This window comes from Hibiscus syriacus, unplaced genomic scaffold (genome assembly GCF_006381635.1).
Source record: "Hibiscus syriacus cultivar Baekdansim isolate YM2019G1 unplaced genomic scaffold, ASM638163v2 tig00117000_pilon, whole genome shotgun sequence".
In the NCBI taxonomy this organism is placed as follows: domain Eukaryota; kingdom Viridiplantae; phylum Streptophyta; class Magnoliopsida; order Malvales; family Malvaceae; genus Hibiscus; species Hibiscus syriacus.
The window spans coordinates 1,998,076-2,129,691 of record NW_024063516.1 but is presented as its reverse complement, the minus strand read 5'-3'; the positions used below and the strand labels follow the sequence as shown (position 1 = coordinate 2,129,691).

General features: G+C 33.5%; 6 protein-coding genes, 2 long non-coding RNA genes and 2 pseudogenes across 10 annotated transcripts; 5 read left to right on the top strand and 5 right to left on the bottom strand.

Annotated features, from left to right (window-relative positions):
* Positions 1-4,797: 4,797 nt before the first annotated feature.
* LOC120194647 lies at positions 4,798-5,409 on the bottom strand. The gene is made up of 4 exons (XR_005522988.1): positions 5,319-5,409; positions 5,131-5,171; positions 4,943-4,995; positions 4,798-4,837 (listed from the first exon to the last, which is right to left on the bottom strand). It is a non-coding gene; the product is annotated as an uncharacterized LOC120194647 (long non-coding RNA).
* Positions 5,410-13,258: 7,849 nt separating this feature from the next.
* Positions 13,259-13,936, top strand: LOC120194762 (TIR-only protein-like). The gene is made up of 2 exons (XM_039196970.1): positions 13,259-13,709; positions 13,812-13,936. Exons 1-2 carry the CDS (start codon positions 13,259-13,261, stop codon positions 13,934-13,936), a joined length of 576 nt encoding a protein of 191 aa, XP_039052901.1.
* Positions 13,937-34,277: 20,341 nt separating this feature from the next.
* On the top strand, positions 34,278-35,546 carry LOC120194760 (annotated as a pseudogene).
* A 24,488-nt stretch (positions 35,547-60,034) lies between these two features.
* LOC120194584 lies at positions 60,035-66,548 on the top strand. The gene is made up of 3 exons (XR_005522983.1): positions 60,035-60,049; positions 64,596-64,599; positions 66,369-66,548. It is a non-coding gene; the product is annotated as an uncharacterized LOC120194584 (long non-coding RNA).
* A 2,339-nt stretch (positions 66,549-68,887) lies between these two features.
* Positions 68,888-70,207, bottom strand: LOC120194759. Its single transcript, XM_039196969.1, has 3 exons — positions 69,328-70,207; positions 69,082-69,157; positions 68,888-68,948 (listed from the first exon to the last, which is right to left on the bottom strand). The coding sequence occupies exons 1-3, from the start codon at positions 70,205-70,207 to the stop codon at positions 68,888-68,890; spliced, it is 1,017 nt and encodes a 338-aa protein (XP_039052900.1).
* A 4,502-nt stretch (positions 70,208-74,709) lies between these two features.
* Positions 74,710-75,640, bottom strand: LOC120194758 (putative expansin-A17). The gene is made up of 3 exons (XM_039196968.1): positions 75,496-75,640; positions 75,126-75,445; positions 74,710-75,021 (listed from the first exon to the last, which is right to left on the bottom strand). Exons 1-3 carry the CDS (start codon positions 75,638-75,640, stop codon positions 74,710-74,712), a joined length of 777 nt encoding a protein of 258 aa, XP_039052899.1.
* Positions 75,641-77,844: 2,204 nt separating this feature from the next.
* Positions 77,845-81,020, top strand: LOC120194583 (annotated as a pseudogene).
* Positions 81,021-81,854: 834 nt separating this feature from the next.
* LOC120194757 lies at positions 81,855-82,325 on the bottom strand. The gene has a single exon (XM_039196967.1). It carries the CDS (start codon positions 82,323-82,325, stop codon positions 81,855-81,857), a length of 471 nt encoding a protein of 156 aa, XP_039052898.1.
* A 24,743-nt stretch (positions 82,326-107,068) lies between these two features.
* Positions 107,069-121,454, bottom strand: LOC120194626 (endonuclease 4-like). 3 transcript variants are annotated; one of them, XM_039196885.1, is made up of 10 exons: positions 121,446-121,454; positions 111,836-111,974; positions 111,386-111,566; positions 111,175-111,285; positions 111,026-111,081; positions 110,288-110,371; positions 109,626-109,718; positions 108,135-108,202; positions 107,808-107,881; positions 107,069-107,324 (listed from the first exon to the last, which is right to left on the bottom strand). In XM_039196885.1, the coding sequence occupies exons 2-10, from the start codon at positions 111,947-111,949 to the stop codon at positions 107,212-107,214; spliced, it is 894 nt and encodes a 297-aa protein (XP_039052816.1). In that variant the 5' UTR covers positions 111,950-111,974; positions 121,446-121,454; the 3' UTR covers positions 107,069-107,211. The 3 variants fall into 3 exon arrangements, with proteins under 3 accessions (XP_039052816.1, XP_039052817.1, XP_039052815.1); XM_039196886.1 differs by lacking the exon at positions 121,446-121,454 and adding an exon at positions 112,284-112,417; XM_039196884.1 differs by lacking the exon at positions 121,446-121,454 and adding an exon at positions 112,284-112,375 and having other exon boundaries at positions 111,836-112,048.
* Positions 121,455-125,246: 3,792 nt separating this feature from the next.
* LOC120194631 (transmembrane protein 184C-like) lies at positions 125,247-127,266 on the top strand. The gene is made up of 5 exons (XM_039196890.1): positions 125,247-125,371; positions 125,508-125,818; positions 125,913-126,035; positions 126,130-126,420; positions 126,940-127,266. The coding sequence occupies exons 2-5, from the start codon at positions 125,555-125,557 to the stop codon at positions 127,147-127,149; spliced, it is 888 nt and encodes a 295-aa protein (XP_039052821.1). The 5' UTR covers positions 125,247-125,371; positions 125,508-125,554; the 3' UTR covers positions 127,150-127,266.
* The last annotated feature ends 4,350 nt before the right edge of the window (positions 127,267-131,616 follow it).

The following is a 131,616-nucleotide window of genomic DNA, read 5'->3' as shown; positions in this document are numbered from 1 at the left end:
GGCAGTCGCAGAATTAACCCAGCGCCTAGCGGCGCAGGATTTAGAGGATCGTGAGGCCTCTGATCACGATACAAATTCCACTTTCGAAAACCCATATCACAATCGCGCAGGATTCCGGGCGCAGATTCCGGAGTACCGGGGTGGTCGGAGGAGCGTCATGGACCTCGGTTTTTCCGGGTCGATCTCCCTGAGTTTTCTGTTACATTACAGCCGAGGATTCGTGGATTGGATTAATGAAGTGGAGCGTATTTTTGAATATAGGAAGTCCCCGATCGTGTGAAAGTGAAACTGATCGCCATCAAACTCAAGGCAAGAGCATCTCGTGTGGGAAAGTTACGACGTTCACGAGAAGACAGGGCAAAGCCAAGATCACTGATTGGGAGAAGATGAAAGAAGATGAAGGGCCACTTCCTTCCCTTCGGCTACACGCAAACCTTATTTCAGCGACTTCATGCGTTGAGGCAGGGCGCGCGATCGATGATTACACGGAGGAGTTTTACCAATTGTCGCCCGGAACGATTTATCTGAGACGGAGGAGCAATGGTGGCGCGATATTTGGGGGGTTTACGCCAGCCCTTGCAAGATGTCCTCAGCCTTCATTCATTGTGGAGTGTTTCGGAAGCATACCAGCGTGCACTTGCTGTTGAAAAACAGCAAAACAGGAGACCAGTGATCAGGAGCGATCACAACAGTCGACCAGTTCGCCCTCAAGATCCCGTCCTGCTCAGCAGCCACCGCAGGGTAATTCTAACCCTACTTTAGATGTTTTCGTTGTGGTGAACAAGGGCATAGGGTGACTGATTGCAGGAAGCCTGCTAGTCAAAGGGCAAAAATTTGTTGATTGAGGAAAACGTGGAAGACGAGAATGAGGATTGGCGAACCTGTGTATGACGATGAGACTGATGATGTGCTATATGGAGATGTCATGAGACTCTGGTCGTTCGCAGAGTCTACTTACCCCCAAGGGCGATTCAGGGGACGATTGGTTGAGAACCAATATTTTCCACACGACTTGCACAGTTGCAGATAAGTCTGCAAATGATCATTGACAGCGGCAGTTGTGAGAATGTAGTGTCCGAGGAGGTTGTCCAGAAATTGCAGTTGAAGACGGACCGTCATCCTAAGCCATACAAGTTGTCATGGCTAAATAAAGACAGTGAGGTAACATTGATAGGCGATGCCTGGTGTCTTTTTCAATTGGTAGAAAATATTTTGATAATGCCTGTGTGATGTTGTGTCTATGATGCGTGTCATATATTGTTGGGTCGCCTTGGCAGTATGATCGCAGTGTCATTCATGATGGACGGAAGATACATATTCCCTTAGCATCAAGGAAAAAGATTGTGTTGGCACCCCGGCGGGAAGGACTTACTCCTACCCCAGTAACCCATAATACTAATCTGCTTTCTATGTCCAGGTTTTTAGATGAGATTGAGCATGGCGACGTGGTCTATGCCTTGCTACCTTGCGAGAACAATGCAGTAGACGTGGATACAGATTTACCAGTAGAGGTGCAGCGGTTGCTAGCAGAATTCTCTAACTTGATGCCAGAGGATCTTCCTCCTGGACTACCACCTATGAGCATCAAATTGACTTGTTCCTGGGTCAAGTTTGCCAATCGACCAGCATATCGCCTCAGTCCCAAGGAGGCCGAAGAGTTTGCAGCGACAGTGGAAGAGTTGTTGGAGAGGGGCTATATCCGAGAGAGTATGAGCCCATGTGCAGTCCCTGCTCTGTTAGTGCCAAAGAAAGATGTTCTTGGCGTATGTGTGTTGACAGCCGAGCGATCAACAAATTACAGTGAAGTACCGGTTTCCAATTCCCCGTCTATGATGATGTTGGATCAGCTATCTGGTTTCTAAGATCTTCTCAAAATTGACCTTAAGAGCGGCTACCACCAATCAGAATAAGGCCTGGAGAGTGGAAGACGGCGTTTAAAACGCCACAAGGGTTGTATGAGTGGATGGTCATGCCTTTTTGGGTTATCCAATGCGCCCAGTACATTCATGATTTATGCATCAGGTCTTGCGGCCTTTTATGGGGAAATTTGTTGTAGTTTACTTCGATGATATCCTCGTTTATAGTCCGACATGGACTTCACACTTCGATCACCTCCGTGCTGTTTTTGAGATGCTGAAAACGGAGTGCTTGTTTGTCAATCAAAGAAGTGTTCTTTCTTCACTACTTCTGTGACTTTTCTTGGTTTTGTTGTGTCTACTGATGGTGTTCATGCAGATCAGTCAAAATAGATGCAGTCTTGGAGTGGCCCAGACCAAGAACATTACATGACATCCGAAGTTTCCATGGCTTGGCGTCTTTTTAAAACCGTCGATTCATTAGAAATTTCATTACTCTGATCGCCCCTATCACAGAGTGCCTCAAAGGGCGTGATTTCCAGTGGTCTGAGGAGGCAGAGGCCAGTTTTCAACTGGTCAAGCAGAAGATGACCGAGGCTCCAGTTTTGGCACTTCCAGATTTTGACAAAGTGTTCGAGGTAAATTGTGATGCATCTGGCGTTGGCATTGGTGGTGTTCTGAGTCAGGCAGGTCGTCCGGTTGCTTTTTTCAGTGAGAAGCTATCGGGATCAAAGAAAAATTATTCCACTTATGATCTGGAGTTCTATGCCATAGTTCAGTCCCTGAAGCATTGGCGTCACTACCTAGTACAGAAGGAGTTTATTCTGTTTACCGATCATGAGGCCTTGAAGTACATCAATGGCCAACACACTGAGTAGACGTCATGCCAAGTGGGTAGCATACTTGCAAGAATTCACTTTTACGCTGAGGCACCAAGCAGGAGTTTGAACCGCGTCGCAGATGCCCTGAGCCGTCGTACCTTACTTCTCACCACCATGAGTACTAAAGTTGCAGGATTTGAGACGTTCACAGATGTATGCAGCTGATCCTTCCTTTGGAAGGATATTTCAGGAGTAACTGAGGGTCACCGTCATGATTTTGTTTTGCATAATGGGTATCTGTTTCGTGATTACATTGTGCATTCCAGATTGTTCATTGAGGCAGCAATTATAAGTGAACTCCATAATGAGGGACACTTTGGCCGAGATAAACATTGGCCCTTATCTCTTCTGAATTTTATTGGCCCAAGTTGACTAGTGATGTGGCCCATTATGTGGACCGTTGTTATGTGTGCCAGCGATCTAAGGGAGTTCTCACCAATGCGGATTGTACACTCCCTTACCTGTTCCTGAAGCTCCTTGGTTCGATGTCAGCATGGATTTTGTACTAGGCTTACCCCGCACCCAAAGGGCCTCTGATTCTATCTTTGTTGTGGTTGACAGGTTTTCCAAGATGGCTCATTTTGTAGCTTGCAGAAAGACTATGGATGCTGACCGGATTGCCCATCTCTATTTCAAGGAGATTGTGCGTTTACATGGTGTTCCTCGATCCATCACTTCAGATCGTGATACTAAGTTCATCAGTCATTTCTGGAAGAGCCTGTGGGGGAAACTGGGAACGCAGTTGAATTTCAGTAGCGCCTACCACCCCCAGACGGATGGCCAGACTGAGGTGGTGAACCGAAGTTTGGGAAACCTTTAAGTGTTTGGCAGGAACGAAGCCGAAGCAGTGGGATTTGGCATTGCCTCAGGCAAATTTGCCTACAACAGATCAAAAAACAGAACCACAGGTTTAAGCCCATTTGAGATTGTCTATGGTCAGAACCCATCCGGGGTGTTGGACTTAGCCCCTATTCCACGTATAGGACTTTCAGTCCTAAAGCAGAGATGGCAAAGTATCTTCGGGGTATCCATGAGCAGGTGAAACAGACCATTCATGAGAGCAATACCAAGTACAAGACTCGGGTCGACAATCTCGTCGTCAGGTACTTTTTGATGTTGGTGATTTTGTTTGGGCTGTATTAACTCGTGATCGTTTTCCTGTTGGTGAGTATAATAAGCTTAAGGATCGGAAGATTGGACCTTGTGAGGTCGTGCAGAAGATCAATGATAATGCTTACAGGTTGCGACTTCCCAGTCACTTGAAGACTTCTGATGTCTTTAATGTGAAGCACCTGAGTCATTGTTTTGTGGATCCTGATGACACTACTCTGAACTCGAGGACGAGTTCTTTCCAACCCGGGCGACTGATGCAGGGGATCTGAGACAGATGATGCTGACTGTCAGATTGCACGTTGATGGCGCTGAGATACCATGAGTTGGCAGATCAGCGCAAAGGCGGGAATTGATTGTGACATGTTCCTTATTGGGGTCGTTTTGAGTATGTTTCAGTCTTTTGGCCATAACTTTGGCTACAGTGTCAGAATCGCGCATAAGACCCCAATCCGGAAAGCTCTTTTCGACGCGCACGCTCTCCACATGAGCTACGCTCCATGTGGCCTTTTTTTCAACCTCAAATTCTGCCGTTTTCCCCTCCGAATCACTAGATTTAGTTATTTTTTACTATTTATGGTAATATTTCGATTGTTAATTAGGAAGTCAATTTAAATCCGATTTAGACCGGATTTTTGGAGATTGCTTATTTTATTTCGAATTTCAATTTAGAGTGATTTTCGGGATTTTGCTATTTTTGGCAAAATTCGAATAAATACGATTTTTGCTATTTTTGGCAAAATTCGAATAAAGACGATTTTTTTAGCTATAACAGTCCGGCTTGTGGACTGCTTTTGACAGTTATTGATTTTATAATATTTTATTAAACCCTAGAGACTTTTTTCTCTGGTTTTTGGGCGAATTTTCTCTTGTGAATCGTCTGTCGGAGCTAGCCTACAGGATAATCACTATTGTCTGGCGTCAATAAGTCATTGCTTGCTCTTTCCAGAGCAAGGCTTTTCGAGTTCCAGTAGCCGTTGAAGTTGAACCCTAGTCACGAAAATGACCGAATTAATCAAATCAAGGGTATCCAATGCACTGGGAGTGAGACTTGGTATCACCAAAATTAGGTCATTCAAGGATAAAATTAGTTACTTGGAGTTCTCTTCCTGTTTAATCTCATCTTTTGTCTTGAGTTCACCCTTCGCCTGGTGATAAACATACGCAAGAGAATAATATCAAACACTTGAAAAACAGAAGATGTGAATTTCTTTGGTGTGCGGGGCGGGGGGAGATCACATTGAGTTTATGAATTATTCAAAAAAAAAACGTAAAAGGAATACCTTTGTCAAATCAGTTGACTTCTTTGTATGACCATTTGCATCTGACCCATATGACAAAAACAAATCAATTAGGAGTTCCATTGCAGATTTTTTAAACTAAACTGATATGCAGTTCTTATTTTAAACCAACAAATAGAATTGTGCAAAATGGAACTTTTGGTAGCAAAAATTGAAGTCATTGAGCATACCTTCCTCCTGTCTACCATTGGCATTAGCTTGAATTGATCTCTCAATTTTCAAGATTTCTGTTTCTATGGTGACAAACCTTTCGAGAACTGCTGGTGTACTAAACGAAGCGCACAAATCTACAAAACAAGCAACAAAAAAATATTAGTCTAAAAGTAGACTGAATTCCCAGATGGTTGGCCAAGACTTGAGTTTTGTAGTTGAATTAGCATCGAAATGGATTTTGTTCATACAAAGAAATCTAAGAATAAATGTATAGATAAGAATTTTGGGGCAGACAGAAATCAGATCAATAAACTATGCTACTCATTGCAAATTAAATTTCAACTCGAATGAATCAGGAGTGAGTAGCGAATTACCTCTCAAAAGTAGCTTTGGTGAACCAGTGTACCAGGAGCAGGTGGCTGCAAAGTAATCGAATACCCACCTTGTGAAATCTCATCTCTTGCAATTTGAGATGACTAATGAAGGGTTCAAAAAGCCCAGAATCAAGTTTCTCATTCTTTCCTTCGTAGAAGAGCACCAGATCAAATCTTCAACAACAACAAAAGACTCAGTTCAGTTCTTTCATTATAAGAAAGTGCAAATATCAATCGTAGCTTACCTAGTTCGAGTTGGAGTGAGTTGAAATAAAGCGTGATCAAGGATAGTACTTGAGTCCATTGATAGAGAAATTCAAACAAAAAGCATAGCAATGATATTCTTGAAGTAAAGTCCAACCTTCTTTGGGTTTGGTTTTGGTGTTTATTGGGAAAGTATTGGACAAAGTGCAAAGCTTGAAGTGAAGAGTTAATGAACGTGCTGGTCATAATCGTCGAAGAAGTAGATTTTGTTTGAAAGATGAACAACCGTAAATGAACGTGAATGAAAGAGAAAGGTGGATGGAAAGCCAGCCGAAGATGATGAAGTTTTGCACGTGCACAGATTGATTGGAACGTGAAACGCCTACAAGTAATTCATCAATATTTTCTTTTAAGCCCCACAAAATTACTACAACTTTTTTAGTGATTATGTTATCATAATCAATGAGTTCAGATAATCTTATTCAATTACAGTTGGAAAAAGAGTGAATTTTATTAATAGATTTAATTTTTATATTAAATTTATATTCTTTTTATATTACAAATTAAAAAAATTAATTTGAATATTAGTAGGATAATTATTATTTTAAATATGTTAAATTCAAATGTATTTGCTATCTATTTAATTTTAAATATTAAAAATTAATTATATACTATTAAATATTTTCAATTAAAATAATATTTATTTAAGTTTAAATAATAAAAAATTGTTTATATCTTTTGAATATTTCAAATTAAAAGATATTATTATCTTTTTAAATTTGAATATTAAAAAATATATGTTTGACTAAATTTCTCTTAAAAATCTCCTATAAATATTTAGTTAACCTGTTGGGTTTTTCATATCTCACACTTTAAGAACTTTTACTTTTCTTTAAAAAATATTTTCTCTCGTTCTCTAGTTTTCCAGTAATAGGCAAAGGCAAGAAATAGTTTGTGATCTCGAATCGAGTTGTTGTATCTTAGGAGACAGATAACCAAAAGATCTTGAACACCTAAGGAGTCGCCAAAAATCTATCAATATGCAAACGATCTCGAATCGAGTTGTTGTATTTAAGGAGACAGGTGACCAAAAGATCTTGAACACGTAAGGAGTCTCCGAAAATCTATCTCAAGAAAATTGTTTTCGATCAAAAAATTAAAATAAAAAAGTATTTTTCTTTCTATTTATTTTACTTTAATTTTTAAAGAAGTTGAATTTCTTCTATTTATTTTCTCAATTTCAATTTTTATCTTGGATTGTTATTAGGTAACAATTACTACATATTAAAAGATTTTAAATATTCTGGTAAACTATCAAGATGGTCACTTCATTTTAAGACACTTATATTTTGGTCACACACAAAAATTCTCTCAATTTAATCGTCGTCGTTAGAGAAATTGTTCATTTCATTCGTCTAACCGTTAATTTCCTTATTTTTATTTTCTATGCATATATTTTCTTATTTGGGTGTTATTGATATTTGAATTTATTTTATAGGTATCGACTTGACATAAAAATCATTGGGTAACTTAGCTATCGTTTTCTATTAAATCAATGTTTTTCTATATTATGTTATTTCATATAATTTTTAAAAGCTTTAGAGATTACTGTTTTATTAAAAGTTGTTGATATTTATTTTTTTTAAAACCGTAATATTAGTCTCATTTAGCCAGAAAATTTCCAACGGGACAATATGGGTAGGTAGAATTTGCTTGGAGCCAACTGTGAGACAGCTAGATATCAAAGCTGAGCTGGAAGTTGTAACATTTTGGTGTTAGTAAAGATTTAAGATCCACTCTCCCTGTTATATTATTGATTTATGGTACATGATGTCCGACCAATCAAACATCATATAGTTTATAAAGAAACATAAATATATCATTTCCAATTGCAGCTTTCCCTTGGAATAATGCAAACTATAATGAGATTCTTCATCACAATATATCTTCTTCCCCTACAATTTCACCAATATTGCCATTAACCATCAACGGCGTGCTTTTAGTAAGTTCCAATCGAGGAAAGTTTATGGACAACTTTAGGGTCGTGACTAGACTTTCACAGATGAGAAAATCGGTACCATCATTTTTCCTTCTTGTTTCTTCTGCTGACCAACCAAAGCAAGACAAATGGGGTGACATGCTAAATCAAATTTTCATTTATCAGGCCAAAGACTAGTTGGGAAAGATGACGTGGATGAGACACTAAATTCTTTAAGTAACGTTAAAGGTTCGAATCTTGACGTTTGTAAATGGAGTAAACTAGATTGGGAGAGTCATCCCACCTCTACAATACCCTATTTGGATTGTCGATCAACATATCGAATATCAGTGATTAATTAAAAAATACAAGTTTAATTAGATTTCAACATTTTGGAGTTCTTACATATGACCACAAAAGTTGGGCTAAACAGCAACTACTAAGTCTCAGATTTGCTGTCAGTAAGGAGGACCGAATCAAACCCAATACTATTTTCACTTTCCAAAATCAGTTCATCTTTCATCTAGGTTATAACCTTGTCATCCATTCAATTTATTTGTGTTCTATATCTGTATTCATTCACCGCGTCTCAATTTAATCCCACTAATTTATTATTTAGATAATAAAATAAAGGGTAAATTATGTGTTAGTCACCCCATTATTTCCGCAGTTAAGTTTTAGTCACTCAATTATTTAGAAAACGTGTTATAAAAGCAGAGAAAAACGTGCCGTAATAACATATTTATTAAAAACTAAAAATCGAAAGGGAAACAAAGATGTAATATAAGAAAGGGTAAATTATACCGATGGTCAATAATATTTGAGTGAGTTTTTGTTTTCCCCACTAGAGTTTCAAAACTAAATAATTAGTTACTAACGTTATCGATTTGTAACAAAACTGTCACTACAGTTATCAATTTGTAACAAAATGGTCACTTCACCTTTATCTCTGTTAAATTGATGATGTGGCACCGTTAATAAAAAAATGTTAACATTTAGTTTTACCCCTAAACTATTACTAAAAATAGGTCCTTAAATAATGATTTTATATCTAGTTTATGCCAAAAGCTTTCTAATTTTTAGTTTTCTTTAAACACCCCACCGTCTCAATTATATTCTAACCACTTTTCTTACAAAACGAGAACCACACTTAAACAAACTCTCGTTTGTCTTTAAATATTCTAACCACTTTCCTTACGAAATGAAAACCATCCCAAAAGCATTATTTTTTACATTAAAATTAATTGAATATATGGCATTAAATACTCGTGTATTTGTCTTTAATGGAAAAACTTCATTTATCTATGTAGTGTGGTTTTCGTATTGTAAGAAATGTGGTTCGAATATAGTTGTGGTGGTGGGGTGTTTGAAAAAAATTATAAATTTGAAAAAATTTAGGATAAATTAGATTATAAAATCATTGCTTAAGGACTTATTTGATGTTTTAGCAACAGTTTAGGGGTAAAACTAAATATTAACATTTTTATTAACTTTGCCACATCATCAATTTAATGGAGGTAACAATGGAGTGATCATTTTGTTACAAATCGATAACGTTAGTGACTATTTTATTACAAATCGTTAATGTTAATGACTAATTTGTTATTTTTAAAACTTCAATGGGGAAATAAAAACTTACTCAAATATTAGTGACTACTGATGTATTTTACCCTATAAGAAACAGTAACGACGGTCGACCAACACTAAGATTAACAATGTTACCGGTCAAACAAAAATAGAAAAGAAATCAACGGCACATAGAGAAACATAAGGGGAAAAGGATTTATTTTATCTTTTAAACGCAGTAGTTTTTGAAGTTTATGAATAGCTTTAAACAATAAAATTGGATAATTTGGAACTATAAGGTCCAACTCTTTATATTTTTTCCTTAAAATGTGACTTTTTCTATCACATATACGTTATGTTTAATTTTGCCAATTAAATCATAAAAGTAGCTTTATTTTTTAAAACATATAACAATATACGTACTCCAAACAAAAAAAATCCAATTTTTGGGCAATTCAATTCCAAGTCTAAATTGAATTATTCAACATGTTTTGAATTATCCCCCTTTGGAGGCAATTTTCCTTCGGCTTAATGGGAAACCAGAGAGTACCCGTCCCAAATTAAGGGCTATGCACTTTGATTGCGTCGCTGTTTACCGTTGTGAAGGAAGGTCTTAATTATGGTCTTATTTGAATACAGAAACTGGTCATAATACTTTCAATTCAACACTCTGGACCTAATTATAAACGTACAACCAAATATTAACTATATTTATTTTAAATAATTTTAATGAGCTTACATTTTTAACTCAAAAATATTTCATAGTAAATGTCAATGAGATTTTAATTTAACGATAACAAATATATTTTCGGGAACTTTAAAATCTCATATTTAAATTCTATTACGTGTAAGTTTAATTTATCTCTAAATTTATTTTGATGAATTAGTTTGATTTGAGTTAATTATTCTTTATATATGCATATTATCATATATATATATATATATATATGTACTGACGGTAACGATAATATTTTTTTACAAGCATCATTAAAATCAGGACAAATGTGTCATTTACTTTTTTTTCTTTTCAAATTCATAAATATATATAGAATACAGTTAATTGTTAATTACTTATTCAATTCTTTTTTTTAATGATGGTTCTAATTAAAATTGTTAATAAAATTATAAGTTGTAACTTAAAGAAGTTTGATAATATATAATTAAGAATTACTAAACTTTTGTGCATATTTGTGTGTTTTTTTTTAAAATTTAATTATCTTAATAATACATGCATGTATGATAATTCACGGTTAGACTCAAGGGGGTATTTGGATGGGGGAATGTGGGATTCTTATGAGAATGGAATCCACATTCCCCCGTTTGGTTAATCCGGTAATTTTATTCCCGGTAATGTAAGATTACCAATAGTAGATTTTTTGTGATATATTACCGGGAATGTTATTACCTCCATTTCCTTAGGTATTGTTGGATTACCGATGTTTTGGACTAAAATACCCTTAATTTTTTTTTTCAAAAATATCATTCTTCTGTCATTGAATAATAAAAATTCTACGAAAGTTAAATTACAAATTTATCCTTAAACTATTTTAGATTTACAAAAAAATCTATAATTAAAATTTTATATGAAGTTCAGGGGTTAAAATAACATTTTACCCTTTCATTAAACCTTTTTATATTTTCAATTTTGTAAAAAAATTATATAAATTTTATGAATTTAAATTTTTTAAAGAAAATATATAAATGTTTTCCAACTTGTTAAAAAAACAAATATATAATAAGGACAATTTGGTCAAATATACATTCCAATAATCTTTTATTACTTTAACCAAACACGGTAATCTTACATTCCTGCTAAGTCAACCAAACACAAAATACAACATTCCCAGTAATCTTATTCCCTGTTAATCTTACATTCCCATTGGTAATCTTACATTCCGTGAACCAAACGCACCCTAAGGGTGTTCTGAAAATCGAGCAGCTGATTTTTTGGTTACTCATATTTTCGGAGTACTCTCTCTTTCTCAAATAAAAAAAATTGAAAAATAAAAGAAATATAATTAAATTTAAAATATTTTTTTATAAATCTGAGGTAAATACAAGTCAATATATGTTTTAAAGACTCTCAATCATTTGAAAATGAACGTTTATACCCTTGACATTTGCGCTGCTCAAACTCGAGGCCCGAATAACAAGTCCCTAAGCTACTAAGGTCGCTTGGTTTGGGCAATTTAAAATATTTTGAATTTAAAAGAACTAATTTGAGGAATAATTTAGATTTTTAGGGTGAAATAATTAAGAAATTAATAATTTAGAATTTTATTGTTAAATAATTTAAGAAATTAAGAAATTATAATGCTAGAGTGAAATAATTTAGGAATTAAGAATAAAAAATCTAATATAAAATAAAAATATATAAAAAATTGGGTACCTGATTAAAAGATATTTTGTGACTCGGTTCCGATTCAAAAACCCCAAAAAAAAATAATGGATGAAGTACCTAACCCAGAAAACCGAATACTTTGATTATGGATACTTAAATTTTTAACTAGATTGACGAGTCTATAAATCGGACATTTTAAAACACCCTGCTTAAGATAATTAACCGAATCTTCAAACTCATCATATAATAAATATAAAGTTTCATTCAATACTGAAATCAATTTAATAAAAAAAAAAAAACTCAAATCGATGAATGAAACATCGAGGAGATCATTAATGGGATATGTAATATAAAATTAGGGTATCATCAAGGGTATCAAAATCTTTAATTTAAGAACAATTAGATGATAAATTAGGGAAGTGATGCAAGTTATTCTTCATTTATTCCTTGAGAGTTCCAATGTCTTTGCAAAATGGTAATGGCGGCTGGGCGGCTGAAACAAATTCACTGGAAACTTAAACACCGCCCCTATTCTTTTAATGAAAAAGAAATGTGAAAGTGCTTAGAAATGAAGAATAAGAATAGAAAACATATGAATGTGCTGTTCATTTTTCTTCTCAAAGTCCGCCCTTTGATTTTGTTGAGATGATTTCAGTGTCTAATCTGTTGGTTTTATCGATTTATAGATCCCTTCATTGCATAACCTGGTAGACCACGTACGAGAGATTGGGTCTTGTACAACTTATGCATGTGTTGTGTGATAAGCTTAATCGTTGTTATCTTATATTCCATGGGATCTATATTTAAAACTTTGGGTTAACATTTTCTTGTGATATGTAGTGCGATGTATCGTTATCATCGTTGTTTTATTATCTTTTTCATTCTAGAAATTTGGGTTTAACACCAAACAAAAAAGAAAAGAAAAAAATGAAACATCTATTCTACGTATCTAATTTTATTGACCACATCACGATGGACATAAAAAAGGAGTCACCACCATTAATATTTTGATTTGATGATATAACATATGATATTTCTTTAATAATTTAAGAACATGTAATATTTCATAAAAATATCATATGTGCGCATGCTGTCAAACACAAACTAAATAGAAATTAATATTAAATAGACGTGTTTGAAGGGTTAAGCAAAGCAGAAAAGAAGCGTTGACGAGAAGCGATTAAGGCTTTTGTTTTTCCTCCCTTTGATTTTCATCTTTGTTTGCATGCTGTCAAACACAAACCCGAGAATTCTAAAAGTTCTTCTCTTGAAAATCAAATCCGAGCCGTTAAGCAGATCCCATCGCAGCTTTTTTTAACCTATAAATACATCTCCCAGCGTCTTTGTCCCGCTCAAGCTCTCTCCAACCCCAGACAACTTCCAAACAAAAACAAAAATCAGATACACTTGGAAATCAATATGTGTAGCTTTGAATAAATATATATATTTTTTTCTCCTATCTCTGTGCTTTCATTTTAGCTTATCCAAGGAGCCATGCAGCTGCGTGGTGCTTCATCTGCCAAGAGCTTGTATCGTAAAATCCTTAAACCCAATACCCGAATCCATGCAGCTACTAAATCCCCATGCGATATCTTTATTAACCATCGAGGAATTGATACGAAGAAAAACATTGCAGGCTTGCTCGATGATCATTTTTACAGGATGGGATTAAGGCCCTTCCTGGATAGCAGAAACATGCAGCCCGGTGACAGATTATACGAGAAAATCAATCCGGCGATTCGCAATTGTAAAATCGGCGTCGCAGTCTTTTCTCCCAATTATTGCGATTCACACTTTTGCCTCCACGAGCTTGCTCTTCTTATGGAGAGTAAGAAAAGGGTTATACCCATATTTTGCGATGTGAAACCATCTCAGCTTCGGGTTATGGATTACGGGACGAGTTCGGCCAAGGAGCTGCAAAGGTTTAGCTGGGCTCTTGAGGAGGCAAAACACACTGTTGGACTCACATTTGACACTTTAACAGGGTACGAATTACCATTTTTTTTCTTTTGCTATAATTGATATAATAATCGTGAAGATTCAAATTATATATATTTTTTAATATGCAGGGACTGGTCGCAGTTCTTGAATACTGCAACCGATGCCGTCATTAAGAATTTGGCGGAGTTGGAAGCTGGAAATTCAAGCAAGAATTGTGCAGCGTCGTCGTGAATGAAAATGAAGATTCTTTATTTGTTAAAGCTTTATAGGGTTTTGCCTTTAACCCTAAGGTTTTCTTTAATAATATATTCCTCAATTCAACCATTTTTTTAGTATATATAGGAAGAAGTGAAACCAAAAATTTCTTCCGAAACACTCGGTGGGAATACCTCCATATAAAGTTGTGGGATTTTATGTATTTTCCTTTTCTATCTCCCTACATTGTCAATAAGTGTAGATATAGATGTAAAATTCAAGAAATGTCGTAATATATCGCACAGACGGGACTAATATTCTTTTGTAACAAGGCGAAGATTCAAAAATTTGCTTTCTTTTGTATATATAATATAGGTTCACCATTAGAGTTAGACCTTGTATGGAAAGAAGAGAAGATGCACAATCTTCGTTTATATAAAAAAAATTGATCTGGTATAGAATTTTCTAGACTCGGTTTAGATGTTATGATAAAAATTCAGAGACCACATTAATTTGATTTAACAAAAATCATGAACTTTCAAATTATAGCATGCATTGTCAGAATACCGATGTAAACCCATAAATAAACATAAGAGTTCATAAAATATAACATACTTCTTTGATATTGGTACTATTTTGCTTACTGAAATCTGAACACACTTGAAAACAATAAGCATTATCTGTACTGCCATGAGAGTATCGATATTTCTCTTACCTTTGGTATTGATACTGCAAGAACAGTATCGGTACTATTCAGGCGGTATCGATCCTGTAAGAACAATATCGTGTACAATTCAGGAGGTATCGATCCTGTAAGAACAATATCGGTACTGTTTACCCAAAAAAGATGTTTTGTGTTCAAATTCAAGTTTCATGGACTTTGAATTATTTTTTAAAACTTTAAATAAATTCAACAAAATCAAAAAAAAATTACCCTTAAATTTGTTATATCAAAATAGGTTCAACATTACTCCGTATATGTGTGTGCTGGGTGGGTGGGTGTGCACACGCTTGTGTGCATGTGTGAGTGTGTATGTGAAAATATTATAAATTATTTTTTATATCATCAAAATCTTTAAAATTTAAATATATCATAATATTTTTTGAAGTCACAAATAAATGATATAATTACTTCTATTTCAATCAGTCAAATTTATTATCACTCTTATTTTAATTACTAAAATTTAAAAAAAATTATTCATTGAAATTTAGAGTTACTCCTCTCTCGACCATTTGAGCATTAAGTTAAAATAAAAGCATATTAATATTAACATTTTTTAATGTGGATTAGTTTTTACTTACATGGTATCCACGTGTCATCTATGTTATTTTTTTTAACTTTATCTTCTTCTTTTAAATGTGAAAATTTACTCTCAAACACCATTGCAACCCAATTTCTCTAGTCAACAAACTTCTACTTTTATCTAAAATATATATTATTTTAAATGAATTATATATCATTAATATAACAAATATTTATCCTAGAAGTGAAATAACACTTCAAATATAATTTCTATCAATTGAAATGAGTTACTCTATAATCATTTTACCATGATATTTTTAAAATTTCCATCCTCACTCACTCTACGTCATTGAAGCATAATACAAAAAAAAATTATCTAAAAAGATTATAATTTATAAATTTGAAAATACTTATATTATTGATGTATCGACGTCAACGATTATTTTTTAACGTTAACTGAAGAAGATCTATTAGCATTGACTTTGAGGGGTAGAAAACGTTGGTGATTTAGATGTATCACATGCTTGTTTGATGGCAATTCTATTGCTAAGAAATTATAGGGGATATTTCCCTGAGAGTTTTGACGATGGCTTCTAGAATCCATTGTCAATAGCTAAATACATCGAAGATTCTAATTATTTTATTTTGCCTACATTAACGGTATTTTAATATCTTTTAATAGTCGATTTTATGCTAATATTTGTTTAAAAAATTCAGTTATTGACAATAATAATACGCACATATTTTATAAATATAATTATTTGAACACAAAATTTCTGATAAAATTAGGAAGGTGGCCATCTCGTACATGTTAAAGATCCCTGTCTTCTCATTAACCTATTAAATATTAGACTAAAATCTAATTCATTCTTTTATTTTCTTTTTAATTACTGAGGAATGGCTATCAGCTAAGAACAACTAGTAATGGTCTGCATACCCCGACAATCCCGCTGAATTAAATCCATAAAAGAAGCCGGTGGAACTTGATAAACATGAAGGTCTCCAGAGTGATTCCATGCAAGCTTGACTAAACCATCGGCTACTCGATTTTGTTCCCGAGGAGCATGCGTAAAACTCACCTCCCAGTGTTGAGCCACCGATCGCTGATTAAATTTGGGTATATAAACACTGATTACTTTCTAATGCATTGATCGTTATTACATAAATGTATGGAATTAGGGTATATAAATCATATTTATGAACAATGATGATTAAATTTATATCGAATAATAATAAATGAAAAATAGTAAATGAGAGCTTGACATGACCAAAAGTGAAAAAGTAGTTAATTACTCTAAATAATATAAACACTAGAAGACTGCAGCTTAAAAGGGTTTCACTGTAAGAAAATTCAAAGTCAAATATCAAGAAAATGGAAGTAACTTTAGAGTGCTGTGGTGGTCTCAAGCATCTACTAACTATTTCTGAAAAATACTAATCAATCAAATAAAGAACGAGTGGGTACATGTTGAGACTTATTCAAAAATCACAAATATTTTATATTTAGGGGGTTAAAGTCACATTTATTAATATTTATTAATGCTTTGAAAAATAATAGAAAAAATAATGGATTAGAAATTAATTAAATCTTTTAACAAAACAAATTTAATTACCATTTATAATCATGAGTTATATCTTTGATTTAAAGATTTGAAAAAAATCTTAATCTAAACACTATAACATTATAAAAATTAGTTTCAATGATTAATCAAAATAATTAATTTATAAGTTAATAAATGTCGATTTTAAATAATATGTCTGATTAATTAGAAAAATAAAAAATATTAAATCATCACTTTATGTTAACTTTAGATTTTTAAAGATTATAAAGTATTTCTCTTGCATTTTTCTATTTTTAATGATATATTTTCAAACATACTATTATTCATATATCCACAAATTAGAGAACGCAATATCTCTCTCTCTAGAAGTCGCAGTTTTGCCCCTATGCAGGAAGAGTCTTCGCCATCACCGAGGTGACCCAGGCGGTGGAAGAAGGAGGAAAAGTGGAACGAAAGTTCAAAAGAATCTGAACAATGGAAGGGGAGAACGCCCCTGAAGAAGAAATTCAAAGAAAATCATGGAAGGATACCGTATTAAGCCCCTCTCTTTTACCGGGTAATCTTCGATTCCTGATCGAAGTTGAAGAGGAAGATTCGGATGAGGAGGAAGATTGTGAAGGGAACGATATACCGACAATCAAGATTCCCCAAGAATTAAAAGAAAAAATGAGAAAACCTTGGAGAAAAACGCTCATTATCAAGATTTTGGGTAGAACGGTAGCTTACAAAACCCTTATCAACAGGGTGACAAATCTATGGAAATTAGAGGGTGAGTTCGAGTGTATTGATCTTAGCTATGGGTTTTATGCAATCAAATTCCAGAACATGGTGGATAGAGCAAAGGTTTTAATGGAAGGCCCTTGGAAGATAATGGATCACTACATCACGGTTCAAAGATGGCGCCCTAATTTCGTAGTAGCAAGTGCAAGTATTCCCTCCACGGCAGTTTGGATACATATCCCTGGACTTCCAATTGAATATTTTAAAGAAAGTGTTTTATGTAATTTAGGAAGATTAGTTGGTAAACCCCTGAAAATCGATTATCATATTGCTTGGTCAACAAGAGGACGTTTCGCTAGAATATGTGTTGAAATTGATCTCAATACTCCCCTGTTGTCGAAAGTGCATATAGGGAATAGAGTTTACAATATTGAATATGAGGGATTGCATTCAATTTGTTTCAAGTGTGGTGTAGTAGGTCATAGAGCCACAGACTGTCTTGTTAATCAGATGGAGAACCCCAGTACTAAGGAAACGAAAAAAGAAACAAAAAACCAAGATCAACAAGATTTGTAAGAAGAAGAAGACAACGAGAATATTCAACAGGGAAGAGAAGGAGGTAGCCTAGGAAAGATATGGTCCTTGGATGTTGGTTCAAAGGAGACAACGCGAATCTAGATTAAATCAGAGGAATCAAAGAATCAGGAATCAAGAATTACACCATGATAACAAGTTTGAAAGATTAAACACCATTGATGAGGAAGAAACCAACAATAATAAAAAAGATATAAACTGACCTCAAGATATAAAAGAGAAGACTAGTGAGATTGGAACATTCATAAAGGAGAAGATTTTTACCAGTCAAGAAGAAAATAGCAAAAAGATAAAAGGCAACGATTTGGTAGGGAGCTCAGGAGAAAGGAAATCTAAGATAAAACAAGATAATCCCCAATCTCCTATATTGAATATCAAAAGAGATGAACAAGGTAGAACACAAAGGAATATTCAGAGTAGGGAGAGTAATCGAAGTACTGTATTGGAATCAAATATGACAATGTGAAAGTTGACGAGAGAACAATATAAAATCCCAATGGACGTTGAAGATGATAAAAATCAGCAAGTTAGTCAAGACGCTCTGGATATGGAAGCCGAACCAGTTGGCCAGGAACAATCTATAAGGAGTAACGAAAATATAGCCATAGAGGCACACACAAACAATAATCTGTCATTATGAAACTAGTCGCTTGGAACTGTCGAGGTGTAGGTGATAATGTTTTCATCAGAAATTGTAGAGAATTGATTCAGGAGGAAAACCCAACCATTATTTGTCTTCTAGAAACCAAAGCTAAGGCTGGTACTGGTTATTCGCTCCAGAAGAAATTGAGATTTAATGCTCACTTTGAGGTCCCTGTTGAAGGCCTTCGAGGAGGTTTAATTATTCTTTGGAGAAATAATATATATGAGGTTAAAATTCAACATTATACAGATCAGGTTATTCATTATGATATTCAAGAGAATGGTAAAAGATGGTTGATCTCCACAGCCTATGTTCAACCACATTCGACTAAGAAAGAGAAATTTTGGGAGGATATACATTTACGCTAGAAATGTAGACCAACCTTGGATGATTGTGGGAGATTTTAACGATTTTGCCACGTTGAATGAGTGTGTAGGCAGTAACTCGGATTGTATAGATCGGATTCTTAAATTTTGAGAGAATTGGAATATATGTAATCTGATGGATGCGGGATATGTTGGCAGCATATTTACCTGGACAAGACAACATCAAGGGAAAGTTATTCTACAGGAAAGACTCGACAGATTGCTCTATAACATTGACATGGTGGACTTCTTCCCAAACCTCAGAGTTGTTACCCTCACCAGAATCTATTCCGACCATAACCCGATACTAGTAAACACTGATTTGGAGATTCCTATGGATAAAGATAAACATCCTTTTAGATTTGAAGCCGCATGGCTTACTCATGAAGAATTCAAGATGGTATTTAATTCAGCTTGGGACAGAAAGAAACATTCACTTGTTGATGAGATAGAAGAAGTAAAACATGCGATCATAAGTTGGAAAGACTCTAATTTCGGGAACATATTTAAACGTAAGAAAACATTGACCAATCGATTACAAGGCATCCAAAGATCCCCTCATTACTTCCATTCAAATTTCCTGCAAGACTTGGAAAAGGTACTGGACTATGAGTATCAACAAGTCTTGACGCGGGAAGAAATCTTTTGGTTCCAAAAATCTAGAATGGATTGGATTTTAAAAGGGAAAAGAACATGAAGTTTTTTCATCTTACTACTATGTTAAGGCGTAGATATAATAAAATTATTGGCCTTTATATTAGAAACAATTGGATAACGGATAAACAAACTCTGTGCCTCCATGTGTGTGAGTACTACAAAGAATTGTTCGTTGAAAAAGATTATGTACAGCTTCCTATGAATTATGACAGGTTCATACCCATATTGAATGAAGAAGATAAATTAAATCTTAATAAACAAGTCACAATGGAAGAGGTAAAAGAAGCACTATTCACTATGAAAGGAATGAAAGCGCCAGGACCAGATGACATCCGGCCTATCTTTTATAATCAAAATTGGGATACTGTCAAGAATACTCTTTGTGATTTTGCTAATATGGCGTTGGAATTGGGGAAGATGGATACTAAGATCTTAAGAACTTTCTTGGTTCTTATACCAAAGCATGCCACAGCTGACAACATCACTCAATTTTTCCCAATTAGTTTATGAATACGGCTTATAAAATATTTTCCAAGATTATTGTTCATCGATTGTGTTCTCTCTTACAAAGGTTGATTGGTGGTCTTTACCAGAATAGCTTTCTTAAAGGAAGAAGCACCTCAGATAATATTCTGGTTGTGCAGGAGGCGGTCGACTCCATGATGAATCAAAAAGGATGTAAGGGTGGCTAAAATTGATCTTAGCTATGATAATGTAAATTGGGAATTCCTTAAGAAGACTCTTCAAGACTTCAATTTTCCTAGAAAATTGATAAAAATCATTATGTTCTGCATTAAGTCGAGTGCTATCGAGCCACTTTGGAACGGGGAAATAACCGAGTGTGTGATTCCCAAACAAGGCTTACGTCAAGGTGATCCGTTATCGCCATACTTATTTATCATGGTTATGGAAAGACTTTCCCACATGATCTTAGAGAAAGAAGAAAGAGACATATGGAAACCTTTCAAAAGCTCAAGAGGGGGAATCAAACTTAGTCACTTATTTTTCGCTGATGACTTACTTTTGTTTACAGAAGCCAACCCGGAACAAATGCAACACATGAGGAACTGCCTATATGAGTTTAGCCAAGCAACTGGAGTAAATGTTAACCTTTTAAAATCAAAAATTTTTGTCTCCCCTAATATAAATCCAAATGTGGCTCAACAATTAAGCGATTTATGTGGTATCCCCCTTACGGATAACTTAGGAACCTATTTGGGAGTTCCAATAATCCATAAAAGGATTAATTCAGAAACATATGCTCCCTTAATTGACAAAGTCACGAGGAAATTAGCAGGTTGGAAAGGACGGGTTTTATCTATGGCAGGAAGAAGAAAACTCATTCAAACTGTTTCAACCGCTATCCCAATACACATGATGCAAACAACCATGCTCCCAAACTCTATTTGTCAGAAACTGGATAGACTTAATAGCAACTTCTAGTGGGGAGGAGACTCAGTCTACGCTCATAATCACCTGGTCAGCTGGAATAAAGTTTGCAACTCAAAAAAATTGGGAGGATTAGGAATACGCAAAGCTAGATCCATGAACTTGACTCTAATGGCGAAGAATAGTTAGAAACTCCTCATCAAGCAAGATAATATTTGGTGTAAGATGTTTACAGGAAAATATCTAAAGCAAAATGAATTCCTAGAGGCTGAAACAAGAGGGAACAACTCATCAACTTGGAGGGGCTTGTTGAGGACTAGAAATTTGATTAAAAAAGGATGTAAATGGGAAATTAAATCGGGAGCTCAAACTAGATTATGGAAAGACTGGTGGGTAGGTAAAGAACCTTTAAAAAAATCTATATCCTTTAATGGATAATCCGAGCAGAAATGAAAAGGTAGCAAGTTTCATTGATGAAAACAGATCGTGGAACATCTGTGAAATGCAACATTTGATCTCTGAAGAAACAAGGGAGGAAATTAAAAGAGTTTCGATTCCTATTTTGGAAGACATCCAGGAACATGACAAAATTTCATGAGGTTTCGCCAAGGATGGGAAATTTACAGTAAACTCAACATACCAAGCTATTACTAACATGGAGATTGAGGTTCAACAGGGGGAAAATCTTAAGTGGATTTGAAGTACTAAGACTAGCGAGAAAATTCGATTTTTCGTTTGGTTATCTTACTTGGATAAACTGAATACAAATGAAGTTAGAGTCAAGAAGAACATGACTCAAGACATAAACTGCAAAATTTGTAGAAACGAAGTTGAGTCGATAAATCACATTCTTCGATCATGTCCCACAGTAAGAATCGTTTGGGAAGATCTGAAAGTGTGGGATCATGATAGATAATTCGGCTTAATGGATTTCAAAAGTTGGTTAAAAATGAATAGTCTTTCAAAGAAACCCGAAATAGAGGATTTAGAATGGGGTCTCTTATTTTTGGTTACTATTTGGGGTCTTGGAAGAGCAGAAACGATAGAATATTCAATGACACGAGAAAGATCCGTTTGAAGTAGTTAAGCAAGCTAAACAGTTTGCTAGAGATATAGAGAAAGCCTGGACAACCCCCCAAAGAAAGATGATAAATGATTCGTATTGGGTTAATTGGAGAAAACCGCCTGAGGGATGATGGATTTTAAATACTGATGGTGTTTACTGTTGAGTTAATCGATTGACGGAATTGGCCAAGAGGGGGTGAATTGGCAATTAAAAATTTGGTGGAAGCTTTTGCAGAAAATTGAAAGTAATTGCACATCGATTTAGAGTGGTTCGACTTTCTCAATCAAAGTCTACGTCCACTACCTTAGCTATCCACACTAAGGATTTCCAACAAATTCACTAATTTGTTCTTTCTTTTGAGGCCAAAGAGATAACCTTACAACACCCTCAAGAATATACCTCAATTCTTGAGAACACTATTTCCCAAAGAGAAGATTACAAATTTGCAAACTTTCAAGGAAAACCTCTCAAGGTAAGATGTTTGCACAATTCTAGAACAAGAAAAGAACACTCACAAATAATTAGAAATGAGCACAAATGGTGTTCTTTGAAAGCAAAATGAATATTGAAAGGAAAATTGGCTTGATTTGCACAAACTTGGTGTTTGATGCTTTCTCTCTTGTTTCTCTATAATTTCTTGTTGATCAAGGGCTTCAGAACTTGTTTAAATACACCTTGAATCACTTCTAAACGTTGGGGATGATTAGTGAAGATCATATAGCCGTTTTAGTGTGAAAACAATTAATAAAACAGCTTGGAGCGTGGGGGGAATCGGTACCCCCTATGGGGAATCGATTCCCTAAGTGTAAAATTCAAATATTTCGACCGTTATACAAGGGGGGAATCGGTACCCCCTATGGGGGGGAATCGGTTCCCTCCGAGCATATTGGAATTCTCAGAGCCAAACCATTCAGGGGGGAATCGGTACCCCCTTGGGGGGAATCGGTTCCCTCTGAGCAATCTGGAATTTTTGGCTTTGAAATGGTTCGAAATACTTTGTGAAATTATTTTGAAATTGTTTTAAGATTAAAACTTAATTTTACACTTTGAGTAAGGATTAAAAATGATCTTTGAAAGATTTGGAGTACTGTTTTGATATTCGAATAATTCTATCAAATATACTTAGAAAATCTTTTGGAAAATCTTAAAATTCATTTAACTTAATTTGTTATATCGAAATATCAAAATGTTTTCAACAATCTCCCCCTTTTTGATATAACAAAACATTTTAGTAATTTTAAGATTTTGAAATCAAGTTTTGAAATTACTCCCCCTTACTTTAACACTTCTCCCATTTACCATTTAAAAACACTTTAACACTTCTCCCCCTTTTTGTTAAATCAAAAAGACATTTTAAAGAATTTAAACAAGGTTTTGAAATCATTTAGCTAATTGATTATATATAATATAAGCTGCTAAGATCATAAGCAAGAGAAATGTTAGCCATTAGTTTCATAATCAATATTCATAATTAATGTGAAATGGCAAAATTGGTCATATATCTAATCATGAAGTAAATGATGCAATAATGAATAAATTTAATCACACCAAATAGATAATTTCTAACCATTCATGAATCCAAACAAATTCAAAGTCAATCAATCCACAAATTCAAACATTCCAAAATATTTAAAATGTTAAAACAACAAGTTTGGAGTTCAAAGCAAAACATTGAATCACATATCCGGATCAGGAGGAGGAAAACGAGCTCGCATAGCGGCCATTTCGTTAGTGAGGTCATTAATACGTGCGTTGGTTGCTTCATTATTTGCAAGCATTTCCCGAAGAATTTCTAATTGTTGAGCTCCCATTGTGGATAAATGGGACTCTATAGAAGTAAAGCGTGAATCCATAGTAGCGTATCGAAAATCGAATGTCTCCATAAAGGATTGGAAATATGGAGGCATTTGATGCGTTTGTTGTGCTTGCTCTTCGGGTTGCTCCTCGGGCTGCTCAGGTTCATCTTCGGCTTCATCGATGTCTCGCATTAATTGTTCAAGCTCGAGATCTTCGTCAGCTTTGGGTGGAGCATGTGAAGAACTAGCTCCCGGAGTATTTGTAGAAGATCAAACCTATTCACCGGTTTCCTTATCCTTAATCCATCCTGCTCTCGTTAAGGAAAGAAGGTTAATTTGTTTCTTAAGGGGGAAAACGACATCTAGACCGACTCTAAGCCCAGCTTTGGAAAACAGATTACTCAAAATGCAACCGTAAAAAAAAGATGAACATAATTTTTTGTTAGGAACAAGATTTACGGTTTCAATAATTTCAGCAAAAATAATCTAAGGTAGGTTGATTTTAATATTGTTTTCGAAACAATGTAACCACCAAAGATCTAAGGCTCTAAGAGTAGAATAACGACCTCCGGATGGTCGAAACCACCAAGAAATCATTAGATGAAGAAAACGTTCATGAAGGTCTAGGACACTTGCACTATCCTTTCTTTTATAACGAGATCCTAAAACCTATTTTTCATTTGAAATCCCATCATTATCTAATCCGAATGTATTGGCTATGTAATCAGAGTCAATATATAAGAATTGTCTTAGAAGGTAGGAACGAATTCCTATGGTTTCAGTTTCAGTTTGGTTTTTAACACAAACGGCATTATAATAGAAAATACGAACAAGTTGATGGTAAACGATGGGTTCAAGGTCAAAGAGTTTATCAAATTTCCACTCTTGTAAAAGAGGAAGATATTTAAAATTGATAGCTAACATAGCTTGACGAGAAGGAATACGTTCTTCCCGGATTTTGTAAGAGTCGAAATATTGATAATACTAAAAACGATGATTTCTAGGACCAGGATGATTGAAACACAAATTTTGAATAGTCAAATTAGGATCAATAGGATTAGGATTAGAAATTGGAATAGGAGGAGGATTTGGAGGTGGATTTGGTTGACGGTGTGAACGACTAGATGATGACCTAGCACGTTTAGGATTGGACATGGTTTAGAAAATTGGAATAGAATTGATAACCTGCAATTTAGAAAACACATGTATGCAATTCAATCAATCCCAAAACTCAATTGAGTCCTCAATATTTCAAGGTTATCTAAATCAATCCTAATGGGCAAAGTTTTTGAAAAACTTTTGAAAAATATGGTTTTGAGAAACAATATATGTATAGTTTTCATAATAACAACATAATTTAATCAAAACACAATAATTTGAAAATTAAATTTTTTTTATTTCGAAAATTTAGAAAATTTTGAAAAAATCTTGTGTTTTTGATGAAATTAGTTGTAATATCTAGTTTCTAATCACTAAATAATCAATGCCCAATCAAAAATTCAACCTAGAACTAATTAAAACTAGTTCTATGTTCATAAATTGATAAAAAGAAGTTTTGGAAAAATACCTTGAATGATTTCGGATTTGAGTGAGATTAGATGAAGTTTGCACGTTTTTGATGATTCTAACAAGTTTAGAGGATGATATTTGAAGTGAATTCCGATTAAAAACGTTGATTTGAGGCAAAAATGGAGATTTGAGTGCTTAGAAGGAGAGAAACGGCGGAAGGAAGAAGGGTTTTGAACAAAATAAGGGTTCTGCCCGTGTTTAACCAGAACCCCAGGGGGTATCGATTCCCCTGTGGGGGGGAATCGGTTCCCCTTCAAAGGGGGAATCGGTTCCCTGAAGGGGGATCGATTCCCTCTGCACCAAAATACTAAAATCTGATTTTAAACACCCAAAATGCTAAATTAATTTCCTCTAGTGGTATTGACAACTCATATATTGAAAATTAATCATGTTCAAACAATTCAATTAATCTTTAAACGATATTTGAACATAAAATTAATTTTTCATCACGAATCATAAACTCCCCCTAACTAATAGCAATGAATGCAATAAAAATTGTTATTATAAGCATTTTTCATTTATTATTAAAAGTGCTAAAATTATTTTAAACACTCAGTGAAGATAGATTGGTCAAACCTAATTCTCTCCTAAGTGTCCAAAATCGTTCCTTGTCTAAAGGTTTTGTAAAGATATTCGCTAATTGGTGCAAAGTATCAACAAATTCTAGAACTACATCTTCCTTAGTGACATGGTCTCTAATGAAGTGATGTCTTATTTCAATGTTCTTAGTTCTAGAGTGTTGGATGGGATTTTTAGTGAGACAAATATCACTAGTATTGTCACACTTGATAGGAATGGTACCTACTTCAATTCCATAATCAAAAAGTTGTTGTTTCATCCATAAAACTTATGCACAACAACTACCAGCTGAAATGTATTCGGCTTCAGTGGTAGATAATGCAACACAATTTTTTTTCTTTGAAAACCAAGAAATTAGCATATTTCCAAGGAATTGGCAAGTACCGGAGGTGCTTTTCCTATCTAATTTGCATCCTCTATAATCCGCATCAGAAAAAGCATGCAAGCTAAAGCTAGAGTCTCTAGGATACCAAAGTCCTAAACTAGGAGTGTCCTTAAGGTATCTAAAGATTCTCTTAACAGCTAGTAAATGTGATTCCTTAGGGCATGATTGAAATCTAGCACATAAGCAAACACTAAACATAATATCTGGTCTACTTGTAGTTAGATAAAGTAGAGATCCAATCATTGACCTATATAATTTAACATCTACACATTTACCTTCTTCATCTAAGTCAAGCTTTGTTAAGGAGCTCATTGGAGTGTCATGAGGTTTCCCATTTTCCAGTCCAAACTTCTTGAGCATATCTTTGACGTACTTAGCTTGATTGATGAAGATGCCATCTTTTCTTTGCTTGATTTGGAGTTCCAAGAAAATGAGAGCTCCCCCATCATTCTCATCTCAAACTCACTTTGCATTAGCTTAGAAAATTCTTGGCAAAGAACATCATTAGTAGAACCAAATATTATATCATCAACATAAATTTGAACTACTAATAAATCTTTACCTTTATGCTTCAAAAACAATGTAGTGTCAACCTTCCCTTTTAAAAAACCTTTTTCAATTAAAAAATTTGACAATCTTTCATACCAAGCTCTAGGAGCTTGCTTTAAACCATAAAGAGCTTTTGTCAATTTTAAAACATGATCCGAAAAATTTGAATCTTCAAAACATGGAGGTTGTTCCATATACACTTCTTCTTTTATAAAACCATTTAAAAATGCACTTTTAACATCCATTTGATATAATTTAAATTCATTGAAACATGCAAATGCTAGTAACATTCTAATTACTTCCATCCTAGCTACGGGAGCGTATGTTTCATCATAGTCTATGCCCTCTTCTTGTGTATACCCTTGAGCAACAAGTCTAGCCTTGTTTCTCACTATATTACCACTCTCATCAAGCTTATTCCTAAATACTCATCTAGTACCTACAGTAGATTTATTACTAGGCCTTTCAACTAATGTCCATACTTTACTTCTCTCAAATTGATTTAACTCTTCTTGCATAGCCATAATCCAATGTTCATCATTTAATGCTTCTTTAATATTCTTAGGCTCTATGCATGAGATAAATGCAACATAATTACAAATATTTCTAAGAGAAGATCGAGTTGTTACCCCTTTTGATTGATCACCTATAATTTCACCATCCTTGACATAGTTGTACTCTCTTGGATAAGATACTTCCCTTTCTTCAATGGTTGGATTCTCAAGAGGATCATGAGTTTCCTCATTTTTCGTTTCTTCTTTTGATGATGGTTCTCCAACGTCATGTCTAACGTCATTTGTATTTATAACACCTACATCATCATTCACACAAGAATCCTTCCTCGGAAGGGGATTATCATCGAAAACAACATGTATAGACTCTTCTACAACTAAAGTTCTTTATTAAATACACGATAGGCTTTAGAATTTAAGGAATAACCCAGAAAAATTCCTTCATCACTTTTAGCATCAAATTTGTCAAGGTTTTCTTTACCGTTGTTTAAAACAAAACATTTACATCCAAAAGGATGAAAATAACTAATGTTAGGCTTTTTATTTTTGAAAATTTCATATGGAGTTTTCTTTAAAATTGACCTAATCATTACTCGATTTACAACATAACAAGCGATATTTGTGGCTTTCGCCCAAAAATATTTTGGCAAATTATTTTCACAAAGCATGGTTCTAGCCATTTCTTCTAAAGTTCGATTTTTCCTCTCAACAACTCCATTTTGTTGAGGGGTTCTAGGTGCTGAAAAATTATGGCTAATACCGTTAGAGTTACAAATTCAGTAAATCCAAGATTTTCAAATTCAGTTCCATGATCACTCCTAACACTAGTTATAGAGTAACCTTTTTCATTTTGGATTACTTTTGAAAATGTGATGAATTGTTCTAATGCTTCATCTTTAGTATTTAAAAATAGAACCCAAGTATATCTAGAATAGTCATCTACCAAGACAAATGCATATTGTTTTCCACCCACGCTAGTAGTTCTAGTTGGCCCAATAAGATCTAAATGGATCAATTGTAAAACTCTACTAGTTGATACATCATTAATGGATTTAAAAGAAACTCGCTTTTGTTTTCCTTTAGCACAAGCATCACAGATTTTATCATTATCAAATTTAAGCTTAGGCAACCCTCTTACTAGGTCTCCTTGAATTAACCGTCGCAAAACACTCATACTAGCATGTCCTAGTCTCCTATGCCATAACCAACTATCATGTTCATCCTTAGCAACTAGGCATAAATTAGTCATATCAAAAGAATCTAAATGCACCATGTATATGTTTCCTATTCTATGACCAACAAGCATAATCCGATTAGATGCAATGTCAATGACTTTACAACCATTAATTTCAAATAAGACATTGAATCCTTTATCGCATAGTTGACTAATACTCAATAAATTATGCTTTAATCCATTCACATATAAAACATTTTTAATTTGTAAGGAAGAGGTATTACCTATTGTACCAATACCTTCAATGTGACCTTTTGAATTGTCTCCAAAAGTCACTTCTCCTCCATTTTTGGCGTTAAGCTCAATGAACCGACTTTTGTCTCCGGTCATGTGTCTTGAGCATCCACTATCAAGGTACCATGAATTTGAATTTGTTTCCCGTGCCTTGTAGCAATGCTCCTTTCCCTACAAACATAGATTAATTTTTGATTTTTGGTACCCAAATTCTTTTGGGTCCATATTCATTAGTTTCCAAAATCCTAGTCCCCTTAGGTATCCATTTGTGTAGGATATTTTTATCTTTAGTAGTAATGAGTTCTTTAGGAACCCACATACTTCTAACGATTTTTCCATTAGAGGTTCTTTGGGGACCTCTATGATTGTAGTTTCTAAAACTTTTTCTAACAAAGTTGGATTTTGAATTTCCACCTTTTTTAAAATGTTTTGTTCCAACTTTATCAAAAGAAGTTTTAAGATAATCAATTTTATTTTGATGATCATCATTGATCTTTGAAAGTAAATTTTGCAAATCTAAATTTTTCTTTTCAAACTCTTCTAGTTTGATTTGCAAATCTTTGATTTTACTTTCAAGATCGTTGTTGGTTTTGGATATGAGTTTGTTTTCATTTTTCAATTTTGAAACATCATTTTTCTATTTTAAAAATAATTTCTCATAATCCAAAGCTAACCCATTATATTCCTCTAATAACTCATCATAGGATAAATCATCAAAATCGGATGAGTATGATGAGTTAGAGGTTACCTTAGAATCTTCTCCAAATGCCATCAAGCACAAGTTACCTACTTCTTGTTCCTCTTCATCTGAACTTTCTTCATCGCTCCATGTAGCCACATGAGCCTTGTGCTTATTCTTTGATTGACCCTTTTTCTTCAATTGTGGGCAATCATATTTGACATGCCCTGGCTTTTTGCATTCGTAGCAAATGATTGGGTCCTTCTCTTTCGGTTCATTTTTTAGGCCTTCATTTCGTTTGAATTTTCTTCCTCGATAAGGTCTCATCATTTTTCTGAACCGTTTGGCAAACAATGCCATTTCCTCGTCATCGTCATCATTATTCGAACCACTCTCATCTTTTGTGGATTTAAGAGTAACTCCAATGTTTTTCTTATTCTCCTTCTCCTTTGGTGTCTCGTCAATCTTGTCGAGGTCCACCTCATCTTCGAGCATCATTTCATGAGTGAGGAGTGACCCAATTAGCTCTTCAAGAGTTAAGGACGTTAAGTCCTTAGACTCGATGATTGCCGTCTTCTTTGATTGCCACGATTTTGGGAGGGAGTAGACTAACTTCCTCACAAGATTTTCCTTTGAAAAGATCTCTCCATATGATTTGAGACCATTGACAATCGTTGAAAATCTATCCGTCATAGCTTTGATATCTTCATTTGGTTTCATCCTGAAATTTTCATAGCTATGCGTTAGAATACTAATTTTAGATTTCTTTACCTCATTGGTACCTTCATGAGTGACTTGAAGTTTGTCCCATATTTCTTTAGCGGTTGTACACGATGAAACTCTTCCGTATTTATCTAGTCCAAGAGCACAAAAAATGATATGGATGGCTTTGGAGTTGAGCTGGAACATTCTTGTCTCTCTTTCACTCCACAACCTTGGATGAGTAGGAGGTTTGATGTATCCTTCTTCTACAGCATTCCATGCTCCCATGTCACTTGCTTGAATGAAGTACATCATTCTATTCTTCCAATAGGCATAGTTAGCTCCAATGAAGAAAAGAGGCTTGTTGACGGGCATCGAGTCGAGATCGGAGTCGAAGTTTGAAGCGGAGGCCATTGATGACTTTGATTATCAATATAACTCTTCCCGAATCGACTCAAGAGGCGATTAAACCTTCAAATGAGTTAGGCTCTGATGCCAATTGTTGAGTTAATCGATTGACGGAATTGGCCAAGAGGGGGTGAATTGGCAATTAAAAATTTGGTGGAAGCTTTTGTAGAAAATTGAAAGTAATTGCATAGCGATTTAGAGTGGTTCGAGTTTCTCAATCAAAGTCTACGTCCACTACCTTAGCTATCCACACTAAGGATTTTCCAACAAATTCACTAATTTGTTCTTTCTTTTGAGGCCAAAGAGATAACCTTACAACACCCTCAAGAATATACCCCAATTCTTGAGAACACTCTTTCCCAAAGAGAAGATTACAAATTTGCAAACTTATAAGGAAAACCTCTCAAGGTAAGATGTTTGCACAATTCTAGAACAAGAAAAGAACACTCACAAATAATTAGAAATGAGCACAAATTGTGTTCTTTGAAAGCAAAATGAATATTGAAAGGAAAATTGGCTTGATTTGCACAAACTTGGTGTTTGATGCTTTCTCTCTTGTTTCTCTATAATTTCTTGTTGATCAAGGGTTTCAGAACTTGTTTAAATACACCTTGAATCACTTCTGAACGTTGGGGATGATTAGTGAAGATCATATAGCCGTTTTAGTGTGAAAACAATTAATAAAACAGCTTGGAGCGTGGGGGGAATCGGTACCCCCTATGGGGAATCGGTTCCCTAAGTGTAAAATTCAAATATTTCGACCGTTATACAAGGGGGGAATCGGTACCCCCTATGGGGGGAATCGGTTCCCTCCGAGCATACTGGAATTCTCGGAGCTAAACCATTCAGGGGGGAATCGGTTCCCTCTGAGCAATCTAGAATTTTTGGCTTTGAAATGGTTCGAAATACTTTGTAAAATTATTTTGAAATTGTTTTAAGATTAAAACTTAATTTTACACTTTGAGTAAGGATTAAAAATGATCTTTGAAAGATTTGGAGTAATGTTTTGATATTCGAATAATTCTATCGAATATACTTAGAAAATCATTTGGAAAATCTTAAAATTCATATAACTTAATTTGTTATATCGAAATATCAAAATGTTTTCAACATCGTTTGGGAAGATCTGAAAGTGTGGGATCAGGATAGACAATTCGGCTTGATGGATTTCAAAAGTTGGTTAAAAATGAATAGTCTTTCAAAGAAACCCGAAATAGAGGATTTAGAATGGGGTCTCTTATTTTTGGTTGCTATTTGGGGTCTTGGAAGAGCAGAAACGATAGAATATTCAATGACACGAGAATAGATCCGTTTGAAGTAGTTAAGCAAGCTAAACAGTTTGCTATAGATATAGAGAAAGCCTGGACAACCCCCCAAAGAAAGATGATAAACGATTCGTATTGGGTTAATTGGAGAAAACCGCCTGAGGGATGATGGATTTTAAATACTGATGGTGTTTACAAAATGAGTTCAGGTTTGGCAGCTGTAGGAGCCTTGATTCGAGACAACAATGTGGACTAGAAAGTTGGATTCACGCTGCGACTAGGAAGAGTGAACAGCTTGATCGCTGAAATTTGGGGGGCTCGGCAGGGTCTGATTTTAGCAAAAAGTCTTGGCTTAAGGAATGTGATTTTAGAGATAGATGCTAAGTGGGTTGTGGATCTCTTCAAAGGCGAGAAGATGAATGTCTCAGTGGATATGGGTCTGATAAACGAATGCATAAACATCCTTAAAGAATGATGGGTAGTAGAAGTACAACATATTTGGCGCGAAGGAAATAAATGTGCTGATGAATTGGCAAACCTGGCTTTACGACAAGACAATGAATTGTCTATATTGCAGACGCCTCCAACTGATTTGTTGGCACCGTTAGAAGCATATAAGAACGGAGAGGGTGAATTAAGATATTAGCTTTCTGATTTTTTTATGTGTTTAAAAAAAATTCATATATCCACAAATCAATTTAATGTATGTACTTATCTTAAACGAGCTTTTTTTCTTTTTAATTTTAATAAACAAAAAAAATATTAAGTCTTTAAATTGACTACACAGTTCTGAATAGGTCCAAGCCTTGGAATTTTTGAAATTAAACTCTATACCTTTTCTTTCCTATAATAACCCTAATGTTGAGAACATTACCCTAAGTTTGAAATTCTCATTGGAAACTTCTTCGTTTGATGTTAGTTTTGACATAAATCAAGAAACCCATATTGAAATTGCTGAACTAGAAATCTGGATTTAAATAGGGATTGATTTATAAAATTGAAATTGTGGAGTTATGATTTTAAAAGATAATCTATGTTCATGATCAAGAGTTGAAACTTGAGATATATGGAGTAATATGCAGACTTAATGTTAATGAGGGGATTCCTTTTAGTAGGGAGTAGAGTACATCAAGTTGCTCCTCGTGGTGACACCACTCGCAAGTTGAAATTATTGCCTCTGGGTACTACTACTAGTACTAGGGGATCAGCGCAAAATAAATATTTGAACCCACGTGCAAAAAACTTTACTCGGCTTTTTAAACCTGCTTTCGAGATCAAACCACCTATAGGATGGCAGCAACTCCAATTCTCAACTAGGGCTTGGATATTCTTCTTCATGAATCATTTCAGGGTTCAATACTTTTATAAGTATCTCCAGGCTAATTGCCACGCTTTTTGCTTTTGGCCCTATAAGCATTTATGGAAGTTCAATTCGTTTTTCTCGTGCTTTTTTTAAAACTTACTTGGTGACAGCATATCATCCATATTATCGAAAGTTACGCTCCAGTAGCACTGAACTTTAAAACCAACAGAGATAAAAAGAAAGTAGTGGGGGAGGTATAGTATAAGTAGTAAGTAATAAAACGGAAAAGAAGAAAGCACCATCAAGGAAAGCAAACTATATGTATATTCTATTCTAATGGGATTATTATACAAGGAAAATTACAAAGCTTCCGGGTCAAGAACGCCCCCTTTCCCCCATGGATTTATGCCTGTTCTCCAAGCTCAACAGAATGGTTCTTTTCTTAGCATATTATTATTCCAAATAAACGAGTTTAACTCACATGCAAAATTTTTTTTTTAAACTTAGTATGAACTTGTTGGATTCGATTTTTACATAATTACATTGGTACATGAAATGAAATAAAATAAAATAAAATCCCAATAAAATCCCAAAAACAGACATGATTGCACATTTTACACTCTTCCTTTTTCTCTTGAAATTAGTTTGTGGGACAGAAGCGAGACCATCGCATAAGAAAAGCATGACAGGCAGTTCCAAGCATGCGACCCTACAAACCTGCCAATTTTCTTGCATTTTGCCCGCTTTCTGTGGTCCCTACCACCCATTCCACCCTGCCACATGTCATCCGATCACCGTTGTCCACTTGGCTCCATAGGAACCTTAACAACCTTCCACAGTCTTCCCACTTATAACATCAAGTCATCAACGTATATTTTTAACTTCTCCATTCGTATTCATCTGCCTTTAAGCTTTTATTGTAACTCCATTTGTTTCACGAAAACTAGTTACAAAAGTTTGAAACGAAGCAAATAAATGGAGAATACAGATTCATCGTCGGTTTCGCCGCACCCGCAGCTCCCATCAGGTTCCGATTCCACCCGACCGACGAAGAGCTAGTGGTTCACTACCTGAAAAAGAAGGCTGCCTCTGCTCCTCTGCCCCTCTGCCTGTTACAATCATAGCCGGAGTTGATCTTTACAAGTTTGATCCATGGGAGCTGCCAAGTATACATACGTACGTACGTACGTACACAAAATTTTATATTTGATCGTGCATGTTTTCATTGATCAACTAAACCATGTAATTAATTTGTAGATAAGGCAACTTTTGGAGAGCAAGAGTGGTATTTTTTCAGTCCTAGAGACAGGAAATATCCTAATGGAGCAAGGCCTAATAGAGCTGCAACTTCTGGTTACTGGAAAGCCACCGGGACCGATAAGCCCATTGTAACTTCCAATGGAAACCAAAAGGTTGGTGTTTAAAAAGCTCTGGTGTTCTACAGAGGTAAGCCTCCCAAAGGGATCAAAACCAATTGGATCATGCATGAATATCGCCTCATCGACAATATTTCTACTTCAAAGCCTCAAATTACTGATCTACCCAACAGGAAATCTTCTTTACGGGTATGTTTTACAGTCCCCGAAAAACTAATATTCATATCATTTTACTAAAATCATTGTGTTTTCAGCTCGATGATTGTGTTTTATGCCGTATTTACAAGAAGAATAATGCCCAACGATCGATTGAAAGGGACACCATGGAGGGAACGGGGATGCGTACTGCGACACTGCCAACTCCTAACAATCAAAACCCAATCGCACTAACATCAAAAGCTACCGGTTACGGGTCGTTGCTACAACATGAAGATAATTTCTTTGATGGGATATTATCAGACCAGGGGATGCGAGGCAGTTCCAATATTTCACAGCTACCAGTATCGTCAAGATCAAAGCCAAATTTTCCCATGGCATTTAGCGTTAAACCAACACTTCCTCCACAGTACTGGAATGAACCGGATTCAACAGGTTCAGAATCCGGAAAAGATTCCAGGAAGATGATGTAAATGGTAATAGCAGAGATGATACCAATTCCTTCGTTTCTTCGCTCAACCAGCTACCTCAAAACACTCCGTTTTACCAGCTACCTCAAAACACTCCGTTTTACCAGCTAGCTCAAAACACTCCGTTTTACCCGGCCACCACGTTGGATCCCTTGGCGATGGGGTTTCCTATACTCCCTACTTCCTATAATCATTACAAGTAGATATACCTTTAATTAATTAAATACTTCTGCCTACTTATTTAAATGTGTGAAACGAGGTGTAACAAAATGTATTATTATTTTGGAACTATATAGCCATTATATATTAGATAGTAGGATGTAAAAGTTAAGCCGACCTGTAAAACTAACCGACTCGAGTCAAAATTGTTTTTGACCTGAGCTGTGGCTATCCGAAACCGACTCGAGTCAAAACTGGTGTTGACATGAACCCGAGTTGGACTTCGAAATTGTGGATCTGAACCCGACTTGCACCCGATCTGAGAACAATCTAAACCCGAATTGAACCGAAAATATGATAATCGAACCCGACCTGCATTCGAATGATATGAATATGAACCTGAGACTAACCTGGTGAATAACCGGTATTACCCAAACTATTTTCAACCTAACCTGTTATAAATCTGACATGTAATTGACTCAACCTCTAAATGATTCGACTTGTTATTTACCTGATATGATATTTACATGATTTGATATTTACCTGAATTATATATTACCATTGATGAAATTATAAGATTTTAATGAAGTTGTGAGATTTTGTGTTTATAATAAATCATGCTAATTAATATGATTAATTTTTAAATGTTATAATAAAATATTAATTTTGATTATTAAATTAATAAATGTACTTATTATATTAATTATAATTCTTACATTATGATTCTTATGTTATAAATTTTCAATATAATCATTAATTTTATTTTAAGTAATTTATTTATTTAACATGATTAATTAAATTAATTATAATGATTACAAGTTAAAATAATTTATTGGCATTTGAACTTGATTAATAAAATTAATTTAAATGTAAATTATATAGTTTAGTTTATGTTTTATGTAATAATTAATTAATAATGTAAAGGTAATTTATCTAAAAATTATAACATATATATAACATAATATAAAAGATGAATTTAATTGATATTGAAAATCTGAATAACATTTGATTGAAAGTTCAATACAATAGAATTACAATAAAATGAACAAAAACAAAGTTAAAATTTAAGCTCCCAGATCTTATAATAAAAGTTTTATAAAGCTAAAAGTCTTACTTTGCTACCAGAAATTTCTTCATGGAGTTTTTTATCAAAATATCTAAATGTGCCAACATTGTTAAATTACGGGCAACTTTTCCGCTTTAAAAGTCGAAATGTCACCAACATAATTTAACATGAGTAACTATTTAGAAAATAATTTACAAGTTACAACAATTTATTTAAGTCAGACCAACAATAATTTACAACGCAGCAACAACATGCAACATTTCTGCATTAAACAAGCATGCAGTCAGTGGTAAAGCCAAAGGGAATACGATGGCCAACAGTGCCAAGATTTTCCGACTTTACCAAACCCTTACAGAATCAAGCATTCAACAAACATTTAATAACAGAAACAATATCAAGCAGAATCAGTAAAAAACAACAAGAAGCATTTAGAATGATATTTGTTGTAACTTGTAAGGCACCCTTCAAAAAGCAGATGCATTAATGAACTTATCGAAAAATTAATTTAATAAACATAATAAATATAAAATTTAATTTAATAAACATAAATAAACAAAAGTTACCTCTAAAGGGAAGAAAGACATAATCATTCACAAACCAATTCCAATGTTTTTGACTTAATGTTAAACACCCTACAAAATCAAATTAAAAGCATTAATAAGCAATTCAAAATATTTATGAAAATAAAATAAATAATTTAATTACCTTTACATAGAATACTTATTAACCATAGTAAGATATTCTTCATCCTTTTCCTCCGGCTCAAAACCATACAGTCAATTACGGGTTGTTACAAAAATCTTAACATTTTTAGGTAAGAGTTTAGCTCTCAATTTGTTCAAAATTTGACCCCCCATACTAAAGGATGATTCAGATGTAACTAAAGTAATTGGAATAGATAATATCTCTCGCGATGCGAGAAAGTACCTAATCAGAAATACTTAAATTTTCCAATACTCCAATATCAAAGTCAGATTCTCCAGTACGAGGGAAAGGGTCAAACTGAAGTAAGAGTCACATCAGATCGTCCACTCCTTGAAGCAGCTAAATTGGCATCAAAATTCTGAAAATTCAAAGAAAATAGAATAATTAGTAATTGGAAACATAATAAATATATAAAATTGAATATGAAATTATAAAAACTAACCTGAAATAGATCTGATTTTTAAATGTTCGAGGCCGATTAGAACTTGAGCCACTTCTGTCTAAAGATGTGTTACTTTGGATAGAAGAAAAACAAACAACAAGGTATATTTTTTTAATAAAATACATATAACTCAAGAAACCCATTAAAATGAGGGTTACCCTTCATTGAACCTCGACCTCAACATAAAGAACATTGTACAACTCCTTCAAAAATTGTAATTATATCGAAGATCAAGTAAAACATCAAAAGATAGAATCATTGAGTGATCATACCAATATCTCTCATATAGTTCAAGCATGGTCATGCCATTGCAGAATACCTTCACAATGATCATTATGAGCATCACACAACAATTTTTTAATTGAACAACGTTAGCCAAATACAAGTTAGAAGTGGGATACTTAGAACCAGATAACATAGTAGTAATTTCATAAAAACTTAAGAAAATCACAAATTATTTGAACATTTTCCCACTCATGATCAGTAGTGATATCTAACTCATTTTCCCTATTAACAACAAGTCAATGGCTAATCTAGCCTCAAGTGCCCTGTGAATCATCAAGTAAGTAGAATTCAATCGAGTAGGAACATCCAATAATAACTTACCACAGAAAGAAGAATCGCAATTTTTAACAGCTAATTCAAAGGCACAAAGTTGAGAGTCAGAAGAATCAGTAAACTTAACAATTTCGTGCAATTTAATAACAAAATAATTGAATACCTTCAAACTTTTTTGAACTATCAAGTTCAAAATGTGGGCAACACACCTTATATGGAAGTACTTACCATTGTAGGGAATAGGAGAAATGACATTCAAATCATCTTTAAGTCTCTTAACCATTCTATTATTTGCAGAAACATTATCAAGTGTAATGGTAAAAGTTTTTTTTTCAAGAACCCACTTAGATATCATCTTTTTCACAAACTTAAAGATTGACTCACCATCATGGGAGGAGGAAAAACGACGATAATTTAGTATTTTAGACTGAAGTTTCCAGTTATTATCAACATAATGAGCAGTAAGAGCAAAATAAGAACATAAAGTGCAAGCATACCATCCATCACATGTAAAACAAATATGACTTGAAACAAAATGCATTGAATCAAGTAGCAATTTTTTATGTTTTTCATACTCCAACATGCAATACTTAGTAAGTACACCTAGATATATCCTTAATACAAGAATTAAGGTAATGATGCAAATTCCTAAGTTTTTCATGCTCAACAATATTAAAAGCGTAACCATGACACATAATAGCCTCAGCAAACAATTCACAGTATTTGTTTTGATCAAAAGAACTTACCATACCAAGATTTTCAGCAAGAAATTCCTTATAAGTTTGACATTTCTCAGTATGCCTTCTAGGGTTAGATGTACCAATATAATAATCATCTTTATACCTTTTCACTTTGCAATACTTACACTCAGCATAAACAGAACCATCAACAGATTTGATGGAGTAGTGCTCCCAAATAGGAGAACTTTTTCTCCCAAACTCGGATGAACATATGGCCTTCCTCTTATGGTGCGTTGGTTCATAGAATATAGCATTACCTCCAGGGATAGGATTACCAGAATTTAACATTACCTGACACAATACTAAGAATGTTGCATTGTTGTGTTTGGTTTGTTTAGCAGGAATGAAAGATTATAGTGTTTGGTTAAAGGAATAAAAGATTATTGGAATGTATATTTTTACCAAATTGTCCTTGTTATATATTTGTTTTTTTAAACAAGTTGAATTCTAAATATTCAAATGAAACTATTTGAATAAAATATCATAGAAAGTATATAATTTTATTATTTTAAATTTATATATTTTCTTTATAAAATTTAAATTCATAAAAATTATATAATTTTTTACAAATTTAAAAGATAAATGGATTTAATGAAAGGGTTTAATTTTATTTTAACATTTTAACTTCATATAAAATTCTAATCGTGGACTTTTTTGTAAATCTAAAATAATTTAGGGATAAATTTTCAATTTACCCTTCATAGAATTTTTTTATTCAACAGTTTAGGAAGGATATTTTGAAAAAATAATTGTTTTAAGGGCATTTAGTCCAAAGCCATGGGAAAAGATTAATACATGCATAAGGAATGGGGGAATGACATTCCCGGTAATAAGCCCCCAAAATATCACTGTGGGAATGACTTATTACTCCCTAGTGATATCCTTGCAATCCAAACAAGGGTGTTCCATTCTGGAAAACAAATTCCCCCAATAATGTAATATTCCACCATCCAAACGGCCCTGTAGAGGATTTATTGACATCAACTGCTTCGGACCGTTGATCATTTACATCTCCTTAAAAAAAACTTAGGGTTGTATACCACTCACATATAAAAATAAATAAAATAAAAATATTTAAGGAATCGAACAGAGAGGTAATGATGCAATTTACCTCTTTCAAAATGTTCTTTATTCTGATCTGTTGGGGTTTCTCCTACAAAACAAAAAAAATTATTAATTTGAATATTAAAATTAAAAATATAAAAATAAAAAAGGAATGAAAAATACCTAGAAGTTTAACTTGTCAGACGAACTATCCATGAAATCGTAAATAAAGGTTTTAAATGGAGAGGGGTAATAGTCTCGGTTAGAGAAGATGACCATAGACAGAAGTAGATGAACAATCTCGGTTAGATTTAGGATTACAGAAGTTGAACAAAGACAGAAGAATGATGATGAATTATCGATTAGGTTAGAGAAGATGAATAGAAACAAAAGATGAATAGGCTTTGGTTAGAATTTAGGGTTAGAGAATATGAACAAAACAAAAGATAAATAGGCTTAGTTAGGGTTTAAGGTTAAAGAAGATGAACAGATAAAAAGAATAAAAAAATGTTTGGTTAGGGTTTAAGGTTAGAGAAAAAGTTAGAAGATGAATATACTGAGTTTGATCTAAAAATAGTTTGGGTTTTGCTTTTGGGTGTTTGTAAGGATCAAACAAGGGTTTGGGGATGAATATGGATGAATAAGTGTTGAGGGTTTGGGGTTTGATTGAAAAAATAGGTTGGGTTGGGTTTTGGTTTTAGGTGTTTGTAAGGGTTAAAGAAAGGTTTGGGGATGAACACTAATAAATAATGGTTGAATTTGGGGTGTTTGATCGAAAAAATAGGATAGAGTTTGGTTTTAGTGTTTGTAAAGATCAAAGAATAAGGTTGGGGATAACATAGAAAAACAAGGGTTTAATTTTGGGTGTTTTGATCGAAAAAATAGGATAGGTTTGAGTTTTGGTGTTTGTGTGAAGATCAAATGATGATTTTTAAGATGAACAGGGGATGAATTTGGGTGTATGATTGGAAAAATCAAAAGATTTATGGGTTTAGGGTGTTTATGGATGAGTTTTTAAAGAGAAGTCAGAGAATTTTGAGAGAATCAGAGTGTTAGAGAGAGAGAGAGAGAGCAAAATCACAAAATAAGAAGAAAAAAATGACCGAAATTAGAAAAATTTTGGTTTATATATTAGTCCAAATTTGGGCCACTTGGCCCGCGTGTTTTTGAAGTTCAATAGGCATTGTAGCATCGTCCCCATATTTTAAATTTATTCAATTTAGTCCAAATTTAATGATGAAATTTAATATTAATAAACTATAATTCATATAGTTTATATTAATAAACTATATAGTTTATACATAGTATATATAATATAGTTCATAGTTTATACTAATGGACTATATATAGTTTATATTAAGAAATTAATACATTGTTTATATTAATAAACTATATAATATATAATTTATATATAATATATAGTTCATATATATAGTTCATAAAGTTTATATTAATGAACTATATAATATATATAGTTTATATTAATAAATTAATATATAGTTTATATTAATGAACTATATAATATATAATTTATATATAATATTTAGTTCATATATATTTGTTCATATATAGTAATAAACTATATAGTTTATTCATATATAGTAATAAACTATATAGTTTATTCAAATATAATAATAAACTATATAGTTTATATATATATATATATATAAACTATATATATCTATATATATATATATGTGTGTGTGTGTAGTATATATATATAGTTTGCACATATAGTTTATAGTTTATATATAGTTCATTAATAAACTATATTGCCTATATATGATTCCTATGTAAACCATATAGTATATATAGTTTATATATAGTATATATATATAGATTATATATATAGTATATACATAGTTTTACATATTTTATAGTTTATATAGTATATATAGATTATATGGTTCATATGTAAACTATATAGTGTATATATTACATATAGTTTATATAAATTATAGTTTATACATATATAGTTTATATATATATAGTATTGATTTATATATAGTATATATATATAATAGTATATAATTAAGTTATACATTGTATATAAATATAAACTATATAGTTTATATAGTATATATATATTCATATAAACTATAGTTTATATATAGTTTATATAGTTCATATACACTATATAATTTATATAGTATATAAATATAAACTATATAATTTTATGTATAGTTACATATTTTATATATACTTTATATTTATATACTACATATAGTTTATTAGTTTATATATAGTACATATAATTTATACATAATATATATAGTTCATAAATAGTTTTCTATATAGTTTATAATATATATAGTTTACATACTATATAGTTTATATATTTATATTATTATATACTTTTTATATATAAATATTATAATTGTTTAATTTTTTTCTCAACTTTTGAAATGAATCCAATTTACTATATTTTCCAGATTTTTTTCACATTTTACAATCATTTCGATTTCATCTTTTTGTGTTCTTTAATTTATTTAAATTTTAATTCGTTCACTTTTCATATTTATTCAATTTAGTCCTTAAATTTATGTTGCATCTGAATTTGGCTTATTCTTATTTCTTATTATACTTTTTGTAATTGCTCATAACTTTTTAAATGGGTATAATTTAGTATTTTTTATATTAATTTCAACCTCATATTTTAAAATTATTTCGATTTGATCTCTCATCAATGATTATTTATATTTATTCAATTTATTTATATTTTAATTTTTATTTTTATTTTCATATTTGTTCAATTTAGTCCTTAGATTTATATTTTTATAAAAAAATGATCCATGATTATTTATATTTTTAGTAATTTACTCTAAATCATATACAATTACAAATTGCAATTCAACGTTCACGTAAGGTGAAAAATAATTAATCCAAAAATAAAAAATGACCTGAACTGAACTCAATTTGTATCCGAAAAATATTATAATTCAAAAAGGTGAAAAATAATATTTATTTTTAGTAATTTACTCTAAATCATGTAAATTAATGTGCAATATTTGAAATGAATTATAAAATATTATAATTCAAAAAAGGTTATATGGAGAACATCGACAAATTCCAATTCAAACTGTTAGAACAAAAAAATAAATTAAATGATTGTAGGGTTGATTAGCCATATGTTCTCTTAAATTAATCATATAATTTAGACCAATGTGTGAACCTCGCCCTATTTGAGGTCAATTTTCATCATTATTTTAATTGCATTTCTGGATTATCTTCACCTTCATTATCAGCATGTTCCAAGAAGGTGTCTATAATGGCTAATATTCTGATACAGTTATGCAGAGATACGCAAGCAATAACGATGCTTCTCTGCAGTACAAAGGGATATGGCTAATATTCAGCAATCACCAATAACGTTTCTTAATTTGGCACGTGCGTGGTTGAATTCCTCCTCTCCTGTACGAGTGCGAGCACCGTTACGAAAATTTTCGGGATCCCAAGGTATGGCCGTACGTCTATGACAATGACATGAGAGGTTTGCTTGACTGTGCTTGCTGGGCCTGGGTTACAGACCCAAAGCTTCCAAGCTTGCTAAAGATGCTGATATGGGCGCCGAATCAACAACTTAAAAGCATAAAAAACAGGGGGGGGGGAATGATTTTATTGCTATGTTCACTGCGATTTCTCTCCATTCTAGTAAATATGAACCAACACGTACCACGGAAATCTTCCATAGGAAGTACAAAATAACAAGAAAAAGAAAATGGACCAAAATGCAAATTATTGAAAATGAAAAATGTTTCCAAACTACTTATCTAATAATGTCCATCCACCGATAATCATAGCTAGCTACCTTAGAACTCCTGGATTTGTTTACGATTTCACCCGAAGAACATAAACCCATATAATATCACCCTCGTACTCGGAACAGTCCTGAAATGGAGCAGATTCGATTGCATTTTCTCCAACACCCGAATGACAACAACCATCGTCGAAATTGAGAGCATAGCTTGAAGGATCATACTGGAACTTTAACTGCCTTTTGCCTCTACTCTTCACAGCTTTCCTCATCGCAGCTTTCGCTCTCCAGAAAAGACTTTTGCATTGCTTCTTACCATAACTATTCACCCATTCCAACCTCCCCATGAAATCCATTTAACCTCCCTTCCCTTTTCTCTTATTAGAGGCAAAACTTTAATGAACCCTCAAACAAATGCAAAGAAAGAGTAAGGAAGGAGGGTATTATATACAGGGATGGAGCTCAATACAGACTACACAATAGAGTGTAATCTTTTTTTTCCCGCTTTTCAAAGAAGCTGTGCAGCTACACTTTCAGCCTTCCCTATGGTTGTAGTATCCCTATCAGATATGAGACACTCATCTTTATATTCAGCTACTTGGTTATCAGTCCCTATTGAAGAAAATTTTTTTTTCTTTCAAGTTTTATTGGGTCAAAACTTACAGTATATTTTTCTGTTTACAGAATTTTGTATTACCATATTAGTGATCTCTTCAAACCCGAATTCTGTTTAGATTTCTGATTCTGAGGTGGTTGAGTTTTATCTGTTTGTTTTTTCAAAAACGGTAACTAGAATCATTTTATGTTGAAATTTAAAATTCAAAACATTGATGAGTCAAAATTTAGAATCTTGGGGCTAGGGCTGTAAATGAGACGAGAAAGATCGCGAGTTACTCGAGATCGACTCGATAAATACTTGGATCGAATGGACTCGACTCGAGTTCTTAACGAGCCGAAACGAGCTACTCGATATTCGACTCGAAAAGCTCGTGAGCAGCTCGAAAAAATGTTATATTATATTTTAGATTTTTTAAAATTACATTATTAAAATATATTAAAATACATTATTGATAATTATAAAATTTTAAAAATATATTAAAAATTCTATAATACAACTAAACCATATTGCAATGCATTTAATATCAAGATACTATATTGTACTTACATCTTAAATCGGTACCAAGTCGATTAATTAATGTATTTGTAATGAACCCTAAGGCCTAAACCCTAAAATCTAAATCATAAACCCTAAACCCTAAACCCCGAATCCTAAATCCTAAACCTTTAATCCTAAGTGCTAAACCCTAAATCCGATTATGTGATAGGAGTTAAGTTATGCACATGAAAGTAATATACAAATTATGCAAAATGATGTTATGTGACTTCTAAATAAATCATTCGTATACTTATACATAAACATATCAACATACAAAATAAATATACACAACTTGCTGATTGAGACATGATTTTATCATATATTAATGATGACTATCGACACCGTAATTGCTTTCAAGCACTGACTCACCAACATAATATTTTAATAACTGACTCTGTAACATCCTCCATGCCGGGTTAGTGATTAATTTGCAAAGTTTCAACATTTGGTGATTAAAGTAGAATAAATATATAGTTTAAAAAGTAAGGTTAGTAAATATGAAATTAAGGTGGGGACCAAATGGTCATTTGTAAGGAATTTTAATTAAAATAAAATATTATGAGGTATATGAGAACCCACGTGTGACTTTGGTTCCAGAACTCTCCCATTTCTTCTTCCTTCTTCCTTTCTTTTCTTCTCTTCCTTCTCTCAACGTGTGGCTTGCAATTAAGGTAAGAATCTGAACTTGGTAGTTTCTTTGATGTTTAAGATTGGAAATGGAAGCTTAGATGTTATATAAGCTAAAGGAAAACTTATATGACATTAGAACAACAGAGAGTGTTTAGAGAATGATTTGGAAAATGAGTTTTTAGATGAAATTTTGATATGGATGAGTTTTTGATGTTTGAATCAATTTTGACTTGTCAAGAAGCTAACTAAGAAGTATGAGGTTAGAATTCAATTAGAACATATTGGAATTGGGTTGGATTCTTAATGCTATATGGAGAATTAGATTTATAAGTTTTAGAGGTATTTAATGGATAATAATTAGTTTAAGTAAGTGTATGAGAGCTAAGAGTAGTAAAGGGATTGAAATATGTATGTTTGAGCTGAAATGGGATGATTTCCAAGCTCAAATTAGGATTTTCGGGCTAGGGGAATCGGTACCCATTCAAGGGGAACGATACCCCTTCAACGAAATGAATTTCCAGAATGTTAGAGGGGATCGGTACCCCCAGGGGGGGAACCGATACCCCCTCATCGTATATGAAATTTCAGATTGCTTGAGGGGAATCGATACCCCTAAGGGGGAACCGATTCCCCCATGAGAAAAGAAGAAGAAAGAAAAGAAAGCAAGACTAAGCTATAAATTCTTTAAATTAGTAAGCTATTAAAGCTTAATTTCAAGACATAGACGTCTGATGATCATCTTGAAAATTATGTTTATGTAGATACCGAGCCTACTCGAGTTCGGGAACAATCTACAAGTAGAATCGATCGAGGAAAAGGCAAAGAAGTATAGGTGAGTGCATATGCATAGCATGAATATAGTATATTCAGTTCTAGACTTGTGATAAGTCTAGATTCCATATTTGACATATGATTACATTCCATATTATGATACATGACATGAATTTGTATTAAATGTATTACATGACATGAATTCATATTATATGTATTACATGACATGAATATGCAGAAAAAGTTATATGCACTATGTGATAAAGGTATGTAAATGATATGCCTATGTGTTAAAGGTATGGAAATACTATGTCTACGCGATATGAACTACGGGAATGTATAAGCCCATGTTATGTAGATGAGAACTATAGGTATAGTTGGCATGCCAAGGGTAGAGGGTATACTCGGTTCTTTAGGACATATGTATATCCTTTGGAACCTGTGTGAAGTCTTGAAAGACACATACTTGATCCATAGTATATGTATATGATTCTTAAGGAATTCTACGTGGTCCTTATGGACATAATTCTACGGGCACTTCGGTGCAATTCTACGGGCACTTCGGTGCAATTCTACGGGCACTTCGGTGCATTTTACGGCGTGGTGACAGCATAGTGCACAACCTCACATTACTCAAATACCTTAGGTTCTCAATATGCTATCATGGGCCAATAAACTTATTAATACAGAATAATGAATGTTACAGTCATACGCTTACAGGTATGGATATTGATAAAGTATATACATTGATTAGTTACATGTTTGCATCTCACTCATATGATCCTGACATTTTCATTACAATACATTGCCTTTTATTATTATTGCCTCACTAAGCCGATGACTTAGCGTGTGAGTGTTTCACACGTAGGATTCGAGGAAATTAGACGAAACAGTGAAGCAGCTTGACAGTATTACTCCTGCAACCATCAGATCAGAAGCAACTTATCAGTAGGTCATTTGTTTGTAATAGCAGTTGGCATGTAATTAAAGGGTTAAGTTGTGTATGCTCTGAATATTTTTGTAAACTCATATTACAGTATGTATATTATTGTATTTTCTTAATACAAGTTCAAATATTTTACTATTATTTATTAAGAGTTGTGTTTTAAAGTCAATGTAGTATCTCTGACTCATTCCGGGTCGGGTATGGGTTGGGGGTGTTACATTTAATGGTATCAGAGCTATGGTTTAGCCGATTCTAGGCATAAACCAGAGTCTATGGAGTCTTTAAATGGAATACATGCCAACTAATAGTGAGAACTTCTGATCTGGTATAGTATGAGTATGCTGTTTTGCTAATAGATAATGTGTTTTATCTTATTAGATGTCCGGACATAATAGCTCCCGAAGTGAAGCGGGAGAAGATAGGCATGCTGAAAGCAGTAATTCACCTGCCCTGGCCAGGCACGGTGAAGAACAGGCATCTCAAGGAGTGCCTGCAAGATCAATACGTTCTTCAGAACGTTAGACGCTATTCTGACGCGTCTTCAACCTCCTGCTCCACTAACTCCAAGAATTAATGTAGCAAAAGAATTGAGAAGTTTAGGAGCTCCCGAATTTAAGGGAGAAGCTGAGGAAGGTCCGGTGTCAGCGATCTTTTGGTTGAATGATTTGAAAATCATGTTAGATGGTCTCCACTGTTCCGAAGTGGAGAAATTAGATGGAGCTGTGTCTTATTAAGGGGTCAGGCGAGGATATGGTGGACGAATGTCACCATGAGGTGTCAACCGACCAGTTGACTTGGTCTTTGTTTTTAGAAGAATTTAAAAGCAAGTATATTGGGGATCAGTTATCCGCCAAATGAAGCAGGAATTTATGAGTTTGAAGCAGATGAGCCGCTCTGTGTATGAGTACGAATGTGAGTTTAATAAGCTGAGCAGGTTTGCAGCTGAGCTTGTGCCTACTGAAAAAGATGCTTGCGAGTGGTTCGTGGAGGGCTTGCGCCCTAGACTTAAAGAAATGTTGATAGTATTAAACCTGTCCTCGTTCCAGGAGGTGATCATCGTGCAAAAGCTCTTGAAAGGGCTCAGAATGAAGATTTGGGGACTCGAGAGTTCAGACATCAAAGAGAAGACTACTTATTCTGGTTCAACACCAACAAAAAGGGGAAGAGACTCGGGATTTCGATCACAAGCTAGATCAGAATCAGTTGCATCGTCTGCTAGGGGAGCAAGTCAGGCAAGACCTAGACAGACGCAGTCAGTGGAATCTGGTGTTGGGAGATCTACTCCGGGTCAAGGGAAACAGTGTCAGCATGTGGGAAAAACCATTACGGAACTTGTCGTATGGCAGCTGGGACTTGTTTTCGATGTGGAGAGCCGGACATTTTGTCCGTGATTGTCCATTGATTATGGGTGAGCCGGCACCATCTGGAAGAGCTGGTTCTTTCTCACAAAGGGGAGGAAGAGGCAGAAGGAACCCGTCTGAATTCTCTGCTCAACCTGAAGTTCGATCCACTGCTCGAGTATACAACCTAAAGACAAGTGAAGACCGTGATGACCCTGATATATAGCAGGTACTTTTCAGTTGTATGATAAATTTACTGGTACTGATTGATCCGGGTTCTAATTATTCTTATATTACAAGTAAGTTAGTAAAGGAGTTGGGGATTCCCTTAGAAGCTACGAGTAATGAGATTATAGTAACGACTCCGTTAGGCCAAAGTGCCAGGGTGAATAAAGTTTGTAAGGGGTGTCCCATAAAGATTCAGGGAATTGAATTCCCTGCTAATCTGATGGAATTACCCTTTGACGAGTTTGAAGTGATTCTGGGAATGGATTGGTTGTTTCCGGTATTATGGAGATGTTAGTTGCAGATTGAAAAAGGTAACTCTGAAAAGTCCAACGGAATAGAGATAAGTGTGAACAGTGAAAAGTTTAATCCGTTAGCGAATGTAATATCAGTGATGTCTGCCAAGAAATTGCTACAAGGATGTCAGGGTTTTCTGGCAAATGTGATTGATTCAAGAGCTCAAGAGAAAAGGTAGAGGAAATTTCAATAGTCGAGAGTTCCCTGATGTTTTTTCCTGCTGAATTGCCAGGATTACCTCCGGATAGAGAGTAGAATTCCAAATTGAAATAATGCCGGGAACATCTCCGATTGCAATGGCCCCTTATCGAATGGCTCCGAAAGAATTGCAAGAGTTTAAAGAATCAATTACAAGAATTGCTAAGAAGGGATTTATCCGACCAAGTGTATCGCCTTGGGGAGCTCCGGTGTTATTTGTTAAAAAGAAGGATGGATCAATGCGTCTTTGCATTGACTATCGACAGCTCAATAAGGTGACCATCAAGAACAGTATCCCCTTCCGCGCATTGATGACTTGTTTGATCAACTAAAAGGAGCTTCGGTATTTTCGAAGATTGATCTACGTTCGGGTTATCATCAATTGAAGATCCAGGAGAAAGATATTCCGAAGACAGCTTTCAGAACGAGATATGGTCATTATGAATTCATCGTAATGCCATTCGGAGTAACGATGCACCTGCTGCTTCATGGATCTTATTAACAGGGTTTTTCAGCCCTACTTGGACCAGTTTGTTGTTTGTATTTATTGATGACATACTGGTGTACTCGAAATCCCCTGAAGAGCATAACACACATCTGAGGATCGTCTTGCAAATTTTAAGAGATAAAAAGTTGTATGCCAAATTGTCCAAATGTGAGTTCTGGTTAAAGGAAGTAATTTTCCTGGGGCATGTGATCTCGCAGTGGGGATTAGAGTACCCTCAGAAAGTTAAAGCTATAATGGATTGGGAAGTTCCTAAGAATGTGTCTGAAGTTCGGAGTTTTTGGGACTTGCCGGTTACTATCGAAGATTCGTTAAGAATTTTCTATGATTGTGCTGCCTCTAACAAAGCTAATGAGAAAGAACGTACCATTTGTTTGGACTTCTGAATGTCAAGAAAGTTTCGAAGCTTTAAAGAGAATTCTGACGGAAACTCCGATATTGGTTCAACCGGAATCTGGCAAGAATTTTGTTGTATACAGTGACGTATCCCATAACGGTTGGGGTGTGTACTAATGCAAGAAGGAAAAGTGGTAGCGTACGCATCGAGACAGTTGAAACCACATGAAAGGAATTACCCCACACATGATTCTAGAAATGGCTGCTGTAGTATTCGCTCTCAGGATTTGGCGTCATTATCTTTATGGGAACGTTGCTACTTATATACGATCATAAGCCTGAAGTACCTGATGACTCAAAAAGAATTGAATTTGAGGCAACGTAGATGGTAGAGTTCTTAAAGGATTACGATGTGATAATTGACTATCATCCCGGAAAGGCTAATGTGGTAGCAGATGCTCTGAGTAGAAAGACGTTTGCAGCTTTACGAGCTATGATGCAAGATTATCTTTAACGGGAGATGGTGGTCTTTGTGCAGAATTAACCCTTAAACCAGCATGGTTGGAACGAATAAGAGAATTGCAAGGTAAGATGAAATGTTTGAAAAGAATGAGCAAGTCAAGAACAAAGAGATTAAAGACTTTGAGATTAAGTCAGATGGAAATCATATTGTAAAGGAAGAATGTAATACCCGACAATGACGACTTGAAGAAGGAGATATTAACAGAGGCTCATTGCAGTCCGTTAACGATGCACCGGGTGAACCAAGATGTATATGGATTTGAAAGATCGATTTTGGTGGTCAGGGATGAAGCGAAGCATCACAGAATATGTGTCTAAGTGTTTGATATGTCAACAAGTCAAAGCGAGCATCAAGTTCCCTCAGGATTATTGCAACCGCTTTTCATTCCTCAATGGAAATGGAAAATGTTACGATGGATTTTGTTTCGGGGTTACCCTTGACTCCGAACAAAAAGAATCAATCTGGGTAATTGTTGATCGATTAACTAAATCCGCGCATTTCTCCCTGTTAGAACGGATTTTTCTATGGAAAGTATGCAGAGCTGTATATTAGAGAAGTTATTAGATTGCATGGAGTACCTTTCCATAGTCTCTGATCGAGACCCTCGATTCACTTCTAGATTCTTGGAAATCTTTGCATGGAGCGTTGGGGACTCTTTTAAACTTTAGTACGGCTTTTCATCCTCAGACTGATGGGCAATCAGAGAGAACTATTCAATATTGGAAGATATGTTGAAGCGTGCGTAATGGAATTTAAGGATCATGGGAAAAGTATTTACCGCTGGCAGAGTTCGCTTACAACAATAGTTATCAGTCTAGTATAAAGATGGCCCCATATGAAGCATTATATGGAAGAAATGTCGTACTCCATTAAATTGGTATGACTCAAAGACCGAAGTGTTCTTGGTCCGGATTTAATTCAAGATGTAAACAGAAAGTTCGAGAAATTCAGCATAACCTCAAAGTGGCCTCTGACCGGCAAAAGTCCTATTCGGATCTTAAAAGGAAAGAATTGAATTTCAAGTTGGAGATAAGGTGTTTTTAAAAGTGTCTCCATGGAAGAAGGTGTTGAGATTTGGTCGGAAAGGAAAATTGAGTCCTCGGTTTATTGACCATATGAGATTGTAAAGAGAGTAGGACCTGTAGCCATATCAGCTAACTTTACCACCTGAGATGGAAAAGATACATGATGTTTTTCCGTTTCAATGCTTCGAAGATATAGATCTGACCCTTCTCATATCGTGACACCAGAAGAGATGAGGTTCGTCCTGACTTGACTTATGAGAAGAACCGATTCAAATTTTAGCACATGAAGTTAAGCAATTGAGGAACAAGACCATTCCTTTGGTCAAAGTGTTGTGGAGAAATCACAGAGTAGAAGAAGCAACGTGGGAGCGTGAAGAGGATATGCGACATCAATACCCTCATTTGTTCGTGCAATGAAAATTCGAGACGAATTTTCTTAAGGGGGAGATTTGTAACATCCCCATGCCGGTTAGTGATTAATTTGCAAAGTTTTCAACATTTGGTGATTAAAGTAGAATAAATATATAGTTTAAAAAGTAAGGTTAGTAAATGAAATTAAGGTGGGGACCAAATGGTCATTTGTAAGGAATTTAATTAAATAAAATATTATGAGTATATGAGAACCCACGTGTGACTTTGGTTCCAGAACTCTCCCATTTCTTCTTCCTTCTTCCTCATTTTCTTCTCTTCCTTCTCTCAACGTGTGGCTTGCAATTAAGGTAAGAATCTGAACTTGGTAGTTTCTTTGATGTTTTAAGATTGGAAATGGAAGCTTAGATGTTATATAAGCTAAAGGAAAACTTATATGACATTAGAACAACAAGAGAAGTGTTTTAGAGAATGATTTGGAAAATGAGTTTTTAGATGAAATTTTGATATGGATGAGTTTTTGATGTTTGAATCAGATTTTTGACTTGTCAAGAAGCTAACTAAGAAGTATGAGGTTAGAATTCAATTAGAACATATTGGAATTTGGGTTGGATTCTTAATGCTATATGGAGAATTAGATTTCTAAGTTTTAGAGGTATTTAATGGATAATAATTAGTTTAAGTAAGTGTATGAGAGCTAAGAGTAGTAAAGGGATTGAAATATGTATGTTTGAGCTGAAATGGGATGATTTCCAAGCTCAAATTAGGATTTTCGGGCTAGGGGAATCGGTACCCATTCAAGGGGAACCGATACCCCTTCAACGAAATGATTGAGAAAAAGAAGAAGAAAGAAAAGAAAGCAAGACTAAGCTATAAATTCTTTAAATTAGTAAGCTATTAAGCTTAATTTCAAGACATAGACGTCTGATGATCAGCTTGAAAATTATGTTTATGTAGATACCGAGCCTACTCGAGTTCGAGGCAAAGAAGTATAGGTGAGTGAATATGCATAGCATGAATATAGTAGTATTCAGTTTAGACTTGTGATAAGTCTAGATTCCATATTTTGACATATGATTACATTCCATATTATGATACATGACATGAATTTGTATTAAATGTATTACATGACATGAATTATATTAATGTATACATGACATGAATATGCAGAAAAAGTTATATGCACTATGTGATAAAGGTATGTAAATGATATGCCTATGTGTTAAAGGTATGGAAATACTATGTCTATGCGATATGAACTACGGGAAATGTATAAGCCCATGTTATGTAGATGAGAACTATAGGTATAGTTGGCATGCCAAGGGTAGAGGGTATACTCGGTTCTTTAGGACATATGTATATCCTTTGGAACCTGTGTGAAGTCTTGAAAGACACATACTTGATCATAGTATATGTAATGATTCTTAAGGAATTCTACGTGGTCCTTATGGACATAATTCTACGGGCACTTCGGTGCAATTCTACGGGCAACTTCGGTGCAATTCTACGGGCACTTCGGTGCATTTATACGAGCTGTGGTGACAGCATAGTGCACAACCTCACATTACTCAAATACCGTAGGTTCTCAATATGCTATTCATGGGCCAATAAACTTATTAATACAGAATAATGAATGTTACAGTCATACGACAGGTATGGATATTGATAAAGTATATTACATTGATTAGTTACATGTTTGCATCTCATCTCATATGATCCTGACATTTTCATTACAATACATTGCCTTGTTATTATTATTGCCTCACTAAGTCGATGACTTAGCGTGTGAGTGTTTCACACGTAGGATTCGAGGAAATTAGACGAAACAGGTGAAGCAGCTTGACAGTATTACTCCTGCAACCATCAGATCAGAAGCAACTTATCAGTAGGTCATTTTGTTATGTAATAGCAGTGGCATGTAATTAAAGGGTTAAGTGTGTATGCTCTGAATATTTTTGTAACTATATTACAGTATGTATATTATTGTATTTCTTAATACAAGTTCAAATATTTTACTATTATTTATTAAGAGTTGTGTTTTAAAGTCAATGTAGTATCTCTGACTCATATCCGGGTCGGGTATGGGTTGGGGGTGTTACAGACTCGACGACATAATGTAAACGGAGATTTGATGTACAAATACAACTAAAACGATGGGATCATATTTTATCATACCATAGTCAATAAGTTAACATCAATATCATACAATCATCAATTTTTTTTAATGAAAAATGACGAGTTTGAATCATATGAATAGTTAAGATAAATACATGATAGGATTATGATAAATATAATTATAAACAATTAAAGCGTTTTAGAATGGAAGTAAAATTTGAGATAGTTATAAAGTAATATATGTTTAATTTTTTTAATCAATTAACAATGCATACATCCTACATACATTATTTAACTCAAAACCTTATGGAGAAGAACATTTCCTTTTGTTACAAAATTATTAATATTTTAAAAAATATACTTGAAATACATTTCATATAATATTTTATTTCATTTCCTTTTGTTAAAAAATTATTAATATTTTAAAAAATATACTTGAAATACATTTCATATAATATTTTATTTCTTAAAATTTGATCGACATTCTATACCTAATAAACACATTACATAGAAAAACTACATCGTGAGATCCGCCACTTCTTTCACCCGCATCCTTGAGAATTTCAATGCTTAGTGCCGTTAGAACATGCTTAGGAACATGGGGTAGAAGATATGCAGCTACACCAATTTGACTGCTGGAAATAGCAGCAGTGAGGGCCGGACAGAGCTTCATGTCTCGACAACCTCTTTTAACAAACCACTGGACAACCTGCATGCAGCCCTTTCAGCTGCCTCATTAAAGGTCCAAAAACGCCATGGCATTGCCCTTTCTACTAGACACTCCATTTTTTTACCAACCCTCACAGAACTGAACCTTGGTCAATGTCGATTCATTTCAACAAATAATGAATAAATTGCAAATAAGCATCTTGAAAATGTTGGCAGTAAATGTTAGCAAGCAAAAGTTCAAATTCCACTCCAAAGAAAAAATACCCACCTGTAATAAAATGCGGACAAGTTCTGTACTGCCAAACCGAGAGGCTTCAAGGAAACACTGGTTAACATTGTCTGCACCCCCTCCACCAACATATCCAACAATCCTTGGATAACTGTGGCTGAGATCCCAGAAGCCCAACCAGAATCAAATGAGCTAGAGAATAGAGTAAGAGGAAAACAAGCTGCATCAAATGCTTCTGTAAAATCTAGTGCAGAGGAGCATCGAAACACTAAAATGGGTATAAGTGTTCCATCCGTAAAAAAACACTAAAAAAAAATCCTTGTTCGTCTCAAACTATCCCAGCGAAATATGAGAGATCCAAGGGACAAAGGCCAAGCCTAGAACAAGAAAATCCAAATTCGATAGATATAATCCGACAATTCTAATCAGAGAAAGACGAAGAAGGAACACAAGGAAAAGAGAATTCATATAAGAAGCATTTATGCATACAAACAGATGAGTTTAATCAGTAAAAAAAAGTAGAAATGAAAGCAAAAAGAAAGTAAGAAAGGGAACCTGAGTAATAGAATGAGAGATGGAGAAAGCCCTCTCTGACGCCGGTTGATTTCCTGGTAGTTTGCTTGGTACGAGCCATCGGTATGATAATTTGATGAGAGAAGTCTTATATCCCACATCTTTAAGATAGAAGGAAGTGCTCCACAAGTGATCCTATAAATTAAAGCTCAAAGTCATGGTTTAACTTATGGAGCCGCTTGGTGATGAATCGAGCTTGAACAAGCTTGAATTGAGCTCGAGTCTTGAGTTTAAGATGAACTTTTGAAATTTTTTTGAATTCGAGTCTTTTTTGAGTTTGAGTTGAGTTTTAATATTATCTTTTGAGTTTGAGTCAAATTTAAAAATTTTAAACTTGTAAGTTTTTACGTCGAGTTGAGTTTATATTTAAAGTTTTTAAGTTAAGTTAAGTTGAGTTTGATAATACTCGAACTCGATTTGACTCATTTACACTGTTATTTGGGGCTATGTGGCTGTTTTGCATAATCTTTACCCACATGCACTTCTCTCCTATTGTCTTCATCTTGAAAGCCGTTTAGCTTTTATTTATTCTGAGAAAAATTCAGTGCTTTATCCTGTTTGATTCCACTGTATACCTGTTGCGGAAATTGCTGGTCCCGTGTCAGATGATAAATCATTTTAAGCCAAAAGAATCTTGCTCAGGTTTTGGCACCAATCCCTCTAGAAACAAACCATTCCATTTCTGGTTTGGTTTTCAAGCGTCTGGTCTTGTTCACATGGATTGATCTTCAAGTTCCGTCCATGTTAGCTGTCAACTGGGAATTTGTGCTTCGTTAGACCCTTTTCTTTTTGGATCAATGAATGGCCTTAGGCTTGCCCTAAGATAGCAGCAATCACTAGATTTTAACAATATGCAAATCAAAACACTATTCATTTCAATCATTCCCATCGGCAATCTCTCTCAAATGTAGTTGGATTTCCTAGTAATCTGTGCACTCATTTTCTTTCTTGATGATCTCTTCATGTGCCGTTGCAGGTTGTCTCTGCAACAAGCTTGTCTTAGCAATTTAGGTCTGCTGTATGCTACATAAAAATAATTATGTTCCATGGAACGACATTGACAAAACTGGAAAATGGAAATGGCAGCTTGCTTTGTCAAGAGTCGCATGCCATGGTTTTTGTCCGTTGTCTTGAACAACAAGAAGATAAAAACAAAGGCAACAGTTGCCATTTCTCAAATCCACATGGGCATAAAAAGCAGAAAAAAGATTATCCAGATGAATATATAAAAAGAACTACTTTAATGACTTTTATTGGCATGAAGTAAAGGACAGTCCTTGATAAGCTAACTTACTTCCTAGAACAGAGTTTTTGCTGCCTTAACGAGAAGTAAAAGTGTGGCATTCCAGACGTTGTATCATAACAGCGGTATCTTATATGGATTTGCTCCTTGCACCTTTTCCCTTTACCATTGAGTGCGGATTCCAAAGCATATTCTTGTAAGATTGTGAATCGATCGTATTTTTTAACAGCGATTTTTTTTAATCAAATAAAATCAATGAAAATTTAGAAAACTTTCACACTATTAATTAATTTATTTTCATGTCCATAGAAAACTATGGAGCAAACAACAAAACAATGCAACAGACAACCTAAGCCAAAAGTAGGGTTGTTCATTCGGTTTTCGGTTAAAACCGAACCGAACCGAATTAATCATAATCGAATTAATCGAATTTTTTTTAACCGTTAATCGAACTAAACTTTTTTTCGAAAATATTAACCGAACCGAATAAATTTCAGTTAATTCGGTTAATTTTCGAATTAACCGAAATTTTTTAAAATTTTCTAATTTACAAAAAAATTAAATGTTTTTTAATTCAAAAAAATTATAATTAATTTAATTAATATATAATTATAAAATAAAAATTTCAGATAAATTTTTTAATTAATTAATATTGATTTAGGTTTAAAAGTTATTGGATATTAAATTATTAATTGAGTTTTAAATGGTTTGGACTTAGTTCATATGTTATATATAATATATTTAATATTTTTTAATTAAAAAATAGTTTACAATTAATTTAAATAATATATAATTATACAATAAAAATTTTATATAATTTTTTTTAATTAATTAATATTGATTTAGGTTTAAAAGTTATTGGATCTTAAATTATTAATTGAGTTTTAAATGGTTTGGGTTGAGCTCATATGTTATATATATAATATATTTAAAATTTAATTTCAATTAATTAACCGAATTCGAATCGAATTAACCGTTAACCGAATTCTAAAAATTTTCTTAAGCGTTAATCGACCGAACTAATTCGATAACCGAACCGAATTAACCTAACTAATTCGGTTCGATCGATTAACCGAATTAGTTCGGTTATTTGAACACCCCTAGCCAAAAGCATTAAAATCATTCAAATGGCCGATCAAAGGGAAAACACCAACAATAAAATTCCTAGATATCATCTCCCCGTGCTTGGATCCTACGCACCCTCACTCGCTATTCTTATTCGATGCCTGCATACTCAACATTTTTCTTGTGTACCCGCCTTAGTGTTTTCTTGTGATTAGTAGGGGAAGGTGATAGCCTAACCGGGGGTTCCTAGGGTTGTATAATGTCAACTGGTGTAGGATCCTTCCCTTGACGAATGGACCCCATTGCCTAGCATGAAATACAAATGTGTTAGGGTGACATGGCAAGGAAAAATATATGTGATGGGCGGTTTCACCCAAAGAGGTGAATCCGATATAAACCTGTTGACATTTGCTCCACAGCATAGCTCCGCCGAGGTGTTGGACACGCGTGCCATGGGACCTCTCAGAGCAGATTTGGAAACTGAATATTCCACCTAATCAAATCGTTGAAGTGGATGGCAAGTTGTTTAGCTCCGGGGATTGTCTCAAGCCATCGAAAGCTCACATTGATGTGTATGATGGGATGCAGAATATGTGGAACGAAGTAGATGGGTCTCGTTTCCAAACTCTTAATTCACCAGTCTCCGCATTAGGTGACAATAACAATGAAAATTGGCCGCTAATGGAACGACTTCACTTAACAATGGCACCAATAGGAAACCATATATACTTCCTGGCAGGGCACCGGATGGCCGGTGAATCGCCACAAACAATTTAGACGGTCTATGTATTTGATACATCGGCAACTGTTGATGCACGGAACATCTTAGTCATTTTTGTGTCGTTCAACTCTAGTGAGCAGTCTTAGCCATCTCCACCTTTATTACTAAGGTTTACTATGGTTGTTTAATGTGTGTGTTTAATTGATGAAAAAAACACCTCTTTAGTTGCCTTTGTGGATGGTGAATTAGTATGTTTAAGTCGTGTAAAATACTATTTACTTCTATAAAAGAGCAATTTTATGAGCACGTTTTGAAGCAAGAAACAATGCCGCTTTTTTTTGCCTAATAACGATAACGGATTTTTTATTAGCCATTAAGGCATCTCGATTTATATTTTGGGATCTAAGTCATTTCTATTGTGTTATTAGAACTCATCACGTCAAGATTACGAGTTTTAATAAAAAATATTTTTTTATTCGAATCATCACGCCAAGATGATGAGTTCCAATAAAATATTTTTTTATTAAAATCTATCACATCGAGGTAAAAATTAGAATAAATTTTTATATTAAAACTCGTCACTTCGACGTTACAAGTTCATGTCATTGTAAAAAATATTATAGATCCTAAAATAATTTTTTTACTTGCCCTATTAGACTAAATAAAAATCCATATACCTTATTGGGCCATTTTACCAAACAATGGTGCTTTCTAGTTGGGCGTATCATCAAATAGACAATAATTTCCAGTTGTCGAGCTTCTTTTCCTCGCAATTCACTTTGCTTAACAATAACCCAAATAGGTCTAAGATCTTTCATATTTAGTAATACAAAAAAGTATCTTGTAATAAGGGATATAATTTAGTAAAGAAATTATATTTTATTTCTATTTTATTCATATTAAATAATAAGGAATTTATAATAATAATAAGGGATAAAATTTTTGTATGTGGTGCTATCGCTCACTTTAATTCGACCATAAGTTTGTCAAGATATTACTTTTAATGGGCCCAAGTCTGTGGACTCTATGAGACTTAATTATTAATATATTTATTGAAACTCTGTAATTTAAAATATATAAAATAATTATATTTTTTAAAAAAAATCATGGCACTCATGACAAGTTTTATTTGGATTTAAAAATCTAGTAGTTAAGTGTACGTTGGGCAACGAATAAATTCCAATGGCCATAAACGGCTAGCCATGGAACTAGCCATATGAGCATGACGAGTTCCATGTGATCGTTGGAATTGAAGTATAAATAATGGTTTGGGGGTTTAGAATTATATTGTGATTTATTGAGAAGCAAAATAGTTTATTGAGCGGGAAAAATGTGATTTTAATGATTTTGTGGTAAAATGTCTACACGGAAACAAATGATACATCTTGATCATATCCATATTTCACCGCTTGAACGGACTCCACTAAGACTTATTTCTTTTTTTTTAAAGTTCAATTATAATATTAATGTGTTGTTTTGAAATTTTTATTAGTTGTTTGAATTTTAAATTGTAAGAAGAAGAACAAGGCATTTATCATCGAGGAATGAAAAATGCACCCCACATAAGTGGATTGCTATTATCTATAACAGTCCAGATTGTATGCTATCACATTTCTTCGTTTTCGAGTGGTGCCTGCATTGATTTCGATGTGATTAAATGTTAGAGATCTGAAACTCATATGTTTTATTTTCCGAGTGGTGAACACGATGATTACTTTAGAAAATATGGCTTATCAACTCGGTGTTCCAATAAATGATGCATCGTTGGTGAAACAAAACAATGAAAACAGAGACGTGATTTATGAGGAATTATTGGGAAAGGTATCACCGCAAGATTTCGCATATGAGTTTTGATTCAGATGACGTGGTTGGAGAGTGATATTTTGTAATACCCCAAAATTTCAATAAGCGGCCAAAATGTAAATTTTGAAAGTTTAGAGACCAAAGTGTAAAGTTGGAAAAGTTTAGTGACTACAAATATAAATTTTCAAAAGGTACATTTTGGGTTTGTAAATGAGTAGTTCAACCCAAGAATCATATTTTAGTGGGTTTCAGATTTGGAGTTTGTATAAAAGTTATTGTAGGATAAAGTTTGCTAAATATTAGGATAAACGGATCTAATTGGAAGTTTTTACAAAAATTTTGAAGGAAGATAGTTTTAGGTTAGAAATTATATTGAAAATTTACATTTTTAGTCCCTAAAATTTTCTAACTTTACACTTTAGTCCCTAAACTTTTGAAATTTACATTTGGGCATCTTGCTGAAGTGTATGTAGCCCTAGCTATCTCTCCGACTGATTGGAGGGATATTGTATCAGATTAATCCGATAATTTGGTGAACACTCAATATCTTTCGTAAATGAAAAATTTTGGTGACCGTCGTCAATATAGTTGGGGTTATACAATTTTGGTATTTTTATACCGTAAACTTTGCAAGATTACATTATGGAAAGGGTCAAAGAGCGGATGTAGCGGGTTGTCTAGTCTTATTACAATCGTGGCATGGTACCGCTTTCCATTTTCTATTCCAATTACAACAGCTCCAGTTGAGTTTCCTCTCGTTGCAAGGTAATTTCTTAAATTTATAGTTGAGTAAATTTCTATTAGTAATAATATGTTTAGAAAGTTTGAATAAATATTGTACTTGTATTTGTATTTATTATGTTGTTTAGATGACGACATAAGATTACTAATACAAATAGTAGGTGCAAGAAAATTAATGTATGAATAATGATCAATTTCTCCGGTAGATATGCATTAAATATTCTAATTTTTTGTATAACTTTTACATTAAGAGAATTTATTTTTATTATATACTAATGTAGCTTTGTTGTTTAGATGACGACATAAGATTACTAATACAAAATAGTTAGGTGCAACGAAAATTAATATGAATAATGATCAATTTCTCCGGTAGATATGCATTAAATATTCTAATTTTTTGTATAACTTTTACATTAAGAGAATTTATTTTTATTTATACTAATGTAGCTGTTTACAGTTTAATTGGATTATGTATTATGAGTCGGATATCCAATGATGTCTACCATATTCTTTTTGAAGAAATAGAGACTTGGTGTACCGTAATGTCGTTGCTTCATTTATCATTGTTGGATCCATACCGCAAATAAAGTGTTGCATCAACTTGGCTCTCATCAGCCCATTCAACACAAATATTTTACATGAACGAATTGCACAAATTAATATGCATGAGAAACATAAAGAAAATTGGCTAAGGAAGTATGTTGCATACATATAACATGGAATGAGAGACATTTGTACGTGTCTATTCGTTCTGACGTTATACCAAATGATCTTGATTTCTCAATATCTCCCTACATTTAAAATTATGAAGCAAATGAAATATCGATCATATTTAACAACGTCGGGAGATAGGGTCGAATGGGAAGAAATGAAGACAAAATATGCTAAGAAATCATCAGCTTCTTCTTCTTTTTCTTCTTTTGTCGATTATTTTACTTCTCAAGCAAGTTATGTTTTATATCCCTCATATCATGTTTCAATGGATAATCGATCAGAATGGAATGTAGTGCCACCCTCTCAACCAGCTTCAAGAGAAGATGTGAGTCCATGGGATCCATTTATATGCTCAATCATCTAGTAATTTTAATGTGCATTTTGAGTCAATGACGTCAATGATGATGTCAAATACTTTGAATATTCCATTATTATTACCCGAAGGTTTAAATAAAAGTGGTGGACTGATTGTACACTACATTAGTTCAATAAGAAGAATACATTAAAGAACGTGATAAAGACGAAGGCGAAAGGGGATAACTTTATCATTATCATTCAATTACTCCTCGACATCGTCAAAAATTAAAAAATATATGTAAATTTTTATTATATTAGTGATTGTATTTAGTCATTAGTTTGTAATAAAGTATTAAAAAAAATAAAATTATTATTTTTTAAAAATTAAATATTATTTTTAAATGATTATATTCTGATTTTTTTTAAATTTCACGGGATTCGACATGTCCACATGACGAGTTCCAGTTGGATTTAAAAAAAATGTTTGTTACCCATCATTCACTTAACGACTAATTTTTAAAAATCTAAATGGAACTCATCATGTTCACATGACAAGTCCCATGATTTTTAAAAAAAATATAATTATTATATATATATATATATATTAATGGAACTCGTCAAATGGATATGACTAGTTCCAAGAATATATTAAATAATTAGGCCTCACGGGGTTACAGACTTGGGTCTATTAAAAAATAATATATGGGCAAACTCGACATGTGGGCATGACAAGTTTACCCTGCACAATAATAAATATTGTATTTTTCAAAATAAAATTTGAGTTGGTCTATTGGGCCAAATAAATAGCCTGCTTAAATTATAGGTCCAATTTTACCGAGACTGGGTCAATGAAAAATTGCGGTAAAAGATAGAAGATGCTTCTATCATCTTTTTTTATAATTTGAATAAATATAAGGTAATATATGTTCAAATATGATTTTAATTATTTAAAATTGAATGCTTATACTTATGATATTTATAGTGTTCGAACTCAAAACTTAAAAATATAATAATAATTCTAAACCCACAAAAGAATAGAAAGTCCAAATCTCATGCCAACAAAAAACACGTAAAATATGTTAGCATCCGAAGTTAGCAAGAACCACCATGCACCCACCGGCGGATGCACGTACATCTAAGGTGCGTTTGGTTCACGGAATGTAAGATCAGTGGGAATAAAAGATTACCAGGGAATAGGATTACTGGGAATGTTGTATTTTGTGTTTGGTTGGTTTAGTAGGAATGTAAGATTACCATGTTTGGTTAAATGAATAAAGATTATTGGAATGTATATTTGACCAAATTGTCCTTATTATATATATTTTTAACAATTTGAAAAATATTTATATATTTTATTAACAAGTTGGAAAATATTTATATATATATTTTTTAAAAATTTAAATTCATAAAATTTATATACTTTTTTTTACAAAATTGAAAATATAAAAAGATTTAATGAAAGAGTAAAAATTTATTTTAACCCCTGAACTTCATATAAAATTTTAATTATAGATTTTTTGTAAATCTAAAATAGTTTAAGGATAAATTTATTATTTAACTTTCATAGAATTTTTATTATTCAATGACAGAATAAGATATTTTTGAAAGAAATTTTTTTAAGGGCATTTTAGTCCAAAACGCCGGTAATCCAACAATACCTAAGGAAAGAGAGGTAATGACATTCCCGATAATATACCCCCAAAAATCCACTATTGGTAATGTAAGATTATCGGGAATGACATTCCCGGCCAACCAAACGGGAGAATGTGGATTATATTCCCATGTGAATCTCACATTCCCCCAACCAAACACACCCTAAGGGTAGATACATACCCATTTTGAAATCTGATTTTTTTATATTAATTGTTATTTTATTGAAGATATTTATTCTAAAATTTTATTGTATCAACTCTAAAATTTAAATTTCTTTATATTAATTGTTCATTTTACTAAAGGTATTTACACTAAAATTTTATTTATATATGCTCTATACATACAGTTGGTAAAAAAATTTTATATTAATACAATTTTTTTACCAACTGTCCCACTCCCCGATGATTGAATGCTTGGTCAATTTCTACACGCTATCATACGTGTGATGCAGCAGTACACGTGTGAGACTCTGTTAACGAAGTCTTACCCAGTTGACTCACTCTTATTAACACCATATCGACGGTTATGATCCGCTAGACAGAAACAAGTGATCGGGGCCGTTGAAACAAGGGACAATCATAGAATTTTGATGTCCACATGCTGCTTAGAAAAGGCCGACAGAAGAAGCCCGGTGATGTGTATGATTTTATCTCTACCTCTTTAGCTGCAAGTCCTTTAAGAATGCCCATCCAACATGATTTGGCACATGGAGATAAAATCAAAACAAAGAGTTCGCATTATAAGGATAAAAAGGAAAGTGGATTAAAGATGTTAGACATGATTGTGATTCTAACTTTACAAAGTGGTGCAAAGCTGGTCCAACCATTTGGATAGAAAGGTTGCTGGGAACTTTGTCCTAGAATTAACAAAAGATAGATGTATAATTTATCAAGTAGTTTTAGTGATAAAAAATATTATTTTTTATATAATTTAAGTTTAAATACTTGTATTTGTGTTATTAATTGATTAGTAAAAATTTTAAATAGATACTAAGATGTTGAATCTCTTGAATATTTTAGTCTTACACGAAAATAAGTCCAACTCAAGCAAAAGGCCAAAACTACCTAGTCTCGGACTCGATTCCATGAGGGCTGAAATAAAAAACTTAAGAAATCAATTTCAACTCTTAATTTTGCTTATCCTTCCAAAGAAAAGAAAACTTATCAATTTGCAATTACCCAAAATTTTGTTTCTTCTTCCACCAACAAATAAATAATAACAAAAAGCTTTGTACACTTGTACTGTAACAGTAGCAAAAGAAATAGAAAACCTTTAGGGGAGTAGAACTCGACTTGACTCGAAAAGTTGAATTTTTGGACTCGATTCTATTCGATTCGAACTGATTTCGAGTTACAATTTTATAAACTCGACTCGAAAATTTTTTAAGGTCAAATTAAGATGTAAAATACAACTCAAATAACTCTAATTTTTTTATTAATTAATAGCTTAATTTTCAAGTTTGAGTCGAGTTCTTCGACTTTGTAATGTATATCACATATGAAAAAAATATGAAAAAATATATTTGTAATGTATATATAGTTATAGGAATTAGAAAGTCACTTAAATTGGAATCAAATAATATTATAATATTATAAATATTTATAATTAAGTTTAAACATAAACTCGAAAAATTCACTCGATACGAATTTTATAAACTCGATTCGACTTAAAAAAAATTTAAGTCAACTCAGAGTTGTAAAATAGAACTCATCAATTCAAATAACTCGGAATATTTTGACTCGATTCGACTCAACTTGATAGAACGATCACCTCTATTCCCAAGTCTATTTTCCACTCCCAGTCCACCTCCATGTAAAGATAGCGCACATGCTTCCTTCTCTCCCCCCCCCCCCTAAAACTCCGAATCTAACAAGTGTAAATAGTACTCCAAGAAGCTTAGGTTATGGTGTAATTGCCTTAAGTACTGCAATAACCTTATCACCGTAAAAAAGCCCTTTCTGTCTCTCTCATTGGGAGCTACGTGATTAGAGTTAAATAAGAGCAACAACTTCTTTCTTTTTTTCTATTAAAAAAATGGAACAAGAATAAAGCTACTTGTATAGTTCGCCCCCAGTTGGAGCTCCATTGAATGTAGAGAGGAGAACTGGAGACATGTTGACAACTCTGTCAATGCGGTGCCTTTTGGCTTTGTTGCAACCGCCATTCTCATCTCCATGTTCTTAGTCATGGCCGTCTTTGAACGGTTTCTTAAACCCTACTCTTCCCTGGTAGCAGTAACCATGAAGAATCTCAGCTTAGTTTTAATGGCAAGCTCAGCCACCCATCACCAAAAGGGAGTTGACTCTTTTGCTTCCATATCTGGGGTTTCGTCTATATGATCCAAACCCCTTCTCTTTTTTCTTTTCTTTGAATTTGATTGTTCAGCATGGTATTCCTTAGGGTTCAAAGTGGTTGGTTACTTTGTTTTAGATTGGCTAGCGTTGGGCTGTCTTTCGTTTTTCCGTTATGAGAACAGTAATAAGTAGTAATTTCCAGTACCTGATCTGACATAAAAGCTTCTCTGCATCGTACATCAGTAAACCCTCCCTTTTGTCTCATGTTAAATTGTGTTCGCTTTATATTCAGGGATTTACATTCTTGTAGTGGCGATAAAAATTAAATTCGACTCATAAAAAAATTTAAATTCAAATTGAGGTATAAAATGCAGCTCGAATAATTCAAAAACTTTAGAAATTAGTTGATTTATTTTCAAGTTTAAGTCGAGTCTTTAAACTTTGTATGATATATGTATACGTATGAAAAAAAAATATGAAGAAATATATTTTTATTGTATATATGGTTATAGAAAATCACATCAATTGGAATAAAATAATATTATAATTATAAATATTTACAATTAAAAAAAGAAAATCAAAAAATCGACTTGACTCAAAAAAATTTCAAATCAATTATGAGTTATAAAATAAGACTCGTCAACTCGAATAATTCGAAATTTTTTTACTTGAATCGATCGAACGCTCACCCCTACATTCTTGCAGATGTAGTACTTCGGCTACTGTTAATAAGTAGAAAAAATGAACCATGGGTTATCTATTGTTTATGAGTAAGTGTTCATATTTTGAACCATATTGTTGGCTAATTAATGAAAGCTGGTTTTATACGTTAATTTGAGGACTCATCTCTAAACCATCTTAGTTGCCTAACTTTTCTTCCTTTCCTGAAATAGCAAATTTATTTGATGTTTGTGTTGATTTTGATCATATAAAGGTGACTTACTCGTGCAGATGACAATATACACCAATGGAGTTTCAGTTGTAATGCCTGGGGACGAGATTCCTACTTTCATCGCACACCCGGCTCCGATCCCATGCCCCAATGTATGCCCTCCATTGCCTCAGCATCAACACGACTCATCAGTCAATCCTAAATCAAACTCCTCTGCTAACATCAATGCAAGTTAGGGGAGTATGATTTATGATTGCTGTCAGTGCCTTTCTTTTTGGTTATAAGATCGTTATTTTGTATATATAATTATATAGAGATAATTGTAGGTAGGCTGACTGGTTTTGGCAACACTTGAATTGTCTCCCTGTCAATTTCCACTGTTTCATGTTTGAATTGCCCATCAAATGAATCCGTTTACATGTAAAAAGTTTAGGTATAATATAGTGTTTTTTGAACTTTCAGTTCCACAACACCACCATGTTATTCAGAACTTTGGTGCCGGAAAATAATATTCGATGAATGATGTCTCATCCAAGACAAGAATCTGGGCCTAAAAGACCGGAAAAGAAGTAAAGAAAACGCAATCTTCCTAGACCTAAAACTGATTGCAACCAAAGATGGCCCATGTCAAACCAGCAAAATCTAAGCCCAGGCAAAAAGAAGTTATTCAGAGTCCCTACCTTTTCATGTTACGAGATAATTTCTCTACTTTTTGTATTGTCTCCAACATAGCACGTCCTCTAGTTGAAAAAACCAAATCTCCACTATCAATGTTTTGTAATGGAACAATAAAGCCAATTTGGTTGGGAAAAAAATTGAACTTTTGAACTTTGGGTGCATTCTATCTTTGTCTGTTCTCATGAAAGAGACGAGTACAGAAAGGTAAAAAGAAACAGATGTGATCTTCTTCAACCCCATTACGCCTTAGTGGAGAGAGGCCAACAACATATTCCATTAAGGGATCAGTATTAAACATAGGACCCCTTCCTTCCGCTGTCTTTGCTCACCTGCAACGGCTACACTCACATCTCCGGAATTCAATTTGCACCTTCATAGTTCATATTCATTTACTACACGTTGTGTTTATACTGTGGAATTTAGGGATCGTTGAATTATTAAAGCGGATTAGTTCTCTATGTTTCCCGTTTGGTTGAAAAATTATTAGAAGATTTGTCCAATAAATAACATTTTTCCTTTTCATTTTTTTAAGGTGAATTTTTACCTCTTTGTTATGTGTAAATAAAGAATTAACAATTATTTGGATGTTATTTTAAAATTAATGAATGTGATTCACTGAGATAATGAATGACGTAATAAGTAGAGTTCATAAAATAATTTCTCCTCGTTAAGTATTAATAAAGGAGAATGTTAGAAAAATACAAAGCTGCATCTTGAAAGGATTTACTAGTACTAGCAATGGCAATAATATGGTATGCCTCAAAATTGTTAATAGGTTGCTACAGATCCCACTTTAAAGGACATAATTATGTGCCTCATTTATCTTATTAAATCGTGATTATTGTCTAACGATGAACTTTAACGCTTAAAAAGAGTCACCAAGAACACTTCTAACCAAACCAACAACCAAAGATTAGAAAAAGAAATAATTGTATATTCATTGTTTAAAGTTCTTACTTTTATTTGAATGCTGGGATTCAATCATGATTCAAGACTGGAAATTTTGAATACAGAAGCTGGAAAAAGAAACCGATGATTTTTGTACAAGAATTTAGTCATGGTACAGTCTTTTGCAGAGATGCAGATCTTTTCCCGTACAGCAAAGAAGAGTAGACACTACAACAGCAACATTAAGTACAATTAAACGATAATTACAGTCCAATTAAGACATTCCATGTTCAACAAGCAAGCACCTAAAATTTCCAAATCCAGCAGTGGAAAACAAGACAAGTAGTGGACAACAGCCTACCACTGCAACTCTGAGTTCTGGAATCCCACAAACTTATACAACAAAATCTTCGTTTCCGGTTCAGACTGACCTTTGACTTCAATGTTTAATCAATATTCAGAAACTAAAACAACAACAAAAACGTAAGTGATAGATCTTTTAAGATACATTCTTAATCTCTAGAGAAAGATGAATCATTCAAGTGAAACAAGAGGATTTTCAAGTGATTCATTTGGAGTACTTGATGTCTCTAGAGAAAGATGAAACATTCAAGTGAAACAAGAGGATTTTCAAGTGATTCATTTGGAGTACTTGATGTAGCTCCATTATTATTTATACTTGGCCATTTTCCATCCATGGTGGTTGTAGTTGTAGTTGCAGTAGTGGTGGAAGTACCTTGATGCTGCACCACTTTTTTGTTATTACCGGACTCTCCCGGGTCAAGTCTGGCCCTACCACCAGGGGATGGATTAGTCCTTCCAGACGCGCTCCGACCCATTACAGGTCTATTCACAACTGGTGACCTTGACCTCCCTGAATTCTCACCCGGATCCTTCCTTGGCGGTTCGAGTCTTGACCCACGTCTCAATGTGGGTTCCCTGCTTTGAACCGACCTCACTGTTGATCCCCCATTGATAACCCCATTTCTTCTCCCGGGTGATTGCTCAAGTTTCCGAGTCGGGGACCTACCCACGACCTGATTCCCGGGCCCGGATCTTGCTGGAGATCTGAACACTCTTTGCGGCCTCGCTTTTTCTTCGTCTCTTCTATCTGTTGTAGTTGAAACGCTTTCACTTAAACTAACACTGCAAATCTCAGAAACATCTTCTGAAGCTGACTCTTCAATGGAATTAACAGGTGGTTTCAGCTCATGCTTAATGTTAAAATCCAGGCTTTCCTTCCCTTGGATCTTGACAAAGACCGGGTTTTCTATCAGGGTTTTCTTCTCTTCTTCTTGTGGGGTAAAGATGGGAGTTTTGGGCTTTGGGGTCTCAGACAAAACTTCTTTCACAGTTTCTTCTTCAGCGGAAGGAGGTGGAGCTCTTCCTTCAAGAATTGGTTTTTGGTTAAAAGAATCAAGACCCACCTCTAAATGTGCTTCCTTTTCACCACAAGAACCTCTGTTAGTGCTTACACAGCAGCCCATTTAAAGAAACGGAGGCTAGAGTTTGACTCAGAAACACAGTGACATTGTTGAGTTGAGATAAAAAAAACGAAGCTTTTTCCCTGAAGGTTCGGTTTTTCCCGGCTTAAGAAATGAAGAAGAGGCAGGGAAAATGGTAGTTAAATGGGAACTGACTGTTAAGGTGTCGTAATAGAGACGAGAGAGTCAATGAGACGCATTTATTCTCTAACATCACCTCGTCAGTTGGACTTGGCTAAGCTAAATTGTTGCCATTTCTATTCATGCCCTTCACAATTTTTTTATTTCTCGTTCAAGTCCCTTTTCTTATTTCTTTTTGTTGTTGCTTTTAACAGTACACTCTGTCTCGTGATTTGCGCAACTATATTTTATTTAGCGATCGGCTCAGGTGGAGAGGGATTTTTGTATGTTTACAACCGTCTGTGCGTGTGATTTTAGTGTGGCCGTTCGATGTATGCCATCAAATCTAAATCGAACGGGCCACTATAAACAGGAAGATCCAACGGTGGTGAAACCGTTTGGGGTTGACCATTTGATCTACCCGTTTCACGGATTTCCATGAACATGATCTGTTATAGTTGACCATGCGTAGACTATTTTATAAATAATTGGGAAATAATTCATATTAGTTTTCAAATTGATGAACAATACAAAATTACATTCTAAGACATTTTCAGCTTGGATCAGCTTGTACTTGCAATAAACACTATTTTGATGGAGGGTTTTAGCCTTTAATGTATCTGGACTAATAAATTCGATGGATCCAGCAATTGCAAACATGACAAACACATGCTTACCTAGGGAGCCCTCTCTTTATGAGCAGCGAGCACATGGTGAAAGTGCCCAGGTAAATGTAGACAGCCAATGCGAGAGCTGACAGGTAAGCAGGGAATTCTTGCAATACACTTTTATTAAGTTTTTTTAATAATATCCATAAGATTAAATGAATTAAAACGAACAATATCTTTATATATTTATGTGAAGTTTTAACGCAAGTTAAGGTAGTAAAGCAACCAATGGAATGATTGGGGAATTTGCACTCCGGAAAAAAAAACGTAAATGCATTTATGCAGTAGTTGCAGGTAAGTAAAAACAGTAAATAGGACATCACATTATTGGGACATAGCCTTTCTCCCATTCAACTGAAAGATTTTGAGTGTTGAGTAAAGACATGGGATGTCAAGTGTCGACACGACACGGAAAAGGGTTGTCATTTTGGTATTATAGTAGATACAGGGTACTATTGTGGATCTCTAATGTGGTACATTCGTCATATTCATTAGAATAACATTTTTTTTTGTAATCAGTCCAAAACGCATTGAAACAGTAAACGGGAAATCTTTACTAATTTGAGCATAGAAAATCATACATTTACTCAACTCTCTTGTAATTTTATTGGATCGGCAAGTCAAGCATCAGCTTTCGTCAGCTCGACAACTCTCAACAAAGTTTGGTGATAATAATAAATTTTTAACTTTTTTACCAAATGCTGCGGTACAATATTTCCACCCCGAGGAAGGTGAAAGCTGTAAAGCTCTTTAAAGATGACAGAGTAGTACTATTGCTACAAGTGAGCTTAAAGCCCATAACTCAGTTGCAAAATACCCAAACAGCTTCAATGAGACCATGGCCCATTTCATATATTATGAGGCCCGTAACCCAGAATTTCACATTTCTCCTGTTAAATAATCTTGCATATATGGAAATTGACAGGCCATTCTTTTAAATGAATATGAATTATGATTGCTCCCAAGATGAAGGCCAGGGAATAGAAAATATTTTATTTACACCACTATTTTTTATATTTTAGAAAATGATATCTAAAATAAATATTTTATCTATTTTTTTTACAATGATATTAACTTTTATATTAAATAATTTAATTTTTTTTAAATTAATTTTTTTAACTGTACGTTTCAAAAACGTTAAAAATACCTTTTATTATGTTGTTATAACCTATCTCTACAAGTTAAAATCAGTATAAAATATTAGTGTTGCACAACCAAGCATTTGGGATTCGTTCGGCCAAAGCAAACTAAAAAGGAGGAATAAGGTTCTTCTGAATAAATACAATACTCAAAGCCGAAAGAGGTCCAGTGCAATGAAGAGTGGTTCAAATGTGTAAGAGTTCTGTCTGAATTACGATTGGTTTAGTTCTGAGTGAAGGAAATATATTGGTTTCATTCCCAATTTCTATTCGGCCCTGGACCCTGGTGCTAGCTGTATTGTTTGTTATAAAATGCGGTTTAGAATTGTCCCCCCCCAACCCAAAAAAAACATGGTTTGGGCTCTTTTAAGCTGCTTCGCTTCCTGATTTTTCTTCTTCTTGGAGGCACTAAAAGAGTTGTCGTGCAATTATGTGGAGGTTGTGTTAGCCCTGGTAAGGGAGGACCTCTGCAATTCTATCTTCATTCTTGGTTCTTTCCAACTGAGGCTCTCGATGTATTGGTGAATGGTTTGTGGAGGTTGTGCTAGCTGCTATACTTCTGCTGAAGGAAATCCTATGCAACTCTGCCTTCATTACTGGTCCAATCCAATCAAGGTAATGAGCACTTGTATCTCCTTGCTTTTTTTTTTTTAAAAAAGTTCAAGGGCAGTGATAGTTTATCCATACTTGCGTTGTCCATAAGAAATTTCTTTGAAGTAGGTTCTTGACGTATTGGAGAATGGTTTATAGTTTTATATTTCGTTAGTTGTAATTTCTGTTTGGGGATTGGGTATTGATGTAACTTAGGATCGGTTTCGGCGTTTAATTTGTATTGAACTTCGGATATTGTTGCCGTGTTCTGGCTTTATTTAATGAATTTCCTGGACACTCTTTTCTCTCTCTATTATCTTGGTCGAATCTCAACTCGATCGGGATGGGAGGGAATTTTTAACTAGACCTAATTATTATTTTTAAATAAAAAATAAAATTAAAATAAAAGTATGAAAATGGAAATTTCATAAGTATTTTTATAAAATAAAGTTTTGAAATCTACTTATAATTTTAAAATGTAGATATCTAGTTATAAATAATTTAGATAAAGCGATAAAAAATAAAATAATGTTAAAATTAAATGATTAAATTAAAATTTTTAAAATTTAATAACCCTACTGTCTACTCGTCATTCATATTATTTTAATTAATTAATTTTTATTTTTTCCAACTTCATGTATCTCCTGATCTATCCTCTTTTTTTCCTTCATCATTTCAATTAACGACTCCATTATGTTCAAAGTTTTCTTACTCCTAGTATTATAATATTTTTTCATGATTACTTTAAATTGATCCGGATCGTACATCTAAATTTAATAGATAAGTATTCCGACAAGAATTTTCTCCAAATCCTAGTATTATAATATTTGTTACATAACAAATGTCCGTAAAAACCAATTAAGAAGTTGTTTAATTGTTATAAATAAAAATATATTTTTAATGTATTTTAAAAATATCGTTTTTAGTTAGAGTTATTAGACTAACATTTCTCGTCTTTGTTGCAGTGCGATTTAATAATTAAAGCAGCATTTTAGTATTATAATATATTTCATTTAACATAAAAAAATTAGTTATATGTATTTAACATATAAAAATAAATCTATCTTTTAAATATCAACTAAATATTCTACTCAGTATTTTGCCGCATTATTTATTTATTTTATTTATCTATCGGTGGAGTTCTACAAATTTGTACAAGCTGACTGGTATTGGAAAGTCGAAGTAAGTTTCTCTCTACAGAATTCACCTTCCCTTTGCAAAAACAGCCAGCTAATTTGTTCTGAAAATTCTTAACCTAATCTTTTCAATTCGCTTTTTCAAAAGGCATAATTTTAAGGGTAAAGTATAGTAATGGTCACTGAACATTTTTGAAGCTTACATTTAGGTCCCTCAACTTTTAAAACTTGCAATACAGTCCCCCAACATTTATTCCGTTTGCAATATGGTCCCCCAACTTAAATCACCGTTAGAAAATTAGGGTAAATTATATAAATGGTCATTGAACTTTTCAGGCACTTGAATTTAGGTCCCCAACTTTTAAAACTTGCAAAATAATCCTCAATTTCATTCTAAACCCCAAATTCCAAAATAATTCAATTTCACTCTAAACCCTAAATTCTAAAACAATTCAATTAAATTCTAAACCCCAAATTCTAAAATACTTCAATTTAAGGTTTAGAATGTAATTGAATTATTTTAGAATTTAGGATTTAGAATGAAATTAAGGTGTTTTGAAATTTTGAACATGAATTTACTATTTGACAGTATCATGTTCGTGTCGCCTGAAATTTTCCATCATTTCGGTTGAGCAAAAACCATAAATGAAAATTTGGAACATTAATTGCAAACTTCCAACCATCAGTACCGTTACAACAGGGTATATTTTGTAAACAAATCACTTGCTGGGCTTCAAGAGTAAAACGCCAAGCCACAACCTAAGTGATGAGAATATGATAATATAGCTTGGAAGTAAATGTAATAAGCAAAATACATAAACAAATACATATGTGAGATTATATGAGAAGTTCTAAATCTGAACATTGCTTTTGAAAGACTGACTGAATTGCCAATTTGAAGGCACCACATTAAGTGCAGTTCGAGTCTTGTCATTACTGACTTGGACCCTGAAAGATAAGGTCTGACCATTTAGGTAGCTTAAGCTCTGCCAATTGGCACCCCAGCTCCTCAACATGCTTTCCCATTTATTGGTTTTGGAACCCTTTACCCATACCTTTGAAATCTCTCCAGCACCCCCAACGTTTGATATCAGCACCAGCTCAAAATAATTCCTTCCATTGATGGTGAATCTCATGCCTCCCTTTCTCCTGCATGTAACCCTGGAAAACAAATTATTCAGATTTGCAATGGTCAAACAGTGCTTAGTATTCAAGTTCTTTTTTTATTCTTCTTTTTTATGGCAAAATGAGAACAGTGGACATATCTCCTGTAGAGGACTGGTACAATTCCAGCCCGGTATTTCGCTATGGTCTCGAATGCGGGTTGAGCCATGTCGAAGTGTGGTCGGGGTGGATTACACCAACCACCATTGTTATTCGGTAGTGTGTAATTCGGAGGGCAGAAGTTGGTGGCGGTGATGGTAATGTATTTACCCTTGAGACACCATTGGGGTACCTTTTTTGCATCGCAAGTTATCTGATAGCAGTCTCCATATGACTTGCCGTCGTTAAACAAAACTGTGCTGAGTGCGGCCGTGTTTGTTCCATAACCGTCTGTGTAGAGATTGTCATAACCACAAGCTCCACCTGCAAAAACCAACATATTCAATGAAATGAACCAAAAATAAGAAACTTACCCATTGTGCCGGAAGCATCACTTCCACCATAGAATGTTGCATGTGCTAAGAGCCAAGTATGAGCTGCATCTGCTACATGAAATTTAGGGGGGAAATAAAAACACACAATGAGAATAGCAGTAGTAAATAGATAGGAACTCTTCATTTTCTTTTTCCTTTTACATTGGAGAATGTAAGCGAAGGATGAGTTTGATGCCACATATGCATTTTGCCTAGATATTTATAATCAGTGATAGACCCTGCTGATAGCTAATGAAAAATTATTGATAGAGTTTTTAAATATTATGCTATTATCCTTATTCCTTAAATGATAGAATAAATCATCGTAATTCATAATGTCATATGGGAATCCTATTTTTATATTCAAACCCATGTGACAGTAGTTATAAATCTTGGTTCTGCAGTTGATAATATTTCCATGCCTTTCGTCAATCTACTACCATAAATGGTGAAATAAAAGTTACTACAATTTATTCAATCTCAGGGTGAATATAAGTTTGACAAGCTAAATACTATACATCTGATTTTTATTTATTTTTTCAACAACACATGTATTTATCGAAGAGATGATCATAACCTAAAATTCTCTTATGCTTGATAGCAATAAGAGAAACAAATCAAAGGGTCGCCAGCTCTAACTATTATTTCCAATAAATTCCTGGGATTATCTGTAAATTCAACGCATTATAGTTTCATGGTACGTTATTGTACAATTGAGTAGCAAATTGTCAAGCAGGCAATATAAAATTGCAGGAGAAAATTAAATAATTTCTAACAAAGTAAACCAGAAGACTTCTAAATATCTTTTCCCTTTTTAGATAATGTCAAATAGTAAATTCATGTTCAAAATTTCAAAACACCTTAATTTCATTCTAAACCCTAAATTCCAAAACAATTCAATTACATTATAAACCTTAAATTGAAGTATTTTAGAATTTGAGGTTTAGAATTTAATTGAATTATTTTGGAATTTAGAGTTTAGAATGAAATTGAATTACTTTGGAATTTGGGAATGAAATTAAGGACTATTTTGCAAGTTTTAAAAGTTAGGGACCTAAATTCAAGTACCTGAAAAGTTCAATGACCATTTATATAATTTACCCTAATTTTCTAACGGTGGTTTAAGTTGGAGGACCATATTGCAAATGGAATAAATGTTGGGAGACTGTATTGCAAGTTTTAAAAGTTGGGAGACCTAAATGCAAGCTTCAAAAATGTTCAGTGACCATTACTATACTTTACCCTAATTTTAATTGCAGTTCAGTCTTCCTCAGAATATCTATTATATGTTTTCTTTTGCTCTGAAAATCAAGTTTTTGCAGATAGAAATCCTACGCTAATGGCTGGTCGTTACGATAAAAATCCTTTCGACGACGACGACGAAGAAATTAATCCTTTCGCTGCCAGTCTCTTTATTTTATTTGGTGATGTTTGAATGAGTGTTGAATTTTGAAGTTCAATTGTGATAGCGCTGTTTGGTATTTGTTTTAGTTTTTTTAATTAGGGATTTTCTGAAAATTTTACTAGTGGAATATTTGTTGACTTATATATTTTCTGGAGATTTTGACTTTCATCTGAAACTTTGGTTGAATTCGGTTCTTGAAGGACATTTACTTGGTTGTTGCAGTTTATATGATTATTGACAAGGGCAGAGTTAGTAAATTTATTTTGGGTGTTAAATTTAAAGAAAAATTATTTTTGGGTGTCATATTAAAAACTTATATAAATAAAATTTTAAGTGAATAAAATAAATAATTTGTGTCAGTTTATGTTTAAGAATACTAATATTCTTTTAAAAAATATGCTAATTTTATTTTTTTTAAATATTTTTATTAAATTTATAAAGATTTTTTCCCCAAAAATATTTGGGTGTCATTCGCCGCTCATAGTATGCTGGCTCCGCCAGTGATCATTGATGTGAATTTGTGTTTATTTTTTATGAGTACCCGTTAATACAGTAAAAAGTTCATTTAAGTTTGTTCAATTACTGAATTTATTATCAAATTGTTAAAAAGAAAAAAAAATCATTTTCCTGGTGCTGAAGATCACTTTGTAGTTTGTACTATTATATAATTAATTCTGAGAAAAGTGATATCAATAACGTTTTCTTCATGTTTTATTTAATCATGTCTATGGTACTCAGAGAGGAATGATTTATTTTCTTCAGTATCAATTCTCTCGTTCATCTAATTGTGATGTTTGTACCTTTTAATCCATATATTCTGTACATTCCTGCTATAAGCAGAAGGGGAATTCGCGTGGTTTTCATTTTTGCACTTAGATAAACCTTTGTCCATGAAATGCAGATTATGTCAAATTACCACACTTTATAACTCGATTTATCTGTCAATAAGTTTGTGTTTAGATGCTAACCAGCTTCCTTCTCTTTTAATATGATTCCTTTTTTTAAAAATTTCTACCAGGATACAGCAGTGAGAGGGAAGGCACCTGGCCAGTCTAAATTTGGTGGAGGTCTATTTTCATCGGTAAACTGAATCATTGTGACAGTTTCAAATGAACATTTAATTCAAAACTTATTGTTGAAGTAAGAATGAGTGCAGTTATAGGACATATGTCTCGTGAGGTATCAGGTGAAAGGTGTGGAAATTTTCATATGGCTTTGGTTGTTTTCCGTTTCGTTTCTTGGAGATTAGAGAGTGCGCCTCTGTTTTGGTAGGCTAGGTTGTTTCTCTTAGACGTAGATACCAATTCAATGTAAAACCATAACTTGAGGTGATACCGTGCTAAAGTACCCTTTTATATCCCTGGGATGCTGAAATTCCATGTCTATTAGTGAAAGTAAAAATGGTAGTCATAACCTTGGGCCTGAATGGTCGATATATACTGATAGGTTTAAGAGTGAACTTTCATTTGACCAAGGATTAGGATGATTAATCCTGAAAATATAGGTTCCTTGCAATATTTGTTGTGATTTGGTCATATCTAGTATTTTTTTTAATGTTGCTCCTGAATAACCGTATGCTGGAATAGTTGCCTATCTTGCTTGCTTCTTGAATACATATTGTCAATAAATTTTCAGAGTACTCCAAGTGTTCCACCTGCCTCAAACTCAAGACTTTCACCACTACCTCCGGAACCTGCCGGTTTCAGTTATGACCGTGAGGCAGCAATTGATATTCCTCTTGATACAGTTTTACGGGGATCACGTAATCAGGTTGGTAAAGACATGTCTCTAAATTTCATTTATGTACTTTGGTTAAGCCTTGAATCTCACTTTTCCTGGTTTATGGTTTAAATGTAGGATTTAAGGAAGAAAGAAAAGGAACTCCAGGCTAAGGAAGCTGAACTGAGAAGGCGGGAACAAGTATATTATACAATACATTTTACAACTTTGAATTCATTTCCAAAGGCATATCATCAACATATAAAGAATCTTATGTAATGAAAGCACAAATATATCTCAATAATCCCAGTTATTTGGAAGGTTTTAAGCTGCAAATTCTCATTCTTGCAAGTTTATTTCACAAATAAATGGAATGAAGTTACTGCTCGTTGGTAGCTCATATATCATAGCATCCCTTCAATTTTCACTGATCAGCTTACTCCATGCAGGAAGTGAGGCGGAAAGAAGAGGCAGTGGCAAGAGGTACCTTTCATTTTCCTTTATTTAACTTGTCATACATATCATATTTGGTTTTGTTCTCATCTTCAGCATTTGTCTAGATTACTCTATTCTTTTTGCAGAATATTTGGCCTTAGTTCCTTTTACGGTCAACACAACATTTCTATCATGAACTACTGTTTGACTTCTCTTCTTTGCAGCTGGAATTGTTGTGGAAGAGAAAAATTGGCCACCATTTTTCGCTATCATTCATCATGATATTGCCAATGAAATTCCAATTCATCTACAAAGACTGCAGTATGTTGCATTTTCGACATTTTAGGTATGTAAGATGTTTTTATGTTTTCACAGTACTTCTAGGTGTCGTGCCTAGATTGCATTTGGTAACTATTTGTGCCATGTTTTTATACTGTTTGGATCTTATCTAGATTGCATTGGGTAATTATTTGTACCATGCTTTTATTTTGTTAACTCTTCAGTTGAAAGTGGCTTTGATGTAAAGCCAAGGGCTGGCAGGCATTTGGGTGATTGATGGTGATTCTATGCAGGATTGGTTCTATGCCTTCTATGGAACATCATAGCTGTTACTACTGCGTGGATCAAAGGGGAAAGTTAGTTTAGATATATACTTCCATATGTCTTGCTTTTCTTCTTAACATAATTGTGATCATGTTTTGCTTTCCTTATTAATTTTTAGGTGTTGATCTGGTTATTGTCGATCATCTACTTCGTAGCAGGAGTACCAGGAGCCTATGTATTGTGGTATCGCCCACTGTATCGTGCTTTTAGGTACTTAATATATTATATGCTTTTTCTTAATATAGAGTTCATGTTTTGCTTCTTCTTTTTCTATGTTGGCTTGTTCCAATGCTAACTTCTATTGCTGGTTTCTTAAATCCCGCTTTTTACAGTCCTTACACTTGCTTATCAGCCCTTTAATTTGATTTCTTTTTTCTCACCTTATGACTATCATGCAGGAATGAGAGTGCTTTGAGGTTTGGATGGTTCTTCATGTTTTATTTGGTAATAACTCATGTTTCTCCTGATAGATCTTTTATTCTGGGAATTAGATACTGATCCTTTTGTTCCATCTTTCCTGTTTATAGCTTCACATTGCCTTTTGCATATTTGCTGCGGTGGCACCCCCTGTAGTTTTTAGAGGGAAATCACTCACGTAAGATCCCTAACTATTTTAGCATATCTTTAGAAGTCTATATTTGGGTTTTACTGATGGGACTTGCCTCTTTTTTTCTGTTTTTATAACATATCATTTTCTTTTTGTGGGATTCTTTATTTCATATATGAGATAATGGATTGCCCCTTATGTCGGTGGAATGTAAACGTAACGCAAATATTTGACATGCAAAAATAGTATTCTAGTTCAATTTTTTCCATCTATATCTTACAATCTTACTAATGGTCATTTTGTTTTTGGCCTCATACAGTGGAATCCTACCCGCAGTTGATCTTATTAGCCATGCTTTGGTCGGGGTAAGTATATGCTTAAACCTGAGAAAAAAATACCCACAATCAAGTTAGTCCATTCAAACAGTTGAGCATTTTCTTAACCTATGTTTAACGTGTAGCATGGATTTATTACATGCTGATAATTGAGTGGGACATAGATGGGAACATAGGAATGTTGCTTATACTTCTGAAGGCTTGAGAACATTGTGATTGCCAGTCGAAGTCCCATTTTAATAAAATTTCTTTTTGTTTGTGTAGATCTTCTACTTCATTGGTTTCGGATTATTCTGTCTCGAATCAGTTGTTAGCATCTGGGTTATCCAGGTTTGTTCTGTTCCCAACATGATTCAATGCAATGCCCTTACCCACATGGTGTTTGGTATTTCTAACTTTGTTGGCTGTTGACCTTATAGCAAGTATGCATGTATTTCCGTGGGAGTGGTAAAGCTGCCGAGCTGAAACGTGAAGCTGCAAGAGGTGCTATGAGGGTTGCTATCTAACGACATCCACAGGCTTGGCTGCATTGAGCTATCAGTAACCTCACAAGTTGCTTCTGGTTATATGCACGTTTTGCCAATGAAGGAGAGAATTGAGCTTGTTATATATCTATCCTTGCTTTTGTTTTCGATACTATTTTCTGTAAAGTTTTTTTAATTAAGTGTGGAGTAGGAATAGCAGACTCCTTGTATAATCTTTTTTATGTATGAACTGATAAAATACAGTGATACATTTTGGGTAAAGTCGATTACAATTATGTACTATACCTAAAAACTCATTTTAGTGTCTTATATAAAAAGATTCTTTTTAATTCCTATATGTTTGAAAAGGTTAACATTTTAATATAAAATGCTAGAGTTATTGTTAGTTGATGTTTGGGCTCCGCTAATATGCAAGAACGAAAGGTAGACATGGAGGAGAACCTGATGATGTGAGTTTGGGGCAGGTTGGAAAATTTTAGAGGCCATTGTCTACTTACCATCAAAATGAAAAGTGAAGTGGATTCATAGGAATTCATGTCTTAGCACGTCAATACTGGGTAGCAGGATGTTTCACTCAGGACCAAGAATATTATTGCAGCCATGAATAACATGAAATTAAGCTTTAAGATTCAGATAAAGTCAAGAATGATTTTATTCTCTCTTTATTGTCACTTGTGAATCAACCCGAGTCTTCTACTCGTGCTAAATAGCTCTTTGAATAAAGAATGTTTCTTTTCTACGACATTGAATCGAATAGGATTAAGAGAGCGATAAAAGGAAAATTGAGAAGGAAAGAAAAAACTGGTACCTATATATTTTCCATGACTCTCCTAACAGGTAGCGGTGCATGTCTTACAATCCATGCTGCAGCCACCGGCACCCGCACTGGCAGAGAAACCTGACCCTGACTTGTTAACTGAGCCGTAGCACTTAGCAGGACAGGTAAGCTCCTTCTTATAACAAGGGCCTGGCTCATCGCAAACAATCGAATTAACATTGTAATCTGGGTCCCCTCCGATGGGACCTCCGGAAAAAGATCCAAAGTCATCTCCGGTAGGACCTCCGAACCAATTTACATCATCATCACCGGCAATGTCATCATCCGACTCCTTTTCTGCCTTTGTCATATCCTTGTCTACAACATCACTGCCAAACTTAGTTCCTGGATCAATGAAAGCGTCAGCTGCATCGTTACTATCCCCGGATGATACGGCTGCAGCGAATGCGTCAGGCCTAGCTACTGCAGATAGTGAAGCTGTAGTTAATAGAACAGCCAAGCATATGGTGCTTTTGAGTTTCATCTTTCAGTTTTTCTTATTTCTCTTTTTGAGGGGGTTAATTTCACTTTGAGGTGTCGTTAGGGTGTTATTCTGAAGGACTTTTCTTTTTACTATTTTAATGGTTAAGTGGTGGGATGAAGGATGATTTATGAAGGGAAAAGAGAGAATCGGTTGGAGATGAGTGGAGGGTCTTCCATGAATTCAGTGACGAACATGGCTCATCTTAAAATAAGTTACAAAACAAATTGATGGTTTCATAATGGTCTTGGAATCAAGGATTTAGCCATGCGATTAGAACAATTTGGGACAATGTTAGTCTGAACCTAAAATAGAGGAAGTGACGCTGATGGAATGAAAAAGGGTTACCAGTGATTGAAAAAGGGTTACCAGTGATTGAAAAATAGCCTTTTGCATGATTGAAAAAGGGTGGTGTATTTTGTAATCTCTTAATACAAGGTATCCTTTTTCAAAAAAAAAAACATTAACAACACTAATAACAAAAGAATATGAATACGATAAATATATATATATTTTAAGGGTAAATTACATAGCTTGTCATTTTTCTTTCATTTTTATAAACGTATGGTTACTCGATCCAAAAATGTTAATTCGTTGTTAATTATGTTTCATTTTAATTAAGACGTGGTCACTTAACATAAATTGCCGTTAAACATTTAATGATTTTCTAACGTGGCACATTAGTAAAATTGTTTAATTTTTACTTAACCCCTAAATTTTAGATAAAATACTAATTAGATATCAATTTATAAATTCAAAGTAATTTAGAGATAAAGTTCTAATTTACCATTTTTTAACATACTTTTTTTCTTCCCTAGCTTCCCCACCTGTGCCATCGCACACCCCTTTCTTGCTTTTCCACCACCCTTCCTTTCCCTTCCCTCCCAATTCCCTTAGCAGAACAACCCAGCAATACCATTCGTTCTGCTTCAAGCCACCAAATCACGGTAGAGCCTCCAAAATCTCACCCCTAAGCGTACTTCAACCAAAGAAGGTTTTCTGTAACACCTCCAACCCGATCCGAGTCCGAGGTATCACATAAACTTTTAAACCTTTACTTGTTCAAAATAATGAAAAATCCCTGTTAAAGAAAACTTCATATTATTTCAAAATAAAAGTTTTCACACTTATCAGAGCATATACAATTCAAATCGTTTATATGACATGCCAACTGCATCTAAAAGAATAAAATACTTATCAAACATTTGTTTTCTGATCTTAACTTTGTAAGAAAGATGTTGACCTGTCTTACTCCTCTCAGCTTCTATATTCACTTTCTGTAACCTACGTGTGAAACACTCACACGCTAAGTCGATGACTTAGTGAGGCATAAAAAAAACACATCAAATGGAATTCATATCCACTAATCATGCATGATTGTTTTATGCTATCAAATCATACAATTCATATACTTTTTCCATATAACAATTACATACTTGTTCACATACATGTAATCATTTATATTTTTATCATACTATTATACTTCATATCTCTTATTTCTTTTCATATGATCTCTTACGTTCATATTCTATATCTTATAATAAATTCTTATATTATCAACTAAGTCATTTATACTCATTCACATATACATCAACATATATTCATGTATATCATGTAACAGATGCAATCACCCATATATCATGTCACACAATTCATATCACACATCATATACATATATTACATACATTGTTTTCACAATTATCTCTTTATTAGCCCATGTACACATGTGAGAACTATAGATATATGAGTCTATAGAGGTTGTGCACTAATGTTGTCACCACAGCTCGTATAAATGCACTGAAGTGCCACGTAGAATTGCACCGTAGTGCCGCGTAAAATTGCACCGAAGTGCTATATAAGGTTGTCCCTAAGGACCACGTAGAAAATTCCTTAAGAATCATATACATATGCCAAGGATCAAGTATGTGTCTCAAAAGACCTCACACATGTTCCAAAGAATACATAAATGTCCCGAAGGACCGCGTAGACCCTCGACTCTTGGCATGCCAACTATACCTCTAGCTCTCATGTCACATAACATGGGCATTAATATTTATGTTAGCATACATTCACATATACAAATAGTCACATAGTTCTTTCACATAGCTCATTGTCATATAAATCACATATACATATAAACATATGGTTCACTTATGCGTAGAACATTTTCATATGATTCACATATCCCAGAACTTATCACGTATAATTATATTCTTTTTCATATAATCACATAGTCATATAATATTTCATATGACATATATTTTCTCTTTCATATATCTCATATCATGTATCATATCTTGTGATCATGTAATCATGTTACTTATAATCACATAAATTCTACTCATAGGGTTCAACATCATTAAACTTAGTTCCCTTTCCATATTATCATACATTTATATAATCTTATATGTTCTATCATTAACCTATAAACTTACTCATATACTCATATATATTCTTTAATATAATTTGTATAGTAATGCTCTACAATTTTATCATATACTGAGTTTACCTAAGTCTTCCTTTATAAAGTTTATACTACAAGTTCAAATAGTCTCATTCTATCCTATACATCATTTCTACTTATCTTATCTCACTTCCCCTTTCACTCACATAAATCATTTATATACTTGTTTTATCTATTTATTTAGTGCAATTTCCATGACTTCTATAATACTCTTTCATAAAGTGTTGTAATTCTTCACTTTATAACTCATAACCCGTAGTTTCCTTTAAGTATATAAATCTTCCCTATATAACTTATGTATCATTACTTATGTTTATGCCCTCCAATTTATACTATCTTCATAGAGTCTCTTAACCTTTCTCGTGTAATCACTTATACCATATAATATGACTTATACTTAGTTATTTTATGTTCATATATATATATATATATATATATATATATATAATATCAATGATTCATTAACATATAACTTATGTCACATGTTCATTTCATTCTTTATGTCTTTATCATATAACTTATTTCATGTTCTTCCATTATTACATAATAATGTTTTACACAAATTATATAGCATATACAAAGCATATCAATATTTTTAGTCATGCATACATACAATTAATGTAATACATATAACCACATATAACACATATAATTATAACAAACACACAATCATGTTCATGACTTCATGCATATTACTCTAGGAAATAAGACTTGGAAATAGACTCATCGCAAGTCTTATTTCCATTAAACACTACATGTCACTAGCATGCACTCACCTGACCTCACTAGTCAATACCAATCTCATATCTTTCCCTTGGATCGATCTTACCGAGTAATTGTTCTGGAACTTGTTTAAGCTCTGAATCTACATAGTAATATATTGATACATATCAGTATACTAATTAATATATTTTAAACTATCGATTCTTAAGCTAAAAGAAAGCTATTTTAATCTTTTAATAAAGGTATGCATGATGCACTCTACAGTGTATCGATGCATTCCTTAATGTGTGCATCGATGAACTACCTGTGCATCAGTATACCAATCACCTTCGATGTTTTATTCTTAAGGGGATGCATCGATGCACTAATTGCATTCAATGTTCATTCATTTGAGAGTGCATCAGTACACAATGAATGTGCATCGATGCACACAACCCAGAAATTCCAGTTAGAGCACGAAATTCACTTTCGTTTTAGCTCAACTCTTCATATTTCATCCCCTTTTATATTCTTAACTCACATACACATATTCAAACTCATTTATATTCATTCATCACCTCTTTAACATCAAAATATTATTCTCCATATGTAATTCAAGAAGTACACTAAATTTTCAACATGTTCCAAATTCAATTCTAGTGTTTTTAACTTCTTAATTAGACCATTGGCAAGTCAAATTTGGTCTGGAAATGCCATAAATGTCTTTCTACCAAGATTTCATTTATTCACTTACTTCCTTTAATCCTTTATAAACCTTTCCTCTTATTGTTTTATGACAAATTAAACTTCCCTTAAGCTTAAGAGTCACTTGATAATCAAAACCAAACTTAAAATTCAACAAGAAATCAATTAACCAGAAACTCACATTTGCTCTTGGTTTCCACGTGAAGAAGAGAAAAAAAAGAAGAAGAGAACTCTGGAGAAATCTCTCTATTTCCACGTGGTTCCTTTATCTTATAAAGGAAAATAAAAATCTTACTTGTCAATTGACCATTTTACCCTTTAATTCATTCAATAATTACCAAACAACCTTCAACTATATTTCCAATAAGTCATTGAACTATTTAACTATTCTACTTTTATCACCAAATTTCCAAAATTCTCATTTTAGTCACTGACCCGGATTTCGGGATGTTACATTTTCACCAACAAAGAACATACAGAAGCTACAAATGATTTCAAGGAATAGCTCGGAAGAGTGACATTTGGCATTGTTTACAAAGGAACAATAGGGACGAGTAGCGTGGCGGTGAAGAAATTAGATGTAGTGGTTCGAGAAGGAGACAGAGAAAGAATTCAAAACTGAGATCAATGTGATCGGGCAAACACATTATAAGAACCTGGTTAAGTTACTAGGAGTTTGCGAAGAGGGAAAGAAACGTTTGCTGGTGTACGAGTTCTTAAGCAATGACACTTTAGCCGATTACCTGTTTCAAAACACGAAGCCGAGTTGGAATCAAAGGACCCAAATTGCCATAGTAATTGCTTTATCCCTAAATGAGTTGTAGAGTAGAAGGAGATGTGCGGAGCATAGCTGGGGCACCGATCCAAAAGAAGTTTGTCCCTAAATTATTTTAAATTTATAAAATGGTTCCTACTTAAGATTTTATCTAAAGTTTAAGAGTTAAAGTAATAAATTAAACTCTTTTTACTAACGTGTCATATCATCAAACAAATGAAAATCAATATTGCAATGATCACATCTCAATTAAAAAAACTAATCACGTATTATTTTTTTAATCAAGTGATTATACATTATTTTAGATGACCAATTATTTTAGAGACCGGTACCTTTAAATGAAATGTCATGTTTATACAAAACAATTGTTGAAAATATTTTTTTGTTTCGATATAAAAAATTAAGTTTAAATGAATTTTAAGATTTTACAATTTATTTTATAAGTATATTCGATTTAATTAATCGAATATCAAATTATTACTCCAAGTCTTTCAAGTTCAAATTCAAACATTACTAAATGTGTAAAATTGTGTTTTATACTTAATATATTTTTGAAACAATTTTCATAAAGTATTTTGAACCAAAATCAAGCCTAAAATCAATTTTTCAGAAGTGATGCACCAATCCATGCATCGATGCACCATGAATTAAATTGAACATCGAATGCATTTCATGCATCGATGCACATACCATGCATCGATGCACTGAGGATTTTATGAAAACATCGAATGCATTTGATGCATCGATGCACCAGCCATGCATCGATGCACTCTGGATATTTTGAAACATCAAATGCACTTGATGCATCGATACACTCTTAGTGCACCAATGCACTAAGGGTCCAACGGTCAAAATATTTGAATTTTACACTGATGCACCGATGCACCATGGGTATGCATCGATGCATTGACGCTCCCAACTGAATTTATTAATTGTTTTCACACTTAAACGGCTATATTGACTCCACTAAGCGTCCCCAACATTCAGAATCATTTGAAGGTGTATTTAAACAAGCATAAAAACCATTGATCAATAACAAGAAACAATAATCAACAAGAATCAAGAGAGAATCAAAGAGAAATCATCAAACCTCAAGTTTGAGCATTTCAAGCCTATTTTTCTTTCAATATTCATTTTGCTTTCAAGAACACTATTTGTACTCAATTGTATCCATTCTTGAGTGTTCTTTTCTTTGTTCTAGAATTGAGCAAACACATTTGCATTATGAGGTTTTTCATTAAGTTTGCGAATTTGTAATCTTCTCTTTGAGAAAAAGTGTTCTCAAGAATTGAAGTATATTCATGAAGGAGTTGTAAGGTTATCTCTTTGGCCTCAAAAGAAAGAACAAATTAGTGAATTTATTGGAAAATCCTTAGTGTGGATAGCTAAGGTAGTGGACGTAGACTTTGGTTGAGAAAGTCGAACCACTCTAAATCACTGTGCAATTACTTTCAATTTTCTGCAAAAGCTTCCACCAAAATTTTAATTGCAAATTCACCCCCCTATTGGTCGATTCTATCGATCGATTAACTCAACAATTGGTATCAGAGCATCACTCATTTGAAGGTTTAATCACCTCTTAAGTCGATTCGGGAAGAGTTACATCGATTGTTAAGTCATCAATGACCTCTACTTCAAATGTCGACTCCAGTCTCGATTCGATGCCCGTCAACAAGCCTCCTTTCTTCAATGGAGCTAACTATGCCTATTGGAAGAATAGGATGATGTATTTCATTCAAGCAAGTGACATGGAAGCATGAAATGTTATAGAAGACGGATATATCACGCCTCTCACTTATCCAAGATTGTGGAGTGAATGAGAGACAAGAATATTCCAGCTCAACTCCAAAGCAATCTATATCATATTTTATGCTCTTGGACCAGATGAATATGGAAGAGTTTCATCTTGTACAATCGCCAAAGAAATATGGGATAAACTACAAGTCACTCATGAAGGCATCGATGAGGTAAAAGAATCTAAAATTAGTCTTCTAACACATAGCTATGAAAATTTCAGGATGAAACCAAATGAAGATATCAAAGCTATGACAGATAGATTCTCAACGATTGTTAATGGTCTCAAATCATATGGAGAGATCATTCCAAACGAAAAGCTTGTAAGGAAGTTAGTTTACTCACTTTCAACATCATGGCAATCCAAGAAGACGACAATCATCGAGGCTAAGAACCTAAAGTCCTTAACTCTTTAAGAGCTAATCGGTTCCCTCCTCACTCATGAAATGATGCTTGAAGATGAGGTGAACCTCGATAAGATTGACGAGACACCAAAGGAGAAGGAGAAGAAGAAAAACATTGGAGTTGCTCTCAAATCCACAAAAGATGAGAGTGATTCGGATGAAGATGACAATGACGAGGAAATGTCATTGTTTGCCAAACGGTTCAGAAAAATGATGAGACCTTACCGAGGAAGAAAATTCAAATGAAATGAAGGCCTCAAAAATAAACCAAAAGAGAAGGACCCTATCATTTGTTATGAATGCAAAAAGCCGGGGCATGTCAAATATGATTGCCCACAATTGAAAAGAAATGGTTAATCAAAAAATAAGCACAAGGCTCATGTGGATACATAGAGCGATGAAGAGGGTTCCGATGAAGAGGAACAAGAAGTAGCAAACTTGTGCTTGATGGCATTCGGGGAAGATTCTAAGGTAACCTCTAACTCATCTGAATTTGATGATTTATCTTATGATGAGCTATTAGAGGAATATAATGGTTTGGCTTCAGATTATGAGAAATTATTTTTAAAATATAAAAATGATGTTTCAAAATTGAAAAATGAAAATAAACTCATATCCAAAACCAACAACGATCTTGAAAGTAAAATCAAATATTTGCAAATCAAACTAGAAGAGTTTGAAAAGAAAATTTTGGATTTGCAAAATTTACTTTCAAAGGTCAATGATGATTATCAAAAGAAAATTGATTATCTTAAAACTTCTTTTGATAAAGATGGAACAAAATGTTTTGAAAATGGAGAAAATTCAAAATCCAACTTTGTTAGAATTTTTTTTAAAAACTACAATCATAGAGGTCCCCGAAGAACCTCTGATGGAAAAATTGTTAGAAGTATATGGGTTCCTAAAGGACTCATTACTACTAAAGATAAAGATATCCTATACAAATGGATACCTAAGGGGACTAGGATTTTGGAAACTAATGAATATGGACCCAAAAGAATTTGGGTACCAAAAATTAGAAATTAATCTATGTTTGTATGAAAAGGAGAATTGCTACAAGGCACGGGAAACAAATTCAAACTCATGGTACCTTGATAGTGGATGCTCAAGACACATGACCGGAGACAAAAACCGGTTCATAGAGCTTAATGTCAAAAATGGAGGAGAAGTGACTTTTGGTGATAATTCAAAAGGTCACATCGAAGGTATAGGTACTATAGGTAATACCTCTTCCATACAAATTAAAAATGTTTTATATGTGAATGGATTAAAGCATAATCTCTTAAGTATTAGTCAATTATGTGATAAATGATTCAATGTCATGTTTGAAACTAATGGTTGTAAAGTTACTGACATTGCATCTAATCGAATTATGCTTGTTGGTCATAGAATAGGAAACATATACATGGTGCATTTAGTCTCTATTGATATGACTAATTTATGCCTAGTTGCTAAGGATGAGCATGATAGTTGGTTATGGCATAGGAGACTAGGACATACTAGTATGAGTGTTTTGCAACGGCTAATTCAAGGAAATTTAGTTCGAGGGTTGCCTAAGCTTAAATTTGATAATGATAAAATTTGTGATGCTTGTGCTAAAGGAAAACAAAAGCGAATTTCTTTTAAACCCATTAATGATGTATCAACTAGTAGAGTATTACAATTGATCCATATAGATCTTTTTGGGCCAACTAGGACTACTAGCTTGGGTGGAAAACAATATGCATTTGTCTTGGTAGATGACTATTCTAGATATACTTGGGGTTATATTCTTAATTACTAAAGATGAAGCATTAGAAAAATTCATCACGTTTTCAAAAATAATCCAAAACGAAAAAGGTTACTCTATAACTAGTGTTAGGAGTGATCATGGAACTGAATTTGAAAATCTTGGATTTACTGATTTTTGTAATTCTAATGGTATTGGTCATAATTTTTCAGTACCTAGAACCCCTCAACAAAATAGAGTTGTTGAGAGGAAAAATCAAACTTTAGAAGAAATGGCTAGAACCATGCTTTGTGAAAACAATTTGCCAAAATATTTTTGGGCGGAAGCCACAAATACCGCTTGTTATGTTGTAAATCAAGTAATGATTAGGCCAATCTTAAAGAAAACTCCATATGAAATTTTCAAAAATAAAAAGCCTAAAATTAGCTATTTTCATACTTTTGGATGTAAATGTTTTGTTTTAAACAACGGTAAAGACAATCTTGGCAAATTTGATGTTAAAAGTGATGAAGGAATTTTTCTGGGTTATTCCTTAAATTCTAAAGCTTATCTAGTATTTAATAAAAGAACTTTAGTTGTAGAAGAGTATATACATATTGTTTTCGATGATAATCCCCTTTTGAAGAAGGATTCTTGTTTGAATGATGATGTAGGTATTATAAATATAAATGACGTTGAAGAACCATCATCAAAGGAAGAAACAAAAGATGAGGAAACTCAAGATCCTCTCGAGAATCCAACCATTGAAGAAAGGGAAGTATCTTACCCAAGAGAGTACAACTATTTCAAGGATGGTGAGATTATAGGTGATTCATCAAAAGGGGTAACAACTCGATCTTCTCTTAGAAATATTTATAATTATGTTACATTTATCTCATGCATAGAGCCTAAGAATATTAAAGAAACATTAAAAGATGAACATTGGATTATGGCTATGCAAGAAGAGTTAAATCAATTTGAGAGAAGTAAAGTATGGACATTAGTTGAAAGGCCTAGTAATAAATCTACTGTAGGTACTAGATGGGTGTTTAGGAATAAGCTTGATGAAAGTGGTAATATAGTGAGAAACAAGGATATACTTGTTGCTCAAGGCTATACTCAAGAAGAAGACATAGATTATGATGAAACATACGCTCCCGTAGCTAGGATGAAAGCAATTAGAATATTATTAGCATTTGCATGTTTTCATGAATTTAAATTATACCAAATGGATGTTAAAAGTGCATTTTTAAATGGTTTTATAAAGGAAGATGTGTATGTGGAACAACCTCCAGGTTTTGAAGATTTAAAATTTCCAAATCATGTTCTTAAATTGACAAAAGCACTTTATGGTTTAAAACAAGCTCCTAGAGCTTGGTATAAAATATTGTCAAACTTTTTAATTGAGAAAGGTTTTTCAAAAGGGAAGGTTGACACTACATTGTTTTTAAAGCATAAAGGTAAAGATTTATTAGTAGTTCAAATTTATGTTGATGATATAATATTTGGTTCTACTAATGATATTCTTTGCCAAGAATTTTCTAAGCTAATGCAAAGTGAATTCGAGATGAGCATGATGGGGGAGCTCTCATTTTTCTTGGGACCCCAAATCAAGCAAAGAAAAGATAGAATCTTCATCAATCAAGCTAAGTACGTCAAAGACATGCTCAAGAAGTTTGGACTGGAAAATGGGAAACCGCATGACACTCCAATGAGCTCATCAATAAAGCTTGACATAGATGAAGGAGGTAAATGTGTGGATGTTAAATTATATAGGTCAATGATTGGTTCTTTGCTTTATCTAACTGCAAGTAGACCATACATTATGTTTAGTGTTTGCTTATGTGCTAGATTTCAATCTTGCCCTAAGGAATCACATTTACTAGCTGTTAAGAGGATCTTTAGATACCTTAAGGACACTCCTAGTTTAGGACTTTGGTATCCTAGATACTCTAGCTTTAGCTTGCATGTTTTCTCTGATGCAGATTATGGAGGATGCAAATTAGATAGGAAAAATACATCCGGTACTTGCCAATTCCTTGGAAATATGTTGATTTCTTGGTTTTCAAAGAAACAAAATTGTGTCGCATTATCTACCACTGAAGCGGAATATATTTCAGCTGGTAGTTATTGTGTACAAGTTTTATAGATGAAACAACAACTTTTTGATTATGGAATTGAAGTAGGTACCATTCCTATCAAGTGTGACAATACTAGTGCTATTTGTACACTCTATAACTAAGCATATTGAAATTAGACATCACTTCATTAGAGACCATGCCGCTAAGGAAGATGTAGTTCTAGAATTTGTTTATACTTTGCACCAATTAGCGGATATCTTTACAAAACCTTTAGACAAAGAAAGATTTTGGACACTTAGGAGAGAATTAGGTTTAACTGACCTATATTCACTTAGTGTTTAAAATAATTTTAGCACTTTTAAGTATAAATGAAAAATGCTTATAATAATAATTTTTGATTGCATTCTTTGCTATTAGTTAGGGGGAGTTTATGTTGCTTGATGAAAATTAATTTTATGTTCAAAAGTAGTTTAAAGGATTAATTTGATTGATTGAACATGATTAATTTTCAATATATGAGTTACCAATACCACTAGAGCCAATTAATTTAGCATTTTGAGTGTTTAAAATAGATTTTTGACATTTTTGTGCTTCATGCATCGATATACCTAACAGTGCATCGATTCATCCTTGAATGTGCATCGATACATCATGAAGGTGCAGTGATGCATGCCTTGAATGTGCATCGATGTACAGGGTCATGCATTGATGCATTCGTTGGGTTTTAGGGTTTATAAGGCTTATTTTCTCATTTTTTTCAAACCCTAAAACTAAACTCTCTTAGCCGTACTCCTTCTCTCCCTCTCCTACTCTCAAAATTGCTCCAAATCCTTCGGTTTTGAATGGAAATCTTTCATATTTCATCTCTATATCTTGCTACTATCATTAAATTGTGCAACACAATATTTCATTCCTCTCAAATCCGAAATTTTCAAGATATTTTTCTAAAAACCTCTATTTTATCATATTCTAATCTTAGGACTAGTTTTAATTAGTTATAGGATGAACATTAAATCGGGCATTGAGTATTTGATGATTTCAAACTAGATTTTACAACCAATTTCATCAAAAACTTACAAATTTTCATTTTTTTGAAATTAAAAAAAATGTGTATTTCGAAATTCTGAATTTAATTTTTAAATTTGATGTTTTTGATTTAATTATGTTGTTTTCATATACATATTATGATTTTTCAAAAATTATTTTCAAAACCTTGCTCATTAGGATTTAATTTAGAGAACCTTGAATTATTGAGGACTCGATTGAGTTTTGGGATTGTTAAATTGCATACATGTGTTTCAATATGCAGGTTATATTCCTTTTTTTCCGATTCCTAAACTATGTCTAATCCCAAACGCCCTAGAACTTCATCGAGTCGTTCTAGTTCAAACCAACCTCCTAATCCCGTTCATCCTCCACCTTCATCCTCTACCTTCATCTCTATTAGGATCTTGTTTTAACATGCCTGAGAGTCGTAGAGACGAATTGTACTCTAGGTACAGAAATTCTTTTCAAATTTATAGAATCTATTACATATAACATATATTACATTTCACATAGCAAAACAGGTACATTACATATCATGTATTTGTTTGTATTTCTTTATTAGCCCATGTACATCTATGAGAACTATAGATATGTGAGTCTATAGAGGTTTTGCACTAATGCTGTCACCACAGCTCGTATAAATGCACCGAAGTGCCACGTAGAATTGCACCGTAGTGCCGCGTAGAGATGCACCAAAGTACCGTATAATATGTCCCTAAGGACCACGTAGAAATTCCTTAAGAATCATATAAATATGCCAAGGATCAAGTATGTGTCTCAAAAGACCTCACACGTGTTCCAAAGAATACATATATGTCCCGAAGGACCGCGTAGACCCTCGACTCTTGGCATGCCAACTATAACCCTAGCTCTCAATTTACATAACATGGGCATTATCTTTTATCTTCACATAATCACATCAGTTAACGACATATTCTCATAGTTTCTTATCACATCATGTGATCATATCACTTATAAGCGCATAGCTCATATTCACATATCTTATCTATATGTATACACATGAATCAAATGACATATACCAAATCATATGAATATATATATATATATATATATATATATATATATATATATATATATATATATCTTATGCAATCACATTACTTATACTCACATGGATCAATATCATAGAACTTAGTTCACATTTTCATGTTATCACACCGACATATAATCTTATATAAATCATATAGGTAAAAGCTATTTATCTTTATCTCATTTTCCCTTTGTACTGAAATCTATACAATAACATATAACCCTTATCACTTATCTCACCTTACTTAATTAGAGTTACTCTATCCATTTAATTTAGTTCTACATAACTCCTATAACCTCCTCATAGAGTTTTATAGTTCTTCATGTTATAACTCCTATAACATAGTTTCCTTTTAAAATATATTACTCTTTCTTATAGTGCTTAGCCTATAGGTTCGTATCATCATTATTTTCGTGTCCCCTAATTTATATACCATTTTCAAAGAGTCTCTTAACTTATTATCTTCTTATTTATATTTTATTCTCTTAAATATTCTCATAATCACATATAACTTCATGACTTATAACTTATGTAATTTACATTGCATTCTTATATATATATATATATCACAATAAACCTTAGCTTAATTATTCTATCAGTAACCTATACTTACATGGCTTGTCTCTTACAATAATATCTTTACACATCTTATTTTATTATCTCCCGTTATCTTATAATAATGCTTTACTTACATCCTGTATCATATACAAAACATACCAACATACAACACATATACTCCTATCAAAACATGCTTATATTCATTAATTTATGCATTCTAATATAGGAAATAGACTCGTTGCAAGTGATATTTCCATTACACATCATATAACTAGCATGCACTCACCTGGCCTCACTAGCCAAAATCGATCTCTAAACTTTCCCCTTGATCGATCTTACTTTTCTATGATTCCAGAACTTGTTTAGGCTCTGTATCTACATAATTATACATTTTAAGGTAATTATCAGATACCTACACCTTGTAATCCGATACTAACAACTTAAATGAACTTAATAAACTAATATTCACTTTTTCCTTTAGGGGTATACCGATGCACCTGGTGTATCGGTACCCAAAATAGCTTCGAAATATTCATACATCGATGCACCCCTTACTACCTCGATGCACCTTCAAAATTTGTCTTAGTGCATCGGTGCATACTCATAGTGCGTCGATGCATTCCTAGCATTCGATGTTTCTTCTTTTAAGAATGCATCGGTGCATATTGAATGTGTACCGATGCATCTTTCCCAGAAATTGCTCTTTTAGGCACGAAAATCCATTTAATTCAACTCAAATACTTCATATTTCACCCCTTTCAAATTTCTAACTTATATATACATGTTTAAACTCATTTATATTCATTTACCTCTTCTTGAACCTTAATATCCTCTCCTCTTTATTAACTTCAAGAATCATACCAGATTACAACATGTTTTAAAACTCATTTTATCACTTCATATATATCTTAATTTAACCCTTGACAAGTCAAATTCAACTTCAAAATCTATTAACTCATTCTATTTCACTAATTCACTTAAAAACTCTTCATATTTAATCCTTCATAACTCATCCATTTTGAAGTTTCAACATACTTTAATCTCTAAATAATCTTTCTTAGCACCCCAAGAATCAACACTAAGCTTAAAACTTAAGAATTAACCAACTGAAATTAAGCTTACCTTTGCCATGGAGCTTACGGGAAGAGAAGAGAAAGGAGACAACCCAAGCTCTAGACTTTTCTTTTCCTTTCTCACTCTTTCCACGTGTTTTAGAAGCTCAAAAGAAAGATAAAAAAATCTTTCTAGTCAAATGACCATTTTACCCTTTATTTCCGTTAATAATTACCACCAAGTATTCCAATTTAATCACTAAACTTTTAAATCTTTCAAAATCAGACTTCAAAATTTCAAAATTTCTATTTTAGCCACTAACCCTGATTTTGGGATATTACACTTCTTCTAGTATTCATGCTAGGACTTCTCAATAAATTGATTTCGAGACTAGAAGAAGTAAAAGGCTATTGGGACCAAAATTTATCACTTCTTTTATTTTTGATATAAATGATTTAGACTCTCTTTATGATCATATAGCTTAAATATTATATGAGGATCCTAAAAAGGCTATAAGATCTATCGATACTAGTTCTAGAAAAGCACTATTAATGATGAACTAGAATCGATAATGTCTAATCATACTTGGAAATTAGTTTACTTGCTTAGAGGATTTAAACCAATCTGCAGCAAATGAATCTTCCGGAAGAAAATGAGACCAGATGGTTTGATCCAGTGGTACAAGGCAAGGCTAGTTGTCAAAGGTTTCACTCACAAGTGTGTTTTATACTATTTTCATTCTTACTTCCCCGTTATGAACATCTCAACGATCCGTGCATTATTTGCACTAGCCTCCATTCATAAGTTGCAAGTACATCAAATGGATGTTAAGACTATATTTTTAAATGGAGATCTAGATGAGGAGATCTATATGGGAACAATGGAACAAGAAATTTTATAAAACTATAATTAGTTTTGGTTTTGTTGTGAATGGTTCAGATGCTTGTGTGTATTCGAGGATGTTTGGTACTGATTACGTCATCATAAGTTTTGTATGTTGATGACATATTGATTTTCAGTTCTAACATTGAGTCCATTAACAAAACAAACTGTTTCTTGTCCACTAAATTTGAGATGATGAATCTGGGAGAAGTCAATGTAATCTTAGGAGTCAAAATTACCAAAACTGAAAGGGTTTTTTTTTAAGTCAAGCACACTATCTTGAGAAAGTGTTAAAGAAATTTGACAGTTTTGATGTCGTCCCTGTTTGAACCCTTGTGACCCTACCATATATCTCTTTAAGAATAAAGGAAGTAGTGTTTCCCAAATAGAATATGTTAAATTAATCGGAAGCTTAATGTTCTTAATGAACTATACTCGGCTCGATATTGCTTATGATGTGAGTAGACTAAATAGATATACTCATAATCCAAGTGGTGAACACTGGATTACTCTTAAACGCTTACCGAAGTATCTTAAGGGTACTTTAGATTGGAAACTTGAGTTTGTTGGCTTTCTTACGGTACTGGAAGGATATTGTGATGCCAACTGGGTTTCTGACAATGATGAGGTAAGCTTTACAAGTGGGTATATTTTACGTTAGGTGGAGCATCAATCTCGTGGAAATCATCAAAGCAGACTTGTATTGCTTGTTCTACCATTGAGTCAGAGTTTATAGCTCTTGACCTAGCTAGGCAAGAAGCCGAGTGGCTCAGAAGCTTGTTAGCAGATATTTTGTTGTGGGGAAGACCGATTCCTTCGATTTCTTTGTTGTGTGATTCATAAGCTGTGATATGTGTACAATGGTAAGAAAATACACATTCACATAAGGCATGAATCAATTAGACACTTAATAAAGAACGGAGTGCTCTCTTTAGAGTATGTGAAGTCGGAAAGGAACCTAGCAGATCCTTGGTCCTAGATTTTCGAGGGGGATGGTTCTAAAGCCCATTGGTTGAGGAATTCATGGTGGATACCCAACTTAGTTATCTAAGTTCCATGTGGTCAAACGAAACCATGGAAAGACTCATAGTGCACATTCCTACTACCTATCCCTATGATGAATAATGTGCATGCCCAAGTTGAGCTTAATTGCTCTTAATAAATTCATAGCCCAGGATTTGGGTGGTCATAGTGAGAAAGACTTGATGAATTTATCGATTTTGGTTGAATATATATTCTTAATAAGTTCATAACCCAGAGTTGAGTGGGTAGTTCTAATCGCGAAGGACTAGATGAACTTACCGCTTGAGAGGATGAGTTTTATTAAACTCTTAATGAATTTAAACCAAAGAGTTTGGGAGTTCCTAGTGAGAAGAGCATATTGAATTCACCAAATTATGAGGTTGAATATTTATTCTTAATAACTTCTTATCCCAGAGTTTGGGTGGTTCATTAATAATGAACTTGAAGAAAATCACAATACCCTTTGTAAGGTTTAGCTATTATAAAAGCTCTTAATTATTTCACAGCTCAGTTTGAGTGGTTTATGTTGAGATAAACTTGATGAAATAACCTACGTAAGTGAGAAGGATTAGCCACCTTCTATGAAAAATGTTGGGCCGTTTTTCTAGTACACTTATTAGAATCCTGAGGACAGAGGGCTAAACATATATACGCTTTATATATACTCTTTGTTGACACATCGAGGACTTTGGTAGATGAAGGGGTTAGTTGTGTGTTATGAGTTTACCCCAATCTTAGAAAGTTCAAGACTAGTTTCACTTATCTAAGAGAATGATTGCTCATCATCACTATGTACTAGTTCCAGATACGTTCACTAGTGCTTAAACAACTAATCTCGCTACTGCTCTTCTCGTGTTTTAACTTCATTGCTCTCATCTTTACGAAAGAATTCTTTCGCATTAGTGGGGGAATATTGATAATGCTCATGATTCAATCCACTAGTATTGCATAATGCTCAATCCACTAGTATTGAGTGTTAAATCCATTAGTATTGAGTGTTAAATCCACTAGTATTGAATATTAATTCTATGTTTAATAGAATTAAATTATAATTTAGAAGTGACTATTTTGCCATCACTATTTAGCCTATAAATAGTGAGCAATTTCATTCACTTTGAATCATCCCAAGCAAACATTTGCTTTGAAGCACTCCTCTATTTTTAGTGTTGTTTGAGTTGAGAGAAGAGCAATACCACCAAAATCACTCTAATTTTCGGGTGTACGAATTATTGGAGAGTCGTGTTAACCTCAGGAGGTTGTTCGTCCATTGTAGCGATGATACACATCGGGGCGAATTTGTTTCTAAGACAGTGGATTACCACGACACGGTTATCATTATGATTGATTATTTTATTTAATATTTTCAGTCAGTGCTAACGCCTCATTTTACAGCAGTCTATTTTACCAACAATGGTCAGGTGCCGTTGGTTCACAATGTCAATGTTCAACCCATTTTGGATTTTTTTTATTCAACGGAAAAAAGTGAGATTTTATTTGCTTATACATTGAATCACTGAAGTCTGGTGGGAATTGCAACAAAAAAGAAACCATTTTTGTTGGAAAAAAAGGTGATGACTTGCGGATAGTCAGTGTCAGCCAAACCCAATACTCAATGATATAATACAAAAACAGCACAAGTCTTGGTTCAGTGCATCTTTTGTTTTCAGCCTTTTGTCAGCCATGTTGTAATCAAAGGAATCAATTCCTAATCAGCCGCCGGTTCACTATGTCAAATTTCAACTTCAAGAAACTAAAAAAAGGAATATTAAGTGGGGATGGTGGAAGTAGGGCCTGCTAAGCTTGAAGCAACACAAAATGAAAAAACACATGTGATCAATATGCGGCTTACTTGATGATCAAGCATTCCCTCTTTAGGGCAAAATTAGAATAATATTATTATTAGTCCTTTTCAAGCATTTTCTTTCTTCAATTGATTCCCACTCACAAATATCTTGGCTGCCCTTCATCTAAACCAACTCTCTTCCTCGACATAATATATAAGCCAACTTTACTGCCTACTAAATCCAGCCTTAGTGGTCATTTAGATCGGGTATTTTTTAACACCCTTAATTAAAATCATTACTTATATGTCTTTTAATTTTTTTTTTCTTTAAATTTATTTAAATAAAAAGTTTAATTTAAGAAAGTATATTAATTATTAATTAAATATTATCCCATGATGAAATATTAAAATATATAATAAATAAAAGGATAAAATCCAATTATACAATGTAAATCTTTTTTAATTATATATAAATTTAAGATTATTATATGAATAAGAATAGACAACATAGATTAACATTAGAAGATGAAAAGATCTCCACCGTAAAAAAATGAGTTAATTTTTTTTGATTAAGTAGAGATGTATTATATTCTCAAGACAAATGTTGAGATTCAAACTTATATATAATATCAACATCTTTGACTAATTGATCAATTAATAAATCTCAATTTTAATTATAATTTAATTTAATTAAAAATAATAATGATGTATATGAAATTTATTCAAGTAATAAACCTGATTTGGTAATCAAAATGATAGAGCCGAATCTATTCCCCTTTGTACGAAATCCAACTTTCATTAAAACTAATCCCCTCGTGTGTTTTCAGAAAGTGCATTGAATCAAGCCAACAACGCATAATTTCACTATTAAATGAAGGGATAGTCTAAATGTACCAAGTGTTTTACTAAACATACCAATTCTTTTAATAAAATAATAAAAAATGAATGTTTTGTCAGTATTTGGACAGCAACCCACCTTTTTCTATGTTTCACGTGCGCTGAACTCAACGTACCTAACCGCCTCTCATTCATTCCAACCGGATCTTGCACAGTATATATTTTCATAAATTAAATATTATAAAATATTATTACAGATAATTTTTAGCTCTATTTTTTATTCATTATATCGGATTTCAATCTTTAATTCCAATTAAAGAAATCAATATTATTTATAACATTGATAATTTAAATTAGGATAAGTTGTACGTTGTATACCACTATATATTATTAAAGCGACATATTAAAATATATTATTAACTAAAATGTTCTTATTAAGTAAATAATAAATTATACGTGTAGTATTTACGCTATTATTTAATTATACATACATGTATAAAAAATAAATATTAAAACATTCATTGATAAATATCAAATTATTTTAAAAGTTTCGATGTTTGAATAGTTTTATATTTATATTGTAAATTATTTACGTAATTGCCCACGACTCCCTTGGTAGGTCGTAAGCAGACTTCTTTGTCGGCTACTTTTTATCGAGCGATTGATATTAGCGGTCGGGATGGACATAGGTCGGATAGGGTGGTCCAACCAAACCTGAACTTTGTCCTTAAAAAATCTGACACGATCCGAACCCAATTTTTTTTTAAAAAAAGCCCGACCCGATAGTTTGAATTAAATTTGTCCAAATATGATTTGAATCAAACATCAATCTAGTTTTAATCTGGTAATTAAATTAAATCAATGAATATTTGATTTTTATTATTATATTTTTTTTAGTAAAATGATAAACAAAGTCAGCAACAAAACGCCACGTGTAGTCTAGTAGGGCCTGAGAAAATAAAACTGAAAAAGGGTTAGTCCACTAATTGTTGTTTTCAACATGACTAAATTTTTTATTATTTTTTCGGTAGGTTTAGTAGTACCCTTAAATGAATTGAGTGGCTAATTTATTAGCCACTACAAATTAATAAAATCAGCTTCTTAATTACTAGAAGGGAATACTTGTAATTAAACTAATATATCATATTAGCTGTTCAATTCCTCCACTTGGCAGAGAAAAAGAGGAAGAAAGTTGGCCTTAATTGCAGGATTCATTGAATAAAATAAGCTTGAATTTTGAGATTGATGGTGACTCCCCACTAACCTAACCCCAAAGCAAAAAAAAAATACACTTTTTCCCCCAACCAACACAATCTCTATCTTCTTTGCCGTGACATTAAAGAAGATGATAAGGTTGAGGTGGGGCTCCAATTATAAAGCTTTTAGATGGGAGTGACAGACAGGGAGGCAAAAGCCACCGTTGGGACTTGGGATTTGGATGCATGCATTAACATTAATTTTGATCTGCTCTCTTTTAGTTAATGGAACAAAAGTGAATGCAAACACACGATGGAGCACGTGATTTTAATGCAGACATGACATCAATAATTAACATGCTGAAGATCCTTTCTTTCTAAAATTGAATGACCAACTCATCTTTACTATCTAAAATTGAAAATTTCAAACTTCAAAATGGAATACAGGATTGAAATTTTCAACATAAGACTTCATTAATGTCCGTACTTCTTCACTCAATATCAGTGACGAAACCGTAGAAGATATATTAAATATTCAATTTTAAATTTTAAAAATGATAAATTAATTTTACAAATACTAAAATTAGTAAAAAAAATGAAATTATTGTTAGACGTTAAAAAATTGGAGTTATTAGATCCATTTTTACTCAAAATAAAGTTTAATTTTTTTACATAAGTGAACTGCTGAGGGTACCCATTCAAACTTTCTGCATATTAATATTTCAATTTAATTATCATACTTATCATTGAAATATTCAACCATGCAGATATGGCTGAATAGGTTACATACTTGGCGTACACACAAAGAAATATCGTAAATCCTACAAAAATGTTTTTTTTTTGTCAAAGGGAAAAAAATCCAAAACATGAATGTAGCAGACAGCAGCCAGTACCTAAAGATGAAAGGTGGATAATTGGATATCGTCAAGTGAGTCATAGTCAAAATCTGAGGACATCACTGTAATATAAGGAAAAAACAAAGGGCAATCATTTGTTTCACTCTCTATAAATTCAAAGGGACACAGCTTGGGACGGTGAATCATACAACTAACCCAAGTTCTAAACTCCGAAGCATCAAGACTCAAATCCAAGTTCTGTTTGGTTTTTGTATTCTTAATCTCTTAAACCTTTGCAAAAGAAGCTAAGAAGAAATGGGAGGTGTAAGGAGGGAAATGATCAAAGGTGGGAATTTTTCAAGGAGCATTGGAGGACGTCCGATCCCAAGAAGGGGTCAAGTAAAAGTAGCTATATTGCTGGGGATTGCCCATTCTGTTGCTTCTATTTTTAATCCAAGTAGTCGCAGGGCAGCTGCTTCTCACTTGTCCTAAAAAAGTTTAAAAGAAGTGGAAGGGTATGTTGCCTGTCCTAGGAAAGATGTGAGCTGCTTTTTTGTTGTTCATATCAGTTTTGTACAAAGCTTATGTTGAGGAATTTTCGTTCTGGCTTTTCCTTATTAATTTCAGTTTATTTTCTGATCGATTACCATTTCCCACTCCTAGTCTTGATTCCTGATTGAATAAGGGATTTTTAATTTTGAAAAGATAAATTGAGAAGAAAGAACCTTATTGTACTCTTCTCCAAAGATAAATCAATCTCAAGTTGGTTTTTTTGGGTAATTATTCGGTCGACACAGGCTTTTTTTTTTTTAGAAAATAACTTAATTAACCGAAAATGCCTTATAATATACGATTTTAATCAAAAAAAATTTGATTTGTCAAAATGATCAACAAATTCGCAACGCGAACTCCAATTTCGCAACTCAGTTTTCAATTTCGCAACGCGAATATATAAATCGTAACACAGAAGTCAAATTCGCAACGCGATAGTCAAATTCGTAACACAAAAGTCAAATTCGCAACGCGATAGTCAAATTCGCAACGTGAATAGTAAAAATCGTAATATGAATAGTAAAATCGCAACAAATCTATATGTAAATTATCTCTTATCATCCATCTATAATAATTTGTTGGAAAAGTACATAAATAATTTTTATAAAAAATATTCGAACACGTGAAAAAATTTATATGTAAATGAACAACAAATCTATTTCATTTGTCAATCTTCATTACAAATTATTCTAAATTCAATTAATTAAAGTTTGAAATTTGAAAGAATCCTTAACTCATACTAATAAAATACATTTAAAAAATTAAATTTTGAATTATATTAAGAAAAAACTTATTCCTATACACATGTAGATAAGTTTTATTTTTCACTTAAAATCCCAGTCTAGAAGCAGAGAGTTACCATTTGAAATTCGTAACGCAATTTTGCGATTTTCTAAATTCGCGTTGCGATTTTACTATTCGTGTTTCGATTTTTACTATTCGCGTTGTGATTTTTACTATTCACGCTGCGCTTTTGGAAACTGGGTTGCGAAATTGGAGTTTGCGTTGGATTTTGTTGGTCATTTTGGCAAATCCAAAAAAAGTTTGTTAAAATCGTATATTATAAGGCATTTTCGGCCACTTAAGTTATTTTCTCTTTTTTTTGTGGGGGGTTAATTATTCCCATTACCATTGGCCCAAATTTTTTTTAGGGAAAAACGTGTATCTTGAAATTATTTTGAGATCTACAATAATTTTTTATAAGGCATGAACTCGTAACTTCGAGATGACAAATTACATTAATTTTTTTCAAAATTATTAAATAAATTTATTTTTTTTAAAATTTGTGGCACTTGTCATTTCGAGATGGCAATCTCCTTAGATTTAAAATTTTATAGTCGATTTAGATTTGAATTTCCTAAAATTGTAACTATAAATAGAAGTTAGGTTAATTGATAGAGTTATAAGAGAAGCAAAAATGCACTTGTGAGAAAAATATAACTCAAATCAGAAAACATGTGAAAATAATGTTGTATTATCATCTTCTGCAACTTCTCAATCATATATCAACTCAAATCAGAAAAATTTTCAGTGTTGAATTATCACTTCAAATTATAAAAAAATATTTTAATCAGGCCAAATTTTTACTACTTCAGTTACTTTTCGGTGCTCAATTAATACACCATTTTAGCTACTTTTCATAGGTCATTTAATGCAGAATTCAAGTAATTATTCAGAAAACATGTAAAAATAGTGTTGTATTATCATCTTCTGCAACTTCTCAGTTATATATCAACTCAAATAAAAAACTTTTCAATATTGAATTGTCATTTCAAATCACAAAAACGTGTATTCTAACTAGGTCAAACTATTCATTGCTTCGGTTATTTTTCGGTGCTCATTTATTATAGCAATAATACATAATTTCAGCAACTTTTCAGAGGTTAATTTATTGCAACAATAATGTACCGATTGACTTTTCATAGCTCATTCTAGAATTAAAGCTAATTATTTACCAACTTTTTAATGCTTATTTAATCATCTTCAACAACTATTAATATGTGTTAGTTGAATACCATTTTACTTTGATATTGAAGCAAAAAAAAAAACCAAAAACCAAACCACCTTCAATCTTTCACTTCAAAAACTTGAGTTTTTTTTTCAAACATGTCAACTGTTTGTGCAACTGATTTTTACGATTGCACATCTATAACCATATGTTTCCCAAAAAACATTCAACTACACGAGTTGAAGTTCAGTATAGAAACAAGAGTCTTACTCCGAAGCAGTAGAAGAGTATCTTCCTTATATTATAAATTTTCAGTATCATGCACGATGTTTCATCTAAGCGATGACGTAGACTTTGTTGGCATGATCGAGACATATTTCTATCACTCTTTGTCTAATGTCGATTTGTTTGTAGAGTTCGATGATCTCGACCTTTCTCGTACCATTGAGATTGTTGCTTCCAGCTCGAATATCTCACCAACTCAAGCAAATGACCAAGAAAAATATATAGATGATGGAGACCCAGAAACATGGTTCCAAATCATACGTAAACGAAAACAACAAAAAGAATGGGGAATTGAAGAACTAATCTTACTTCTAAGGAGTATATTGATTACGAAAATCAAAACTTCTTAATCAATACTGTTATGTTAATGATTTTATTTAATATTTATGGTGTTCGTAAAATTAGTTCTATTTAAGTCCTCATATTGATGTACTAAATTTGTTGTTTTTTATTCAATATAATTTACCACATTTTGAAGAGATTGATGAAAAAAATACGGTAAAAGGTGACGAGTTCCACGTAATTTTAAAAATAAAAATAAATTCACTTAATAATATTTAAAAATAATAATTTTTTAATAGAATTCATCGCCTCGAGGTGAGAAATTCCAAAGGAAATATTAAAATATTAGTTTCTGAATAAAAATATATATCTCATGGAGGTGACGAGTGCGGGGTGCATTGTAAAAAATGCCATAGATCCCAAAATAATTTCCTTTTTTTATTTCATTTCGCCCAAGCACGAGATTCGCCCCGTAGCAAAGCAATGATATTCAGCTTCTGCTTAAGTGACCATTGAGGCTTGAGCAGGCCAAACACAGCGGGTCGAAGCGTTCCCATTGGGGTAGTGATGTAGCAAGTTTTCAACAGCTTCTGCAGCCTGGGGATGTAACTTGCCAATGCTCATTTCTTCTTAGAGGCCTTTGAATATTCATTAACAATCCCTTGCAGGTATATGACTTGAACAGGTTTCCTTCTAAGATTTTAATTATGTATTTGGAAAGCTTGAATTTGGAACTTGTGTTTTCCAACAAGGGTTAAGTTAGGTATATGGGAGATGATATACACAATCTGAAAACAGGTAATCATTCACTATAAGTTCGCTATTCCACTAGTTGATGTATCAGTATTTTCTTGAAAGAGTTGACAAAGGGATACTAGAGTGGCCTGTGGCCCCTACTTCATTTACAAATGCATACTTCATCCTCAAGCAATTTTCACTTCGGAATTAAATAGACGGTTGAGCACAGCGGCAAGGCGAATCCCACCTTGAGCAAGCCTCTTCTCAACAATAGGCAACCGAGAAAGGAAGTACTCGTCTACGGAACAAAAGAAGAATGTGTTAAAAGAAAGATGACACGTGTTCAAATAAGAGCTTATCTGGTCCTCATCGAGAAGGTTGCAATCATGTACTAAATAACAGTATCTGAGCATTTTAGCATGTCAATTTCCATTATCCAAGCCATATTGAGCGAATCATGTGTAAGAAAAATTAGCATTCAAAGGGATGGTTAAAGTGCAAACGGATAACAAAGTTCATTGATGCCTTCAATGGTTAAGCAGCAACCAGATGTTCACGTAAACCACCAAATACAGGTACTGCATGTGTTACAGAGAAAGGTGAAAAGACAATAATCATAATGTTTAGGCAGGTTGATAGACATAGTAGCATTAATTTTGCCATCTCTCTCCAATAAGTTGTTACTTTGATTTAACTCAACAGCGGAGCAAACATATATTACATAGAGAGACGTCTTCCGATTATCAAATAAGAAAAAGGAAGTGGTGGAAGAAGAAAATACCTTCTAATGTGCTTCCCGGAGTGGCATTCCTGTATGCAAACTTGCATGCCAACCTAACACTTTCGGAAGCATACCTGCATGGAGACAATTGATTATGTCTAATGATGGCAGTTCCTTGTAACACAAAACAATATTACCTCTTTTGTTAATTAAAGTAACTCGGAATTAAATTAAAAACATATTTGTATGTTTGGAGCATGCATATCTACATATTTACAGGTGAATTTTGTAGTGTGCTTTGACAATCTATATAGTAAATACAGCTGAACCACCCGAGCAAATGCATCAGAAAGAGTTAAAACAATATGCCGTGTGACATATACTTACAGGTTAGGACAAACAGTTTGATTATGTCCACAATTCTCCCATGACGATATATAGTTGGACCAATCATCCTATACACGAAAATGAAACACAACAGTGTCACACTTTGGCAATTGCATGGGCCGTCTTAAAAATAAATAGGGTAAACTACACAGTTGGTCAGTAATGTTTGAGTTAGTTTTCGTTTTCCCCACTGATGTTTCAAAAGTTACAAATCGGTCACGTTATCGATTGGTTACAAACTGGTCACTTAACGTTAACAGACAAGTTGGTCATCCTATACGTGACGCAAAACACAGTTGGCTCGTTAAATGCTTACGTGGAAGGCTGGTTAAATGCTTACGTGGAAGGCTCGTTAAATGCTTACGTGGAAGGCTCGTTAAATACTCGGCCAGAAAGCTCAGAACTATAGCGACAATCACAAGCTACAAATCCATTACTACCAAAACCCAATTCAATAACACAAATATCTGTTGCTAAAACCATCGTCCCTGTAAGAATTTGCCTCTCTTTTTTTGTTTTTTCTTTCTTCGAAAACCAAAGCGAATGGACCCTATTTCCGCTCTCCGTGACTTCAAAATCCAGGGCGAACTTGACAAAATCGTCCGAGTCAACGATGAGTTCCGATTCGGCACCGAGTATTCCTTCCCCAACACCGCCGAGACCGCCTACCGTTCCAAGCAAGGCAATCTCTACAACCTCGAGACCATGTTTTCTACATCCAAAACCATCATCTCAAGCACACCGATTACATGCACAACTCTCTTTCCCTCCGCATCCCCGCTGTCACCTTCACCGATCGGAAACCCCTCCTCGATTACCTCACCGGCAAAGTCTCCACCCAAGTTCCCCGACGAGTTTCAAGTCCACCTATCTGGGTTCGATCCGGATAGCGCCAAACCCAAAGGTAATAACACCAACGATGTTGTTTTGGATGAAATAAGAGATACCCATTTTAGTGTTAAGGATAAAGAGATTGAAATTGCTGATTATATGGGAATAATTCGATCGATTGAGAAACCTTTGAAGGATAGAGAAGGGATTTTGGAATGTAAGAATAAGGAACTTTTATAGTGTTCTTGTTGCTGCTACCAAAAGGGAAGAAAGGTAGAGACTTGAGTCTCAGCAACGCATTTTTCTGGCCGGTTAAAGGGATTTCAATTGTTTTCCAAATGGCAGTCAACCCTTTCATGTAAGCATTTAACGAGCCCCGTCACGCATAGACGTTAACGTTGAGTAACCAGTGGAGAAAATAAAAACTAACTCAAACATTAGTGACCAACTGTGTAGTTTTCCCAAATAAATACAGGTCTAAACCCCAAGGAAAGAAGGGAAAGAAAAGCCAAAAAGCAGCATTAAAGGGAGCAGGAGAAATTCCTAATTCTCTAGTCCAAATTAAACTCGAGTGTTTTGCAAGTAGTTACCAATTGAATAAAAAATACTGAATGATTCAAGATTTTCAAAAGAATATGAAGGAAATAAAAAAACGCTTACAGTAATATTCCTCTGGATGGATTGAATCATTACTGCAAGATCTGAACGATAGAATGTCTTCAAAGCAGAATCAATAATCATGGTATCCCAGACCTGTAACAGTGATAGTACTGGATTAAACAGCATACAGATGGAACAAATTGGCTCCAACTACAGTCCACACATATGCCCAGTTTCTCATGCATGATTTTATCAGTACTTTAAGCATGAATCGCATTTTTCCATCCAAACATTCTGACAAACAAGTTGTCAAGTCGGACCAGAAAGAAGAGTTATCACTGGATCTAACATCAGTCAAGGAAGAGGTAAGGAAATGGTTTTCCCGACTGAAGTACACATTTGCCTCAAATGACTCACAGCTCAAGCACCTTCAATTCTTTTCTTTTCCTTTTTATACGAGCAGAAATGACAAGAGGCAGGTTGGATCAGTTGTTGGCTTGTTGCTTAACAGCGCACTTCGATGACTGCTAACCGGTTGCTATTGCTTTGAAATGTAATTCTTGTGCCCCTTCCCATCATAATGAAGCAGAAAAGTAACATAATGAGAGTAACACATTAGTGCATATTTAATTTTCTTTAGCATCATTTGGCACTTATCACAGGGTAAACGAAAAATGAATGCTGGACGGTGATAAACCTAAAAAGGACGGAGAAGAGCTCACATGGTGTAAATTTGTCTTCCTGTGGTACCAGTGGACTGTAATTGTATTCCCGCCTAAATCTCCTATGAAGCCAACATGTAATGGCTGTAATCAGAAAAGAAAAAGTTATAGCGCTGAATGTACACCTTATTTTTCCACAAGAAATAGGCAACAAGTTCTCTTCTACACTTCCACGTCAAAGTTAGCTAATCAGTTTAAAAAAGGTTAAAAGGGTAAATGGATATAAGCAACACATTCTAGATGACTACAGAACATGGGTCAGAATTTTCTATGAAGTTGTGGCTTTCCAGTCAAAAATTGCATAAAAAAGATCATAAAACAAAGTACATGACAGAGAACCAGATTACAGAAAATATTCTTTGCACCTTCAAATAAGTATTATTGTTTTGAAACTATAATATGTCATTCTAAAACAACGGACTTTAAGCATTAAGCTGTAGCATTCAACAATGATTGTCTTTAACAACCATCAGTCAGTCCTATGAACCATGTAAAACCTTTGTCTGAGAAATCTGCACTGCACTACCAAGTCTTCTAAACATAAATCATGGTAAATAAAGCAGGTTTACACCAAACTTTTTTCTATTTCTTCTCACTTCTTTTAAACTAGTTGGCAAAGTAATACAGACTTGAAGAACATAATTTTGAGTTAACTACATGTTTCTCAGATCAAGTCAGCTATTCATCCAATTCCAATATAACCGCACAGTTGATAGGTACCAGAACAAGTGCACAAACCTGATGGACATCCCCAATATAATGAGCTAAGAACATAAGCGCCTCTGTCAAGTTGTCTGTTAACAACAGAAGAGGAGTCACGGTATAAGGGTTAAAAATATAATGTCATAGCCTGTGTAAGTGGCAACCACGAGTAAGAACAAACTTACAACTCAACTGAGGATTATATCCCTGATATGCTGAAAAAAGTTGATTTGTATAGTTGAAAATGGCTCCAGTTACGCAACTATTTTTATGTCCATAAGAATCATGGCAGTCCCCTATAAGTATCCATGATCAGACGTGTTAAAAGAATCAACTACAAAGCAACATCTACATTACCAGAACCGAAACATGAAAATAAAATGACACTAAACTTACGGCAGTATTTATAGTTACACTTGAAATCTGGGGTATCAACGTAGTGCAAGGGACTAGTCCAGTGCCATTTATAGTACCACTTTATCTCATCAGCCCAGGAGCATACCGATGCAAGCTCACCACCAGCCAAATCAGGGAGCAGTTCCCTTACTGTAGCCAGAGCATCTTTAGTAAGATATCCCTGAAGGATCAAGAAGAGCATAATTAGATGAAATTGTCATCTTCTGATTCACAGCCAATTGAAGCAATACTCTCAGGAAATGAATTCATCTAGAATTGCTAGTTACACACGCACAAAATAGTTAAACACAAAAACCAAAAACAAATAAAAGAACCAACCAACCATGACTGTTCAATAAACTGATTTTCCTTAACCGATCTATATGAGCTTATGGTACAAATAATACACAACAAAAATTTTCAAAAATAAACAGAGAAAAGAAGTCTGACCTCAGCTATCTTGCAAACAGCATAATGACCATCCTTTCCCCAACCAACAACCCCTTGAACCAATTGCATAAGGACAAGTAGTTTTCCAATCCATAGGAGCTCATGCCAACCCATTCTTCCAAAACCCTTTAATTGACGTCTGTGAAGTATCAAAATCCAACCTTGATATTTGTGTTTAAGGGGGGAAAGTTTAATTTTTCATGTGCGCTCTGTCTGATTGATAAGAGGAAGCCACAAAATAAAAATTAACAGAGCAAGGAAAAAAAATCCCCTTTTGAGTTTTGATCCCATCATTATATTTCTTTATGGGTTTCAAGAAAATGGCTTTTTTTCTGATTTGGATACCGAATCAGAAAAAAACATTTTCTCAGGAAACAAGCAAAGATTAGATCCTTCGGTTACTAAGTTAACCCACAAACTAAAAGAGGAAAAAGATGAAAGCCATTACCGTAAAATATCTCTCGCTTTGGATCCCGGGAATAGTGGAAACGTTATCTTTTCCGTAGACCCGGAGGGATCAATCTTTGGTCCTTTTGTTCCAAGTTTCAATGTTAGTATCCTCCAGTTTAGCCTGACAAGCAAGTATGACTTTCGTTTCGTGGAGTTTAAAAACTTACAAGTGGAAAGTGGATGGAACTATCGTAGACTATAATTTTCGTGTTACAACAGTGAAAGCAGTAAAATGAAAGATGGGAATTTTCTTTGATAATGTCATCATGATTCGACAAAAGCTGTAATGAGTCGTAGTAATTATAATGTTGTGTATACACACATAAATATGTGTTTACACGCATCAGATTATTTAATCCAAACCCTAAACCTCAACATACCCTTCAACTGAATCTCCTAAAGCTAGTTGTTGTGCCAAAAGGAAATTATCACCATTAGATATCTTATGTTTTGTTACAACAGTTCAACCTGCAACAACTATAAGCGGCTATTCTATGGGAATCACATAGTGGGAGAATTGTCTTGGTCAATCATAAGAACAAAAACATATAAAATTTAGAAACCCAATATTCACAACCGGTAAGTTGAAACATAGAGACAACTTTTTGATGTCAAAAGGCTCGAATCCGTCGATGCAGGCTGTAGTGAACAAAAACATATAAAATTTAGAAACCCAATATTCACAACCGGTAAGTTGAAACATAGAGACAACTTTTTGATGTCAAAAGGCTCGAATCCGTCGATGCAGGCTGTAGTGATAATAACGAGTCCAGGTGAAGTATTTCAGTTGCAAGAAGTGGAATAACCCAAAATCAAAGATGATAAATTCCTTATCAAAATTAAAATCAAATATAAGGTGAATTCATTTTTCATCTGCAAGAAACCCAAAAGTCTCCGGTCTTCAATGGTTTACATTTTATTTTATTTTATTTTTTAAATACGAAAGGATCAAAATCATTCTCGTTCATGGGTAAATTTACTAATTACGACAAAAATATTTTATTTTCTTAAATAATTTATCATAATCCCTATCTCTGTAATTTTATTCTGCAAGATCAATATTCCTCTAACCTAACCATTTACATTTACATATATACTTAACGTTGTTAGACGTTGTGGAGCCCACGCTCACGTGGCAAAATCGCGGCCCTTCTTCCGTGATTCCCATTGGAAACGTATCACTCAATGGTTAGAAAAATACTAAAATTTGGGTAAATTACATGGTTTTTAATTAAACTTTACTCTGTCTCCTATTTCACTCATCGTACTTTCAATTTTTTCAATTTGCTCACTCAACTTTAGACATTGGATTTTTTGCTCACTCTAAGATGATGTGTCTTATTTTATTATTTTTACTAATATGATGTCTCATGTTTTATAAATATTTTTAACACTAAATATGATTAAAATAAAAATAAATTTGAAACTTATAATTATACCTAAATTCTCAAATTATATCCCAAACTCATGTTCTTCCGCTAGACTACCACTGCCACATCCTCGTCTCTTTGAAACAATGCACCCACATGTCTTAGCTTAAACAAATTCACACCCACACCCTCTATTCCACTTCACCTTACCATCGTAAAAACTTATTTTTAAACTCTCAGATCCTCCACTTTTCTTCCTTCTTCGACTTCAATTGCCTTTTTAAACTCTTCCAAAAAATCCAAAACCCCAATTCCTTTATGTGGAATACTCTCATAATAGCATGTGCCCATAACGCTAACAACAAAGAACAAGCCTTACGGTTTTTTTAGAGATACTAGAGCAAGCTCTGGTTCTCCCTGATAAGCATACTTTCCCATTTGTTTTGAAAGGTTACGCTTACTTGTCTGTTTTCTCCCGAAGGGAAACAGGTTCATGCCCATGCTTTGAAACATGGGTTCTATAACACCCTAAACCAGTACAATACAGTCGACCACTGAGGGTGCTACACGGAACCACCGAAGGTGCTGGCTAACCTTTTTCTTATTTCTCTTACTTTAAAGCAACTATTGTCTTTATAAATTCAACTGTAAAAAAATATAATTAAAACTAAACACTGGGGATCTCCCAAAATAAATATTTACATTCAAAAATAACAATACAGACATACTTTAAAATACATTTACGACTCAACTTTACAACAGGATTTATAAATATACATGCCCTTCAAAAACTTGAGACGTACTTTGATCTGTATAGGTCTGGACCTCAGTCACTCTAAGCTCCTCAAAAGCTCTACTAATATGCGTAAGGAAACAAATTCTAAGCGATGAATTAACAAGCTCAGTGTCACACTAACAATTAAATCATACCAATTGTAAATCATTAAAAGGCTCAAGCTATCAAGTCTAATGCGTAAGCACATTCTTACTCTATTGAAGTGAAGAACAATATCAATACTTACTCATACAGTACTGATACCCTGCTCGAAAATGTCCTATTTGTGCTCGAAAATCCCACTAAGACTCCTCATTTTGACTTCCTTGAGGTTTCCAATTGTGATGAATGTCTTATGTGATATTAAGGGGCATTAATAAGGCTTTTAAAACATGCTAAAACACTTTATTAAATAATCTACCGTGGAATTCTTCTCAACATGTTTAAATCTTAATTTTCTAACTAAAACTCATTTCTAATGATCTACAACTGGTATGAGGAAGTTGTGAGTGTATTATCTGACTTTCTTGGTTTCTAGAATCCATTTCAACTCAAATAGGATTCACTTTTTCTTTCCCCTTGCCTTTGAACTTTCTCCCACTTCCTTAGTTATATAAAGGTAAGAAAAGAGATTACTACTTATCTAAAGCTTAAAACAAGGTTAAGGATACTCCAAACAACTCAAATTTACTAGAATAAACTTAAATCCTTTGAATTCTTTAACCTTCCTAAAAAAACTCATTTTCTTAAACCTTACCCATAACTTAAGATTAGGGGCTTGAAATGAAGCTCGAGGGATGAAGGTTGAAACTCTTACCTTGATTACTTCTAACTAGGCTTGGAAATCTAAAGAATCCTATACTTTTTGGCTTGCTCTTGAGAGGAAGAGAAGATTGAAATGAAAATATTTTTGGGTGGGTATTGGTTTCAAATGAAAACACATAATATAAAGGGGTTTCTATCCTTTAAAACAAGCTATGGGAAAATTACTAATTTGGTCCCTCTCCTTTTAAATCCACCTTAAAACTACCACTTAGCTTGAACTATTGAGCTAAACTTAAGCCCAATATCCTTATAAACTGGTCCAAACTGATCTAGAAAATCTAATGTGTAGTACCCCTAACTCATATCCGACCCGAATACAAGTCCGATGTGTCACATTGACCTTTTAAAATATGTACTTGTATAAAATAGTGAGTAATTTAAAACTTTTATAACATATAAATGACTAATTTACATAAAAGGCATTTTCCTTATTACAAAACCAATTAGAGCGTGTATATTTCACTTATTTATTTACATATAACTATTCGAAACATTTATAAAACTGTTCATAGCTTAAACAATATATTCTTTTGAAAACATACCAACTAGAACTTTATATACTAAAATACATATTATTCACATCTTTTCTGATCTGACCTTTAGTAAGGAGAACTGACATGTCTTGCTCCACATTGCTCTTTACTCTTCTCGAAACCTACGTGTAAATCACTTACACGCTAAGTCAAAGACTTAGTGAGGCAAATAAACATATAAGGTAAACGGTAAATAATAATCATACCTAAACAATTACTACTATCATTTCATACCACTCATACTTTTACATGTAACAAATATATGCATACATAAATGTCATTATCATTCATATCTCTTATCTCATGTTCATATGATCTCTTATCTCATGTTCATATGATCTCTTATGTCCATATCATATAACATATATCATAACCAATTGCACATATACATATCATGTCATGTAAACCATATATATATACTATCATAACACGTACACCCAAGCAACTATATTATCATCCTCATTTCTTTCTTATTTTATCACTATCATTGATTCCTTTCATCATATGGTCTTATAAGTTACCATTTGTACAATCAATATCACACATGAAATTCCACAAGGAAACAAACATATTATCATATCACTTTATTAATATTATCTATTAATAGCCCATACACACGTGAGACTAAAGATATGCGAGTACATAGAGGTTGTGCACTAATGATGTCACCACAGCTCATATAATTGCACCGAAGTGCCACATATAATTGCACCGGAGTGTCGCGTAGAATTGCACCGTAGTGCCATATAATAATTGCACTGTAGTGCCATATAATAATTGCACCGGAGTGCCGCATAGAATTGCACCGTAGTGCCATATAATAATGTCCATAAGGACCACATATCATTCCTTAAGAATCATATACATATACTAGGGATCAAGTATGTGTCTTACCAGACTTCACACATGTTCCAAAGAATAAATATATGTCCCGAAGGACCATATATCATTCCTTAAGAATCATATACATATGCCAAGGATCAAGTATGTGTCTCACAACTATACCCTAGCTCTCATGACACATAACATGGGCATTAGGTTTTATATCCTTTTTACATATTCATGTAACCATATCATATATTCATATAAGCTCATGGTTTCATTCACATATACATGTAATCACGTAGTTCATGTCGATTCTCATATGAGTTCATATTCATATAAACATAGGATTCACCCTCATGTATCACATATACTTTCTCTTTCATATGGCTCATAACATTTCTCATGTGTTCATATGACATGTAAATCATTGTCATCTTATCATTATCACATAACACATCTTACAATACATACAAAACACATCAATACCTATATTCACATATACCTATCATTTCATTATCCTTATTATTATTCTTATTATCCCCATTAATCCCTTTTACTTACCATATTCATATCATAACACATATACTCATGCACACATATAAATCATAACAAATACATACTTATGAATTCATGTTTTTCACTATTGGAAATAGAATTATCACAAGTCTTATTTTCCCTTGAACCTCATATACTAGAGAATGTGCACTCACCTTAGCTTTGCTTTGATTCGATTATAATCCTTCAATTGATCCGGAACGGGATCAAGTTCTATATCTACATCATCATACATAGATCTATATTAGTATTATAACTAATATACTCTAATGGTTCACTCTTTAGACTAAGAGAAAAAGGCAATTTCATCTTTTAATGAAGGTATGCATCGTGCACTACTGATGCATCGTGCATAAAATGCATTCGATATTGTATTATTATTGGGATGCATCGATGCACGAATTGCATTCGATGTATTTATTTTAAAAGAGTGCATCGATGCAGTTCCTGTGCATCGATTCACCTTCAAACGATTTCTGGGTTTTAACCTTGATGCATCGATGCACTATGAATGTGCATCGATACACTCTGCCTAGAACCTCTTTTGAACCCGAAATTCATTCTTTTTGGATTAAATCCTTCATATTTCAACCCCTTTCATATTCCTAACTTCATATACATACTTAAACTCATTAATATTCATTTATCTCATCTTTAACCTTAATATCCTCTCCTCTTTAGGAATTTCAAGAATCATACCCTATTTTCCACATGTTTCAAATCTAATTCTAACACTTAATACTTCTTAATTAAGCTGATGACAAGTCAAATTTAGCTTCAAGTTCAACTTATCAACTCCATTCTGGAAATTCACTCAAGAACTCCAAATCTTAATCTTCCCTAACTCATTTCTTTTGATTTAAGATACTTAAGCTTTCCTTAAGCTTAAGTATCACCTAAGAATCATAACCCAACTTTTAATTCAACAAATAACCAACTAATTAAGAAACTCACCTTTGAGCTGGAGCTTCACGTACAAACAAGAAAGGAGGAGAAGAGAATTCTAGAAACATTGTTTCCCTCATTTCCCACGTGTAAAATATATATATCCCCACTATCACATTTTTTAATTCCTTAAATGATCAAATGACCATTTTACCCTTTAGTTCATTTAATAATTACTAACAACTTTAGGAAATACTTCTAAATAAATCACTGAACTAATTCATTCTTCTACTTTAGTCACCAAATTCTGAAACTTTACAATTTGGTCACTAACCCATAGTTTGGGATGTTACAAATCTCCCCTCCTTTTAAAAATTCGTCCTCGAATTTTCACTGCACATCCTGAGAAGAACATATCTTCTAACATTCTCATGCTGCTTTCTGAACTTAATCTTTTGTATCATCTTTAATAATTTGGTTCTTATCTTTTCAATTATTCGACTACCTTTTTACTTTATATCTCCTATCATGTCACTTATCAGATAGACAATAACATTAATTCTTATTACTCAAACTCATAAATCAATCAAATTCCTTGTCAATCTTCAATTGTCTTTCAAGAATCACCAAACTTTTATTTCATCCTTACTTGACTGACTCCAAAACTTCCTTAATACATATAAAATCTTTATTCATTTCTCTGACTACATCCACTTGACCAAGAAACATAACCTTAAATCTTCATCATAACTAATTAAACATACACTTTGCATAACTAAACAATTTCTCATATTACCTGACATACCTTTCTTACTTCTGGTTAAACTTATAATCTATATCTCAATATAACCTTTATCACATCTGATTCTTTGAACTTAATCCTTTCATTTCCTTCATAAATCAAAATCTTCTTATACACCAATCATATCTTTCTTTCATGTTCACATGCTCTTTTCCTATCACTTAAACTCATCTCTGATTACCAATCTTTATTATATCTTTATAACTTTACTAATCATTTCACTTATACATAACCTCATTCTTATCGTATCTTGCTTGTATTTTCTTTCATCAAAATTTTCTTTAAAACACATAAATATTTATCTCCTTGCCTATATCATATCTATATGATCAAAATACACAACCACATCAAGATTCGTATCTCATTTGATTAACTTACTTTATGTTTCCTTCAAATTTGATAATTCTAACATCCATGACATTATACCTAATTAATAACAACTTTTCAATCTAGGGCGTAAGCCCTGATCAAATTAATCATAAACATCATTTCAGTTAAAATCAACCCAGTGTAATTCACTTATTGAACCCATACTCTCATTCATATACAGTATTATGCCTTGTCTCCTTTATTACCTTTTATTTCAATGATTAAAATACATAACCATATCTCAATCCACACCATACATAATTAGCTTACCCTGAAATCATCTTCTAATCCTTTAACTTTAATACACTATTATCTTATAACTCTGTTAGTCAACATCGATTCTTCCAATCTAAAACATAAACCTTCATCGAACCATTCATATACATTCTTTGTAGTCGGAATTATTTCAACAATAGTTTACTCAACTAATTAATTAAACATTCAATCTCATGCACCATGTCACTTCCATTATTCAAGCTTAACATTCTAACTTCCTTTATTTATAAACTGATCATTGATGTACCCATACTTAAACTCTTCTTATCAATTCTTAGTTTTACTCAAACATTTGAATCATCACTTCCTTCACTCTATCACTTTACTATAATCACAGTATACAATTGTATCCAGATTCACTTCATATTTGGTTATCATAACCTACCATATCTTGAAATCTTGTAATTTCAATACATTCCGTCCCATAATCTTGTTAGCCCACGCTAACTCTTTCCATCTTAAATACAAAAACAATATATACCTCACTTGATACATTTAGAATACTTCTTATCCTTCACATAATTTAATTTCTAGCAAAACACTTAATCCATTCCTTGGTCTTTATCCATTTATCCTTTTATAATCCGCATTGTCTTATACATAACTAAACCATATCATGTTCTTCATACTCCCATGCTCTTTTATATCACATATATTTATACTTAACTATCACTCCTTATCACATTTTCATTACTTTGATAATTAACTTTACTTGCACAAAACCTTATTCTTTACCATTCTTATACTTATGTTTTCTCCACTTGTTTAAAAAAAATCACCAGATTTCAATACTCATCTAATCCATTTAAAATAATTTTTCTTCTTCGATTTACATAACTTCTGAAAGAGCTTTTAACCCAATTCACAAGGTTGTCTTTAACCCTGACTTATCCTCAATTAACTCTTTATTTAATCTTTCAAGATCAAACCTACTGTTGGAGTCTGTCGAACTCTCATCTGATTTGATTCTCTGACGGATAATACAACTAATTCATGTCTGGTTTAAAGTTGAACCAGAATCTCTACCTTTCTTTGATGGTGCTAAAATTCTATGAAGCAGTAATTCTCTTAATCATCTGAGATTTTATTTCTCCAAACTTTTCGTTCTGAGCTTTTTCTCTTTAAAGCTTTAACACAATTAACCATTTCTTGAAACGATAACAAATTCAAAACCAGTAACACTCTTTTAATTTAAGGTGCAAGTCCTAACAACAAATCATATGTATCATTTTCAGTCGGAATTAACTCAGCAGCAATTCTGCTTAGCTTAATAAACTTATAATGATACTCATACAAGGTGTAATTCCCTTGTTTCAAGCTCGTATATTCCAGTTTCATCTGTCTTATAAACTGGTCATCAATGCACTTATTCTTGAACTCTTATACAATTCTAATCACATCATTTAATCTTTTAACGTTCTTATGGTGACAATTGTCCACCATACTCTAACTTACCAAAGTAGTAACAAAACTACTCAATTCAACATCTCCACTTTGAAGAAATGAAAACCTTCTATCATATCATTCAACCAAAGGTCTATAACAATAGAACCTCCTCAAATCCACCATTGAACTTGGGTGCTCGCAACTTTATCAACTAATTTGATACATTCATTCTATGAGTTAAAGAAGTATAAATTGAAAACACATCAGAACATTCTTCAATCATGAAGAATAATTTTCCAAATTTATACAAGCACTTCCTGAGGTGTTCGCTCTTCTCCCTGCCTGGCCAGGGCAGGTGAATGCTATTACCTTCAGGTTTATTACCTTTCACTTCTTTCGAAACTTTTATTATCATACTTCTATTATCACATAATAATCTATTTTTATTAGCAAGACAACATACTCCTTACACTATCAGATCATAATTTTTCACTTTGAGTTGGCATGTACACTTTTTAAAACACTTCTGACTTCGATTTAAGCCTAGAATCGGCTAAACCGTAGCTTTGATACCATTAAATGTAACACCCCTAACTCATATCCGACCCGAATACAAGTCCGAGGTGTCACATTGACCTTTTAAAACATGTACTTGTATAAAATAGTGAGTAATTTAAAACTTTTATAACATATAAATGACTAATTTATATAAAAGGCATTTTTCTTATTGCAAAACCAATCAGAGCGTGTATATTTCACTTATTTATTTACATATAACTATTCGAAACATTTATAAAACTGTTCATAGCTTAAACAATATATTCTTTTGAAAACATGCCAACTAGAACTTTATATACTAAAATACATATTATTCACATCTTTTCTGATCTGACCTTTAGTAATGAGAACTGACCTGTCTTGCTCCACATTTCTCTTTACTCTTCTCTAAACCTACGTGTAAATCACTTACATGTTAAGTCAAAGACTTAGTGAGGCATATAAACATATAAGGTAAATGGTAACTAATAATCATACCTAAACAATTACTACTATCATTTCATACCACTCATATCATATCTCTTATCTCATGTTCCTATGATCTCTTATGTCCGTATCATATAGCATATATCATAACCAATTGCACATATACATATCATGTCATGTAAACCATATATATATACTATCATAAAACACGTACACCCAAGCAACTATATTATCATCCTCATTTCTTTCTTATTTTATCACTATCATTGATTCCTTTCATCATATGGTCTTATAAGTTACCATTTGTACAATCAATATCACACATGAAATTCCACAAGGAAACAAACATATTATCATATCACTTTATTAATATTATCTATTTAATAGCCCATGATACACATGTGAGAACTAAAGATATGCGAGTACATAGAGGTTGTGCACTAATGTTGTCACCACAGCTCATATAATTGCACCGAAGTGCCACATATAATTGCACCGGAGTGCTGCGTAGAATTGCACCGTAGTGCCATATAATAATTGCATCGGAGTGCCACGTAGAATTGCACCGTAGTGCCATATAATAATGTCCATAAGGACCACATATCATTCCTTAAGAATCATATACATATACTAGGGATCAAGTATGTGTCTCACCAGACTTACACATGTTCCAAAGAATACATATATGTCCCGAAGGACCACATATCATTCCTTAAGAATCTATACATATGCCAAGGATCAAGTATGTGTCTCACCAGACTTCACACATGTTCCAAAGAATACATATATGTCCCGAAGGACCACATAGACCCTCGAATCTTGGCATGCCAACCATACCCCTAGCTCTCATGACACATAACATGGGCATTATCTTTTATATCCTTTTACATATTCATGTAACCATATCATATTCATATAAGCATGGTTTCATTCACATATACATGTAATCACGTAGTTCATATCGATTCTCATATGAGTTCATATTCATATAAACATAGGATTCACCCTCATGTATCACATATTTTCTCTTTCATATGGCTCAACATTTCTCATGTGTTCATATGACATGTAATCATTGTCATCTTATCATGTTATCACATAAACATATCTTACAATACATACAAACACATCAATACCTATTCACATATACCTATCATTTCATTATCCTTATTATTATTATCATCACATTAATCCTTTTACTTACCATATTCATATCAATAACACATATACTCATGCACACATATAAATCATAACAAATACATACTTCTATGAATTCATGTTTTTCACTATTGGAAATAGACTTATCACAGTCTTATTTTCCTTGAACCTCATATACTAGAGAATGTGCACTCACCTTAGCTTTGCTTTGATTCGATTATAATCTTCAATTGATCCGGAGCGGGATCAAGTTCTATATCTACATCATCATACATAGATCTATATTAGTATATAACTAATATACTCTAATGGTTCACTCTTTAGACTAAGAGAAAAGGCAATTTCATCTTTTAATGAAGGTATGCATCGATGCACTACTGATGCATCGGTGCATAAAATGCATTCGATATTGTATTATTACTAGGATGCATCGATGCACTACTTATGCATCGATGCACGAATTGCATTCGATGTATTTATTTTAAAAGAGTGCATCGATGCACTTTTTGTGCATCGATACACCTTCAAACGATTTCTGGGTTTTAACCTTGATGCATCGATGCACTATGAATGTGCATCGATGCACTTTGCCCAGAACCTCTTTTTGAACCCGAAAATTCATTCTTTTTGGATTAAATCCTTCATATTTCAACCCCTTTCATACTCCTAACTTTCATATTCATACTTAAACTCATTAATATTCATTTATCTCATCTTTAACCTTAATATCCTCTCCTCTTTAGGAATTTCAAGAATCATACCCTATTTTCCACATGTTTCAAATCCAATTCTAACACTTAATATTTCTTAATTAAGTTGATGACAAGTCAAATTTATCTTCAAGTTCAACTTATCAACTCCATTCTGGAAATTCACTCAAGAACTCCAAATCTTTAATCTTCCCTAACTCATTTATCTTTTGATTTTAAGATAACTTAAGCTTTCCTTAAGCTTAAGTATCACCTAAGAATCATAACCCAACTTTTAATTCAACAAATAACCAACTAATTAAGAAACTCACCTTTGAGCTGGAGCTTCACGTACAAACAAGAAAGGAGGAGAAGAGAATTCTAGAAACATTGTTTCCCTCATTTTCCACGTGTAAAATATATATATCCCCACTATCACATTTTTTAATTCCTTAAATGATCAAATGACCATTTTACCCTTTAGTTCATTTAATAATTACTAACAACTTTTAGGAAATACTTCCAAATAAATCACTGAACTAATTCATTCTTCTACTTTAGTCACCAAATTCTGAAACTTTACAATTTGGTCACTAACCTATAGTTTGGGATGTTACATAATGAGTTCAACTTATGAATCTCGAGTTGAATCAAACTATTGACCCGAGATTTGGGGTATTAAAGGTTCGGTCCCGATGTTTATGTAAACAACAGTTTGATTCATTTCTATGCAAGTTGTGGGTGTTTGGACTTGGCTGAAAAAGTGTTTGTTAAAATGCCTGAAAGAAGATTGGCCAAATTCTGAAACTTTACAATTTGGTCACTAACCTATAGTTTGGGATGTTACATAATGAGTTCAACTTATGAATCTCGAGTTGAATCAAACTATTGACCCGAGATTTGGGGTATTAAAGGTTCGGTCCCGATGTTTATGTAAACAACAGTTTGATTCATTTCTATGCAAGTTGTGGGTGTTTGGACTTGGCTGAAAAAGTGTTTGTTAAAATGCCTGAAAGAAGATTGGTTTCTTGGAATGTTTTGCTTGAAGGTTTTGTTCAGTTTGGTAAGTTTAATAGCAGCTTGGGAGAGGGCAAGCAAATGTTGTTGTCTGCTTGGGGCGGGATCTTAAAACGTATGTAGATGAAATGGGTTTTGTTATGTGCTTAGGTTGTTTGATTTCATGTTTTAGTTTTGAATTAATCAGCTAATCTTGCAAAAAACTCCCTTGAAGACGACCCTGAGTTCCCAAAATGCAGCAACATGAAAAAAGAAGAGATTAGGGAAAATGGGTTGAAGAAGAAGATGGTTAAGGAGGGTGAAAGGTTGGACGAAACTGAAAAAATAGGAGAGAAGATCGAGGGTATTAAAATATTAATAAAAGCATGACATGTCATATGGGAAATTAATAAAATAATCTATGTCATCAATGAGTGATCAAAAAATTCAATGTCTAATGTTAAATGAGCAAATTGAAAAAATTAAAAGTATGATGAGTGAAATAAGAGAAAGAGTAAAGTCTTAAAATTTTCTTTTAAGGTCAGCAAACGGCAGCGGATCCATTCTACCTCTATTTCAGACTTATACTTCCACTGCATCGTTAGACTTTTATTAGTCGCTATTTTCTTTACTTCCCCTCAAAGATTTTATTGATCAGGTTCGTTTTCACGATATTTGCCTTAAATCTCCTTTATTGCAAGATGGGTAGCTCTTGAATTTTGTTTTAATGTTTATGTATTAGTTGTTCACCCTAAGTTTGTTGGTCAAATTCTGTGTTGTTCCATCTTTTGCAGATCCGTGCTTCGGGTGTTCAATTCTCATCTATTAGCTGAAAGAAGCCATGGATTTTAGCAATTTAAATCGTCCGCAGATCACTCTGATGGGATCTGCGTTTTGTGTGGTGCTTTCATTGCATTTCACACTGCAGCTTGTGTCACAGCATCTTTTTTACTGGAAAACCCCAAAGGAGCAGAAAGCTATTCTAATCATTATCCTTATGGCTCCTATTTATGCTCTTGTCTCCTTCGTGGGTTTATTGGATGTTAAAGGAAGCAAAGCGTTCTTCATGTTTCTGGAATCAGTCAAGGAATGTTACGAGGCTTTAGTGAGTGCCCCTTTTGCTCAATCTTGGATTTTGCTTTGTTGCATTATCTGTGTTAAATGTTATTCGCTGCTGCTTTTTGATGTTTTGGTTCTAGGTGATTGCTAAGTTCATGGCTTTGATGTATAGTTACTTGAATATATCAATTAGCAAAAATGTTGTACCTGATGAAATCAAAGGAAGAGAGATTCACCATTCATTTCCAATGACCCTTTTTCAGGTATGGAATTTTAAAATAATATGTCACTTGAATATGCTAGTATTTACACTATTAATTAAATCTCTTGATACATTGTGGTTGCGCAAAACTACAGCCTCGAACTGTTAGGCTTAACCACAATACACTAAAGCTTCTCAAGTATTGGACATGGCAATTTGTTGTCATCCGCCCGGTGTGTTCTGTCTTGATGATAACACTGCAACTTCTACGGTTTTATCCTTCTTGGTTGAGCTGGACATTCACAATCATCCTCAATGTGTCTGTTTCGTTAGCATTATATTCTTTGGTAGCCTTTTACCATGTCTTTGCGAAAGAGTTGGAACCTCACAAGCCACTTGCAAAGTTCTTGTGCATCAAGGGAGTTGTTTTCTTCTGCTTTTGGCAGGTAAAAAACCTTCTTCGTTCTTTAGGTTTTTTTGGAGCACTCATTAGTTTATACTGAATAGAAGCATGAAAGAATAGACATTTGTTTTCTCTAAACCCCTGGGAATAAACAGTGATATGGCCCGAGTAAAACTAACCAAGCCTGTTACATAGGCACTTAACTCGTGTGAAGGTTTACTAACACATACTTTCATAATTCGTAACTAGAAAATCATTGTAACCTTCAAGGAAACATTGCTTTCTCTGGATGTGGGAAGATACCTTACAATTGAGCCTAATCTAGGTAATGGAATATACAATCAAATGCTTGTCCTGAAGAGAAAATCAGATTGAAACTCTTCAAAGAATAGTATATTACGGAAACTTTGCAAACCATATAACTTCTTCTGAATAACATTACACTTGCTTTGCAAGCTGCGGCTAGAACAACGTTTCCTTGCCCTTATTGGCGAGATTTTGTTGTTGAACTATATTATTCTGCTCTTATCTTATATTAATGGCATCAATTGACTGCATGCAGGGAGTGGTGCTTGACATACTTGTTGCGGTGGGCTTCATAAAATCCCATCATTTTTGGTTGGACGTGGAGCACCTTGAGGAAGCTATTCAAAACGTATTGGTGTGTCTAGAGATGGTTATATTTTCTGTTCTCCAGCAGTATGCATACCATGTTTACCCATATAGTGGAGATGTTGAAGCTAAGTTGAAGCTAGGAAAGAAAAATGAATGATTTTTTTTTCTGTCGGATTAGAACATATTTTTTATGAATGCTTATAATCTGTTTTGTAATTGCCTTTGTATATCAAACATAAATATGTTTATTGAAGCAAGCAGGATTTTCACGATACTACTACGTAGAGAACATTTCAAGTAACATTTAGTAATGATACATATGTAGGTAACAAAGGAGCTCGTATTAATGATACATATGTAATGAGTTTGTGAAGGTTGGATTACAGAATACTCAATGTGCTGTTCGAGTAGCTCGTTACAAGAAGACATACTTAAACACTAGAGAGAGACGTGGAAGCATGATCCTCGAATCGATGCACAGAAATTAAGCTTCAATTCCTTCAATGACTCAAACTCAATACGAAAAGATTGCAATGTTTAATTTTCTCTTCTCAAAAAGTTTAGGTTATAATACGATATACATTAGTATGTTAGAACAAAACTAAAGTTAAAGAACAGGTTTATATTAAGTAATACTTGGTTATTTGTTAGTCTAACTTTTGCGTTAAGCTACCGACCTGGAGACAAAACAAAGTTGATTATTCCTACTAAGCTTAAATTTCAACGGGAATGAACATTTAGGCAACCTAACATGAACATTAAGAAACATTAAAATCATAGTTAAAGAACAATTAATCCATATGTACGAACCACTTTACTAACCAAAATTGTAGATATACTTGGAAAATGTAAAGTAACCGAGTAGATTTCCCAAAGTTGTTGGACAAAGATTGCAAAATGTTTGAAAACATGTCAGTTTGGTCTTCAGTAAGCCTTCCTATATTTAAAGTTAATAAATATTTGAGTAGACACGTATATGTATATATACACACGTATACAGCTGACGTTGGATGGCTAGATAAATGTGGTTTACCATACAAATAGTCCAACTTGATGAGGTAAATGCAAACCTCGGACATGTTCCAATGAAGGAATGGAACCTGTCTTCCATCCGACGAAAGGACGGCGCCTGAAGAACAGTTATGGATTTTAGACTATACTTTAAAAATTGTTTCTTCTTTTACCTCTGCCGTTTCCATCACCGTATTTCTTGTTCTTGACCATTAGCTCAAGTTGCAATTGAAATAATTAGACATTCTACGTTAAGTTCAATACTGTCTCTGCACGAACCAACTAATCATATCCCAACATTGTCCACAATTTCAACCGATAAAACTGATTTCCAGAATTACAGATAAAAAGCCTCATCATTCAAAGGTGTAAAACATTTCCAGGATGTTTCTTCGGTTCGGCCAAACCCTACGTACGTCTCTATCTCAACTATATGAGTTGTCCCACAAATCCCTTTCGATGTTATCTGCGTTTATGTTGTGTTCCCAGTCAAATTCAATGCATTTTTTTTTTTGGCCAAATAAAAGAAGATAACTTGACACCACGGTGGTTAGCTTAAAGGAGAAACGTTAACTTCCGATATTAGTTTTATGAACTTTGTGGGGCATATATATGTTATATCAATTTTATGATATTATATATCCATAATAATATTTTTGTATTTTACAATATTATATATCCAAAACATTATCTTAAACCCACCAGGCACCAACCCAACCATACACAATTTTAATATGCTTACTTTTGGGACTATTTTTTTCATTTTCTTTTTACCTAGGACGTTTCCAGAGTTGTTTGATTTTTTTTTAATTAATCACTGGTATCTGATCTATTACCGACTTAGATCGGATACTGTAAAGGTGAGGGCGACTCCCAATCCAGTTTGCTCCATTCGCAAACAACATGGTTCAAATCCCTGACCTTGTTTAAGGGACCCAGTGCCTCATCCCACTAGACCAACTGGTTGTCGGTTTTTTTTTCCTTTAAGAAAAGAAAGAAAGCAACATCTGGTCACTAGCATTATTTACATATCTTAAATTCTTAAATTAAAATATATTAGATATTTAAATGTGTTTGAATTTACGATTTTAAGATATTATAACAATAATATAAATGATGTTACGAAAATTTAGTTGATAATTACAATATGTGAAGTAAAAAAAGAAAAGGTTGGAATCCTTAGAGAGCATGCCTCGAGCAAAAGCGTCCCTCCAGAGAGAACAAATTAAGGCATAGAGCAATATTCATATTCTGCTCTTTCAACCAATGATAATCAATCAAATTATGAGGATCGGTATAATCTTAGGTTATGAAGGGAATGGGCATTTGTTTCCTGTGTGTTTATGTTATTGGAACAACTGGTTTCATTTCATAGGATGGAGTAATTAAACTTTATTTTATACTAAACTATAGGATGATTATTTGCAGAGGAAGAGATTCTTTTATGAACAAATTAAGACTTACGAACCAACCGATTGAGCAAAATAAAATAATAAAACCCACTAACTACTACCATTATTTCTTTGTGATGCATACGCACACCACGTGCAGCATACAATTTTTATCCCCAAAAATATAAAGGTCAAAATATTCTTTCTTTAGTGACGTCCCTAATGTTCTGATTCAATCATACACCTTTTTCCTTGAAAACTACCATGCACTTTCTTCTTCTGCTTTCATCTACGCACTTTGATTACTGGAGTAAACTCATCTTATCGTTTGCTCCTAAAACCTTTGGAATGCAACTTGGACCGACACTTTTGTCCCCTTCCCCGACACACGTTTTAACCAAAAGCAATGGTTTTTTCTTCTCTGCCTTCCAAATCTTTAGGGATTGCATTAATCTAAATAACATGTATTATATTTATATTTATTAGTGTATTAATTTATAACTTAATGAACCACATCTTAATACACCGTTAAAATTTCTTCAAATTTTGGGCAAATCATACCGCCAGTCATTAAATTTAAAAATATTTTAATGTAAATACTGAATTTTAATTTGGAGTTTAATTAAAATATTAAATTATTGTATGAACTAAGTGACCTCAAGAGTTAAGAGATTATTAGTATTCCTTGATGTTATAGATTTTAGTATCGTGTATGTAAGAGGTATATGAGCATTCATTTTTAAATGAGTGAGAATCTTTGAACGAGTATTACCTTGTATTCAATACAAATTAATCAAAAAATATTAAACTATTAAATTTTAAACTAGTCTCGTCGAATGACCGTTGAAATAGATTAAAACATTAGAACATCAAAATTTTAAATGAATTTTTTTTAATACAAAAGGATTAAACAACAAAGATTTGGCACTGTTTATCGACTGCAAGTTAATTTCCAGCAGAGGCATAATACCCGAGGGGGGCTGAGCATATCGAACCATGCTACACGGCTGGTCCCAAGCAATCCTCGCCATGGCATCAGCAACGCTATTACCTTCACGCAGAGTATGAACTGCTCGAACGCGCCAGTCTGCACACAGAAGCACAATCAGCTGGGTAACAATATGAGAGATCCGTTCCATATTGACACTTTGCTGTAAAAGCATCACCACCTCCTTGCAATCGGATTCCACAATAACATCAGAAATTCCCAGCTCCCACGCCAGCGTTAAGCTCTTGTAAATACCCCAAAGCTCCTCATCAAGAACCGAACATCCCCCTAGAGCCTTAGAAAGCCTCATCATCCAGTTACCACGAGAGTCACAACTTGGCTGTGGTTGGTTGGTTGTCCCTTTTTCTCCATATGTATGGGGTAAGGGGGAAGTAAGATAGTAGGCTGCGCCCAACACCAAATTGAGAGCAGCTTCCGTAGGAGACCTCCGAATTATGAAATGCCCTCCGTGGGACTTGATCCCACGACCTCAAGGTTAAGAACCTTGTGATAGAATCAATTTAACAATATGCCATTATTATTATTATTATTATTATTATTATTATTATTATTATTATTATATATTTATGTCAGTATCCATGGTGTTTATTTTTCACCATCGATAAATAATAATTATTTGAATATATAATTTTTTTATTTGTATATATAATTTTTTTAGTTGTTTAATTAAGTTTTTAACACTTACGTATATGGTTATATTTTACTATTTAACTGTTGGTTTCTGCACTATGATTTAGTGAAAATAATTCATTAATGTGATTAATCTACTCTAATTTATATAATTTATATAATTTTATAATAGTTTTATTCAATAAAATCAACTGTTATTATTAACTAAAAAATTAATAATAGGTTAGAAAAAATAGATACCAAATACTTTTAAAATTATAAGATTTCTCTTGATATTATATAAACCGTTGAATTATTATATTCCAGCATTTTGCAAAAGGGTGGGTCATGTAGCAAACAAACAAAATTATGGATAAAACGTCACGAAATGAAATAATTAAAGAGTTTGAAAAAACTAATTAATTTAATATTGTTGTTATGATGTCTGTATGTGTGTGTTGTGGGAACTGCCTACACAACCATCTGTTAAAGCACTCAATTCCCGTCGACCGAACCGGAAAGAAAGAGATTCTGGTCTTGGTTCTCTGTTTCTCAGTGATGTTATTGATCATAAACATATAATGTACACCAATTGGTCAATTGT

Bases quoted from the DNA above. Each gene is read 5' to 3' on its own strand.
- LOC120194762 (XM_039196970.1), top strand. From the start codon at position 13,259: ATGCAGCTGCGTGGTGCTTCATCTGCCAAGAGCTTGTATCGTAAAATC. The intron at 13,710-13,811 runs CAAAACACACTG...AAGATTCAAATT, and splicing joins TAGCTGGGCTCTTGAGGAGG to ATATATATTTTTTAATATGC.
- LOC120194759 (XM_039196969.1), bottom strand. From the start codon at position 70,207: ATGGGCTGCTGTGTAAGCACTAACAGAGGTTCTTGTGGTGAAAAGGAA. The intron at 69,158-69,327 runs GTTTCATCTTTC...TAAACATTGAAG, and splicing joins TCCTCTTGTTTCACTTGAAT to TCAAAGGTCAGTCTGAACCG. The intron at 68,949-69,081 runs GTAGGCTGTTGT...TTGCTGTTGTAG, and splicing joins CAGAACTCAGAGTTGCAGTG to TGTCTACTCTTCTTTGCTGT.
- LOC120194758 (XM_039196968.1), bottom strand. From the start codon at position 75,640: ATGAAGAGTTCCTATCTATTTACTACTGCTATTCTCATTGTGTGTTTT. The intron at 75,446-75,495 runs GTAAGTTTCTTA...TGGTTTTTGCAG, and splicing joins TGATGCTTCCGGCACAATGG to GTGGAGCTTGTGGTTATGAC. The intron at 75,022-75,125 runs AGATATGTCCAC...AATTTGTTTTCC, and splicing joins TTGTACCAGTCCTCTACAGG to AGGGTTACATGCAGGAGAAA.
- LOC120194757 (XM_039196967.1), bottom strand. From the start codon at position 82,325: ATGAAACTCAAAAGCACCATATGCTTGGCTGTTCTATTAACTACAGCT.
- LOC120194626 (XM_039196885.1), bottom strand. From the start codon at position 111,949: ATGGGTTGGCATGAGCTCCTATGGATTGGAAAACTACTTGTCCTTATG. The intron at 111,082-111,174 runs GTAAGTTTGTTC...TGTTGTTAACAG, and splicing joins ATATAATCCTCAGTTGAGTT to ACAACTTGACAGAGGCGCTT. The intron at 109,719-110,287 runs GTGAGCTCTTCT...TCACTGTTACAG, and splicing joins GGAAGACAAATTTACACCAT to GTCTGGGATACCATGATTAT.
- LOC120194631 (XM_039196890.1), top strand. From the start codon at position 125,555: ATGGATTTTAGCAATTTAAATCGTCCGCAGATCACTCTGATGGGATCT. The intron at 126,036-126,129 runs GTATGGAATTTT...GCAAAACTACAG, and splicing joins TTCCAATGACCCTTTTTCAG to CCTCGAACTGTTAGGCTTAA. The intron at 126,421-126,939 runs GTAAAAAACCTT...GACTGCATGCAG, and splicing joins TTTTCTTCTGCTTTTGGCAG to GGAGTGGTGCTTGACATACT.